This window comes from Excalfactoria chinensis, chromosome 1 (assembly GCF_039878825.1).
Source record: "Excalfactoria chinensis isolate bCotChi1 chromosome 1, bCotChi1.hap2, whole genome shotgun sequence".
Lineage (NCBI taxonomy): Eukaryota > Metazoa > Chordata > Aves > Galliformes > Phasianidae > Excalfactoria > Excalfactoria chinensis.
The window spans coordinates 164,945,373-165,088,773 of NC_092825.1; the positions used below are offsets into that span (position 1 = coordinate 164,945,373).

Sequence of the window (143,401 nt, forward strand, 5' to 3'; positions counted from 1 at the left end):
GCTGAGGAACGCCATGACGAGTGCACCTCAAGAGATCTTCTGTGAAGATTCTATTTTTGCCTGTAAGTTTTGTACATCGTATATCTTAGGCTTTTATTGCACGTTCTTGGCTTTCGTGATTCATCACAAATAATTCAATCTGGATTTACAAAAGAGAAGAGGCTGCACAATGAGCATAGGAACTGCACATTATGCTGCCCATTTAGTCAAAACTAATTAAAAGTACTTTGTAAAATCCAACATAAGGTATTTTCTCCTCCTCTTTTACACTGCTTTGTGATTGATATTCAGTGTTGGCGTGGTGAAAACGTACAGTTTGGAAGATTTCTGCCCAAGATAATGAAGTCTGATTAAACAGTTCTTGTGACTACGGCAAGAGCAATACCCTCACCTGTATAAACTCTGTTATCTGTACAATTCGCACTGAAGCTAAACAAATACAACATTAAGAGCTTACAGATAAACAAGAAACTCCTTTGAAGTACTACTACAGCAACGTTAACTTAAGGCACTGGGCTGCAATGCACTACGATAGGGAGCTGACCGCAAGAGACAAAGAATAAACATCATTTTGCTAAGAACAAAACAGCTTTAGAAGAAACAAGCGTTCAGTTAGAGAAGTCTATAACAGCTTTTGAAAAGCCATGTTCAGCTTCAACCTTCAGCCTTTCAATCCTATCTTCAACATACTTCATAAAAGTGATAGTACTGTCACATATGATGAGCAGACATTTAATACAAACCTGGCTTCACGTGCCAATCTTGATTTTCAGAAAGCGATGAAAAGATGAAGGTTTTCCTTCAGAACCGTGAAGCAGCAGCACAGTTTTTGTTTTCACTATGTATTTGTGGAAAAGGAAGCACTGGAATATGGGGTTAAACCTATGAAAGATTAATGCTTCATAGACGTTCTCCAAGTGAAAAGAAAGTAGCATTGCATTAGAACCTACCTCCACAAATTCAGGCATTTTTCAGCTATCTGATTTGGGTCACGTCCCATGGAAGCACTGCCTATCAACAATCCAGGTTAATTTTGGATGCATAATTTCCCTATCTTGAAAGTCCACTTTACACTGATGCAGAATTAACAGCAGGGCCTACACTAGATGGGTATACAAAGGCTCACACATGGAAGGCTCTGAGGAAACCATGCTACTACCATAAGCCTGGCTTGCAAAAATTCATGGGAATTTGTCCTGCAGGACATCTTCAGACCTAATGCTGAGCAATGGGGAAAGGAACTCACTGCTGCAAAGCCAAGCATACCCAGCACTGGCACTGCAGCAAAGGCTGGTTGGAATTGGAGGTGCTGCCCTTTAGAAGAAATTGCTAAGGAGATGAAAAGCAATGTGCAGAAAATAAGGACTACAAACAACACCTGTTAATTTAAACCAAAGATAGTCCTTTATTCTTCAAAGACATTACTTTTTATTTAGTCCCACTTAAGTCATTAGAAATTTTCTGAGGTGGTGGGATTTCTACTGTAGTGCTACAGCTCCTGAAGGGAAATTCAGGAAAATAGCTGTTTTCTTCAATGGAAATTCAAGAGTACCCCACCTCCTTGGATGCATTGGCAGCAGCAGCAGGTGGCCTCAGAACCAGTTTAACTACCTTCCTATTACTCAGAAGAGTAATTCTCAGCTGGTACATCAGAATTCAGACACTGTACATCTCCACGCTGGTTTCCTCATTTCCTAATTAAACACAATTCTTCCAAGAGGGACAGGTATGCATAGCAAGACGAGGTATAGATGTGCCTATAGGTGGCACTCTTGCCCTGACACAACACTGAAGGACCACCAAGCATCAGCGCTCCTTTCTGTTAAACAACAGAAGCCCAATTCAGTTAAGAAACTTACTAAAACCATAAATACCACAAAGCACTTTTAATGAACAATTTAAGTTTTATTGTCAACACACTCGAAAACCAAAACCTATGTTCAAAACAAACACACTTCTGAGAACATCAAAATATAAAGTACTTCACACAGAAGTTTATTACTATAACATAAACAGAAACAAAAAGACATAGAATATGCTGATGTGTATTGTACGTGCTCAAAGTCACAAGATTAACAACTGTACTACCAAAAAATTGCCTCAGCGTTTTGGAAAGTGAGTATTTGATTGGTCTTCAATATCTCCTCTGCATTTCTAGTTTTACACATTTACTTGGGAACTTTATAGCGGTGGACAGAGACAAGATAATTTTGTCTTCAAGGTTTGTTTTGAAAGCACCATGACAACAGGCTGTTCAAACTACTTCCTTACACAGGGAAGTCTAAACAGAGACAATTATTGCAGTTATGGCTTTTTAGGGATAACATTTATTATTATTCATGATAGATTTGTGAATATACAACACACAAGATCAGTATTTCCTAGTAGTCCTTCCTAGAAAGCAGCGTTGCTCATTTAAAATCTGTTCTTTTTATACTGTCTAAAGAAACCAAACTCTTATATTCTATATAAAACGTACGTGCTTGGCCAGGCATTGGCCAATTTTCTTTTCTTCTAGATACTGTAAAACTAAATTAACCCAAACAAGCAAAACTTCTCAATTGGTTAAGCAGCAAAGAAGTTCTGCTAACTTCATACAATACAGACTTATGCCTCATTTAATATTTTTTTTCCAAAAGGGTAACAGGATTAAACAAATTGTATCAGACAGTGACACACACATTCCTCTCCATTACCAAGACCCTAAGCTTAGTCAGAAACAAGGAAAGGAGTAGAGGGAAGGGAATGTCTGTTCTCAGAGAACTGAAAGATTTATGCTGCACTTCACTTTTCTCTTAAAGGTCCCGAACAAAAGTTATATAAAGCTACCTCTAGCTACTTCTCACACAAGTAACCTGTTCAAAAATCAATCCTGAACAGCATCTCCTTCTGAAAAAGACCAAAACATCCCTGCAGTCTGATGTCTAATGACTTTCTTGGCTTGTAACAACACATATTCACTTCTCCTCATCGTTTGCTAGATCGCTTTTCATACTTATCCTTTGTGTGCTGGCTCCTGCTTCGGTGCCTAGGAGGAGAGTAGCTGACTCTCCTTCTGGACTGAAAGCTGGGTGTGTATGGGTGAATTCTGTGTTTCTTTGGTTTTTCTTCTTTTCTGCTTTTGTTCGGCTCTGGCTCCTTGCTGACTTCCTTTTGCTCACGTTCTTGGTCTTGTTCTTTCTGAGACGGTAATGTGTTTTTGATGGTATTAATAAGAAATCTTTTGTTTGTACCAGCAAGAGGACATTTCAACCTGTAAAGAAATAATAGAAGCAATCAAAAGACAAGATAAAAGCATCCTGAGACAAAACTGAGAGTTTAACTTCAATAATTTTAAGACACGTTCACATTTTGGCTTTCCTTGCATGCCACCTAGTGTAAGCTCTCAGTACAGAAAGATACGCTCAAGGTTGTCTCCATTCTTCCTTTACCTTATTTCGTAGAATAAAGGTTATTTTACTTCAGTGCAATGAAAATCCACATGATTTTCACAAGGCAGCAGGAAGCAGATGGGGCAATGCTCATGTTTACCACGCTCTTTGTAAGGCGACAATATATTTGTTTGTCAGTGCTTAACTAAACTATTCAGGAAACAAATATTTAAGAACATTCTGAGTCAAATGAGAATGTTTTACAACATTACAATCATTACAATCATTACAACATAATGCTGTCTGTAGTAGATTAAATAAACTGGAATACTTAGAAAGTAAAAAAGAAACAGTTGCATGATTCTTGCACGTAATTTATGAGCTTGTTTTAGTAAACACATACTCTATGCTGCATTTATCCTCTTGGTATCAGTTCTACACTTATTCCCAATTTTTCCTCTCTTAAGAGAATGGAATGAAAACAATACAGCTTTGAATATATGCCTTTGAACGGGGCATTGTATGTACTTCAGATCTGCCTATTAAGCACTACTTGTTCTTGTCCTCAAAGAACTTAGAGCCATTCTAGAAGTATGTATTAAACAACCACATTGTTTAATTTCTGCTATATGTTTCTTGACATTTTGACATCATAGTTTAGAGCCTTGTAGATTTCATCCATATAAATCTACATTATTTTCATAGAGTAAAAAAATGCCTTGGCTTGGAAGGGACCTGAAAGATCAAACACCAAATATGCAAACACCAGCCAACATTCAAGTCCTCTACATGTCTTATGCCAGCATTGAACTGTTGTATCTCAATGCTTCTTACCAGGAAGCTTTCTCTAGGATGCATTCAGGTACAAGCTATTTTACGTTTGCCTCTTTCCTCTTCCTTTTCTTAAAAGCTAATGTATTGATTAAGCACTAACATATATAGCACCAGAATGAGATAGTCTACCCTAAATAAATCCATTTTGCTGAAGTATTTATTTCTTTCTGGCACCAGGAGTGCTGCCTGAGCTATACTAAGAATGAAAACTGATGAGGAACGCAGGAATTCAGGGTCGGTTAAGAGATTCCATTAATTCACTATCACAGTGATAAAAAACAAGCCCCTGGGGTTTCATGGAACAGCAGTAAGTCACGGCACTGAAGAGAAACATCAGTTTCACTGGCCTCAGACTTGAACAAAGCACATTCTGCCATTAAGTCTTGAAAATAAATGAGGTTATGGCACATGAGAAACACTGCACACTCACACTCATAAGTCCAAAACATTTACATATATACATGGCACGCATGTAATGGTGAAAATTCAAAAAGAACTGCATTATTAACTCATTGATGTCCATCACAGCATTTCCAATGGTAAGAAAATTGTAGAGTACTTCTCTAGCACACTCCTGAAAACAAGCCTTTGGCTTGCTGTAGCACTGATCCTGCAGTGCTCAATGTGACAGCTTTGCCCTCTATGTAAATTCTGAAGTACCGGGAAGAAAGCTCAGCCCATGCAAGGTGGATCACAACCTCCTGGCTATGCAACTGTCCCACAGAACAAACTGCAAAAAGCTTCAAATAAGTAAATAAAGACGTTAAAAGAGCATTAAGGTATAAACTCAAACTTGCCTGAAGCAGAACTGTAGGCATGACCATGAATGCACACTACAATCCTAAAGCAATCAAGTTACGCAGACTCAGTTTTGCAGCAAAGCATTCACTCAGTGTTAACAGTTTACTTGCTATATTTACACAAAGAATTCCATCTCCCTCCAAAGACAAGTCTTACATCCCCCTGCATTTCTCTGATATGCAATGATGAAATGGCAACTTCACAGTTTAAGCAAGACAAAGAGACACAAACCATCCTTGCACACATACATCAAGCCTTACTCTCCCTTATGTCTTCAGTCAACTTCTATGCAATAACCATCTTACTTTTCAGCCAATCTATCAAGTTACAGAAAGGGTGGTTAGGTACTGGAATGGGCTCCCCAAGGAGGTGCTTGAATCGCCATCCCTGGATGTGTTTAAGAGCCGTTTGGATGTGGTACTCAGGGATATGATTTAGCAGAGGTTTGTTGTTGTAGTATTGTTTTGTGGTTGTTGTTTAAGAGATAGGCTACTGGTTAGGCTGCGGTTGGACTTGATGATCTTCAAGGTCTTTTCCAACCTGAGTAATTCTATGATTCTATGAAGTTTAGCACAGTAGTTCAGTGCACAAGTGTACATTATGGCTTCTACTCAGTAAAACTCACTAACACTGCTTAAGATGCTGAAGTACACTGCCTGCCTCTCCTCTGCTGTGTAACTGAACATGTCAAACAGGCTTGGCACAGTCAGCCTCGGTATACAGAGTACATCAGATCTTTCAAGGAAACAGACTTTTTAAATGCATAAACTTAGAAAAACATTTTTGCCACTTCCAAAATTGCCACGGAAAATACAGTATTTAACAGAATAATGACTGAAGGCACAAGAAACAGCTAGAGGTTGTTTTACTAGAGGAGTCTGCTAAAGCAAGTAATCTAGACTGCTGTCCTTTCACAGGGGATCTCACAAAAGAGGCTGCCTGGAAGCACACTGCAAACTCTTATATATGGTCTTGGCAGCCAGATGCAGCTGGCAGGACTTTGCATGGGAACCTGTGCTCTGACCATTAATACTTTAACACACGCCCATCTGTACCTCATTTCTCCACCTCCTTATAGCCACATGAAAAAGATGCTGTAGAATCACATTGCAGTGTTTCTGTATAATGACCCAACACCCATTCAAAGACCAGATGCAACACCGTGTATCTCTGTTCCTATGCCCTCAAATCTTTCTTATCCTTATTATTTCACATTCTGCAATGTTTCTGGCCAACTGATTTGGTATTGGCCACAAAGCTATATATAGGTATGAAACTAATCTCTTTGCAAGAAAGAGGGCTAAAGATAATTTAATGCTTCCAACATTTATCTATTTCTTACAATTTCATCCGCTCTGACAATGCAGAGCTGAATAAGTCATCCCAAAATATCCTGTTTTCCATATCTTATTTTAGGAAGCCAGTTCAGCCTTAGTTCACTTGGTACCAGGCTCCTTCAAGAACAGACCCATACACCAGAAGACAATAAAAAATAATTAGAGTCTCTAGAATGTGTCCCCACAGTCACTTTTGCAGCATTTTAACTGACATTCTCAAAGCAGAAAAAGCCCTTAAAGTGAAACCTAACTCCACTGCTATAAGGAAGCTTATGAATTACATACATAGGATTGACAGAATCTTTAAGGAAAGCTGAGCTTCTTGCTTGATTCTACCCAAAAACACATGATGCAAATCCCCAAATATAGCTTTACTCCATCTGTGTCAATCACCCTCTGATGAATCAAGAATACCAGTGTGCATTAGCACAGGCTGGGAGCTGACCTGCTGGAGTGGAGCTCTATAGAGAAGTACATTGGTGTTCTGCTGGGGAGCAGGATGGCCATGAGCCAGCAGTTTGCTGTGTGGCCAAGGCCAATAGGATCTTGCAGTGCCTTACAAAGAGCATGGCAAGCAGATGCAGGGAGGCTATTCTCCTCCTCTACAATGCCCTGATAAGGCCACATCTGGAGTGCTGTGTCCAGATCTGGACTCCCCAGTTCAAAACAGAAAACTTCTAGAGAGACACCAGTGGACTGCCACAAAGAAGATTTGAGCCTGGAGCATCTCCCATATGAGGAAAGGCTGAGATACCTGGGGCAGTTCAGCATGGAGAAGATAAGGCTGAAAAAGTATCTCATCAGTGCTTATCAATATTAAAGGACTGGAGTTAAATGGATGGGGCCAGGCTCTTTTCAGTGGTGTGCAGTGACATAAGAGGAAATGGGCAGAGACTGGAACACAAGAAACTCCATATGAACAAGAGAAATAACTTCTTTACTTTGACGGCAACAGAGCAGAGGAATAAGCTGCAGAGAGCCTGTGGAGTCTCCTACCTTGGAAATACTCAAAATCCACCTGGAAGCTTTCCTGTGCAATCCACTCTTGGGAACCTGCTTTAGCAGAGGGTTGGACTAGTGGATCTCCAAAGGTCCCTTCCAACCTCTACGACTCTGTGATACATTTATGTGTTTCCAGTGTTCCAACTCTATTTGTCCCTAACTTCCCATTTTGGATCCAGTTGGTCCTTCAAGTGTTAACTTCCAGACAGTAGTTCTAATGTCTTTTCTCATCTCAGAAATCACATAATCCTAGTAGTGTCACAGAAAGTTAAGTTACCTACTCTTCTTTTTCCTCAATTTTTCCATGATGAAGACATCTTCAGAAGATGATCCTCCCTTCCCCTACACATTTTATCTCCTGTAATTAGGTCCACTTATGTTTGAATCAGACACATCAGCAGCAGGTTCTACAACATAGAACCACCGCTTGCAACACCGGAGGCCCGGGTTCGAATCCCCACTGTGGCGCAAGTGGTAGAACTGCCGCTCTGCTACACTAGAGGGCTCGAATCCCGGGGGTTGGACTCGATGATCTCTAAGGTCCCTTCCAACTCGCACGATACTATGATACTATGATACTATGAACATCACAAGAATCAAAAAGAATCAGTGGCCAGAAAGCACATACGAATGAATGACTGGATGAACCAGAAATACCGTAGTGCTAGGAGAAAGAATCTTCAGAACATCCAAGGAACAAGTCAGTGCTCAAGAGTCAGTAATGCAAAAAACTACAAACTATGTTTAATATTTCTTGAACAAATCTGTCATGGACCTACACAATCTTAAATAAAGTGTGGAGGTCAATCAGCTAGATCTCTTAACCAAGAGCTCATGCAGCCCATGCTAACAGCTGCTCCATGTTGCAGTGGTTTAAGGCCAGCAGATACCCTAGCATCAGCACACTGCCCTCTCACCTCCTCTCCTCAACAGGACAGCAGGAGTAAACATGACAAAAAAAGCTCACAGGTTCAGATAAGGACACTCAGCAATTACAGTCATGGGTAAAATAGACTCTGCAAAGGAAATTAATTTATTGGCAATCAATAACGAACAAGAGCAGTGAGAACTAAAAGGAAACTACAAACACCTTCCTCCCATCCATCCACCTTCCTACATCCTCCCACCAAAAAGCATGGGGGAATGGGGTAGCAGTCAGTCCCCAATGCTCGCCTCTGCTGCTCCTTCATAGTCACTTTGCCTCCACTCCAAGTAGGGTCCCTTCTGCAGGATGCCATCCTTCTGATCTTGCATAGGCTTCCCATAGGTTGCAGCTCTTCCAACGCAGCTCCAACATGGCTCTATACCACAGGGCCTATCATTTCAGGCACATACTACTTCAGCACAGCAGATTCCTTGGAACTTCTCCACTGACACCGGGCAGCTGCTGAGCTCTGCTCTCAGAGGCCACTCTCAGAGTCCTCTCACCTCACTCCAGCAAAATCTTGCCATGCAAACCCAATATACACATCCACAAGTCTCATATAACTCTTATTCATAAAGCTTTTGCTTGGTGTGTCTGTCTCCTTGTTGGGACAAGCCTTCCCTCTAACAGCACCTGAATCATATAGGTTGCAGCATCTGCCCACACTATCCACAGAAAACTTGTGAGCAATCTCTGTGAATTACTGTGACCAGTAATGGAGCAGTTGCATAGACCTGAAAGCAGTCCCAAAGCAGTGTTCAGAGCCTTGCTGGCTAAGGTTTTCCTGCCAGCAACACCCACCAGGAGACTCATCTCCTTTGTAATGGTACGTACAACAGAGTTTTCTGTGAACAGCACCTTGACACACCTCTTTAATAACTAATTCCTGTCAAATACCACTGACATATTTCCTCGTATCCAAGAACTGCTGGTGAGCAACGTAAACTGGAATCTGTGAAGTATGAGCAGTAGCTGCATCTCCTCATCCAAAGAAAGATGGCAAAACCAATCTTCTTTTCATAGGTCCAGTTACTTGATGGTGTTATGGCAGATCTTCCCAGGGGTTCTACATTGCTCCTCCAAGACTCCCGTGACAAAACGCTGAGGTAATCCCACAGCTCTTTGTGTGTGCACCACACCTGTAAGCATTTTGAGTTTGGCAAGGAAGGGAGGATTCGTGTTCGACCCATGAGTACTGTGCTTTAAGGAAGTTGGTGATGACCTCATCTGTTTGCTTCTACCAGTTTATGCTTTCCTAGATTCAGTCTTTTAACATTTCTTTTCATGAACTAAATTTTTTGTTCACTTCATTCAGCATCCACAAAACTCAAAACAGCAGCTATATTCTTTTCAGTAATTTACAGTTGCAAGAGTATACATCAGCACTGGATGTAATCTCTGAAGCCCTATGGGATTTACTGTTTAATGTTGTTTACATCTAATAGCATTTTGCTGCATTAAAACACTCAGCTTTGTACAGTCTCCAGGGATATTTCTCTCTTTGAGAGAACTGTCATATACAAAAATATCACCTGTCAGTGCAGAATATCCTGAGCTGCAGGCTGTTAGAAGCTGGGACTGTAAACTGAGGATGTACTGCTATTTTCACATACCATTCTTACCCCATTTCCTAGACCCTAACTATTGGTCACTGATGGAGACAGGGCACTGCAGAGATGGATCCCTTGTTTGAGTCAGTATAGTACAGCTATTATGTTTCTCCACAGTTAAAACGATCCTTACTTCAACGATCTCAGTTCAGCTTATCACTGTGCCAAACCTCATGTCAATAGCTCTTCTCTTCCTTAACCATTCTTGGCAATCCTCTTCTCCTACATTTTGAGCACAACTCTGGCCCAACCAGCTGCTATTCCAAAGAATGGGTCACCCTCTGCTATGCCTCTGGGCATCAGCTGTTTGTAAACCACATGTTAACCCCCTTTGCCAGTAACCATAGACAGCTGAGTGGGACCTTTGCTCTCACACAGACAAGGAATAAGAAATGGCCAGGAGTAGAGGCCCATGCACACTCCTGGAAGATATTCCAGTCTGCACAAATGGTACCAAAGTCAGAGAGGGAAGCCAGAGTATCTTTCAGAAGCCTTCCACACTTGGAATTAGCTTGCAAATGTTTGGTTGCATACAACACTTCACAGGGCTAATTATCTGCACAGGTTTACCTGGTGAATTGGCAAGGCTCACAGAGGACAAGCAGGCTGCATTAGTAAAACTGTAACCACTCTGGAGGATTAAATCATTTTAATTATTCTCATATAAAGGGTATAAATTGCATCCCTAGCAGAAATATTGGGTAAAAATTACACACATGCACAAAACATTTGTCTAGAGAACATAAAGGGTTGTCTTTTTTTGAGCAAGACAACTTTCATCTCTTCAGAGCCGCTAAAACAAACATAGCTAAGAAATCAGCTGAGAACTTCATAAACAGCACAGGCTTATCTTGTAGAGGAAGCCAGACCTTATCTACAAATGAGTTTACCACCATCAATTGGTGTACTGCTTGTGTGAACATCCCTAGATCCAATAGCCTTTTATCGAAGTTATATATGTTACTTTAAGATAAATTACTCTTTTCACCATGTTATTTTTTCTTTAACTGCAATTATATTCATTAGATTCCATTATAATCTACCTGTAAAACCTGAAATATTGCGCTGAAGATCTACCATCGTATTTCACATCAGATTTAAATACTGATACCTTCTTCCTCACTTGCTAGACAATTTAGCCTCTGCATTATAGAGCTTTTTCAGTATAAAAAGTCTCCTTCCAAAAGACAGGTTATAGATTTTGTTTAGCTGAAATTGATACGTGGATTCTCTACTAGAGGATAATTTATTATTTTTTATTGTTTTGTTGGCTAAGGTTTCTTTCCTGTGCTATCATTTTTTTTAATTTAAGCAGGATCCAACCAAGTAACATATGGCCAGTATGAGAGTACATATATATTGATATATTTATAAAGACTCAGAGTTCTGACCTAAACTTCACAACGTAATTCAATCTACAGTAGTAAGGAAATACCACTCAGGATGCAACATCCAGCTTTCCAATTACTTTGCCTTCAACACATTCAGCTAAGCAATTTTATGCTGGCAGAATTTTCCTCTGCTTCTTTATTATCTGAGCTCTAATTTTGCCCAGACAAATTAATACCTGGGTGAAGAAAAGAAAATATTTAAACATGATGCAAATTAAAACATAAAGACTTCTGTCACCCATTAAATACAACATTTATTTTGGCATCAGTCATTCACTTCCTTTTGGCACAACTTACCAGCCCATTGCTCCCATTGTTTCAGCCCTGGTTCTCCCACGTTTTGCCTCCTTCAGTAACTCTTCCACAGCCTTCCTAAACATGAGGAGAGGAAAAGTGTTACAACTTGAGGAAAATAAGAACTTATTACTTCGTGTGCTTATGTGAATAAAGGGGGAAAGCTTTTTGTTTGATTTGTTACAGGGAAGAAAGAGGAACCGTTGCAAACACAACAACTGCAATACTGATTTCCAACAGAAGAGTAGAAATAAAGTGCATGGAACTGGTACACTACTCTAAAAAGCACAGCCCACAAAGGTTTTTGGGAACACTCTCTCCTGCTGTCACTTTGGCCCTTCCTCAAGTCCTTCAACCATAGCAGATCTATTTTGAACACAATTAGACAATACCAGCAAAATACCAAGCAGCCAGCTGACTATTTCTATCACTATATCCACAAGTTGTTAAAGTCTACCAGTTCTGATTCAACGGTAAAAGAAAGGAGCTCATCTCTGTTCTTATGAACAGCTTCCATTCAAAAAGGACTTCACATTACCAGGATCTTCAGGAACAAACCAACCAGATGAACACAAAAGCAATTAAATAACCATGCTTACTTAAAAACTCACTGGAGAATGCAGCTTATGCAAATTGTAGTTAATTCCTACAGTGTCAATCTTTTCAGTTCTCTTTTCACATTAATTTCACTTTCAAATAAAACTTTAATAACTGCTCAACAGTACGTGGTTGAAGTTAATGGGAAAGCCAATTAGGAAATAAAGTGAGTCATTTATTTCATAAATTGGATGCATAAGCTAACAATTAGGTTAGTTAACTGCAAGCAACTATAGATGTCACCCAGTAAGAATACTGTGAGAGACCGTGTCAAAGGCTTTGCTGAAGTCTAGGTAGACTACGTCAACTGTCTTTCCCTTGTCCACCAGTCTGGTAACCCAGTCGTAGAAGGAGATGAAGTTGGTCAAGCATGACCTGCCCTTCATGCTGGCTGGGCCTGATCTCCTGGATGCCACATACCTGCCATGTGATCTCACCCAAGATGATCTGTTCCATGACTTTCCCTGGTACCGAGGTCAGGCTGACAGACTGAACCCTGGATCCTCCTTACGGCCCTCCTTGTAGATGAGAGTCCCATGGGCAAGCCTCCAATCCTCTGGGACCTCTCCAGATAGCCAGTAACGCTGACAGGTGGCAGGCAATGCTTGGCAATCACCCCCACTAACTTCCTCAGCACCCTAGGATGGAGCTCATCAAGTCCCATGGACTTGTGACAGTCCAGATGAAGGAGGAGCTCTTTAACTGTCTCCACCTGAATCACCAGGGGTTTATTCTGCATAGGATCCCAGACTTCCAGATCAGGGAGTTAAGTGCCCTGAGGATAACTGATCTGCCTATTAAAGGCAGATGTAAAGAAGATGTTGTGGAGCCCAGCCCTCTCCTTATCCTCAGTGATCACCTTACCTGATGCATCAAGCGTCCTTATCAGGTCAAAGTCGGCCCTCTGGAAGTTCAAAGAGAGCAGTTTTGGTAGTCACCCTTCTGACATCTCCAAGAACAGAGAATTCCACATTTTAGTGGTTGCTCTGCCCAAGACATTCCCCAACCTTCACATCACTCACCAGTCCTTCACTGTTAGTGAAGAACAGGTCTAGCAGGGCACCACCCCGGTAGGCTCTCGTACCAGCTGCATAAGGAAGCTATCTTCAGCACACTCTAGGGATTGCTTTCTATGCACTGTATTATATTGCCAACAGACATCAGGGAAGTTGAAATCTCCAAAGAGAATAAGTGGTGGCGATGGCATGACTTTGGAAAGCTGCCCACAGAATGCCTCAACCATCTCTTCATCCTGATTAGGTGGTCTATAACAGAGCCCCACCAGGATGCTGCCCCTGCAGGCCTTCCCCTTGATCCTTACCCACAGACACTCGACTTTATCATTCCCAACCCCAAGCTCTTCATGAGGACTGGCTGCTGACATTTTATATGCACACATATGTTTTCTTCTGTATTGCTTTTGGGCATGTTTTGCTTTTTCCTGGTAAGAGGAAACAAACTGGTGCTAAACGGGTACAGTATAACATGCACCAAAGTACAGCCACTCTTTGTATAGCTGCCTGCAGTTCTGCATGGGCAAATTTTATACTTACAGTAATCAGTCACTGAGGTACTTCCTGACTTCAGAGCAATTTACAGCAAGTACCGTTTTAACTGAAGACTTCTAAACGAACTTCTGGAATCAGCCATTGATCCTCAAAGAGCAAGGGAATAATCCTTGGTCAACCTATCTGTCTGAATAGAGTCCTTCATTTCAAGGAGAAGCAATTCCATCCAGAAAAAGAGACCTATGCCAGGCAGATACTCACAGACTACAAGTTGCATTTGAAATGTTTGCAGAATAAAGAGCCCATGGGAACAACAGCAGGGAAACGCACCAAAAACTGCTGCGTTATTTGTCCATTCACTCATCTATTAACGGCACATTGGCTTAAGGTCTCTCATAGAAGTGCCTCCAAGGTTATCAGTATGATCTGAGCAGCAGCTGTGCTTGGGGTACTTCAAGTCCCTTTTTAAGCACATATTTCCCTGCAATGACATTCAGCACATCTGCTCATTCACAGAAATGGAGTATCAGCACAGTAAGCTGTTGTGTCAGAGTCATGCATACCTAGATGCAGCAGTGCCCTCTCAACCCAGCCAGGTGCAGCTGCATTCCCAGGTGAGAGCAGAGGGATGTGTGGCACGGCAATGCCCCAGTACTGCAAGGAGTGTAAGAAACGTGGGCTCAGCCACCAAAACGTAGCAGATGTCACACACTTTGTGAAGTCGAGGCAAGAGGTATTTTTCCTCTCCAGACTTAGAAGTTACTACCTGGGCAGCATGAACTAGTTCAGACAGAGCACAGCAGGAGCATGCAGCCTCCACAAACCTGTCCTGAGCCTTCAAACAGAAGCACCAGACAAAGGGAAGGAAAGAGGGGAAAAAAAGTCCTCCCCACCGTTACTGCTGTGGCTGCCAGATTTTGTGACTGTAAGAAATCCATATAACAGTCAGATTAAAAGCCGCTATATCTGCCACTGTTTTATTTAAAAAATCATAAACCAAAGCATTTCGGCCATGAAACACTAATAAAACACACATCAATATTGTAAACAGCTTCAGTTCAGCTTCAGTGCAAACATCAGGATAAATTAATACGGTGATATCAATTCTATTAACTTGGGTAGGAATTACAAGCCATAAACGATGAGATATTATTTTGCAATGTTTATATCACTGATCAGACTGACTTGGCATCTGCCTTAGCAGCCTTGAGTCAACATCTTCAGCTCCAAACTGAATTTATGCCATAATACTGTCTTTTACTATTATTGTTATGCTTAATCACTGCATCTTCACAAAGACCTTCTGACGTGCACAGACCAAGGGAAAAAAACACTCAGATCATCTTTGAAATGATGTGTTTCCACTCACTGGACCCACATTCTCCACATAAGTAAGTTAAAAGCTATGCAAACAGGGATTTTACTTTGCTTTTAAAGGCCTCTTGGGACTCAGCATTCCTCCCTGTCTTCATTTTTACAGTTTGGTTACAACTCAAGTATTCCTGTAGCCAGCAGATTCAGTTCCAAGAAGAGCAACATAAACAAAGGGAAAACAGCACACAGCTTTCACATGAGAAGAACCCAAAGAGATGGAAATCATGAGTGGAAAATGAAGAGCAGGGGCATATTTAAGAGCACAGTAATCACTCTGGCACCTTTCATAGCAAGGATAGCAAGCACTACTTTGAACTCATGGCAGCTCTTCTTGAGCAATCACGTTTTGCTAAACAATACAGTAACATGAGAGTGTAGGTGTACAGATGCTTTCTATCTTCATGAGTATTGTCCAAGACCTATTTACATTTCTGAAGGATGAGATTTTGTCATCTATATTCCAAGGCCACAGGCAAAACTTCTACCTTATAAACTCTATCAACTTGCATTATAAAACGCACATGTCCTAAGAATGGGAGAATGTTAAGCTCCAAAGTCAGGCAAAATCACATCTGCTCTCTATTTCATAAACTGAAATATGGATAGCAAACAAGTACATGAGATACAGCTACAGGCAATGAAAACACCACGTAACTAGAGACCATCAAATGCTTTTAATTATAGACAAAACTGTTAGGGGAAAATAAATCATGCTGGGTCCGGCAGCCTGGGAGAGCCTTACAGCTCTGTGCCCCAAGTCCAACTTTCAGCAAAGCTGAAAATCCATAGCCAGCAGGCACACACATACACAACAGGCATGTGGGACCCCCTCTCACTGCACTAGTTGCCACCCAATGGCATAGTGTCACCCATTCCAGCCTCCCCAGGTGCTAGAGCAACCTGACAGCTCTTGGTCCCAGCCCAGCTGCAGGGACCACAGACACAAGGTCCCTCTGACACCCAGGTACTGCACTCACAGGCCCACAGAACAGAGCCCTCACCCAGGAAAGAGCTGGAAAGGAATTTCAGGCAGGACAGTCCATGCTGGTCAGGCATGGGGCATGGCCAGACACATGTAACTACCAGCAGCCTGCTCGCAGGTGACCACTCCTTTTTATTCCCTTACTCATTTATTTTTCCACTCCTGCCCTCCCTGAATCACCTACATCAACCCCTTTCCCCACCTTTGCTTTCCCCCTAAACATCCCATAATAAGCCTTGAGCAACCTTGAAATGCTCCTCCTCAACATCTCACATGTCCCATATTTCAGGCAGCAACATCTTTCAGTCCCAAAGGTGCTGCAGCACTGAGTCACTGCAATAGGACACAAGGATGGAGGTGCTCATCCCTCCAGTCCTGGCCTTGGGCTGCCCTAGGCCTCAGTGGGTTGGTGGCACCACGGATGGGGGAGCTGGAGTAAGGTGGTGTGTAGGGCCTCCTGCTGCCCTTATACCTCCGCAAGCACAAAAGTTCACTAGTCCTGCCATTGCCATTCATGTAATCATCTTATTATTCAAGATCTCAAAGAACTGCAATGGTAAAGCATTTATTGGAATTGGGATGCCAGAAAAGAAACCTAAGCCAGAACACTCAGAGCAAGGATAAATTAAGGCACAAATACACCCCAAAATTCTCAATGTGGAGCATCTTTGCCTTTGAACATACATGGGGCATGCTGACATACTCATCCTTCGTAGATCAAGATTGTAGCTTATTTAAATATTCTATTTGTCAGTCTCATAAGTGCTATTTTCAGGACATTTCCATGCTGATATTCTCAGCAGCTCAAGTAGTGAAGATACCACTCAATCTGAAATGATATCAGCTTGCAGACCAATTTTTGCCACGGGAGATAGGGCAAAAATGGGAAATAATGACCTAATTACGACATTTCTATTTTTACTGTTAAAAACAATAGCAAGAAATGTCAATTAATTTTACCAAGGTGCAAAGGTTACTTGTTAAGGGGTGCAAATGGGACATCTGTGCAGCAAAATAGTAGGCTATGAATTCTCAACTCAACAAGAGGCTTCTTGTTACTAAACTCAGTAATGGTCTTGGAATTTAGAACAGTATCCCCTTTAGGAAACACTTACTTCTGAGATGATGCTCCAAGAAGGCTTGGTAGGCAATTCTAATAAGATTCTGAAATATTTATAGCTAATGAGAGATAGACATGACTATAAAACAATTTGGATCCATGGTAATATAAAATCTCTTCCTTTACACTGTCAGAGAAGCCTCATTTTCTTTCCTGTGCTTCCAACAAAGACACAAAGCACAAAGACCATTTAGAAAGGTATGTGGGGGGGAAGAGGTGGGGATATTTAGTAGAAATTAAGTAGCAAAAGCAAGTACACATGCTTATAGCAGAAACAAACAGCTCCTGGTAGCTGATCCATAAGGGCTTTCTTTACAGTACTGTCTATTGGGTTGTATACCTTAACATCATCATTACACACCAACAGGATTTATCCCACAATTTCCTTAGGATCACAAGATATCTCTGGCTTACAGTCTGGATCTGCACTGACATACCAGAGGAAAAAACACCAGCTTATGCTTCCAAAACACCAGCTTATGCTTATGCTTATTGGGTGAAATGGGAAATAACTCAGTAAAATGCAGTGAACAGTAATATTTTACTGCTTTTAAGACTATTACTTCTTTTTTAGATCCATTCTATGCAACAGTTGCACAGTAACCTGCAGGTCAGCATTCCCCTTCCACAGAGACTCCCACAGAGACTCCCACTTCTACTGACGTGAAGAAAGCATCAGACGCAAGATGGAGCATGAGTTAGACATGGAAAAACAGGGCAGTAGGGACAGAACAGGGCAAGTTGGATGAAGACTCTTCCTAAACAACTACAGATAAGTAGCACAGTCTGCTTCTCTTTGCAGATCCCAGTCTGGAATGCTAAGAAACAAAAGTTACTTCAGACCTGAAAAAACACACACAAATAGTTACAGTTACCCCACCATTCTGTCCTCATTTTCTACCACGGTACCTTGGAATGAACAGTGGGCCCCAGAGCAGTCTGAAGCAGGATGGAATTCCAAAAGGGGCTCTTAGAATAGAGGGCAGCATATTTTAAACACTGTGTGGAGACACAAGTTCCTGCCACAGTGGTACCAGAAGACAGGCAGAACAGAGGGAGTCAAAGAATCACGGAATGGTTTGGGTTAAAAGAGACCTCTAACCCCATGCAGTTCAACCTACCTACCAAGGGCTCGCTGCCACCCATCAGCTCAGGGCACCCAGCGGGCATCCAGCCTGGCCTCCAGCACCTCCAGGGATGGGGGACCCACAGTTCCTCTGGACAGCCTGTGCCAGTGACGCACCACCCCCTGAGTAAAGAATTTCCTCCTAATATCTGACCTAAGACTTCTCTCTTCTAGTTTAAAACTGCTCCCCGTTTTCCTACCACTACCTGTGTAAAAAGTTTAGTCTCCCTCCTGCTTATAAGCTCCCTTTAAGAACTGGAAGCACATGGAGTGGCACTAACAAAAACAGCATTCATGTCTATATAGAAAGAAGCTTTAATAATTAAACTGATGATCTGAATGAGGAAGTGCCCTACCAAGAATTAAAAGCTTCTTGGAAAGCATTACGTTCTCTAACCCCCCCACCATCCCAGCGACATCACATGTATCTCATTTCAAAGACATGTTAGATCTAAGCTGAAAGAAGTGACTTAACAGAGAATCACTTCCATTGGAAGGGATCCCTTAAGGTCACCTGCCCCAACCCCCCTGAAATAAACAGGGACATCCAGAGCTAGATCAGGTTGCACAGGGCCCTGTCAAGCCTGGCCTTGAGAGCTTTCAGGGACAGAGCATCCACCACCTCCCAGGGCAACCTGTGCCAGTGCCTCACCACACTGATTGTAGACTGGATATAAGGAAGAAGTTCTATGTCTCTACTCTTTTGCTTTGAAACCATATCCCCCTGTCCTATACTCTGTTAAAGCATCTGTCCCCTTCTTTCTTATTGACCCCCTTCATATACTGAAAGGCCATTCTCAGGTCTTCCTGGAGCCTTCTCTTCTCCAGGCTGAACAGCCCCAGCTCTCTCAGCCTGCCCTTGTAGGGAGGCATTCCATCCCCTGGGTCATCCTGTGGCCCTCCTCTGAATGTGCTCCAACAGCTCCATGTCTCTCCAGTACTTCAGGTGAGGCCTCACCAGCACAGAGCAAAGGGGCAGGATCACTCACACACACACAGCTGGCCATGCTGCTTTGGAGGCAGCACAGGTTGGCCTTCTAGATCACCAAGGCACATTGCTACTCACGTCCAGCTTGTGATCCAGCAGTACCCCCAAGTGCTTTTTAGCAGGCCTTCCCATCAGCACGCTCAAATACATTTCTTAAAGGTTATGAGACAGAACCACGGGATTCCCAGCCATCACTTGGCTGTAACAGTTCCATGCAGCTGCTTGCAAAAAGTTCAACCTCTATGCGTTAACCAAATAACTTTAACCACCCATTTATAAGACTTTTTACTCCCACCAATAAATATCATTGCAAGAACGCTAACTGTAACACCGCACGGTCCGCATTACGCAGAGATGTACGCTATCGCCTAGCGAGAGGCTGAGGGCTCCGAGCCGAGCGCAGGCCGCACCCACCAGGCCCTGCAGGCCAGGAGCCGACACAGGGCCGGACCCAAGGCCCCACTGGGCCCAGAGGCGCAGCCCAGAGCGAAGGAGAAACCGCAGCACAGTACGGCCGCCGCTCACCTCTCCAGCTCCAGATCTTCCTCCATGGCAGACTACAAGCCGGCTCGTCACGCTGATACCGACGCCATAGCCGCTCTCAACCCAGCTCCTCAAGGCGGAGCGAGCAGGCGCAGACAGCAGTTGGGATCCGGCGGGGAGGGGGCGGGGCCGGGCGGGGCGGGGAGAGACCCCTGGCGGCAGCGCTCCCCGCCCCGCCCCGCCCGGCCCGCCCCGCCGCGGGTTGCGCTCGGGTGGGCGGAGGGGCGCTCCCGGCCCGGGGCTGCGGTGCGTCCCGCCTCGGCCGCGCTGCCATAGGCTGAGCTGTCCCCGCGCCCGGCCCCGCGCCCCGGGGCTGCCGCCGGAGTGGCGGAGCGCGGCGTCACTTACGCTGCCCCGGGGGAGGCGGGGAGCGGGGCCGGGCGGTGGGGAGGCGCCGCGCCGAGTGCCGCCCGGAGTTCGGCTGCCGCCGGGAGGAGCCGGGTGCCGCCGCGGTAAGTCCGTGCCCCGCGCCGCGCTCGGTCCCCTCGGGGCGGCCCGGCCCCGCGTTGCCCTCCGCCGGGGCCGCTCCGCGGGGCGGGGGCCTCCCCCGGGGTAGGGCCTGCGGCGGGGCCTGCGGGGCCGCAACAAGTGCGGGAGCGGGAGAGCAGCGCTGGGCCGCTTCGGGGGGAGTTGTGCTGAAGCGGTGCCTCCGGAGTCGCGTTACCGCTGCGTGGGGAGGGCGGAGGGGAGGGATAGTTGTGGGCAGCGCCGGAGCGCACACCGCGATGTGAGGCTGCTCTTTTTTCCCCCCGCTCGTTAACGCTGAAGGTGCGGTTGGAAAACTTGCAATGCAGCGCCGTCTGAACTTTCCCGAGGCGTGCCGAGTTGCTGCTGCTGCTCCTCGCTGTGTGTTCGTGCTCAGCCGAGCGGGGAGAGAGTATTGTGGCGCTGACAGGCAGTTCGGCCCCCTGGGGCTCCTGTGACCACGCTCCCGGTGCGGGGCGTTGGTTGTTTCCTGCTGTAGGAATCCATCGTTAAGTAAGCCCTAGCTTCGTTTAATTCCTGTTTTAATTACGTGATCTCGTGGGCTTGCGTTGCTCTCTGTGTGCGACGGGAAAATGTCATGGATCAGTTTTGGGTCGTGTTTGATGGTCTCTGGAAATGCACTCCTGCTCGTAAACGCATCAGAGCTTTTGCTCAGCAGAGACCCAGTTCCGAGCTGGGCCCCCGTTAAACAAACTGTGTAAGTGAGTGATTTTTTGCTTTGCTCTAAGCTTCAATCCCACCGCAGATCAGGGAGCTTAGGGGGGGAACATCAGATGGCTCCTGTTAGTGGCCGTGCACTTGGGAGCAAACACGGTGGTGCCATATGCTGCCGTGACTTCATTATGATCCCTCCAAACGGAAACTCCTTTGGGAACAACAAAACTGACTGGGACCTTCTTGCATTGACTTCTAGAGTGAGGAAGGGCTCCTCTTTCCTGAAGACAGTTCTATATCGTTGACTCCAAATGCAGGAAATTGTAAGGATTGCAGTTGTGCTCATCTAAGGTTTTGTTGACTTTTAAAGTTCTATATATTAAAGAAAAATGTCATGCTTTTAAGTGCTTGTATTATTGAAATTCTTAAATCTTGGAATAAGTGCCAAGAAAATGCACAGGTTTTTTTTAACAAGAGCTTTCTATAATGAACTTCTAACTGTCCTGGCTTCTAGCTCTGGTCTGTGACTTCAGCAAGAGATAGTCCAGGGCCTTGGACTCGGGTCTACAATGGGCAAATCAACATTGTTGCCTAAGGTAGGCTTACATCTTTTATTAACCGAAGAGTCATTTAGTATTAAGCTGTATCTTAAGGGTGGACTTTGCAAGAGAAATACCCACAGCTTCCTGGGTGAAAAGTTCTGCTCTTGAGACAGTGAGGTTCGTTTACAAATGAAGCCTATGAAAACCTATCACGCACAATTGCATAAATGCTGGCTTTGATACTGCAGGCTTTTGTGTATGTTGGGCATCTGCTCTCATGGGAGCCTTGGTGACCTCAGTGAAACCTGGCATTGTCATGAGCCTTTACCTGCAGTGCACGGCCTCTGAGCCTCAAACTGGGTGTCTGTTTGTGCTCTTGTCTCACTGAAAGCAGTAGAGGTTTGTTGGCCACCAGCTACAGCTGTCTACTGTAAAACACTGGAAAATATTCCCCCCCCCCCCCCCCCCCCTTTTAAAAATCTCACTTCTTCCTGTGCTCTTAAAAGAAATGGCTTGATGTAGCTGAAAGCTACTGTTAAGGAGATGTGGTAACCAATGATATCACTTTAAAAGTGAAGTGTTTCAAGCATATGATATGTATTAGATATTGGATTAATATAAATTGGTGTCATAAATCAGCCCGATGCTGCTTGCTTAAGAAGCCGTGAGATATTATGGTCTGCAATGGGTAAGAAAGCAGCACTCGTAGTGTGCTAAGATGCTCCCTGGTGTAAGAGGCGCCTGGTGACTGATCAGATGCAGCTGTGGCCTGTCTCCGGGATTGGAAAATTCTCAGTTGGTTTGGTCTGCAGAAACAACTTAACATGGCACCGTCAAGTCTTGTGGTTCTTAATTGTTTTATTAGGTCAGTGGTGTTTGCTGAGGAACTGCAGGGCATGTTGCAGATGAAAATTCTATTAAATATCATGAATGATGTACTTGCTACGCTGTGGTATCCACAGAGCAATAAAAACCCATACAATTGTGGTGTGTGCTTTTTCTGTCCCCAATTCTGCGGATCTGTGTACTTACATATGTTTAATTCTAAACATCCAAGTATTTCTTTTGGAATTAGTGGGCCTGTTCTTAGGCTTAGCGCTAAGCCTGCATGTAAACGTTTTCAGGGTCAGGATTTATATTCACAAAGTTCATAGGCTAAACCTGTCATGCGTTTTCATACTGACCGTGCTCTCTTTTGCATGAAACAGTACAAGTGGCTGGTGGCTTCTGACTTGGCAATGAGAGATGCTGCCTGCTCTTTGGGTGCAAGTGGGGCTGGACCAAGATGCTCTGAAGTGATGCTGGCAGCTGCTGCGTCCATCAGGTTGTTGTGGTGGCACAGGCTTGCCTGGATGTCTGCCCCTTTTGATCTCTAAGCTCTAAGTTTTAATCTGCCCATCCCTTGGTGGTGGTCAAGGGTAGGTTGGATGAGGCCCTGGGAATGAGAAGTAAGCTATTCCTTTCTTATTGCTGTCTTGTAGGTAGAATCTTTCTTGGGTTATCCTAAAACTAGTCAGAGGTGGCTATGTACCTCTATTTCAGTGCAACTCTAAAATCAAATAATCTGTGAAAAGACAAGGTTCTAAGTTATATTTTCCTATTCTGTGAATTCCCTACCCAATTCACAGTGTTGTGGTGCTTTTTGTTGTTTTTAATGGTTTCTTGTGGTAACTCAGCTCAGTATTTGCCTTTTCCTGACCAAATCAGTCAATGAAGCAATTGAGAGGTTATAAATGTGTTGGATATTTTTTATAGGGCAGTGAGGTTCTGGCACAGGTTGCCCAAAGACTTGGTGGGTGCCTCGTCCCTAGAGGCATTCAAGGTCAGGCTGGATTGGGACTCTGAGCATCTGATTGAGCTGCAGGTTTCCCTGCTTTGTTGCAGAGGGGTTGGACTAGATGATCTTTAGAGATCCCTTCCAACTCAAATAATTCTGTGATCCTTTGAATATTATGTTTTAAGCTAATGTTTGCCTGCTAGTCTGTGGAAAGGTGGAGTTGCTTTGCTTTGGGTTGGGTGGTGGGTGTTGCATTTGCCTGGCAGTTTTCCCTTCATTCCACAGTAAAGAGTGTCCTCGTATTTCCTTGCAGGTTCTCTAATGCTTAACTACTTTTCAATGGAGTGCACAGAATGGTTAGGAAGAACTGTTGATTTTAGAGTCTGAGTGAGAAATATATCCAGTGCATGTACAGATGCTGTTTTTAAATGTTGCAAATAACTTGCTCTAAATCATGAAGAATATGGAAGTAACCTCATTTGTCCTTGCTGCAGTGTTGCTTGGAACAGAGTACAGTTGGAGGTGATGTGCATTACAGGAGCATGCGGCTGCACCTGAGCGGAGTGCAGGGAACTGTGGCTGAAGAATAGTTTTTCTGGATGGCATTGACTGGACTAGTGTAGTGCTGTCACATTGCTCGGTACGCTGGGGTAAATGGGTGGTCAGCTTCTGCACTGGGATGCTGTATAAAGGGGAATGATTTTGCAGTGTTCTCCCCTCGTTGCAGCCCCTGGGGATAGCGTTACAGTCTTATGTTTTCATGACCATCTCCCAAGAGCTTGCACAAGCCAGTAGAGCTCACTGGGATGCAATTGTCAGTCACCTATGGGCTGGTGCTGTGGGGTGAGCACAGGGACCTACAGTAGTTGTATGGTATCTGGATAAGCCAGCTTGTTTTGCCACAACACTTCAAAACCCAAATGTGCCATGAGTTTTCTGGTAGGCATTTTGGGGGGAGGCGTGGGGAGATTGGCAGGCTGCTATCAGTGAGCCTTCTTAGTCAATGCATTTAGTTTGTCACAGTGTGAGTGCGCTTCTGTCTGGGTACCTTGTTTTACTGCCACAGGAAATGAGCTGCATCAGCAGATGTTCTCTGTGTCTGTCTAATAGACCTATACTGAGTTTTCCGCTGGCATAGCGATGTCATCAGGATCATTCCCCTGACATTGCCACCTGCTACACATGCAAAACCAAAGCCAAACTAAGAATACCCCCCACACTCTTATGCTCACCACGTCTCAATTCCAGTACAGGTAGTTCCTCATATCATAGAACTCATAACATAGAATCATAGAATTACCCAGGTTGGGAAAGACCTTGAAGATCATCAAGTCCAACTGCAGCCTAACCAGTAGCCTAACTCGAAAAAGATGGTCCATGTTTATGGATTTGATTTAAGATGCCTCTACACATTTGGAGGCTCCAAGTTATAGGGAAAAAGGGGAAAAAAACAACTGTCATCTATGCTACCTCATTCAGGGGATGCCATGTTGCTGTTTCACTTATCAATGGTCCATCCACTAATGTGTTTTTGTTCTTACTCCCCTGCTCCACATTATCATTTCTCCCACTGTAGTTCTTTTATTGGGTTTAAAACTTGTTTGTAACCAGATTGAAGTAACTGTAAGTGAAAGCTGATACGTCGCCAGGCCACGTAGATCCTAATTTCTTCCAGAGGCTTGCTGGTCTTTTTAAGAGTTTGCTGTGATCTTCCTTATGTTCATATAACTTTAATCGCACCCTTCATCCAGCACGAAGCTGTCCATATTTTTAATTAAAAGAAGGTTTTTATTTTTCTTTTTTAAAGCTTTTAAACACTTTTAAAGTCAGCTATCTATTGAGAGCAGGTTGACTGGGACTGCCTGCTGTGCAGCCTCTTTCTTGTCTTTATTACTTGTCTGTTCCGGAGGAGATCTCTCAGCCCTTTGTGTGAATAAATGAAGCTTACCTAACATGCAGATCCTAATGAATCAATAAAATAGTTCTGCTTCCATGCTAGATCCTGCTTTTATGCTAACTAAAAATTAGGGTAAGTCCATTGCAGGGTTATTTTACAAGTAGTCCATTACCAAGCTGTCATTGCTTCTTCTAATTAAGATTGAAGCCTTAAAAATCACAAGGTGTCCTGCCTTATAGCAAAGGAGAATGAAATGCTCTTTTTTCAGCACTGCCTTCAGAATTGCCTTTTGCTTCTTTACTGTTCTAATGCCTTTAAAATGCTAAAAGTGAAGCTATTCTCATCAACATTACTGGGGGCATATATGCAGATACGTTTGTGTGCTTATGGATCTGTTGTGCACTGTATCTGAATGCCTTACAAAAACGTTTATGTTGGATCTTCACATGGACATAATAAAGCTTTGTAGGAATTCAGAGACTACCAAGCAAATGTTTCCTTTCCAAATCACCTATTAAAATTGCACTTAGTGTGGCAAATAACTGCTGTGCAGTACCTGTTTACCTGCTGGATGGCTCAGCATGTCTGCTTAGTGCTGATACATCATATCCTGCAGCTTGTGCTATGTGTCTGTCCAGTTGGAAGTGAGAGGAGCTGAATTAGGCATCACTGTCTGTAGAGCAGTAAGCTCTCATGGTATATTCTAACAGTGTGGGCATGGTTCAGTATAAATAATACTTGCATTTGTAGCTGTGGGGAGTTTTCTCCCTCTGAAATCCATTTTGACAGACAGCTGCTGACTTACCTATTGACTGTGGTTCTTTCGCCTTCTGCAGGGAAAATTAACTTTCCAGTTGTGGTTTAACACAGCAGGTGGCTCAGCACCTCACAGTCATTCACTTACTCCCCCCACTTCCCAATGGGGATGAGGGAGAGAATTTGAAAGAACAAAGTAGAACTTGTGGGTTGAGATAAAACTCTTTACTAAGATAGCTACAACTGTTAGCCTTTTTTCTCTCTCTGTGAGAGATATAGAACAAGTGACATTCAAGCTATTGTTCACCATCCCCTGACCAATGCCCAGTTCCTCCTGCCCTGAGCAGCACAAAAGGTCCAGATGAACTGCTACCCCCCTTCAGAACTCCTTGCACGTGATATGGACTGTCCCATTGGCCAGCATAAGTCAACTTTCCTCATTCTGTTCCCTTCCAGCTCTGTGGACCTTTTGCTGTGAATGGCCTTGATTTTGTCCAACACTGTTTAGCAGCAACTATAAGCATTGCTGTGTTATCAACATTGGTTTTCTCCTAGAACCAGAACATGGCATCGCAGCAGACTCTCTGAAGAAGATAATTCTGTCCCAGCTGAAACTAAAACACCAGTAAACCAAAAGTGAAGATAAATGAGTATCAGTAAAAAGGAAAATCAGCAGCCCTGAGTGTCTCTGCTCTTGACCCGAGCTGTCTTGCCATGGAAGCAGAAAAAGAGAATCTATGGGAAAATAAACATGAAAGTGAGTGGTAATGCAGAATTCCCGATTACTGGAGTGTGAAATGAAACTGTTACAGTTCTTTCTTCAACAGTAAGAGATGCTTGCCATGCTAGTATAGAAAGCCACAGAAGTGAAATACTTTCCTAAATAATATTTTGAGAAGTTTGGGAAGCTGTGAAGCCAGGAAATGTTCATCTCTTGGTGTCATGACATTATGAAGTGGAGGATGTTTGATGAAGAGCTTTTGGATACAGTTTGACATGTTATTTCCTATAAATTATTACAACAATACAGATCTCACAACAGCTCCCATTTGTCTTTAAAGAACAATCTCAAGTTTAGTGAAGGCAACTTGCTTTGCAGAGGTGCAGTGCAGTCAGGGTGCAGTAATGACGAGATGTTGTCATTTCAAAGAGGGCAGCTCTGTCTGAGCTGCGATATTGACTCTGAGTAGAAGAGGCGTTGTGCTCAAGCAGGTGATGTAGCACGTACCATAAAACCTGCTACATTATAAGCCTAAATGAGATGGAAAGAGGGAGAGGCTTCCCTGCGAAGCACTAATAGGAATAGCTGATATCCCGTATCATATATGCAGGTTTTTAGATGATGATACATCACATGCTGAATAATACTCAGTTATCCCTAGAATTTGATTGTACAATTTAATTCATGTGTGGGACTTCATGAGATCCTTTGTAGGCACACGCATCCTTCTGTCCAGTTCTGCTTGCAGGAAAGTCACTGAATTCAGCCTCGTTATGTGATTATAGCAATGCACCCATTATAGGATCGCTTTGCTAGGGCTGAATTGCTGCTGGTACAAATCTCATTAGCATTCTATTTTTATTAGAACTTCATATATAGTAAGTTGCTACATAGTAACGACCTTCTCTATGTGAATAAAATGAAGCTAGTGAATGAAGCTGAAATATAGTAGGTAAAGGGACTCCACAGAAATCTGATCCAGACTATTTTTTACCAACCTAACTGCTGTTCCCTCTGTAGCTTTACTTTTACTTCTAGTTGTGGAGTAACTTTATTACTCTGGTGCTGTCAGCAGTTACAGCGGTGAGGAGCTTCAATGCTGCGTTCTTTAAATAGATTATCTGTATAAATATGAACAACATTGCTTGTAGAAAATGTCATGAACAGGTTTTATTGGGGGAGGGGGTTCACATAAATCTCCACAACAAAATTACAGTAAATTAGTGATGGGAGAAGTAATAAACTTTTTTACGAGGTAACATAGGAATTATTCTCTTCATTTTCCATCTGATGCGTAGGTGCATATAAAAAGACACTGGGTTGCTTTGTTTAGGAAAACTTATTACACGATGCTGTAGTCCAGAAATTAAGTTCTGTCTTTAAAAAAAAACAGATAAGCTTTGTGTTCTGACTTAAAATAAACCTGCTTTTCAAATCTGAAATGAAATTGAAGCAACAACAACAATGAAAATGGTGACTAACAAATTGTTTCATAAGGAGCAGTGGGTATTGGTCACCATGGCTCAGTGACCAGACAGACACCAGGGACAAATGGTGTCCCTCAGGGCTCAGTACTGGGACAGGTGCTCTCCAACATCTTCATCAGTGACACCGACGGGGGCTGTAAGAAAGGACAGACTCTGCTAAACAGTCTGTTGTGGTAGACAAGGGGTATGGTTTCAAAGTAAAAGATGGGAGATATGGATTAGGTATAAGGAAGAAGTTCTTTTACAGCCAGTGTGGTGAGGTGCTGGTGCAGGCTGCCCTGAGGAATGGTGGATGTCCCATCCCTGGAAGCACTCAAGGCCAGGCTGCACAGGGATCTAAGCACCTTATCTAGATGTAGAGTGTCCCTGTTCATTGCAGGGGTTGTACTAGGTGACATTTAAAGATCCCTTCCAATTCAGGATGGTTCTGTGATTCTATGACAATGAAGTATTAAAACTTAAATGTATTTCAGTATTTACTTATGAAATTGTATTTAAGTACATTGATAAAACTCTTCAGTGGAAGTGTTCCGCTTTAACGTGAATTGGAGAGGATTAGGATTTAATAAAGTGAAATGCTGTTTGTATTTGAGGGGAAAACTATTTTCCCCCAAGGTTTTGATTTTTAAAACTACCATCTTTCTTCCCAGATGTTCTAGAATACATTATTCATTGTTTTAAAACAACTCTAATCGTATTAAAGATTATCTGTGAACTTCCTTTGTTTACTGAGGGATTTTTTCAGATTATCAAATCATGCTGTATACAAATCCTGCTCTTCTTGGTGTGTACTTTTAAGTCTCCGTTACATTCACTAGGCAGCGCCCCAAATAAGTTTATGTAAATTATTGATGATTATTGTAGTCACACTGGGAAGTGAAATCGAGTCTCCTGTCTTGATTCACAGTTCACTTGCAATGCAGAGTAATGAGAGCAGGTACACTAGGGCACCAGAGCATCCGAATTGATTTGCAGTGCAAATATAGACAAGTCATTTATGAGTGTAAGGAATTCTGGAGAAAAAACAGTTGGAGCTGAAGTTGTCATTTGCTTTTGAAGAATATGCTCAGTATGTTCTTCATAGTAACCATGCACTAAAATGATAGAAACTATTGTGGCGCTTGTGCAGTGTGGTGCTTCATTACTCTGGGTCTTGTGCTTTAATAAGTGAGGGGAGTCTCTTGCATCCCAGTCTTTCACATAATTTTTTTCAGATCCCTGTGTGGCATTTCTTGGGAGGGTGCAAGCTATGCAGGCATGAGGGATTTCTCTTGCTTGAAAACATCAGAATCTGCTGTGGGGGAAAACGTCAGCCATTCAGACGGCCTCTTCTCCAGCAACATCTGCCCTCCACATCCTTCCTCTTTATGTGCGGGAGTTTGCATGCAAGGCATAGCAGCAGAAGCAAGCACAATAGGATGCACCTTCGAAGGACAAATCAGGATGGTGATAGCTGCCTTTGCTGGCAAAACCCTGAGTAAGCAGGTGGGCTTGGCGCTGTGCCCATAGGTGAATGTGTTCCAAGCCCTTGGTTCTGCCCGCAGTCTTGCAAAACATCCCTGTGAGGGCTTTAGCTGCCCTCTGTTGCTTTACCTTGGATGCTGAGAGAGAGAAATGCCCTTTGGTAGCTAGGACCAAGGGTATGCAGGGCTTTAAAAAACAATAAATCGATTTAGGTAGTATCGGTTGCATTTAGAAATGTCTCAGTTTCTTCTGTGTGTGCTGAGTGGCAGGAGAAACGGCATTTTGTGTCTGTGTTTGGCACTCAGGGCAGTGGAAAAGCTGGGGCAGGAGATGTCGCCTGTCCTCTGTGCAGCTTCATGCTTGTTTCTTGGCCTCCCTCCACACTAATTCCCTGGCTCTTCTTTGTGGCAACCTCTTTTGGTCCCCTCCAGGCACCGAAGCCAGAGCAAGTGATAAAAAGCAGTTGGACACCCAGCTGTTGCTGGAGAGGAGAGCAAAGAAGTAGCAGATGGAAGGACAAGCTGCCCTCCCCAATGCCCGCAGCTGTTCCCTCTGTCTTCCAATGTAGTGGCTGGCTCCAGAAGGGCTTCATGAAATAACTGAGGTGGAAGGGACCTCTAGAGGCCACTTGGCCCAACCCTGCTTGAGCAGGGACACCCAGAGGAGGGTATCCAGGCAGCTTTGGAAGATCTCCAAGGAGATTTCACAGCCTCTGGGCACCCAGTGCCAGTGCTCCATCACCTCCATGACTGAGAAGTGCTTTCTGATGCTTACAAGGAAATTCCTGTGTGTTCCTTGCCAACAGTAATGGCAGCACTGAGCAGAGCCTGGCTCCTGCCTCTTGGCACCCTCCCTTCAGGTATTTAGACACTGATGAGATCTCTCTGAGCCATCTCTTCTCCATTCTGAACTGTCTCAACTGATGTGGTTGCTAAGCCACTTTACATTGTGTTCAAAAAGTTATGGCTTGAAAGTCCCTGGTGTCTGGGAGAAGAGAAATATCACTCGGGGTTTTTTTTAGGAAAAAGAGAGAGGAAGAACTGGAAGTCTACAGGATGTTGAGCTTCATTTCTGTGCTTGGGAAGTCATGGAATAGATCCTCCTGAAAACTATGTTATGAAGGTGCATGCAAGACAAGGATGTGATCTGAGACAGCTAGCAGACAGAAAGGGTGGAAAGACACATGAGAGCAGTTCTTGCTTGCTGAGGTGAGTTGCCTGATGACAGAACTCACCACTTCTGGCTTTCATTACCACTACAAATCTGCCGTGCGTACCCAGTGAGCTCACCCTGTACCTGAGCTGCTGTTCTGTGCTGCTGAGGTTTATGGTGCCCCTGAGGCTACTCCTGGATGTCAGGAAGAAAATCAGAGAAATACTGCCAACGTATTTTTTATTGCTAACGCAGGAGAAGTTTAGCTGAGTACAGACAGTGATATTCTTAATTTTCCAGGCTGTTGCTATCTTATTCTCTAGCTGTCTCTAGACATCCTCACCATTTTATGTTTCCCCTCTAATGGCATGAGCCAGGATGTCATAATATCTAAAATCAAATGTACCAGAAAACATAATAAATTAGAGTTGAGCTAGCAGAGTAATTGGAGAATAAACTGAATTTTAAACAACACAAGATTGCGTTATGAACTGATTGCTATGCACAAAATGCACTGGAGGAGTGTGACTTCATGTAGATTTACTATTGATGGCAGCATTTCCTAGATTGCTACTGGTAATAAAGAAATGAAAATGGTTTGAACTTTTGAGTTAGTAGCACAAAGTACCGTTGCAGTAATGGAGGGGTACCATTCTAGTTATGCTGCAAAGTAATTCTGGAATAAAAATTTTCTTGGTGTTTTATTTAAGGGGTTTCTGTGAGTTTGACAGCCCTGATGCTTATAAGTCTACACAGTGAAGGTTGGCTTTGTGTGGAAAGAACTAAATTTGTTCTCAACTTCTAATATACTTCTTCCTTTTTAGTAAGAAATTGCATATAAAATGTACCAGGGCACCTTCCTCTTGATTGAGAAAACTGAGTTTAGAGCCATAGAATCACTGAAGTTGAAAGACTTCCAAGATCATCCAGTCCAACCATCCACCACCAGTATTTCCCCACTAGCCCATGTCCCTTAGTATCGCATCTAAATGCTTCTCAGACACCTCCAGTGATGGTGACTCCAGCACCTCCCTGGGCAGCCCATTCCAGTGCTTCATCAGTCTTTCAGAGAAGAAATTTTTCCTAATGTCCAGCCTCCCCTGGCACAACTAGAGGTGGTTGCCTCTCATCCTATCACTAGTTACATGGGTGAAGAGACTGACCCCCCACCTCACTGCAACCTCATTTCAGGTAGTTGTAGGGAGCTATAAGGCCTGCCCTGAGCCTCCTCTTCTCATGTGGTGTTCTTAAGGGATTCTGAATTTGCGTGCCGTGTCAGTTTTATGGCAGGTAATCTGCATCTTGTTTCAATGATTTCCTTCTAAGTTTTGTTTCATTAAACTACGCACTAAAACACCCCAGAAACAAACAAACAGCAACAATAAAAAATCAGCAGATAACACATACATAGAGCTTGTTAAAAATACTCCCCTTGCTATGGTGCGCATAGAGATATTGGGAGACTGTCACGTTTGTCACAGAGATGGCATGAGAAGTTCTGGTTTTACAAGCTAGCAGGCGCCTCAGCTGAGATATCATGGCTGAGCATGTGTGCTTCTGCTTGCCTCTTGACATCTGAAATGAGATAATACTAGTGAAAGCCACCCTGAGGCTGTTCCTGCAGCTCCAAGTTACAGAAAAGCCTGGGAAATGCAAATAGCTGCTACCATCTATTTGCTAAAAGATAACAAGTGATTCAGTTGAAGAACCTCAGTGGGCTGTCCAGTACTCAGTTCTATGCAGAAGAATTGGTGTCACATTATAGGTTGCTTATGTGCAGAGAAAACCTGAAAAACATTTTGGACCGTGCTTTATTTCCTATTCATCCTTGTTTTGAGAATATAAAAGAAACTTTGTAGAGATGAGATTTTTGGCAGCAGTAGTTCTGCCCTCAAGTCAAGACTCTGTCACTTAGTAAATTAGGTTCTGCAGCAAAACACCAGCTATTGTGGCATTTCAGCAGTAAAAATCAAATGTAAGCCTTCTTTGGTGGCAGAGAGAACAAGAAATGAGTGCTGTGATTTGTGTTTAAGTCAGAAGTTTAAAGGTTAAAGCTGTATTTAAGCATGGAATTCTTAGAATTGTAGAATGGTTTGGGTTGGAAGGAACCTCAAGGATCATCAGGTTCCAGCCCTCCTTATACAGGCATGGTTGCCAGCTGCTGGATCAAGTACTGAAACAAGTTGCCCGGGGCCCCATCTAGCCTTGCCTTAAATGCCTCTAGGCATGGGGCACCCACAGCCTCTTTGTGCAGCCTGTTTCAGCACCTCATCACTCAGTAAGAAACTTCCCCCGACATCCATCTAAATCTCCCTTCCTTTAGTTTAAAACCATTCCCCCTTGTCCTGTAGCTATTTACCCATGTAAAAATGTTAATTTCCCTCAAGTTTAGAAACTACCTTTAGATATTGGAAAGCCTCAGTGAGGTCTCCCCGCAGCCTTTTCTTTTCTGAGCCCAGTTCCTTCAGGAAATTGTATCACTTACGCTCCTTATTCTTTTAAAATTTAAATAAGGTTGACTACCAGCAATGATAATGAAATACATTTTACTTGTAAGCTATTTTTTTTTAAATAGCAAAAAAAGAATAGCTCTTTTGAGTTAAATAGGTGAATATATATGGTGCGCTTTATTGTTGTGACACTTATCTAAAGAGTCATAAATCCCTTGATTTAAGTTGTTTCTCCGCGCCACAACCTAATGGAAGCAGAAACGAATCTAGGAGAAACAGTTATTTCCACTGTGTAAGATGTATTTTGCCTGTGTGAGATGTAAAATGAACTTCTTTATGTATTTTGATAACTTAAAAACTTACCTTCTTGCATCCACCCTTCATTTCCATAGAAATGTGTTCAGAGATCACCAGGAGGCAAGAGCGAGGACTTGAGTGGTTGACTTCCCCTCGGTGCTGCCTGTTGAGATAGTAAGTGGAAGTTCCACAAATGAGCCTCCAAACACCACAGCTCCAGCACTTAAAATCTGTGTGGCAGAAAGCTTGGGGGAAATAGGTATCCTTTAATTAAAACAAAACAACACCTTGATCAGTACAGGAATTTCTGTAGGTGGGTTTTGAGGATGCTCAGGATCTGGAGTTACATTTCTACTTTTTTTCAGCTGTAAGTTTTGATGATCTGTTAGAATCAGAGCTCTCCTGTGCTGTTAAGGACTACCTTTTCCTCTGTCCCACAGCCCAGTTGACTTTTGATGGCTTACACTAACCACATGGCTCTTGGAGACTCTTTTCCAGTGGAATATGACACTTAGAACTGATATTTTATGGTTAAGCCTTCCACTAGCTCTGTTCTAATATTACCTAGTTTACTTGGCATGGTGAAATCTGTGTGCCGTGGCAGCTTACTCCAGGTTAGACCACGTAAGAAACTTTGAGTGCCGTTGTGTTGGTGAGGAATGTAATCAATATAGAACAGCTAAGGTTGGAAAAGGTCATGTAGTCTGATCACTGACCCACTACCACCATGCCCACCAAACAAAGTTCTTTTAAGGAGCTTTGAAGCATCATTTTCTTCCAAGATTTCTTAGCAGCATGGAAGAAAGCAGGCAATTCTGATAAAGTTTATTGCAGTAGTAAATGGTGGGAACGAGTCAGCAATATTGTGCAGCCCAGATCATTTTGGAAGCTGCAGGCTGTTGAATCATGTATTACAATTTAAGCAATATATTCTCTCCAGCATTTAGAAGCAGAAAATCTAAACCATTTTTACAGGCTGAATAAATACATCCTGAAAACATGCAGGAGTCATCAGAATTAACCACTGGAAAACAGCTCCATGTTCAGTTCTGTGGTAAGGTGCTTAACAGTCCTCAGAGGAAGGAGGAAAGAGTGAGGGAGCACTGAAGGTGAGCATGGATGGACTGGGGCACAGGCAGCCCCTGTGACCTGCAGGTTTGGTCAGAGCACTTTTTGAGTTAATACATGAAAACTGGGAAGACTTAGAAAAGAGTCAGAAAAATGAATACACGTCTTACTTACAGTGTTTAAGAATCCTCCTTTTTTCCTCTAATTAGTAGATAAACCATGGTGTGTAGTAGTAATGGAAGGTTTCACACTTCAGAGGGCTGTTAAGGGTCACTTGGGATAGGCAGCAAATGTGGCTGGGTAGGCCTGACCATGGGTTGCTGCAGCTTGAGCAAATATACCTCTGAAGAATGAGAAACTCTCAGGAACAATTAACACAAATAGCTAATAACAAACAGTAAAGATCTCTGTTAGATGAAGAATTGTAGAAATGTATATTGAATGTGTGCAAGCCAACTCATTGCTTCAGTTTGATACATCCCACAAACATACTGTTGGGATCAGCACTTAATGGTATAATTTGTATTATGAGACACTCTTCCTCTGGCAGATGGACAGAGAGCCAGTGCCATGTGTATGTCATCCCAGGGACAGGTGGGACTGGCAATTTCGGGCTGCTTTACAAGGCAGCTGCTTTCATATATCCTTGCATACCAGGGCTGATGAGGGGTCAGGCCCCTGCAGCTTGTTCTGTGGTGTGCTTCAAGTGAAGGCTTTTACTCTGTGGATCCACTGAATTTCTACAGTCTGTTTTTCTTGTTAAAATTATATATGCTGCAAAACAGGTATGAATGTCTGCTTTCCCTGCATCCATCGGATAGGGAGACGGACAGCTTATAAATTCAGTTGTTACTATTTCGTATTCAGTCAGGTAGACTTTGATGGTTGTAAAGAAACAGCACAAAGTCATCTTGAGTTTTGTGAGTGCTAGCAGGAATACAAATTCAGTTTATCCCTAAAAAAATTAAAAATAAAAGAAAGAGAGAGAAAGAAAAGAGAAAGGCTTTCATGTATTTTGTTACATTATTTTCCTAGCTCAATAAAAGCTGCTCCTCTTCACCTTTAATAAAGGATGTAGCAGCCAAAGGGAAGCTTTCCCACGTGAAGAAGATTGAGGATTGCAAAACGAGTTTACAAGATCTTCAACAGAAATACTTCTTGGGGCTTATAGAGGATCCCATTGTATGAAAGCAGGAGAACCACAGGTATAAACTAAGTCCCCTCATTAGGCAATATTTTGTTTGCAGTGGCATGCCTGTATTTTTTTTTTCCTCTCTTCTGTGCTCTTGAAGAGAACTAGTGCTATTGGGTTCAGACAAGGAACAACTCTGTTTTGGCATTTCCTACTCATTCAGGGTGAGACGTGCCACAAACAAATATCTTTGGATGAGCTCACTATTTCCGTACATAAACTGAGGAAAAACAGCCCATCAGAAGAGTTCATAAAGGTTAAGACCTTCATAGTTGCTAGTGACTTTGGGCTTCTTAGGTAAGGGCGTTAAAGGAGTAGAATATGTTGAAGATCTGTCTTGCGTGTCGTGTTGTTCCCTCACACTTACAAAGTTAGAATGCAGTGAGTTCAAAACATTTTTCCTCATAATTATGCACAATGTAGAGCGGCACAATCGCTCAGCTAAATAAACAGGAACTTTTTCAATTATAAGGTGCCATTACCTTTGTGTGTTCTTGTCATTTATGAAATCAGCGGGTGGTTAATTAAATTGCTCCTTTGGACTCTTCTAAAGGCTGTGCGTTAATTACGTTTTGGTGATGGTGTGCACATTTCTCAACTTTTTAATGAGGGTAAAAGTTGTTTACCTCTTTGTAAGGAAATAAGGTTGAGATTAGTACAGGATTTTATTTTTTAATAAAATATTGGTAGATATTCTTTGGGATGTTATATGCTGTGATCCTGTGATGTGCTTGCTTGAAATCAAATCTGAATTTCCCTGATTGCAACACACTGCAAAATGTACAGAATCTGTGTGATGAGCCCCATGTTGATGCAGGAAATAAGTTCATGCTCAGAGAAAAAACGTGCTGCCCCAACAGCACCACCCCAAATCCAACCCCAATGTCTGAGAGCACTGTCCAAATGCTCCCTGAGCCCGTGCCCACAGCCCTGTGCAGGCCGTTCCGTGCCCACCGCCCTCTGGTGCAGGGCCTTTCCCTCACCCCCAGCTGCCCTCCCCTGACAGCTCCATGCCGTTCCCTCGGGCCCTGTCGCTGTCACACAGAGCAGAGCTCAGCGCTGCCCCTCCGCTCCCTGTCAGGAGCTGCAGCCGCCATCAGGCGTCCCCTCAGCCTGCCCTGCTCTGGGCTGAGCACAACAGGGGCTTCGGCTGCTCCTCATGTCTTTTCCCCATTTCTTCATCCTGCAATCTTTTTGTCAGAGTTTCTTTTGTCTTTTGGGTATTTTCCTTCACCTAGTGACACTTGGCATGCTAAAGAAAGCCCCATGTCGATTCAGTGTAGGTGTGCTAACAAATGTTGTTCCCAGATTAGTTTATATTGATGAATTGCTGTCAAATGCTTAAAACCAGACAAAACCCCCTTAGCCCAGTGTAAGTACCAGTCAGACCATCATTTAGGTGCCTTTGTCATTCCTCAAACAGAGGAAGGCGTGAAGACCACCCTGAATCCACCCAAAGCATCCACTGAGATATAAACTGGACCCTTCTCACTTGGAGCACACTTTTCTGCTGTGTATTTTTATCTTGTGCGTAGATCCAGAGCGAGGAGAGGATAGTTTCTCAAGGGATGTGACACCTCTTGGTGGCAGCTGACTGCTGCATGGCATTTGCATTATGTCCAGCAAAAGGGGGTAGTAACGCTTAGGTTTTCAGTTTGGAAATGGGAATACTGAAGCCCAGTATAATGGGCCTTATAATAGCAGTGGAACACAGTAGCCTGTGTGAGCCTGCAAACCTCGTGTTTGGAAAGGTTACAAGTGAATGGCTTGGAAAGAGAAACAGATTTCTTTCAGAAAGAATGATTTCAAGATGTGCACCTTGTGTGCTGTGTATCCCTCTAGTATTGAGGTACAGCATTTTAAGGCTGCACTAACTTGAGAATTTTGCAGAAATTACGCACAGCTTTGGCAACAGTTTCGATTGTTCATCTTTTGTTCTTAATATAATTTCCTTGAGGAGGAGGAGATAGGAAAATAATGTTGTATAATCCGATCTGTTGGCTTTTTTGTTTTTGGAAAGGCTGTGACTGGAGTAGGATCTGCGTGAGGTTTGCAGCACGTGGCAGCATGACGGAGAGCAGAGATGTCCTGCGTGTGCAGTAAAGCTGCTCTGCTGTATGCACGGAGTTACTGTAACTATTTCTGTGTGCCGCCCGCTCGTGTTCCCCAGGCGTGCTTAAAAAATGAAAGCGCCAGATCTGGTAGCCCTGCTTCGTTATGCATTCAGGAGAAATTGCTGACGACATTTTAGCCCGCAGTTAATGTTAATGTTAGGTTTTGTGTTTGAAAAGGACGGGGCGTAAGAGATGCAGTGGATCCTTGGCTGCTGTCGGTGTTCCCCGAGCCCCAGCTACCGACGTGAGATTGGGAACCAGATGAATTTATTGCTGTAAGTAAAGCAAACCCTGTGGGATGCTGCAGCAGCTACAGGAGGGGCTGGCCCTGTTTTAATTGCCTGCTGGTGAATCAGTTCAGTTGTGTACGGCAGCACGCCGACAACCTTTTTCCTTGAAGTTCTCTGCTGTCATGTGATAGACACCTCCTCCTCCATGAGAACAGCAGCGTGTTCTCCCTGCCCTGCGTGCTGGGCTGCCTCCTTTCCTGCTCTCAATCTGGAAATGAAAGGGTAAGAAGCAGTGAGGAGGCAAGGGGCTGCCGCGGGCTTTGGGATGGGTGTTTGGTGCCAGCTGCCTGGGGGCTCACAGGGAACTGGAGCTGTGTGATGAAGGCTCTGCCTCAGAGAGATGCTCTTCTCCAGAGCTGCAGGCTGGACCCTCTGGCAGAGCTGCAGACACGAAATGCAGGAAATCCCTTAATTCAGCCTGTTTTGAGTGAGTAGGTGATTCTAACCTGAAGTGTGAAGAGCTTAAATTAGATGCGTTGTGCTTTATGTTTCTTTCTTTCTTTCTTTATTGTTTCTCTTTCTGAGGGTATTTCCTAAATTATGTGGTTCTCTGTTACATTGAATTTAACAGGTTGATGTTTTGTAAAACGATTTGCAAGCGTGTGTATGAATCATTTGCTGGAAATATTTGAGAATTCAGGCTCTGTTCAGTTGTCAATTCCAAGTTTAAAAGCGTGCTTCACTAATTACAAGAGATTTCTGACATCTTTTTAGTGAGAAAGACATAGAAGTGAAATAAAATGAAATGTTTGTGCAGAGGTTAGCAGAGGTCACTGTACATTCTGGCTGAAATTAAAACAAGTTCCTCCTCTCACAGCTGTTTGTGTTGTTTGTAAATGCATTGGATGGATACTGAGAGCGTGGCTGGGAAATAAGCTTTTAAATGTGAAAGCTCTTTGGTCTCCTAGGATACGTATGTAGTAAGAGTTGTACTGTTATCCATAAGGTTTTCCCATAGACGCAATAGAGACCACGTTAAACTTGTATCTGGCCCTTATGGCCACCTTGCAAAGAAGGTTCCTGATTTCATCGTGCTCTGTGTAGTGCACGCGTGCTCTGAGAAATGGGTCCTCAGGTAAAGATTTTTTTCAAAGCGAAAGGAGCAAGATGCTTTTAAAAACAAAATAAGAAATGAAAGATCACTCGTGCTTCTGTTTTCTTTTTGTTAATCCTGTTTGCTTTTCAGAATGCTTTGATAGGAAAAGCAAAAGTTAAGAGCTATCGCGTGTGTGGGGATTTTGAAGTAACTGTATGTAATGCTTGCTAATGGAACTGCTCGTCTCAGGCAAATAATTCCTGTTTCATTGTTTTTCTGGGAGCTGGGGAGGGTAAGGAGAGAGAAACTGGAGAGCAAGTGAGGTGCCAGCTCGGGCTGTTGGAAGGTTTTCTGGTTTAAGATTTGAAACTATTGAAGATGTCCAGCAGTTTTGTCAAGGTCTTATATTTTTGTTGCATGCTTTGACCCTGCTGGCATCCCAGCAGGCGTGCCCTTCTCCAAATCCAGTATTAAAAAGAAATAAACCCATCTTCTAGAGCCTATGGGAAAGTTGCAGTGTTTTATATTCATTTAAGTGGTGAAAAATGTAAGACTCCCTCTGAACCCTTTTAGGTTCAGATTTACATCCACTTATTTCTAATAGTAAGCGTTGGCTGAAGCCAAAGCAGCAGAATGTGATCCGAAAACAAAATAAGTATCAATTCAGATTTTAAACTTAGTGAAAATCTCATGTTCAGTTAAACTGGTTTGTGAGGACAAATTGTGGACCTCAGTTCACGTATTTCTGGTTCCAGAGTTCATGAAGGGAAATATATGCAAATTATTTCCCTTAGCCAAAGTATGCTCTGTCATTGCATTAAGTTTCTAGGGTAACTTCTAGGTTCTGTGAAGGATTTTGCCATTTCTGTCTTAAAATTGTTCAGCTGGGATGGCCTCTTTAGTGCTCTTTCCCTCAGATGTTTTCTTTACAGCAGCCTCCATTCAATACATGAAGGCAGACTAGTTGCCTGGGAACTTGTTTCTCCTTATTCCATATGATTAATAAGAGGCAGTGTTGTTTGTAGCAGTTAACTGCTTTTACATTAAGATGTCTCCTTTGAATGAAAATCTCACTGTGTTCTTGACTGTATTTCTGGTTTTCAGGTTGTACACGGAATGAAGGCTTCTAATGATGCTGTAGCCCTCCTTCTGATTCTTTAGATTTCAATTTGAATGATTAACTTTTTAACTCTTAAAGCTGGTGAAAATGAAGGCTGTTTTTAATTGTAATATTAAACAGCTGTTTACAGAAATATAAACCTTTTTTTTCCCTGATCCATCTGTGTGTCTATATGGAAGCTATTAACTGTAGAGCAGACTGGTAAGGTATTTGTTCTATGGGAGATTTTTGTTTGTTTTGATGGTTTTCTTGCAGAAATTCCCTTGCACTTCTCCTATTACAAGAATAATGCAGAAGGGACCTGTCTTAGGATAGGTTGCTAACTGACACTCTAGTTATTCTCTTTGGTGATTGCAAGGTGAAGGTGACATGGGGTGTAGTCTTTCTGACCTACTGGACTGTTCCTGTAGGACCATAGGCTATCCTGAATCTGGTACCAGGTTTCTGACAAGATCTGGAGTCTGAACTGCAGTTTTGAGGATCAGCTTGTTAGTAATGCCCTGCTTTGTATGTTATTCTGCTCATAGGAACACAGAAACTTGGAAGTTTGCTATTTCCCAGAGTCATGGAATCTCATAGGTTGGAAAAGACCTTCAAGATCACCAAGTCCAACCATCAGCCTTACCTACTGAGTCCCATTGCTACACCAGATCCCTTAGTACCACAACTATACCTTTCATAAATACATCCAGGGATGGTGATTTCTCGCATGTGATATTGGTCTTTATCTCACACAGACATAGTTCTCATTTGGGTTTGTACGATTCATAGTATAAAATGAGCTTTGTTATGGCTTCCTGGATGGTGCAGCAATTAAAAAGGATCTGTGAATTTTATAAAACATTTTGTTTAAGCGTCTGGCATAAAACATGTGAAAACATTTAGCATGAGTTGGGAGTGACAAAGAAATATGGAAATACACCAGAGTTTGAATTTTTATTTCCTTGAATCTCACCTAACTTGTTGAGAAGTGCTTGGCTTGAAAAATGAGCGCTGTGGTTACGGAATGCAAAGTGAGCAGGTACTCCTGAGGCTGGATCGCTCTGCTCTTAAAGACCTTTTTCCAAAAGCAATGGTAATGAAGTAATATCCCTCAAAGTAAGACTGGTATGTTAAGAGCTGGTTCTTAAGGCTTGAATACATAGAATAAATGAGGAAGTGAAAACTGTATCAACCTCCACAGAATCTCGAATGCAAGGTGTCAGCATGCTGAGATTGGGCAGCGGCAGGAAGAGGAGGCTGGTTGGCAGCCTCTTGCTGGAACCATTTTGACCACGGTCAGAAAACCAGTGCCTGAAGTTAGGCTTTGGAGTGCCTTCCTTTCCCACTGTCTTCCCAAAGTGTGGTGAACCAGAATTTTCTATGGAAGTAAGTGCCTTCTGTATGTTCTGCAAGTTAATGATTAAGTATCTGAGAACTTAGGTGTATTTTTCTGTCGCAATACCAGGACTTCTTCTTTTTTCATGACTTAGCCATTGTTTGGCAGGCAAGCAACTGGAAACCTTTCTTGCTGGGTAGCCTTCCCCTCATTGCTTTTAGGATGGGTGCCATGGTCTGAGCACTTCATACACCGGGTGATTTTCTTCTAGTTTAATTCTTTGTGTATCTAAATACCTAATTTCTATAAATGCCTTCCAGTTTGCATAGGTGCCACCTATTGTTTGTCACTAGTCTCACTTTTTCCTTCAATTTTATTGTAGTTTGCCCTATTCAGAAGGCAGTGATTTTGATTTGTCTGCCTTTGTTTAAGAATCTTATTTTTTGTCTGGTTTAATGAGCCTAGAAAGAAAGCGAGCAGTTCAGCACAAGCTCCTCCATGTCATTCTTTTTAGTAAGGGGGGAAGTAGAAGATGGTTGTCAAATATTTAGCCCATCACTCATAGCTGAACTGCTGGGTTGCTGTAGGATGCTAATACTGTAGCATCTTTGCTAACGCATTCCATTGACTCTTGAAGGACTGTTTTCCAACAGTTTTCCTGCTGAAGCAGTTTCTTTCCAAGAACGCTGTAACAGAGAAGGTGCTGCAGCAGCCAAACTGTACCTCAGGCACATGCATGAAAGCACTGTTACAAAAGCCTCTCTATCTGATCAGTGCTGAAATCTGGTGTGTACACATATATGTGTGTAATATACATGTGCGTGCATTTGTGTGGAGTCAGCCAGGCTAACAGGGAAAGGGACTGAAATAAACAGCTTACAAACATAGTTAAGAAACAGAGGAATGCCATAGGAAAAATGTGCATTTCTGGTTTGGGGTTGTTTGGTGTTTTTTTGTTTGGGTTTTTTTTTTTTTGGTTATTTGTTTTCTCATTGTGTAAATGCTATCCCTGTTTATCTTTGTGGCTGTGGAATTACAGGGACTGAAGCAGAGATGCTTGCTTTTAGTTTGACTGAAAAACAAGCACAGTGTTGTCTTTGCTTGCCTGTTCTTTGTCACGTTTATTTGTATAACCAGACTTGCCTTCGCAGGGTCAGCTCAGCATCCAGTCCCCTCTGGAACCTGTCTGAAGGCCTCAAATCAAGTTCTAGCCTAACAAGAGCTGTTTAAATACAAAATATTTACATGTTGTTGTTGTTGAAGATCATAATTGAGTCTACAAGTTCTATATCTAAACATGCTGTTGTTATGTAAATTCTGATTATGCACAGAGCCAGTTACTTGCAGCGTCTGGGTGCAGAGTGCATGTATCTGAGGTATGATACACGCATGTCTAGGGAGCTGAAGCAGAAGGTCCCAGTTGGAGGCTTTTAATTTCTGACAGATGTCCTGTAAAACATTATGGGAATGTTTTGAGTAAATATTGGAGGGCATGAGAGCTAGTCCTGCAGCAAAGCTGGATCAGACAACTGGGACTGAAGAAAGAAAAGGGATTGCTCAGATCCATAGATGCAGATATCCTCAGCAGAGCTAAACCCACAGGCAGTCATTGCCTTAAGGATCTGAGAGTCCAACAACCAACCTTATTGTTGGACTTATTCAAGTGATATTTGGTCCACAGCATCCTCAGCTTCACCACAGCATACCAAAGCACAGCACTGTTCTTGGGGGTAGGTGGTGGCTCTCAGGGGCAAGTGGGGATGGTTTTTAGTTGAAGCAGGCTTTCTTTTGGCAGTACCCATGCCAACAAGCGGCAGTGTCTCCTGGCTAATTGCGCCTGTCTGGGAAGCTTGAGTTGAATGCTGCTTTGAATATTTTGACTGTGACTTCAGAAGGTTGTTTTTTTCTTTCTATCTTGAAGAGCTACCCCATGCTTATGCAGTGATGTTTTGTTATAAGGGAGCACGCATGGAGGCTGGAGGCCAGGCAGACCGGTCTGGGTGATGCTGCGGCTCAGACAGTTACGGTGGATGAGCCTTTCTATCCAGACTGCCCTCTGTACTTTCTCATGGACCTGCTGTGGGACCACCCCACCCCACCGTGCTCTTTTCACCTTTCCCCCTCTTTGCTTGTATGATGACTGCTGTGCTCTGAGCACTTGTACTCCTACTGGACAGCTTTCTTCTGGTTTATTTTTATGTGTATATAAATACATAATACCTTTTCAGTAGGGAGGACATTCATTTTTTTTAACTATTTGGCTGAGGTGAAGATTGATGTGGTAGCAGCGTAGTTTAATTTGCTGAATAAATCTCCATTTGTCACAGGTGCCATGGCTGGCAAGGGGCACCCAATGTGGCATGTTACACATGATGAAGGACGGAAGAGATGGGGCTGGTGCCTCTCTGAAAATAGTTCATCTAGCAGCGTAATCACCCCAACAGCTTTTATCCGCCTGTCCTGCCATGAACCCTTGGCTTGTCTTTGCCATCAAAGCCGTTCTGAGAGCAATTGAAGAATGTTGCTGTCTCCTTGATTTCTTCCCCATTCACAACCATAGTGATTAGGGTTTATTATATAGATAATCAGCAGGAAAGCAGGGAATGGGAATATGGCTCACCTCTTCCTTCTTTATTTTCTTTGAATTGCATCAGCTCCTTAAAATTCCTGTTAATCAAATCAAATTGTATCTGTGCAAAGCCAGGAACCAGCTATGTTTAATCTAGTTAAGTGTTTTCTGTTCATCCGTGGAAGTCCTCGTTTCAGGGCAAAGAGCACAGGGGAGGGCTCTGCGGAAGGTTTAACATCTTGATCGACAGCTTTCTGCTGCTTTCATCTCTCCAGCAGAAAGGGTAGCACATATGTCAGGGGCTGTAGGACAGATTGCACTGAAGAAAAGAACCATTCTGGTGGAGCAAATGCTTTACTCTTTCTTGCCTTTCTCCTCTGTCCCATAAGCAAGAAGAAAGCCTTCTGATTGACTACTTGCAGTTAACTGTTGACTGTTGGGCTACTACTAGCACTCCCACTGGATGTAAGAACCCACCTGTTACAGCAGTGGTAACCAAACCCTGCTCTTGCTATGTTCTTTGCTTGGAAGGGAAATTTATCTTGAGCTCTACTGCCAGGTAAGCGTGTGTCATTTCCACTTTCATTTCACTTTGCTGCTTCTCATTTATTTTTCACCAGATCCTAAAAAAGATGCGGGGCCTTGGGGAGATCTGGTGCAGAGTCAGGCCTGCAGGTTGTAAACTTGTCATGCCCGTGGCTGGTGCAAGACCTAGGAGCTGAGAACGGTGAAATCCAGTGCCATGGGAAGCAATGGCCAGCCCTGCCTATGGAGACAGGAATAAACTTGATACCTTTCTCTTTCCAAGGGCTTTCAGAGCCCTGTTTTCTGACTGTCAGACAGCACAGGGCTTTCTCTCCTGTAGCCTGGTTTATGCCTTTCACTTCCTTCTTTTTCCAGTGCTCCTCTTGTTGGATATGAATATTCAAAGTTTAATCTGTGTTTTTTTGTTTGTTTGTTTTAATGCACATCTTCATTAAAGATTCATGTTCTTGTCTCTTTTTCATCTATTCTGAGGTGATTTATCTGATGTAGCCCTGTATTTGCTATAAAGAATAGATTTTTCATATGGTTACAATCCTCATCCTCCCTGTCTCGTTTGAGACTGATTTGACTAAACTGAAGCTATTTTAATCTCCCTGTCCCAAAATAGAAGCCATTCCATTTGTGCTGTAGAAAATGGTTGTGTGATGTTCTTCGCCTGCTTTGAGCAAAACCTTCTGGCTCCTTCTTTAATCTCTCCAAGCCACTTCCTCCCATTTTGTCCAGTAATCAGGGATCTCCACTTTTTGGAGCAGTGATTCTGGGAGATGGGCATCACCAATGCACTGTCCAATGGAGAGATGGCCCCGCACTTCCCAGAGTGTGTGGTTTCACCTCTCTTTACATCTTTATGTTCATTGCTGGGATTGATGCTTGGACCCCCAAAATCTCCTCAGTCAGATGATGTGGCACAGGTGTCCCCATGCTGGATACCCTGCCTTGGCCCAAGCATCACAACCCCATGCAGCAGGTGCCCTGCCAAGAGCCACCCCTACCGAAAGGAGCTGCCGTAATTAAAGCCCATCATTCCTGTTGCTGTGGAAACGCAGCACTCCACAAACACAGGTTCATTTTCCCAAATGCTCCTTTTTTCGCCAGCTTTAAGCAGGGCTCTGTTGGTGGGGATGCCGTGCCAGCACCTGGTGTGGTGCAGGCGCTTGGACTGTGCAGGCATTGCTTCAGTTGAACAGAAAGACATACAATGGGTTGACAAATCTGCCAGCAGACGATTGTACTGTGAGCCCAGCACTGCCTGATGGTGGTTCAGTTTTCTTCAGCCGCAACTGGATTTAGTTTTGTTTATAAAAAATGCTGGTCATTCTGCGGAATGACTTCAGAAATGTAGAAAACATAATCAGGATTCAGTGAAAGTGTTTCTGGTGCATTAAGAGAAATCCGTTCAAGTCTAATTCCTGTACTCATCCCATCTCCCTCTGTTTTCCTGACTTTGAGCTACCAGATGTCATCTTTTGACATTACAGCATTCGGTTTTGTTTATGTGTTCAAAAGAGTAGGAGTCAGGCGGGATTACTTTCTCACAGTCTTGCGCTGGAGTCGAGTTGGCTTTTTGTATTGGACAGCAGCAGAGCCCTTCGACATCTGGATAATTAACATGGATGTTATGCAGTTGACACAAGTTGCTGGTTCTGCTCCGCTTGTTTGCTGTATGGCTTTAATCTTAAAACACAGATTGTATCTAACGAGCTAGGTCACGCTTTTTGGAAGATGTGGCATGACACTTTTTCCCTCTAAGACTGCTTGCCAGCTATTTATTCTCACCATGTATTTTATTGCCGAGTTTCTGCTATCTTATGTTAGTCCACGCAAACTGTGGTCTGCTTTGAAAACAGTTCTGAATCATCAGTATGATGCTGTAATTCCCATGAAGGATACTGGACTGGGAACAAAGGACTGATTTTTTGTGTTATGATGTGGTTTAAAGCCATGAATGTGACCACTGTCTAGTTTCCCTCTCCCGTGGCTTGTGTTTATCTACTCCTGGCTGCTAAGGGATGCTCTTTACAGCTATAGCATTTGAGCAAGGGGAATTTAGAAAACATGAGATCTATTCCAGCTGGGGTGCCTTAGGAGAGGGGATGTAGTGCAAGACCAAGAACAGGCTTCAGAAATCCTGCAAATTTGTAAATCAAGAAAATTCTCCTAAAACCCAGGATGCTGACCGTGCTACCATCCAGATTTATTAATAGGGATATTGGAACAATTATGTGGCAAGTACAAATCTGTCTGACCAGAAAAGGATGAGTTCTGGGTTGTGGGAAGCCTTTCCAGTAGTGATAATATTTTTTCCATCCTGTTCGTTTGTTTGGTTGGTTGTTTGTCATGCCCATCCAAATGGAAGGAATAAACATCATAAAATGCAATGTAGCTATAAAGCCTGTCCTTTAATGCTTTTGGGAAAATGTGCCATACTTCTCCAAAGAATGTTGGGTGAGCCAATATATCAGACCTACGGGAGGCCCATGAATAAGGCTGCCTCTTTCAATCTCCAATTGCTGTCATGCATGTTTTGCATAAAAAATACATTAAAAATGCACAGTTGGATGTCCAGTCTTGCTCAGTTCCCAAATGAACTGTGATTTAAAACTGAAAGCAGGGCACTACCTACACTGTTATTCTATAGTAATGAAGTCCCAGGTGAATTATATTCTAGGGAATTGCTTGACTTGAAAACCAGTCCTGGCTGGTTCTTTTACCCTCTTATTCCATTTTTTTTTTCCCTTAAAATTCAGACTATTTGCTCCTGTTTGCAGCTCTCTTGAGCTGAAACCATCCTGTGGAGCTGGGGATCTGCAGTAATATGAGAGACAGCAAACAATATAAGGAATACATAAAGAGGAATGAAGTGCTGTAATATAAATGGCAGGGCCCTGGTGCTGCGTATTTCAGGAATATAGTACTTCTGTGTCAGGGAAATTTAGACCCTGCCTGCTATCCTGATTGTTGTTTGGACTATGAATGCTGTGCTTGTGGGCTTGGTAAATCAGCTGTGAGATTTTGCACTGGGAACAGCCTGTGGAAAGCTTTGGCAGCTGTGGTATATAATCAATACAAATCCAGTGAATAATTCCTGTTATTGAATATGCTTGCCCTAAATGCAGAGGCAGCAGACAGCATTGCTGGAGTGATGAAGTCTCTGTGTTTTCTTTTGTTTGGGGTGGCATGTGTGTTTGGTTTTGAGGTTTGGGGTTTCTTTTGACACTCTGTATTGTAATAGACCATCTGTTTCTTGCAGTGAGCCCTGCTGCAACACTTGTGCTGTTCAGGAGAAGAGAAATCAAGGCACAAGCAAAAGCTTACAGGGGAGGATCAGAAGGGCAGGTCTTTCCCTTCAGAAAGGTTCTGCCAGCAGAATGGAAACAGTACTACACAATCAGGATATCTTTGAGCCACAGTCAAACGTGGCTGTGGGTCTGTTTGTCAGTCCCTCCTTGCTGCAGCCTGCTCCACCACAGAAGGGCTGGCAAATCAGCTGAAGAAGTGCTCAGGTTAGCTCATATGATCTCTATTGATCCCTGGCAGCAGCAGCACTGGGAAGCAGCTAGAAGTCACGTCAGCAGCCAGCAGAAATAGATCTGGTTCAGCATGTCTGCCTCTGGCCCTGGCTGCCATTGGCCCCGTGATCCAAACCTGACCAGCACTCTGCTGTCCCACTCCAACTCGTCCTGATGATGTAAAAAATCGCGGTGAATGCTGCTTCTCTCAGAAACGTCCCTTCCTTTAATTTTCATTCAAAATCTTCAGTAAACTGATCAAAAAGGATTTAATTACAACCTTCCAGGAGCCTGGTGCTGGAATCTTTGATTGTAGCTAGTACACCACGGGTATATTTGCTGTTTGGCACTGCATGGTGCTCTGTAGAAGGTTGTGATGTGAGTAAACCACTTCACGGGGCAGAGGTGCTACAAGCCTGTTCCTTTTAAAAGAGGATCTACCCCAAAAGAGGGTAGATTTCAATTAGGTACAAGGACAGAAGTTATTTACTGTGAGGGCAGTGAACCCTTGACACGGGTTGCACAGAGAAGCTGTGTATGTCCCATCCATGAGGGTGTTCAAGGCCTTTCATTTCCTGCCTACAGCAGGAGTTAGGAACTAGATGAAGTTTATAGTCCCCTCCAACCCAAAGTGTTTTGTAGTTCTATGAAATTGAGGCACTCACTGTTAGGAATCTGTAACTGGAGAGCACCTTGCTGGTGTAGAACTCTCCTTTCTTGGCATCTTGGTTACGTGGAGAAGAAAGAGGAGTCCTAATTTTCATTATGAGTTGGAGCAGCTTGAACAGGAGGCTTTGAGTCCTGCATGCCCAGTCCCTCCATACTGGTCATGCTGTGTGGCACCTATGTGGCAAAACAATTTGGTAAAGTCCTGAATCAATGCAGTGTTTGAATCTCCTAAGGAAGAGCCATTAGGTGGGTCTCATTCCTTTTGTGTTTATCTTGGAGGAGGAGTGTGTGGTTAGAGAGCTGTGGTTTGTTCATGAAGGCCCTATGTGCTGGGCTCCTTATCTGCTTACCCGTCTGCATTTTTACATAATGCATTTAAGGCTGGTTTTGAGTAATCTCTTTTGGGGTCTCATTTTGCATTTGTATTCTCCAGTAACTAAGAACTGCTGTGCTATTCCCTCCTGAAATCCTTTCCAGAAGGTGCACATTATCTGCTACAAGGCAGGGCAATGAAGAGCATCAATTTCCACAGCAGAATAGAATCCTGGATTACAAATTACTATTTAATCCTTTTTGCGTCAAAGGATATAATAATCCTTGCAAAATGTGCTCTAAGTCTTATGCTTGGCTGTGTGTGAGGTTAAGAGGCAAAAACTGAAGCAGAAACTCTGTTAAAATGTAAGACGTAGTGAAATGCATTTGTTCCATGTAAATTTTGGAATGCATTTATGACTACGTTTCAACAGCTAAAAATAAAGCTTATGGGACAGTGCCTAAGCTAGTGGTTTTCGTTTCACTGCTTGCTTGCTACTTGTCTGTTAGGATACAGTCAGTCTCACTCATGAGCGTTGTGAGTTTGTGATAAAGAATTCAGGCACAAAACAAGCATCATTCTAATTCCATTTTTCTTTTTGAATGAGATTATTTACCAAAACTAACTAATTAACGGGGTTGTTAAGAATGGGAGAAAGTTTATTTTGTTTCCTAAATCATGCTGTTATAAAATACAAAGAGTGTTATTTCATATGGGAGAGAAAGATAAATAATGTTGGGTGGGTTAAGGATTTAGTCTTTAAAACTGTAGGCTGATGGCTGCAGTTTCCTGACCACGAAGCTATTTTAAGATGGGTAAATTCTAATAACTTATAAAGTTTAGGAAATAAATCCCATAGTGACAGACATAGAATCCTTTGACTGACATGAGTTTTGTCACACTGAGTATGCAGAGCAGGTTAGTTGTTTGGAACCAGTGGCTCCACATGATTATTCTATTGTCTGTTTTTATTTCTGCCCTTATATTAAATCCAATGTGTCACATTGGTTAGAATCGGCCCCCCTTACTGTGTAGGAATTCAGAGGCAGAACATGAAGGTAAAGGGTGGCATACACTCTATTACTGATGGGAATAACAGGGAAAGCAATCATTTCTGTTATTTTTAATATGAGGTATTTAGACCTTTAATGTGGAATATTCCACATTAATACACAAAAAAAAAAAAACCACAAAAAACAAAAAACCAAACAAAAAAACCCAACAACAACAAAAGAAAGTGGGGCCAGATTGCTGAATAAAATCCTAATTGCATATTGAAGACCACATTTAATTACATGGGCATATAACCAGCGTTCCACTATGGAGTGTCTTTGTTCTTGACGCTGACTGTGTGCATCTGGTGTGACACTGCATAATGTGATGTCCTTGCTCTCAGCAAACTGCTTCTCTTGCAGGTGAAAACTGTGCTCCGGAGCAGCTGTTACAAAGCCATGAAATGTTTCTCTCACAAAACGAATTGTGCTCGGTGTATTTTTCATTGCTCTCTTCCATGACAAATTTACAGAAAACAAAAATGTTCTCTTAATGGAACTGTTGCTCCTTAGTGGATTTTGGTAAACACGGAACAAGTCAATAGCTCCGACAAGAGCCGCCATACTTTGTCATGTCATTAATTCTTACTTACTTATCTGTTGCAGAAAGTGACACTCGAGTGAAGAACAGAAGCCAACTTTTCAGAGGCTGCTTCCCTCTGGGATTTGCAGGAGCAGAGCATCCTATGAGGAGGAGGAGGACGCCTCAGCGTTCCTAGCTGCACGATGGGGACGACAGGTGATGACATGGCTTTGGCAGAGCAGAACGCCTCCTTGAACCCCTTGTGCTTCGAGTGTGGCCAGCAGCACTGGACAAGAGAGAACCACCTGTACAACTACCAGAACGAAGTGGACGACGATCTGGTCTGCCACATTTGCCTTCAGCCCTTGTTGCAGCCATTGGATACTCCCTGCGGACACACTTTCTGCTACAAGTGCCTAAGGAACTTTCTGCAGGAGAAAGATTTCTGCCCGCTGGATCGAAAAAGACTCCATTTTAAACTCTGCAAAAAATCCAGCATTCTCGTTCATAAACTGCTAGACAAGTTACTTGTTTTGTGCCCCTTCTCATCGGTGTGTCAGGAAGTCATGCAGCGATGTGACCTGGCAGCACATCTCAAAAACAGGTGAGCTGTTTAGATGATGGAATTGGTAGGCTAATACTTACACAGTGATTCATAGCTCAGGATAAAGTGTGAGGCAGAGGGAGGCGAGGGTTGGTGATGGCTATGAAATCCACAGTACAGCACTGTAGGAAATGATACTGAGCCCAGCCAGAGTGCTGAGTCCAGTCTTGGATGCTGCACAGCGAGAGTCATGGGAAGAACAAGGTGAGTCAGCAGGAGTCTTGGAAAGGTGAAAGGAAACGGGGTTATTTAAGGTAGAGGAAAATAAAGACTGAGTGGTGAGGAGCGAGGCAAATGCAGACCATGTCTGCAAAGGGGGAGGGAAGCAGGGCAGGAGGAACAAAGGAAATTGAGTTCAGATTTTAGGAAAAATACTTTCTAATGATCCAGCGCTGGCATAGATTTCTGGGTAGGATGGTTGTGTATTCTCCATTTTCAGAAGTCTGTACAAATATGTTAAACCAACTTTTGTCAGGAACAGTTAGAGCAGCACAGTTCTTCCTTGAGATAGGCAAATGGACAAGGTGCCTCTTGAGACCCCTGCAAGACCTATTTTTCTGTTGCTTTTTGTTGTTCTGTTCTAAACTCATTCACAGGTTTAGGAGCTTATTCTGAACTGTTAATCATTTTATTGTTCTTTTATTTTATGCTTTCCTACCCTAATCATTTAAATAGTGTCAGGCGGGCATGACAGAAAAAGAGGAAATAAGATTATCAAGTTCAGGTTAGAGTAATATTTAATATTATGTAGACTAGTGCACGTCATTCTTCTGACAAAGAAAAGCATCCTTACTGTTTGAGGTACTTGCTGTATGGACATATTCATTCTTCTGTGTAAAGTATGTCACTTATCTTAATTGACTGATATTGGACTTGATCTGAGGGGTCCATTTAACTGCTTTGGTTTTCTCTGTAGTTTCAGAGGATACTTTCAGTAAGCAAATGTTTATTATTTTATTACATGAGCCATTAACAAAAGCTTGAACATAACACTCATGTTAAAAGCTAAAACAAGATGGAATTTGTGAGTGAGTTAAAAGGTTTTATGCACGTCTAGACAAAGCAACACATTTTTAAACTGATTGGAGATCTAAGAAATTACAAGATGAGTATAGTGGGGAATTACACTGAGAAGGAAATAATGCATTCAAAGGAAATGCCTCTGCTTTCAAAGGATTCTGTTCACTTGAATTCTGCTTCTGATAGCAGAAAATATTTCCTGTGTACAACTCGGTGTGATTGGTGCATTTTCGCCTTCAGTTCAGCTCACAATACTGTGTTTAACTTGGAAAAGCTATGTTCATATTGCAGAGAGGGGTTTCAGAAAAGCAAATACCTGTCTCTACAAAAAGCATCAAAACCAGAGGAGTAAGCATTGTGCATCTCATTGCATGTAGACAGAATGTCAAAGAAACAAAACTCAGTGTGTGAGCATTTAACAGCAGTGTCTGTAAAAACAAGCACATTGCCTGGTGACCGATAGCAAAAGTGGATGTTACGTGGCCGAACTCTTTTCCTCTCATCCATCACTGCATTGAGACAAGAACGAACTTTTTCCACCCCGCGTTAATTTAATCACAGGTTTTGCTCTTACATGCTTTATTTTATTTCAGTGTGACACTCTGGGTTTTTTAAATCAGCCTGTGCCTCAGAAGTTGCCTGTTTTATGTAGGGTGTTTCCTTGCTTGGTGGGTCTCTGTGTTTGTCCTTGGACACCAAGCCACCTGAATAGGCTTCAGACCAGAGGAAAGCAGTGACTGCAAGGAGAGGTTCCCCCCCTCCTGTTGCTCTCCAAAGTGCAGGTGGTGTTAGCCGTGGGCCTCCTTCTGCCCTCCGTCCTGTCTAGCTTGTCCTACCTTCCTGGCTTTGGGTGAACAGCGATAACAGCTGCAACATGCCCCAGCCCCTGTCACAGGCTGGAACTGCATCTCAGGCCTTGGTGCTAAGGAAGCTCCAGAGAGGTATGCTTTGGTCAAGTGCTGTTTCAGCATAGCTCCTTCCATCTTGCTCTAAGCCCAAAGACTTACTGAAGCTGGGAGGCCGAGAGGACTGTGAACATGTAGCATCGCTGGAGTCTGGTGTGCGTGTGGAGTTGTCTGAGTTTTGCTGGTGTTTGTACCCACTGCATGGACATGCACACATGCAGCATCCTTTTCAGGGAAGTTCAGGTAATAACGATTAGCCTTTCTTGTTCTTTGTTGGTTTTTTTTCTTCTCTAAGTCTCCACATTTCCATGTTGTCGTAGGCATGTTCATTTCTTTCAGGCAGATGACTTCTGATCTATATGATGACTTAAAGGGAGCTGGAGAAACAACATGACTGTTAGGTTTATAATCCTAATATTAAACCGATTTGGTTTTGATAAGAGCCAAAATGCTAGTAAGACTCTTGCTGCATATTCATTTTATCTTCTGGTTTCTCACTGACATTTCTCTCAGTTTTTCAGTTCATTTTCCTTGACTGGGATCTTTTTGAGTGACATTAGGTCAGTTTACAGCTTATTTGTATTTGGAACACCATGTATATTCCCTTCAGATATATATATATGAAATACTCATTTTCCTAATGCATACAATTATTATGAAATCTGCATGAGCTGAGTCACTGGCTTTTCCTGTTTGTCAGCTCAAAAAAAAAAGCTTTCAGTTCAGAAAGCTGCTCATCTTGAATTCCTTCTGTTGTCTCAGGATGCCGATGTGCATTTTGAGTACATGGTGGTTTTTGGTTTTCAATTAAGTTTATTTGCAAACATCTGAACACCTGTAAATTATCATCGCTAACATTAAAGATGTGTCATTTGAATTTGATTTGGTATGGATTAGTGATTCCAGTAAAATGCTATTACTGATGATTAAATGTAGGAAAGAAATACATAATTTAGTATTATTACAGTTTTCAATATAGATTAATATCTATAAAGTCTCAGTAAGCATTTAAGTAACTAGCTTATATTTTTAAGAAATTAAATCTGGTTGGTTGGTTTTGGAGGTTAAAAAACATTCTCACTCCAGTTTTCAGGGCTACTACAGTCTACTCTCTTTGAGCATAAAAGCTTGAGGATGTGTCATAGTATCTACCAGGCAACTTGGAATGCAAGGTCACTGCAAGCCGCTCTGGAAATAAGAGGCGTGAGACAATAATTTGAGTGCTTCGTGATCACTAATTGCCCTCCATGGTACCTCGATGCTTAAAGAAAATATTCGTGATTTATTAATCTTTCAGTTTTTATCAGGTTCATTTGGGAAATGTGACTTTTGAAGCTGAACACGGCATAATTTGCCTTAAAGGAAACAATGCATGAATAATGTCGGGCTGTACTGTTATGCCCTGTCACTTGATTGATAAGTGGCAGGTAAGAAAAATCGGTTATGTTTAGCAAAGTAGGTGCCAATTCCACTTCTAAATATCACAGGCAATTTATCAGAACAAAATCTAAGGACATTCATAGAGTTTTTACTGTTTGTGGTTTTGATTCAGTTAATTCTTACAGATGAATCAGTCCTGGACAAAATCCATTCCACCATACAAAACAATATTCCTAAATGTGTACAGCTTTTTAACAGGAGGGTTAAGTGTCCCATTTATGCATTCGTTTTGAGACAGGCTTCAGTCTTCTTCTCCTGCATTCTGCTGCAGTGGTTTGAGTTATCATTTTGGATGGAGGCATTTTACCAACTGTTTTCATGTTGAGGCCAACATCCAGGCCAGTTTTATGGAAGGCTTCACTTGAACTTTCAAAAAGGATTGTGTTTTCTGAAAATGATGAAGTTTATGAAATGATGAAACTGTTCACTGTGTCCTGATCATCACACTTCATATACAGATTTAGAGTAAGGAGATCACATGAAAATCATTTGTATAAATAGAAAACCTTATCATTCAGAAGTTTGGAAATATCAGTTATTTTAGTGTTTATTATAGTGCTTCTGAGCTATTTTTTCTCATGCGAGCTGGCAGCACTGTCCCTACATTTCTGTTTTTAACACCAAGCAGATTGAAGAGCATATGTAATATTTAGCCTTCTTCTGGGCTGTCTTTCCTTACACTTAAGTAGTAGATAAGAGATGTAGTCAGAGCTTCTCCATACAAACCCCATGGATTCTCTCCATTGCTTGAAAAGAGAAGGTTCTGTCTGTGGTTGGTTTCTGCTGTGAAGCCACCTGGTTCCTTGTGGGCTCCTCAAGTCATTAGATGTGAGAGACAAATACGCAACAAAAGCCCTCTTCTCTGTGTGTTTCCCTAGATCTTAGGTTTTTTTTGGTTCACAAGTCTAGTGCCTCCTTTTCTTTTTTCTTTTTTTTTGTTCTTCTCCCCTGGCAAAAGAAAAACAAAACCCAAACATTTAGCTTTCCAAAGAGGCAACATGCTTTACTTTGAATTGCAGCTGTAAATCCTGCCAAAATCACTGTTTAAGGTCATTTTGTTGGCAAAGTTTTATGAGCAATACCACAGGCATTTCAGCTGCTTCTTTGGAGTCTTTGGAGAGCGATTCAGTGCAACTGTTTTTGAGGCCATTTGGTGTGTTTGCTTTTATGGAACCTCAATACTGGGCAGAAACTGATGGCCTAAGTTACAACGAAATCTTTTCAGTAGTCAGCGAGTAAATGTGTTTTTCAAGCCCCTACTGTTATTCCATGGAATACATTGTAAACTACATCTTAATTTTGTGTGAAAGGTCTTTTCTTTGCAGAGAGAGATTGCTGCTAGCGTTCCAAGAAGTCAGCTTGTAAATGAGACACAAGCAAACTTGGCTATTTAAACAAAAATAAACTTCTTTTTTTTTTTTTTTTTTTCCCACTGTCTGATATTGATTAAAAGAGGTTCAAGGTAAAATTTACACTTTGTCAACATCCAGAACTGAGCTAATTCCTGCTGCTGAGTGGAGGAGAGGAGGGAGTCAACAAGAAGCTCATTTTACATCCCAAGAACAACTGCCCTTCAGGTTTCCTGATAAATAGCATCACTGAGGTGCTTTAGCTGGTTGCTCCAGCATTTCTACTCTTAGGCATCTAAAGTCATAAAGTAATCACTCACAAGTGTAAAAAAAACAAGCATTGCTTTCTTCCCACTCTTAGTGAAATTGTTTTGACTTTGTAGGTAGATATGAAATGCCATTCCTGGAAGAGATATTTCAGTTTCAGGCTCTTATTTATGCAGTTTCTTGTAGGAGAATGAGTTCCTGTATCCATAAAAAGAATCTTTGATGCTAGCTTTGATCCCGAGTCATCCATCTGTGTTCACAAAGTTGCTACAGGATTTTGTCCTAACTGCACTTTCTCTGAAACATTTGGCAAAAGTAGCGTTAGTAAGGGTGTGCGCCTTTAGAGATTGATTGGCACTTGTTAACTGTTAACAGCTGCTATATGGTCTCACTGTTTGTGAAGAATTCATTCCTACTGCTAATAAATATATTTTTGCATTGCAAGTGAAATGAAAAAGCATCAACTTATGTGCTTGAATACCAACACTTGTTTTTGTTGCATGGTGTGGATGGCATGTCACGTTTAAAGACCCAGCAATTGGCATGGTGTGACTTGATGTGTCTGCTGGACAGCTGCTTTTAAGGCCATCCAGTTCCACAGTACCAGCTGAAAGTCTTAGTCCTCCAAAATCACCAACTCATTTGGGGAAGAAGGGGAGGAATCTTAACAGAGTTAATTCTGTATTGTTTTCTTTTTGTGTCTGGTTGCATGAAAGGGATTCTGTTGAGCTAAGTAGGTGTGCTCAGAATGTTCTCTACATTTCTTGCTGTTAGCCTTTGAAATGATAATGAAAAATCATCGGCAAAAATAAACCTCAAATCTATTTATATTTCATATGACAGCTTTAATCAGCTGCTCTTCAGTGATGGGGGAATGTGCTATGTGAACGAGGGTGGGGAGAACCTGTCTATGGTTTGGAAAGCTTTGACAGAAACAGGACACTTCCAAGGATGGGTTTGGTCTGTCCTGTCCTATATATTTATTTATACTTATTTTTCAGCAACCCCCAAAAGAACCCATGGATTTCCAAGGTGAGTTTTGCCATCTACACCAACTCCTCCATGATCCATAGGCCTTGCAAACAGGCTGCGTTAGGTCTGGCACACTACAATTTTGGTAGAAGATATGGTAGAAGGCAGTATGTTCACAGAAGTGGCCCGGTTAACTGGGCTCTGATCTTCTGTAGAACTGAAGCATCACAGTATGACAATGTCAGTTTTGGGCAATTCACATCATTTCCTAAAATTAGCCCTCTTGTAGGATTGCTGTTCAGGAGCAGTACAGACATGCACCATAGGATGGCTTTGTCCTGAACTTGTCAGAGCTTGCAGTGAACAAGGTGTTTCTGTAGGAGCCTTACTTCTTCACACATTGCTCAAGAGGTGACTGATGTTGGAGTTAGTGCTTTTTTCACTTGAGTAATTTTCAGCTCTTGTGCTTGCACTTTGTGGAATTTAAAGAGCAAGATGTCCAGGTGTGAAACTCACTGTCTTGAGGAAAACCCCAAGAAATGATTTCTTAAAAGCGTAATTTCATGATGTTACCTTTTAGGCTCTGTATTTATGCACATTTCACATTTTGGTTATTTCATTCTTCTAAACATGTATCACAATATATGTACACACATATTCACCTGTAAATACCTGTCTCGGTTTATGTATGTATAACTGCTGGAGCGGGGTGTCACAAAATCTATACAAGTGTTTATCAAAATTCCTCAGAGCTGAGTAGCTTTGTTAGTATTTCTTCAGAATCCCTCATGTCAAAACAGTCTAACCCTACAATTATTACATCCTTTTCACAGAATATCAGCACATTTTGATTCTCAGACCACCCCAGTTTAACAGGTTAGAACATCTTGACTTCTGATGTCTTCTACCCTGTAAATACATTCCTTATCCTTTAGCAGACGTGAATAATTTCTCCTTCTATCACAACAATCAGTCGAATTCCCAAACAAGGAGTCCTTCCAAGAGCACAGTTCCTTTTCTTTTTCTGGCAGTGCTACAGTAAAAACATCTTTTTGTGGTCAGCAGCTCCCAAAGCAGAAGCTTTAGAAGGACATCAAATACTTTACGACGTGAAATATCAGGAGCTGGCAAAACTGTGTAACACAGCAAAAGTAAGCTTGATGTCCACATTAGTCATTTACAAATAGATATGACTGTTCAATAAATGAAGGCTTTCCATCAATTTGCAACACTGCAGCCCTTCTTTACAATAAACTATTGTAGGGTTTTAAGCACAAGTGAAGAATCATTGCCTTAAAATAATGGGAACTTCTGAAAATGGGAAGAACAGAATGCTGATGGGACATTGCTGCTTGGGGGAAAGGAAAAAAATGTTGATCCTCCTTTGTGAAGTCAGGAAGAAAAAAAAAGGATGAGGAGAATGAAACTCTACTGACTCAAGAGGTCATGAACTATTTATGTTAAACTTTTCATGGAAACTCGTGGACAAGTGTAATGTATTTCAGTATTCTAATACTTAGATGACAGTCTAGGTTAACTTTTCATCTCTGTCTTTCCTTCTCAAGGCGGCCCCAGGAAAATGTAATGCTTCTTTCTTGGCTAATTGGGGCCAAGCTTGATAGCTCCTGTGGGTGCTCACATGTGCCCTGAAACAGGGCTTCTACTCTCTGGGGTTTTGTACTGAGCCTGTGCAATATTTCCAGAAAGGTTTATCTTCCAGAAACTGAAATACACATAACAAAAAAAAGTCCTCATTCAGAGTGAATCACAGCACCTTTAGTTCAGGGCCAGGAAGCTACACAGGGGAGATTCTGTGAAGAATCTCATCTTGGTCTCTGTCCGCTGACATGAGTTTTGGCCTTTAAATCATAGAATCGTAGGTTGAAAGGGACCTTAAAGATCATGGAGCTCTGACTCCCTGCCATGGGCAGGGTTGCCAGCCACTAGATCAATTCAGGTTAACATTTATGACTCGTTTAAAGCCATGGCTTTGAAGAAGACTGATGTTGCTTGATGGAGAACTGGCACTGTGGTTCTTGCTGCAGATCTGATGTCCGTGTTTTCTCTGCAGGTGCCCTGGGGCCTCTCACCGAAGGGTTGCCCTGGAGAGGCGGAAAGCGAGCAAGCTGCAGGCCGAGGCTGAGGGTGAGGCTGGGCCTGGTGGGCCAGAGCATCCCAACAGCGTGTCCCTGGATGCAGAGCAGAGCATCGTGCCCGCCGAGCAGAGCTTTACTCCCACACTGACTGCTTGGGCAGATGAGCCTGGCATCGACAATCCTCCTTTCGAAGAGAACACAGGAGCAGACAGTATGTCCTCAGTTATCTTTTCAGATTGCTTATCAAGTGTAGGAGCTGTTATGGTGTCAGAGCTTGTCTCTTTGGAAGACTGGATGCACGTTTGTTGTTTTTTTCTTTTTCTTTGCTATCTTGCAAATGAATGCTGGTAGGTTTTGGTTATGGGCAAGTGTGCAGCTGAGCTAGAATAACATTTAGGAAGGAAAGAAATATGTATGTGTGTATGTGCTGGATATCACAGTGTTATATGCTACACCGACACACATACATTAGAATCATGGAATCTTTAAGGGCGGAAAGGACCTCTCAGGTCATCGAGTCCAACCCCACCATTCCCATTAACCACATTCCTAAGTACCACATCTACACAGTTCTTAACACTTCTTGGTACAGTGACTCCACCACCTCCCTGGGCAGCCTGTTCCAATGCTTGACCACTCTTTCAGACAAAAAATTATTCATAATATGCAAACTGAACCCCCCCCCGGCAAGTGAAGCTTCGTTCCAGCACTCTGGAGAGTTCTCCCCATTCTGGATGTTGAAAACAGGAATAACATGTAAGAAACAGGTCTAGTCCAATCCAGGAGCAACACTTATCACAGCATATAGAGATGCGGCAGCTTTGCTATGTGGTCAGCCACTAATGGAGGTTTGTTATGTCCTGTGAGCAGACAAGAGTAGAAATCTGGTTGTAATGAAACTCTCTCACTCAGATAGTTCATGTCAACCTCGTGGCAGTGAGGCTGAGGTCATGTGTTTCCTGTAAAATTGCATCAATTGTTATCTAAAATGAGATTTCTTCTCCCTTGGGTCCCTTCTGCATTGGCAGGCTTCCTGCACACTGAGTGCTGCCCTGCTCGGCCCAGAAGGTAGCTGAGTAACTTCTGCATCCACTCGCTCTGAGCTAGCAGTAACGCCTGTAGTGTCTGTGATTTTAGAGAGGAAGCACTCAACCTTACCACCACTTACAGAGGAAGGTGGTCGTTTCCCCTTCTTTCCTCTGTGTATCCAACATCCCTTGGCATCCTCCTTTGTTGTCGCCACGCTTGCTTCAGAAATTGGCTGTTTCTTGGCACCTGCTAGCTCAGTGGAAGCACATAATTTATATAATAGCAGCTAATGAAGAAATGTAGTGAAGATGTGCTGCGGGCTGCAAACCCAAATGAATTTTTGCTGTCAATATCATCAAATGTGAATACACGTGATCAAATTGGAAATGTTTATTATAATAAAGGCCAGGAGCCAAAAGGTTCCGAATATCATCTTCAAAAACACAGTTAACCTCAGTTTCATGAAGCATGGATGCTGCTAAATTACCACTGATTATTTCTAATGATCAAGGTGTCCCAATAAATAACAAAACTAATACTATCACAGTTGTTTAGTTCATGAAACCATTGTGTGCCGTGCTCTATACAGTCCTCTGCTAATTTGCTTTATTGAAAGTGGATGAGATATAAAGGATATTAATCTTTTTTCTTTCTTTCTTTTTTTAAATAATTGGCAGCAAATCAACAGCCACCTACCTTGCCTGAGGGAGAGATCACTACTATTGAAATCCATCGGTCCAATCCTTATATTGAATTAGGAATTAGCATAGTGGGTGGCAATGAAACGCCTTTGATCAACATTGTTATTCAGGAGGTTTATCGAGATGGGATCATTGCCAGAGATGGAAGACTTCTTGCTGGAGACCAAATACTTCAAGTACGGAATCTAATTACATATTCTGTTTGCTTACTTACCATTCAGTCATTGCAGAACTGCCTGCTAAATGAGATGGGATATTTTCCTTGTCTGACTGTGTTGTGTAAATGTTAGCTTTGCAATTATCAGTTAGAAAGCCAATTAACATTCAAAGCAGAGCCTGTTGTTCTAGCACTTTTGGCTGTGATGCTTTGTGTGGTTCAGAGGATCAGCCCCATAGAATTTGTTTTTCTCCTCGTATCAATTTTTAAAGCATGAGCTTCGTTTTCTGATTTTAAGTGTCGTAGGGCTTGTTCTTTATCTCTAAACTAAAGGATGCTTCTGGCTAACAAGTTGGCAAAGTTTGTTCCGTGTAAAAAGCAATTTGTATTTCCTTAGACCGACTTTGTCTAAGTCATTATTTTAGTCTGATTTCAGCGCTATCTTTGAGCAGCCCCAGCAGCTGATCTGCATCTTTCAGTAGTTGTAAAAAGATCAAATCAATATTATTCTTCACTGGCATGATTTGAAGCAAAGTGTTCTGAGTATTTCTTTTTTAAACATTTTCACAACTGGTTAAAATTTAGGTTGTTTGTGATAGAATGTTTATTTTTGTTGCAGTTTCAAGTAAGTAGCCAAAGATGGTGTAAAAGGATCTAAGTCTATTGATTTTATCATAGGGGTAGGAGCTAAATACAGTAATCTGTAGTTGGAGTAATCTTTAGAAGGATGACAGTAATTGAATTCTACATAAACAACACAATCCTCCGCCTTTTTTCTATTTTTGAATCCTTCCACCTGAAACAAATACGTTTCCATCATTGCAAACTGACTTCACTAAAAATGCTTCCTTTTGATGTGATAGCCCAAGATCAGTCCAAAAATAGCATCAGCCCTATTTTGTTCCCGTTGGTTTTTTTTTTTTACATCTGGGAGAGAAAAGTAGCTTAAGCAGTGCGGTTATACTTGGAATGAAATTAGTTTGCACTTCAGAAAATAGAAGTCCCTTTTGAAAAACGTGTCTTTTTCCTCTTGTTGAGTATTAGGAGAGTAGCTGGCAAAGAATAATGCGAGGGTCTTCCAAAATGTTGCCTTTTTAGCAAGCAGTTGCGGGCACTGATTGAACACTCCCCAATTTATTCCCATACTCAAGAGCTCTCATAGGTTGTAGAATAAGGACCTTACCGCCGAAGCTTTGGAAATTCTTGCCATTTGGGCAGATGTCAATTATAGTTTCCAAAGCCGTAAGTGGCAATAAGTTGACTATAAATAGGATTTATAAGCAGCAGTGTGTTCTCCCTATCAGTGTGCTGACACTGAGGCTGTCAGATGCTAGGAAGGCGTTCATCAGAGTCCTTTTGTCACGATGAGGACAAAGTGTGGGAGGTAAAAGCCGAAGTTTTTTGGAAGATACAGTGTCTTTATAGCTGCACAGTTGCCTGGGCTGGTGCTGAGTTGTATTAAAATTACCAGGCTTGGTCCGTGCAGACTGTAATTAAGTACAGAGTTAGATGCAGTTCAGTACATGCTTCAGCCAGTCCTTTCTGAAAATGTCTTCAAAGACTTTCATGAGAGGTAAAGTGCTGAAATACAGCCAGGGCAGACTGCAAAGTGAAGCTTAGCATTTTACTTGACCGGTCAAACAAGAAGTATTACCCTTTTAAGATCTGAGAGAGCACTATTTAGTAACTGCTTCATAAAAGTGCATGTTGTGTACAATGTACAGGCAGGTGCCTAAAAGTGCTTGACACTTTTGGTCTCTTTTTGTGCAGGACTGTGACAGTAATTCACCTAAAATACGTTCTAATGAGAATTTGTTTCTACAAGGAAAACTTAGTCTGTTTTATTCTGAAATTGTGGACTGCTTTGTCGAAAGAAGAATTAAATTGTGTTGCATACATTCTTCTGTGCCCTTTGAGTGCTTCCATATTTTATACGTCTGCTTTAGCTGCTACGACAGCTAAAAATAAAACTAAATTTAATTTGAGGTCTCTGACAGATGAGCCCTGGTGGATTTTGCTGGTGGCAGTTTTAACTGTTCTTTCTTCAAGCTGTGCCTCCTCTCCCCTCTGCTCAAGGTGACAACCTGTTTGAGGTTGGCCTGTTGACACCCCCCTCCTTGGCGCAGATATGTGGTGGAAATGTGATGGGTGCTGTACAGAAATGTCTGAGGCCTTTCTCTGCCTTGCTTTTGGTTGGTGGCTTTTATTTGGTTTCTTATTGATTGGGTTGGATTTTGGGCAGGGCTTGGGGGTGTATTATACATATTAACGTATATTTACGTCTCCTGAAATCATGAGGACAGGGGCTCTTCCATCAGGGCACAACAGCATGTGCCAAGGATGACATTTCAGTGTTAACTTTCAGCCGCTTCTTACAGAATGATGCACATACTGCTTTTGTGCTTGTCTTCGTGGTGGTCCTATTTTCAGTTAAATCTTACTGCACTATAAATTTTTATCTTGGCTGTAGTAGAAGAAATGACTGAATATAACTGATCTTTGTGTCAGTGGGCCACATAACAAGCAATTATTGTGTGTAGGGAGGGCGGTCTTAGTCTTTTCATTTACAACTGACTTTAAACAACATAGGCTGCAAATATGAAGCCACACTGAAGTCAGTGGAAAAACTCTTAAGTTCACACTAAGGCTTTGCTAAAGCCACCTTTTCTTTTGTCTCAGTGAACAAATTTAAGTTTTCTGAATTTCAATACTTTTTTTTAACTTTTCACATTGTGGAAGTGCTGCATATTGTTAGATGTTAGCTTTCCTCAAGACTTTTGCAAGTTGTTTTTAGAACTGTTGTTTCATAGATTGAAGTAATATTAGGCTTGCTGGTAAGCATTTGTGAAGTTCTTCTTCTGGAGAATAAAACAGGGAAAGATCTGAGAAGTACAGGAGACCAGGAGAGTGAAAATCCTGTAGCACAAGGATGGAGGGTGTTCACCTTTAGAGAGATGTCACCTTCGTGGGAAATAGGTTTCTAGACTGGGCAGACAAAGTGGGATGCAGAAAAGGTTGGAAGGAAGAGAAAGAAATCTCAATACAGGCAGATAACTAGATGGGCTTTCTTGAGCTTTACAGCAAATGTAGTTCGGAATGGACTTTGTGTTCATAATTTCATTATGTTCGTAATGCATAGTAATTACAGCCATGAGACCACTATTCTGATCATTGTTACTTATTTTTTGGCAGGTGAATAGCTTTGACATCAGCAACGTGTCCCATAACCATGCACGAGCAGTGCTGTCACAGCCCTGCACAGTGCTGCACCTCACCGTGCTGCGGGAGCGGCGGTTTGGGAGCCGTACCCATGGCCACACTGACACCACCACCACCTCCTCACGGGACGACAGCTTCCAAGTCACGCTGCACAAACGTGACTCCAGTGAGCAGCTTGGCATCAAGCTGGTCCGCAGGACAGATGAGCCGGGAGTCTTCATTCTTGACCTCTTAGAAGGAGGGTTGGCTGCCCAGGATGGTCGGCTCTGCAGCAATGACCGAGTGCTTGCCATCAATGGGCACGACTTGAAGCATGGGACACCCGAGCTTGCTGCTCAGGTTATACAGGTAATTTGCATTCCTTAAGTCTTAGCTTGGCTCTGAGTGATGAATGGGGTAGAGTCTATACCAAACTGAACAGCTTGTGAGCAATACCTTAAGTTTGCCTCAAGTTGCACCAGAGTAAGTTTAGGTTGGGTATCAGGAAAAACTTCTTTACAGAAAGGGCAGTTAAGCACTGGAATAGGCTGCCAAGGAAGGTGATTGAGTCACCATCCCTGGATGTGTTTAAAAACCGTTTGGATGTGGTGCTCAGGGACATGATTTAGCAGAGGGTTGTTAGTTAGGGTACTGTGGTTGGGTTGTGGTTGGACTTTATCTTGAAGGTCTTTTCCAACCTGAGCAATTCTATGATTCTAGAAGCTTGTGGCTGTGCAATTCACTGCGATTCATGTTCTGGAAATAATACAGCAAACCAGGGTCTGCTTTGGCATCCTGCAGACAAAGTTTGTCTTGGTAGAAGTGAAAAGTGACTTAGTCTTCCCTAGCATGCAGTCTGAACATTAGATGGCTGCTTATATGGCCCATTGCATAACAGGAAAATAAATAAATATGTTACTATATTTCTGCATGTACTGTATATTTAATTTCTTGTCTGAGTGAGCTCTATATGAGTGGACATTGATTTACCTGCACATGGCGTTGGTGGGCCAGAATGGGACAGCAAATTGCCAGACTTCATAGAAGCAACAGAGAGCAGCTAGGAACAAAAAGTCTTTCATTAACCTAGTGCAGTAAAACTCATTTCCTGAGCATTAAGGAACTGCTATTCCAAATGACTGCTCTAGACACAGAGATTGACTGCATCATGCTTTGGGTAGACACATGACCCCTACCTATTCCTGCAGGAAGAAACTTCACTGCACACCTTCCTCCAAATCTGTAAGGAAACAGCTGCAGCATGTGCTGATTCCTTCTAATGGGATGTTGGCAAAAACACTCCACTTTTGATGAAGTTGAGATAGACCAGTAGCAGGTTCTTGCAGTCTAGCACAGTTAATTTCCTTTGCTTAACCTCAAGTTCCAACACCAAATGAGAACCACGGTTCAAATGAACAGAAAATATACGTTTCGGGTATAATTTTAAGAGCTTCCGTTGTAGTTAAAGTAAAATAACAATGATTTGGGGGGTTTAATGCTGATTTCTCAGTTTCTGGATATGGTGAAATGGTCAGAACAGGTAACTTGTATCTCTTGAGGTGTGCTTTTGCAGTAATGGAAAGAGCTGATATTTCACTTAATATCTCATATCTGAGTCTCCTGATATTACCAGATTTAATGATCTGCTCATATATAACGACTTTTTCTGAAGTCTTTGAGAAACAGAATGTTCAGAACTTCTGACAAAAATCTGCAGATCCCAGATTGTGTGCACATTTCTTCTTTTATCGATAGAGGTTGCACAAATTCATAGAGGCTGCAAATGGAATTAGTTTGTTTATGTTTGAAGCTTCATAACTGTTACAATCAGAAAGATTAACAAGCTGGAAGGGTAATACACGAATGTAACAGCAAAGGGACCAGCACAGATAGAATTCTATTTCACAGGAAAAGTGAAGGTGCTCACCCATCTCTGAAGAGCTGGGCTTGCAGGAGGAACTCCACAAGGGAGGGATGTCCAACCAGAGATCCTTTCCCAATCTCAGTCAGCCCTTAAATGGGGTCTAAGAGAGCTGCAACCAGGCTCCACCCATTTCCTGTTGCACAGCTGAATTGTCATCACCTGTGCTCCCAGGGCTGATGGTCCTTTCCCAGGTGATTAATCAGTGGTTCAGGCTGTGACTCAACAGTTCCCATCCAATAACGCTGAATCAGTCCTTTTTGCAAAGGATGTCCAAGCAGAGCAGATGTAACATCAGAAGTAAAGGAATTCTAGTATCCCCTCTATTCTAGGGGGAATTGCAGCAAGAATCAGTAAGGGACTGAGAAGTTTGTGGCACCTCTGGGAGCTGGAAAAACAGGTTCTGCTGACTTCTTATTTCATTATGTCTATCCTACAAACTTCTTTATTTTGTTTTATATATTTGACAGGCTAGTGGAGAGAGAGTGAATTTGATCATCTCTAGACCCATGAAGTCACAGACGGTCAGTATTATCCGAGACACGGGGACTCACAACAGCAACCCACACCAACACCAGTCCCAGCAACTGTTTCACTGCAGACCCAATTCACATAAGGTTGGTGTCATTCAAGAGTGTTTGCGTTTCTACCGCTGTGCTGACTGCAACCAGCAAGGACAGGACATGCAGTGTTTAGTATACAGCATATAAAGATCTTGTTGAAGGATGTGTCCTCTCCACGAGCCAGCAGTGCTGACTGCCAGACTACAGAATGGGAGAGAAAGACAGAATGGAGAGATTTTCATGAAGCTAGTATCAGATTATCTGTAAGACTGCGGAAATAAAACCTGTGCTTGTAGTTCTAACTACTTCCTCTTGTTAAAACAATATGACATCTTACTATTTAGATTTTGTGAAGTAATTGTCCTGTTGAGCATGCCAATCAAGCCACCTTTCCTCCTATCCAGTCTTTTAGCATCGGTGTCTAATGTCACCCTTCTACTGGGAGGATTTACATGTGTTGGTATTATATTTTCTTTTAATGGTTGAGTTACTATCTTCTCTCTCATTAATCTATAGTTGCTGTAGAAGTCTTTTGTCTTAATACAAGGTTTATGTAATTGTGTGGCACCTGCCAGTTAGTCCTGAAGCCAGAAGACTTAAGGAGGAGCTGTCTTCAGAAGCTATGAGTTGTATATTATGTGATTAACATGAATGTGCAAGGAACAGAATCAGAAGAGGTGTGTGGCCTTGATAGTAAAGGAAAGCAGTGCTTCCTTTTTCTAAGAGAAAGCAGGGGAATAAAGAAGTGTTTGTACTTGGAAGAATCTTCCAGGTTATTCCTTCCATTATTTTGGATTCTTTCTGAGCATTTTGTTGATTTAAGATGTTATTGCAGGTGTGTGTGCAGTGATTTCAGTGTATCGCTAAATAAACTGAAGAGGAGAGTTCTGAGCAAGTGAAATAAACTTTGATTCGTGTCTAAATCCTTAGACAGGGAAAACTAAATATACGCTAAACTTTAGAATTCATGTGTTAGGAAATGAAATATTCTCGTTTTGCTTCAGGTTTTGGTTATCGTTATGGTTATTAGGGAGCCCGCACAAAGCTCCTATTAGCAGCCATATATAGCATTTATTGACTTTAGTTACTCTGTGCTCTGAGAGAGGCTGCATACCAGATGTAAAAGCAAACATGACATAGGAGGTTTTAAATGGCCTCTCTGTGTGATTGTGAAAACACGTGTTTTCATTTCTTATAGAGCTTCTTTATAGTTGTGGGCCATGCTCTTACTTACAAGTGAGGTAATGCTGATGTTCACCAAGACATCAAAAGATTTGCTTCTGTTTGGTTTCTTGACTTTTGGCCCTATGATTTCATAGCACGGTCTTAAAATCTAGCCTATACCAGTGTAAGAGCTGAAAGAAACTTGAGTGAGATTTTCAAGGTTGACCTTTGTCAACTTTCTGTCTACACTTAAGCATCTACAGCAGTAGCTTTTTTATTTATTTATTTTTTTCTGACCTGGAGGAAATCCAACTAAAGCCAATTTGCAGTACAGACTTTGTCCTTTAAACCATTCTGTTAAAGCACCAGAGTACAGCTTCGAGGTGTACTTAGTTGCGTTCTGTTCTGTTTGGTTTTTTTGGTGTGTGTTGGGTTTTGTTTTTCAGAGCTTTAACTACATTGTTTATTCTTGTCAAACAGGACCTCTCCCAGTGTGTTACATGCCAAGAAAAGCACATTACTGTGAAAAAAGAGCCACATGAATCTCTTGGAATGACAGTGGCAGGAGGCAGAGGCAGCAAAAGTGGCGAGTTGCCCATTTTCGTGACAAGCGTACAGCCCCATGGGTGTTTGGCAAGAGATGGCAGGATTAAACGAGGTAGGGCTTGGCTTTCCTGGTGGCATGGATGACCTCCAATTGTTTTTTGATGAGTACATTCACTGAAATCACGGGGTATCATAAAGCCTTTTAACGAATGTAACAAAGCAATGATGGATGTTTGTGTTTCAGTAGTGGAAATACAGTATTTAGTATCACACTTCCACCTTTTCTAGGAAAGGGATGTTTAGAGAATGATAGCGGGGAAGCGGATGAGATCAGGAAATGTCTGGTTGCATTCTTTACAGCTGACTGTAATCCCCTGAGCTGAGGGTCTCATGTGACGGTTTGTACTGTACTGCCCGCGTCCTGTTTTTCTGTTTCATTTGGTGTGATGGGCTCCTTTTCTGCTGGAGGAATCCTCACTGTAATATCTGAACAGCTCACATGTTCCTGATGACAGGTAACCTACGTGGAGATTACCCTCACTGCTTCATCGGTACTGACCATAGAACCTTGTATGGGAGATTGGTAATCACAGCCTGAACCTCTGATTAATCAGCTGAGGCAAGTATGGGGTCAGCTGTGGGAGCACAGGTGAGAGTGATGTAGCTGTGCTCCCGGAAGGGGTGGAGCTTGACTCCATCCCCTCTGAGACCTCATTTAAGGGCTGACTCCCACTGGAGCAGTATCTCTTGGAGATCGCTCACCAGGGAGGACTGCCTCAGCTGCTTCAGTCAAGGCACCACCGTTGGTGAGTTTTCCCTTTACTCATTCACTTATATACCTTCTGTACATTTTGTTTCCATCTGTACATTTAAAACCAATACATTTGGCGAGCCAGGCAGGAGCCTGCAAATATCGGAAAAAAAAAAATGTCTTTCCTGTGGAATGTGTTTAGCTGGTTCAAGGGGGAGAAGATCACCCCCTTAGGGAAAATCCTCCCTGGACAAATACCAGGGTTTGAGGCGTCCCCATATTTTCAATTAGCGACGATTATCGAACAATGGGGGCCCTTACGGGTAACGGGCAATATGTCCCCTTACCATCTAACTGAATACTTTCAGGGGTTGCAAAAAGATATTTTGACAACCAAAGAAAGGCAAATGGCTGCATCCATGGCTGCTTGGCCTTTATTGAATGCTTTAAATCAGGCAGAGGTTAAATCAGATAAGATTGAACATGAAAATCAATTATTAAAAGCCCGCATTGAAAAATTGGAGGGCGAAATTAATCTATTAACGGGGAAAAATTCATCATTTTTTTCAAACACCCCCCAAATTAGATATATTACAATGGATGATAGTAAGGATCCTGAAACATCGGCTCAAACTAAGGTCACTAAATCTGACCTAGAAGAGCCACTTAAGACGGACTTATTAGAAGTCCGTCCTATGGTAACCCAAAAAACAAAAAAAGTCCAGGAGCGACCAGCAGGGGTGCCTCCTGATCAATGGACCCCTGCTGACTCCTATTTACACGTAACAGCACGTCCATACACACCCACCGAACTTATGGATCTAGTACAGCGCTTCAGGCAAAGACCGAGGGAAAGTGTCCCAGCCTGGCTGTTACGATTATGGGACTCGGGAGCAGAAAGTGTAATAGTTAGCGGCTCCGAGGTATCTAAACTAGCAACTATAACAGTCCATCCTGCCCTGAGGCAGAGATTGTACTCAGGGTCCCAGTTCCCTGAAGAGAATCATTCGATCGTAGATTGGATAATGGCTGCCTGCCGTATGGTATGGTCAAATAAAACAGACATGCCAATACATACAGGAATGTGGTCTTCTATGGAAGACCTACAAAATTATATCCGGGAACTAGGCATGCGAGAGGCTGTCTATGAAGATGTATCTGTTAGTCCGGACATGGTGAAGTTTTCCGCGGGAATGAGGGACCTAATCTTACAACAGGCTCCCTCACATATGTATGGAACATTGGTTTCTATATTGAATCCTCTAGTGGCCGCAGAGGCAGCAGTCCAGCATGCTGCCCAATTGGTAGCGGACCTGGGGGAAACGGAGCGCCTAAGAACCAAGCGCAATATTAGAGTAATTGAAGATCCTGAAGTTTTTCCAATAGCCCGAGCCAGGAGATCGGCTCCACGAACCCCTCGGGCGGGACCCATTAGGGTGTCCCGAAAACAAATGTTTAATGATCTACTCCGAGCAGGTGTTCAATTTGCTAAAATTGATGGGCAGCCCAATCACGTTCTGCTTCAGTTGTGGAAACAGCTGAAGGATGAACAAAAATTTCAAAACCGCCCCAAAAGACCGGGGATAAGGCTTATAGAACGACGACCAACAACAGTTTGGAATCTAGAAGACTTTATCGTGCCAAATAGGAAAAAGAGGCCACCTCAGGTGCCTCGGGTCACAGTACCAGAGGCATCAGAGGTAAAAGACCTGAATCTGGCCCAGTTTATGGCGTGATGAGGGACGTCAGTCACCCTAGGGCCTCTAGACGGGACCGGAGGCCCTATGTGGAATTGACAATATATTGGTCCCGAGAAAATGTGCAGAAGGTTATGGCCCTCGTTGATACTGGGGCGGAAACATCTATAATATATGGAGACCCAACAAAATTCAGAGGGAACAAAGTAATGATTGGAGGCTTTGGGGGACAGACCGTTCCAGTCACCCAAACTTGGGTAAAATTGGGGGTCGGGCGCCTCCCACCACGGGAGTACAAGGTATCTATTGCTCCAATTCCGGAGTACATATTGGGAATTGATATCTTGTGGGGTCTGGCTCTCCACACAACAGTGGGAGAGTTCCGGTTGCGGCAGAGATGCATTAGTATCCGGGCAATTCAGACAATATTGAGAGGCCATGCAAAACATGAGCCTATTTGTCTGCCCAAGCCACGTCGGATTACTAATGTAAAACAGTACAGACTCCCAGGTGGGCAGGATGAAATAACAAAAACAGTACAGGAATTAGAAAGAGTGGGTATTATAAGGCCTGCACATAGCCCGTACAACTCCCCAATATGGCCAGTGCGAAAATCGGATGGAACATGGAGGATGACAGTAGATTACAGGGAATTAAACAAGGTCACGCCGCCCGTTCATGCAGCCGTACCCAATATTGCCTCCCTAATGGACACACTAAGTAGAGAAATTAAAACGTATCACTGTGTCCTAGACTTAGCGAATGCATTCTTCAGTATTCCAATTAGTGAAGAATCACAAGACCAGTTTGCATTCACATGGGAAGGCAGGCAGTGGACTTTTCAGGTTCTGCCGCAAGGGTACGTGCATTCACCTACTTTTTGTCATAATTTGGTGGCGCGTGATCTGGCTAAGTGGCAGAAGCCACATAATGTAAATTTATATCATTATATTGATGACCTCCTGTTAACATCCGATTCATTAGAGGCGGTGAGACAAGCAGCAGATTTATTGATAGCTTATCTGCAGAAGAGAGGGTGGGCTATAAACCCACAGAAGGTGCAAGGTCCGGGGCTATCTGTAAAATTCCTGGGAGTAATTTGGTCCGGAAAAACCAAAGTACTACCCAGTGCAGTAGTGGATAAAGTCCAAGCGTTCCCAGTCCCTACAACATCGAAACAGCTACAAGAGTTCTTAGGTATATTGGGGTATTGGCGCTCCTTTATACCTCACTTAGCTCAGTTGTTGAGGCCATTGTATAAGCTTACCAAGAAGGGTCAATCGTGGAACTGGGGGAAGGTAGAACAAGATGCTTTCCAACAGGCAAAGCTGGCAGTTAAACAAGCCCAGGCATTGGGTATATTTGATCCGACCCTCCCAGCTGAACTAGACGTTCATGTTACCCAGGATGGTTTTGGCTGGGGCCTGTGGCAACGCCAGAGTTCTGTTCGAACCCCCATTGGATTCTGGTCTCAGGTTTGGCACGGAGCAGAAGAAAGATACAGCATGATTGAAAAACAGTTATTGGCTGCCTATTCAGCGTTACAAGCGGTAGAGCCAATAACGCAAACAGCAGAGGTTATGGTTAAAACTACATTACCGATCCAGGGGTGGGTAAGAGATCTAACTCACCTTCCTAAGACAGGGGTGGCCCAAGCACAGACGGTAGCACGATGGGTCGCCTATCTAAGTCAAAGAAGCAGCCTGTCTTCGTCTCCACTCAAGGAGGAATTACAGAAGATCCTAGGCCCAGTGACATATCGCAGTGATACGCCGAAAGAACCAATGGTCGCTCCACCAGAGAAGAGCCCTGTTCAGGAAGGAAGATATCCTATTCCTGAAGATGCCTGGTATACGGATGGGTCCAGCAGAGGCAACCCGAGCAAGTGGCGAGCTATAGCATACCATCCCTCTACTGAGACAATCTGGTTTGATGAGGGGGATGGTCAGAGCAGCCAATGGGCAGAATTACGAGCCGTGTGGATGGTTATAACTAAAGAACCTGGTGATGGCATCCTGAACATCTGTACGGATAGTTGGGCCGTGTACCGGGGGCTTACTCTGTGGATTACGCAGTGGGCTACCCAGGAATGGACTATCCACGCCCGACCGATCTGGGGGAAAGACATGTGGGTAGACATTTGGAATACAGTCAAACACAGGACGGTATGTGTCTACCATGTCTCTGGTCATCAACCCCTGCAGTCACCAGGAAACGATGAAGCGGACACACTGGCCCGAGTTCGATGGATTGGGAATTCACAATCCGAAAATATTGCCCGATGGTTACATCAGAAGCTACGGCATGCTGGACAAAAGATAATGTGGGCAGCTGCTAAAGCATGGGGGCTGCCTGTACAGCTATCTGATATCGTCCAAGCATGTCAGGACTGTGACGCTTGCTCGAAGATGAGACCAAGACCGTTGCCTGAAACAACATCCCACATTGCTAGAGGATATAGTCCTCTTCAGAGATGGCAGGTTGATTACATTGGGCCCCTCCCTCGGTCTGAGGGGGCGAGATATGCCCTGACCTGCGTTGATACTGTAAGTGGACTGCTGCAAGCCTATCCCGTACCAAAGGCAAATCAAGCATATACAATTAAGGCACTCACTAAACTGATGTCTGCATATGGGACACCTCAAGTCATCGAGAGCGACCAAGGGACTCACTTTACTGGAGCGATGATACAGCGCTGGGCAGAAGAGAACAACATTGAATGGCGATTCCATCTGCCATATAATCCAACAGGGGCAGGCCTTATTGAACGCTACAATGGTATTCTTAAGGCTGCCCTGAAGACAGACTCCCAGTCCCTGCAGGGGTGGACAAAAAGATTATACGAAACCCTGCGGGACTTGAACGAAAGACCTCAGGATGGCAGACCCAGTGCTCTGAAAATGTTACACACTATATGGGCCTCCCCTCTTAGGATTCAAATTACAGGTGCTGATAATGAGGTAAAACCGCAGGTTGGTAATGACAATAATCTTCTGCTCCCTGCCCCTGAGAATCTAAAACCAGGAATCCATAAGATAAATTGGCCCTGGAAGGTGCAAGTAGGACCCAAGTGGTGTGGCCTACTTGCACCTTGGGGGAGACTATTGGAGATGGGAGGTTCAGTTACCCCCTCGGTGATAGGTACATGGCCTACTGACATCGTGGTCAATACTCCGGTCTTTATTGCTAAAGGGACACCCATCATGTCCCTATGGCAGATCAGGACTCCTCCTCTGGTGCCAGATATAGTTATACAGCCACAGATATCTGGCCAGAGGGTATGGTATCGGAGGCCGGGACATAATCCGGTGCGAGCAGAAGTATTGACCCAAGACAAGAATACGGCCTGTATCTTGCCCTGGAGGGCAGACCTTCCTCTCCTGGTACCCTTGAAACATCTGTATTACTCTCCCTAAGATTCTAAGCCTCTAGGACCATCAGAGAACAATTTGTGTGGACTGATGAAACGCAAATGGACCTGCACCTCGAGATGGCTTGTCTCCAGTAACATCTATCAAGCACTGGCTCACGGAAGATCGTGAATACCCATCCAATCATCATTTGAATAACATCAGCATTCGGTGCGACGGGAAATTGTATCAGCGTCGCGTTGGGTCTCTGTGATAAGGGAAAACTCACCTAATCATTGGTTCACGCTGTGAAGGGGTGGAGTGTATGGGAGATTGGTAATCACAGCCTGAACCTCTGATTAATCAGCTGAGGCAAGTATGGGGTCAGCTGTGGGAGCACAGGTGAGAGTGATGTAGCTGTGCTCCCGGAAGGGGTGGAGCTTGACTCCATCCCCTCTGAGACCTCATTTAAGGGCTGACTCCCACTGGAGCAGTATCTCTTGGAGATCGCTCACCAGGGAGGACTGCCTCAGCTGCTTCAGTCAAGGCACCACCGTTGGTGAGTTTTCCCTTTACTCATTCACTTATATACCTTCTGTACATTTTGTTTCCATCTGTACATTTAAAACCAATACAAACCTAAATGTTATCTTGTCCTTTGTCCAGCACAGCCTGGTTTTGCTGTTTTTCAGGTGTGCTGCAGCAACCACCCCTGTTCCTCAGCTTTGCATAAGGATACAGGGAATGTAGATACAAAGGTTAGACACAGCATAGGAGAGCACAGTCCTTACTGATTAGCAGCTAAGCATTGGTGATTAGAATGTATTGTGCCATGTGTGAAACAAAGACCGTGAATAGGACCTTGCCGATTCAGAATTCACAGAATTTCAAATTGTTTTAGGAACTAAATTTAGAAGGAGGGGGGCAGAACTTCAGAAATTGAAACTGAAAAATAACTGCATGGGAACCTCCTTCTGTGCTTCTGAGATGGGGAGATTTACACCCACGTACCACGGTATGCTCATGTGAAAAATACAGCTGGTGGAAGAATCACAATGATGGTTTTGTCACGTAATAATAAAGGAGCCACAAAAATGGTTTTGAGTTGTGCTGCACCTCAACTTTAGCTTTCCTTGGGAGGCAAAAGCTTTTAAGAAATGAGTCTCATTCCAAATGTGGCTCAGGTGTTCACATGTTTGCTTTGGTTTTCCTGGCTTTCATCAAAAAGTGAGACACTGTGTGGAGGAGGAGGCTCTTACAGCTTGAACAGTAAATTACATTTTTGTTTTCACCCTGAGGCATTTTGATATTACTCTGAAATAAAATAAAAACTGTGGCTATTTTTTTTACTGTCTTGGACTCTTTCCAGATTATTACCTTTGCACAGATGCTCATTTTTTTCTTCTGATGGATTGGAGTTTGCACCTGCCTTTCCAGTTGTTTTTGTATTCATTTTTTGTTCTCCTAAACTGCAAACTCAGAAAAGCCAAAACCTAAAATGCACTGTGGAGCTTCACTTGTCTATAAGATATAGTTGTGGTGCCCGAATCGTAGCTAATTGAGCTAATGTTGCTATTCCAATTCCCAAGTTGTTTGTTCAGATTGTCTTGGCTCCAGAAGATTACAGTATGAGGTGAAATCCTGATCAGAGAGGTACCGTAGATCATGACAGGCTGTTGTGTTCTTACTTTTGCCTCTAAACAGGTGATGTGTTGCTGAACATCAATGGCATCGATCTGACTAACCTCAGTCACAGTGAGGCGGTGGCCATGCTGAAAGCCAGTGCTGCCTCCTCGGTAGTTGCCCTGAAAGCACTGGAAGTCCAGATTGTAGAAGAACAACCCCAGGCCAATGAAGAACAGTTGAGTACCATCAGTGAAAATGAATACGATGCCAGTTGGTCACCATCATGGGTCATGTGGCTGGGACTCCCAAGGTACTGAATTAATTAATACAGTAATTAGTTGTCTGTTTTAAACTTAAGTTGGAGAGAAATACAAAAGCAGAGACATTACAAGCTGCAACACATCTGCCTTTATTTCTGCCTGCCTAACCAGTTCAATTATACTCTGTTTGCGTTGTGCTCATGATGAGGACCATGAACAGGAGCAGTGTTCTCTTAGGAAACTGGAAGGTGAAGAGATTCGGTTTATCCCTTCAAAAACAATAGTAGCTACTCACATGAATTCTTCTCATTTAATAAAACTCATCTTTTCCGTTGCTTAACTGTATCATAGTTTCCAGTAGAGTATTTAAAATCAGAGAGATAATTAATAACAACACAAAGTATTTATCCATATGTCTTTGTGCTGGTTTACTACATAAATTTACAAGGCCAAACATACAACTTTGGAATACTAGATCAGACTTTCCATTCTCATACTTTTAACATAAATCTCTTCCTCACAAGCCTGGAATTACAAATCCTCATTTATTTCTTTTCAAAAACCCACCTACCATCTCTGCCAAACATGAAATCTCTTCCAGGTTTGCAGCTCCCTCCCCATTCCTAATCTGCAGTCTGCTTGACATCATCATGCTTCATTTTTACTGTTCTGTTTTTCAGTTTCTTGTGGCTTCATTCTGGCATTGCTCACAAGAAGAGCTCCCACTACAGTGACTAGCGTGGGTAACTTCAGGCAGTGTGCAGGCTAATTCCTCTCCCACTGATGGACTTAACCAAGCTCAGGCCTGTAGTTGAAGTATAAAACAACAAAAATAAACAAGCATACTGGTGGCAAAATATGTCTGCAGATAACAAATATGTCTGAATATAACAGAACTATGAGTTATGCAGTATCAATAAACTGCTTTTGGCTTTGGAAAATGTACTTACTTTCCGTGCCCTGGTAGTGATTTACTCCTTATATGCTATGGAAGATGATGTGTTGCTCCCATGTTACTCATTGTGCTGCTGCTCTTCTAAGAGCATTGTATATCAGTAAAGAACTTTGCATCATTATTGCCTGGAAGTTAATTTCTAGGGCTTTTTGTTTGTTTCTTTGCTTGTTTTAATTACAGTCACTATTTCACTGGCAAGAATTAATTTTCATGAAGGAAGTTATTCCATATACCAGTACACTTAGTGGAGCATGATCTGGATTGTTCACCTGCTGCATATCAAAATGGTTAATCATTTATATTTTCATTACCGATGGTGAATCAGTTCAGAGGTAGTAGAGAAGGTCACACATGAACTTCCAGATCTGTACTTATAGTGGGAAAATGTCTAAACTGACTAGAGGTGGAAGAAACATGCACTGCATTTTTGACTTGCAAAGTAAATAGGTTGGATATACATTTTCCACCCACATTCTTGCCACCTGTGAAATCCCTATGATGCCATTTTCTTACTGTCAGTTTACAGAGTTAAGTAATCATTCTAGCTTCGCATTATTTCTTTTTAAATATATTTATGTCTGAAGAATATGGAGGTTTTATTGTAATCAGTTTGAATATTGCAAAATTACTCTGTCCGTGGGCAGCATACTAATCACCAGCCTTCCCCTTCTCCCTGCTTATTGCAGCACTGATGTGAGAGAGCAGGTGTTGTGCCTGGTATAGAAACACCTACGTGTGGTACACACGGCTTTTCTCTTGCTGTCCTGTGCTTCCATTCCACAGCTGCCTGCATAGCTGTCACGATGTAGTGCTGCGACGGAGCAATTTGGGAAGCTGGGGTTTCAGCATTGTCGGTGGCTATGAGGAGAACCACACCAACCAGCCTTTCTTCATTAAAACCATTGTCCTTGGAACTCCTGCATACTTTGATGGAAGATTAAAGTAAGTTAAAACAGCAGTAATAGTAATCATCAACAGTTGAAAATAAGCACATGCTAATGCAACTAAAAGCTTCATGAACGGTAGGGTAGCACCTGGTGCAGCCCATTGGCTTTATCCTTTCATAAAGCTTTCTGAAACCACTGCTGAAAGCCCTGGTACTAAAGAGAGATGTTGCTGCTTTAATAGAAAGGTGTGAAAGTAGATTAAAAAGTCATCTCTGAAGAGATCATTAAGGAACAGTGCCCTGAGTTTTTGGCTGGCAGGAAAGGCATGGATAAATGAGTGAGTTCAGCAGAGGCCATTAAAGTGGTGGACCCTTCTGGGGCCTTAAAGATTAAATGATTCTACTTACATTCTACACTTGGATGTAATTTCCAGATCTACTTTTCATACTATGCATTTGCTTTATGTAGGATTATTTCAGAATTAGGATTTAAAATTCCTACTAAAGAGTCTCTTGTTCATAAACTGATATGATCTTTTGTAAAGGTGAAGTGAAAAATACGCCCGGGATTTGTGAACAGTAGGTGGCTTGAAGTTTAATGACATGATTTTTACATGTAGATTTACTTACATGGTAACTTAAGAAAAACGTGTGCTTATGTGTAGAGCCTTGCCAGTAATTGATTTTTTGGCTCAAAGACTAAATAAATAAATGAAAAAAATAGTTTGGCTTAACACAAAATTACATTTTGTTTTTGGCCAACTATGAAACCAGTTTGGATTAAATGAAAGATTTCAGTTCAATCTAAAGTAAATAATTTCAGATTGGGAAATGAATGACTATAAGTCCTAACACAGATGGAAATGTAAGCATCATTCTTAAGAAGGGAAGAATGCTTGTGGTTGTGCTTACTTCTTGTAAGGAATAGAAAAGGTTCTTTTCTGTGATACTGTGATGCAGTAAATACCCTGGGCTCACATCCATTCTCTTACTGAGACTATGGACTTAAAAATGGTTCTCTCTACCATCAACAAACGAGAGCTCCTTAGAACATGCATAATGTATTATCATGGGACCACTCTTTTTAAGCTGTTCCATTTGGTTTAAATTACTCTGAATGTTTTGTTAGGCTAGAGAGGAAGCTGGAAAGGAAAACAACACAGTCCGGTAGTTAAGACTGTTTTCTGCCTACAGTATCTGGCTGGTATGACTTTATAGAAGATAAAATGGCTTCAGCTGTTGGGTCAGTGAGACCCAACTCAGTCAATGGCAGCATTGTGGCTTGGATGCTTTCTTGGGATATGGGATACCTGGTTCAGGCAGAGGAGGACTTCTGAATGCACATTTGACCAGTGCTGGCCACACCACCTCCTCTTCCTTCATTCTGCCCTAGTGGAGGGTGCTGGGAAAGCCCTTTTTGCCATCCACCGTGGTGCACCCAATAGCTGGAGGGATTAGTTACATGGAAAGTCCTGTTCGATCTCCAGCATCACATTCCAGCACTCTGAGGAATCCCAAATAGACTCAAGTTGTAGAGAGGAGATATCAGCAAGGTGGAACATAGCCAGTGTAAGAAGAACATTGGTGCTTTTTTGAAATTTTACTTGAACTTGTACAAACTGAATCAAAACCTTCAAGGACATTTTTATCCAAGGCCAGCAAACGGCACCCTCACAGATTTCTGCTCCCTGTTTCAAAGCACAGAACTGCTACAGCTTCTCAGCTGAACTAATATAGGACATCTTAAGTCACATGGCTATATTTGACAAAATCGTAAGCCATTGAAAACAAGGTTCTTGGTTGGAATGTGGTTGGTATCTTTATTTACACTTTGTACAGTAAAGACATGGTAGGTAAAACGTGTTACAATTCACACAAACAAAAATGCTGTGACACATACATGTTATCTTGTTGTCTTGTCTTGAATCAAGTAGATCTTTCCAGCTGTCCCTTCTCACATTTCCATTTAGGTCAGCTCTTAATGCAGAACCATTTTGGCATTAGGGTTGAGATCCCGTGATCTGAAAATTTCCCAGATTAATGTCATTATTTAAACAGACTGAAAATTGAACCCTTATTTTGTTTGATGCTTTATTTTTTTAGCTACAGTTCAAACCTGGTGGAAACGCCTCTCCAAAGATAAAGTGCTGTTTGCTGGCGTGCGACAGTTACAGCAGAGCAGCACTCATCACTGGGTTTTCTTCTTGTGTTTTTTAGGTGTGGTGATATGATTGTTGCTGTAAATGGACTGTCAACGGTTGGAATGAGCCATTCTGCACTTGTTCCCATGCTGAAGGAGCAGAGGAACAAAGTAACTTTAACCGTGATTTGCTGGCCTGGAAGCCTCATCTAGATTGATGAAATCATTTTGGTTCAAGCAGCTTCATTTTCTGGATAGTTGGCACAAAAAATCTCCTTTATCTCCTTTTTTTTCCCCCCTATTGATACAGCTGGTTATAAGCAGGGCCAAAACTGCTGTATTCACTTTCTTCTTGGCTCCTTTTTCATGGGCTTTTCAGATTCACTGTATGTATCTTTCCATCCCGAACTGTCCGTTTTTGTTTGCTACATCCATTGCTGATGCAAATGCAAATACACACATGCTCACACAGAAACTCCTACTGCGATACGGCTCTCGCTGAGCCTTCCCAGTCAAGCAATAGTCTTAGAGTCAGCAGAAGAACCCAGCTGTTGGTTGGGTTTCTCTGAACAGCCCTACGTTCCTATGTATTATAAAAATGTAACAGCCACGTACCCGTTCTTTGAGAAGAGAGTGTGTGTCAGTATCGCAGTGATGCACCTACCTGCTGCTGTGAATCAGAACCCGTTTCCAAAGGTACGCCCTTCCACTTTGTAAAGCCTTTCCATGTTTGAGTCAGTATTTCAGACTCCCTCAAGGAATCCATCTTACTCCTAAGAAATGGTTGGGTCCCCATACTTTTCCTTTCAGGGCATCAGTGTTCACAGAAAAGTAGGACGAAAGCCTGATATTACTGGAATTTTTATAAAGTGCAATAATTGGACTCTTTGTTAGGAAACTTTAATATATTACAGAGTTTGTATCCTCTAACGAACAGAAATATGGAAGCAATTACTGTTGCAGTGCTGGCAAGAAGACACGTGCCCAAGGTCGCCTTTGAGTGAATGGCCTGCAGTGTTAGACTTTCCTTTACAAATGAATGTTTTGCTATGTCAGGGAATTTTGATGAACATTTTTACTAAGGTCATTTTTACCATTTATATTGTAGTTGTCGGCTCTCTTGCTCCACGTGTGGAAGCAGTGCTTTGACTTACACCTTGTAGATGAGAGAATCACTTACAGAGAAAAGCCCGCTGTTAAGGAAACACACACCAGGTTTGCAGGCGGGCAGGCGGGAAGGACGCCTCTTTTCACTCAACTCCAACTGGAGAGTAAGCTGCAAAGTTCACTCTTCCTCTGTCACCTCCTGACAAATGTGCAATGCCTTGATATGAATGCTGAAACAATTTGTCTTGCACTGCAGGATTTTTCTTTCCTTTAGAGAGCACCTGCTATTAAGCTGTCAGTAAGATAAATGCTATTTATCTTGGATCGTATTTAGTATTTTTAAAAACAAACCTGTAACTTCCAGACTTTGCCTTTCCGTGATATTTGCAGGCTAAGCACCGCCCATCTATTTAAAACAAAGAGGTGTGGGGCACATAAAGCAATGTGCTGACTTGGAGCAAAACCCTGCTGGTTGGCGGAGTTCTGCATAGTTAAGAAACGGCTTCGTTTATAAACCACGTTCACACCTGAATGACCTCTGTATTGTATTATTCATTGCCAGAGAATGTATTGGGGAATCGCAGCGTATCTCAGTTGTGAAGCATGAGCTTTACTTTCACACTTAGCCATTGTAATGTTGGGGCATATTATCGCATGTCATTAATCCCAGTAGCTTTGTTTTAAAAAGAAATGACAGTTCCTCTTTTGCAAAGGAAAAAATAAGGAAGAAATCTCGTATGAATGAAATGGTTTTATTCCTCTCTAGGATGTATGATAACGGTTGAATTTCATAATACTCAAAGAATGTCCTGTACAGTATATTACTGTATTGAGAACTTTCTGATGCAAGCGCCAAACTTCTTTGATACGTTGGCTGATCTGAGCAGGAGTTTCCTCCCATTCTAAAGTGGCGTTGAATTGTATACCTTGCTCCTCACGCAGATTTTTGAGGGTAAACTATGTCTTAGTGTAGACTTTAGGGAAGACTTTGACATATGTACTAGGTTTAACTTTTTTATTCACTTTTCAGTCAAAACCCTCCAAAAAAAAAACAAAACAGTTTTTTAGCATTTCTTTTTTCTTTTCTCTATACGTATGTACCAAAAGCATGGGTTAGCCTAAGCGGTGCGGTTCTGTTTGTGTGCCGTAGCTTTTGATCAGAATGTTTAGCATTAAAAACTTGGACTGAATTCCTTTCCTGGATCTATTTTCCCCTTTCTCTCATAGCAGCATAGTTGGGTTTGTTTCTCCGTGCCTTCTGTTTTAAATTATTTCAAGGTTTGTTTTTTTTTTTTTTTTTTTCTTCAGATATTGCTATCTAATTGTATGGTATTAATGAAGGGTGAATGGAAATAAAGTTCATTCTACTTATTGTGATAACTCCAAGTATCGTCTCACTCTTTGCAGAAGAAACGGGTGTCTAAATGCAGATTGAGCTGGAGGATTTTTGATGTGACTTACTACAAACCACATGCTCTGCCAGCCTGGGCTACCTGTCAGCTGTTTAAGTAGCGATTCCAGCTTGGAGAAGCGTTCTGAAGGGAAGGTAATCTCCCTGCCCTGTGGTTCTTAGACCACAAACAGCGTTCCCTCAGTCCCCTTCCTGCCAGCTGGTGCTGATCAGCCCGAGGATGTTCCACAGCACAGATCTGATGCAAGGAGACAGTCTTGCTGGAAACGTCGCATTTTTAGGAACCTGGGGCTGTAATTTGAGCCTCCTGGTAATCAGTTCCCATCTCCATCTCCTGCAGGGAACTGTGCTCTATCTTTAGATGTCTGCTAAGCCAGAATGAGTCTTAAATCAATTTCTGGATGATTTGCCATAAAGTTTTTACTATTCGTATTGCCCAGAGCCTCGATTCCTGTCCTCTGCACTAGTTAGGGCTAAGAATAAATTAATCCCCTTAAAACAAGGAAAATGTTGATGTGCAAAAGCGCACAATGCTGCAGTGTTTGCCAGTGGCTTCCTGGCTCTTGTGCTTCTGTAGTGGAAGGGTCGCACTACAAGGGCTCTGGTTTACAGGCAGATTAATGGTTTTGTTGTTGCAGCTGAACGTGCACAGAGCTGTTCTGTGGGGAGCTGGACTGAAGCATCTGTGTGCTACATCTTCATGGGAGGAACGCCTTCCCCAAACAACCATATGAATCTTCAGAATACAGAGCAGTTCATTCTACTTCACTGCATGCCAATGAAGCAGTGAAAACACAGTAGTTTATTTGCTGCTCTAAGCTTTCTTTTTAGACTCAGGAACAACTGAGAGGAAAATTCAGTATTAGAATGTAGAGTCCTTTCATTTGCAGATTCTCTAGTGTATTTGGGCTGGGTATCATGAAAATGTAAGCCTGTCTCTCGGATATGTTGCGCCAGGTGATAATGGGAGCAAGGCAAGTTCCATTCAGTCAAGAAACTTAACCATTTACTTCTGAGGCAATTTGAATAGATAGTGGAAATTTATTAGGGATGTGAAGTACAATATCCTGATGAGGATATTGTTGGTTCTCAGTTCACATACATGGATCACCTGAATATTAGCGCTGCGGGGTGGATACAGTACCCATCTTAATGATGCACTGCAATTGATACAGCTGTGATTAACTCCCTTTGATAGAGCAATGCAGGAAAATTCTGCCATTCAGAAATGGAAGAGGTCTGAGAGCCTGGCCAAAGGGACACAGCCTGCTCAGCATCAACCCTGAAATGTGCTGTGCACGGTGTAGAAAGAATGTATTTGGGTTTCGGGGCTCTTTTTCTCGTTAAGCTCTGCATGTAAAGGCTGGCTGTAAGAATCTGGGGGCTGCGAGCATGGCCCAGCAGAAGCAGCACACTTCTCAGAGGGGAAAGTACATCTGGTTTTGCCAAAGGAGGAATGAGAGGCAACTGCTCCTGTCATGTGAGGGAGGACGAATCGAGCATGGGATGGGATCACCAATAACAGGGGCAAGCACTGCATCCCCAGGCTGCACTGAGCTGCTGCTCTCCACTTGTCCTCCTGACCCTACCGTGCTGCTGCAGCCCTGGCTCCCCATGGGCTGAGAGCAGAGGTGCTGGAGGGTTGGCCACATTGCACCCCCAGCAGCCAGCTGCTTTCTGCTCCATTGAATTTACACACACACACACATATATATATAATGTGTGTGTATATATTTATATATATTTTTTTTTCTTCAAAGCTTTCATCTTCCTGACAGCCAGCAGTCGTGGTCTGGTTGGTAACTGAGCACTGTGTGTCCTGCAGAGAGGCAGCCTGCAGAGCTGCCACCTCCTGGGCCGCAGCTGTGGGTCTTCATGCAAGCAGACCAGCAGAACAAGTGTGTGCTCACACTCTGTAGCCCCAGCCTGAGAGGTGCCTGTTGCTACAGATCTGCAGCATGCAGCACACAGAGATAGTTCTGCTGTGTCTGTGCTGTGTGGTTCTGCTTTGCCCCAGAGCACAATTTGGTCTCACAGAGCCTTTCAGCCATATGAGTGCTGGAGGTCTTTGGAGGAAGAGTGGAGGTGGGTCCAGTAAAACCAGGGTCTCTCCTCGTGCTTTTGCCTCTACGTGCAATAATCACATTCTCTAAAGCACATTTTCTGTCCTGTACCTTCACATTTATAACACGCTGTGGCACATGAGCACTAAATGGCCATAGAAATTAGAGCTGGATATGTGCACCCGCATTAACTGGTGTTCCACTGGGCTGGACAGGTACTTCATATCCAGGAGATGGTATCATAAGCAAAGAGAGAATTTAATTACGATGATGAATTTAATGCTGTGATGGGTTTTAGATGCAGCGGTGACATTTGCTGCTGCCAGTTACTCCATTGCTTAGCAACGTTGATGCAAAGCAGCAGCCCCAGAGTGCCTCTCCCCTTATAGCACCAAAAAGTGTCCAACCCTTTGGCTTGCCTGAGCCACACTGAGTGAAAAGGAATTGCCCTGGGCTGTAGATATGTAGGTTGAACCAAAACTAATGCCTCCTTTTTATTTCCATGGAAACTGCAACGGATGCAAAGAGCACAACACTACCTGATAGAGCAAGTTCTCAGCCACACAACACTGACTTTCAACATAGTCACCACCATTAGCTGTACATTTTTGTCAGAGATGAACAAAAGCCTGCACGCTGTGCTGCCAGAATGCACCAACCACTGCTCACCATCCTCACATCCACTGTTTGGTGTCCATCAACGCTCAGTAAGCATCGATGAATATCAGTGGGTGCTGTTTTTTCCACATAGAAGAATTCAGCGGCACATCTTTGCTTCATCCACTCTTCCATGTCAGACTCCACTCTATCAGACTGCCCGTGTCACACCACAGCAACATATAACAGAATATTGGTGGGAATGTTCAGCCTCTCCTGCCATACCACCAACGTCCGCCTCTGACATCATGGGCCAACGTCATAAAACGGGAGGCATTACTTTTGGAGTAGCCCTCATATATAGTATAATTCATATATATTAGTAGTGAAACCTTATTTTGTAATCTGTTTTATTGAAAAGGTTAAGAAAGAGCAACAAAACCATAAAACTAGTGGGATATGTGACCTGGTTTTTGTGAGACTATCGCATCAGTTGGGCTCAATGGCGGTATCTGCAGTTCTGACTGAGTTCTCCAGGTGTCCATCAGAGATTTTTGATATGATTTTACTCTCCCCGTGCTTCATCCTGGACAATAATCACTCCCAAGTGTATGTGCCATGAATAAGGCATGTCTGTAAAGCGAGGGGTATTTGCCTCTGGTAAGACAGGGCCTGTGGAAGTCTGGTGAAGAGACACAGCCTGATTCTTGAGTTGATATCTGGTTGCAGACCTACTCATTCTGTTTGTAAATAGCTAGGTAATGTATTTTCATTACTTGGAAATGCAGTCACAAATATACCAAAAAAGCAATCTTGCATTGCTGTGTTATCAATGATGGTTATCTCCTAGAACCAGAACATGGCATCACAGCAGACTCTCTGAAGAAAACAATTCAGTTCGAGCCGAAATGAAGGCAGGAGCACGCACAGCCTGGCTGCCAGGGTTTGCTGTAAAGCGATTGCAGCAAGCCACTGAAGAGAAGCATTTTAATCAGATTAGAATAGATAAAGAGTGTAACCCCTCGGTTATACAATTGAGCTTTATAATCATATTAAACTTTAATACCGGCATCAGTGCCATATTGGAACAACAATCACAAAGAGCTACAAGCATAAAATATTACAGATCCTTAAACATATTACAAAATGTCATCCACTAATGTTGAAAATGTTATCGTGGATGGGGAGATGTGCCAGCTCAGAAAGAGCCCCGGAGCCCAAAGCCCTCTACAGACTCAGATTCAAGGCGACACAGCAAAGGCACGGCCTGGCCTTTTCCTTTCTTACTTTCTTTCAACTAAATCACTTCCGAAGCACTACTACCCACCATGGTGTTGTATACACTTGGCTCTTTGTGAGCTCAATTAAAGGCTCCCAACTAAAAGGCACTGGGACTGTGCCCTTGTTTGGGGACATGGCCACAGGGTCTCCTGCAGGCAGGCAGAGCAGCCCCAAGGGCAACGGCCAAAGCACCATTGCACCTGGGCCCATGCATTGTCCCCCGTGATGCCTGGTCAGTGGGGGAGATGAGCACAGCCAAGGGAAGAGGATGCTGGATGGGTCAAACGCTCATATTAACTGGGTTGGTCTTCTGCCATCCATGCTTTTTCACTGGTCGGAATGCCCTCTATAGCTGTGACTCGGCTTTACTGGTTCACTGCGAAGGACCCCACTTGGCAGCTGTGTCTCTGATCCAACCCGATCCTACTCTTCTTGAGCTGAGCAGCCCCAGCTCTCAGCCTCTCCACAGCAGAAGTGCTCCAGGTCTTTCAGCATATTGTTGGTCTCCCTTGGGCTCTCTCCTGTATGCCCATATCTCTCTGGTACTGGGAGGCCCAGTACTGGACCCAGCACTCCAGCTGCAACCTCACCAACACTGGGTAGAGGGGAAGAATCACCTCTTGACCTGCTACTCTTTGACTAATGTAGCCAAGAACACCACCAGCCAGGGCTCACTGTGTGGCTCATATTCAACTCCTTGTCCACCAGAACATCCAGGCCCTGTCCTGGAGGGCCACTTTCCAGCTGGGTGCCCTCATGTGCACTGTGGCTGTTCCTCCTCAAGGAAACACTCCGCTCTTATCTTTCGCCATGAGGTTCCCATCAGGCCCTATTGAGGTTCCTCTGGATGGCTGCATGACCCTCAGTTATGTCAGCATTTCCCTCAGTTTCAAGTTATCCATGACAGAGGGTGCACTCCGTCCCGTTCCCCAGATAATTTGCAGGTTCCTCCTCCTTTTCCAGTAGAAAATGAAACGCTGCACGTTTTCCAGTTTTGCCCACTCAAACAAACACAAAACAGACCAAACCAACATGGCAAAGGCAGCCACCAAGCCACGGCAATGGACTGGGGGCTGGATGCAGATGGGTGGGATGAGAAGGGAGTGGTGCCCCTTGCATGAACATGCCAGTGCCCACTGCGCCCTACCCCACTGGGGCTGGGTGGGGACTGTCTGCTGGCAGCCCCAAAGTTCTGCTCTTTGTGTTTCTTTTTGGTTGACGCCACACTAATTAGGCACCTTGTGAAGACATGTGGTGTAATCATACCCTTCTAAAAACACCTCGGATTAAAAGCTTTTCCCAGGTCTTTAGGTGACGGGCCCGCAATTACAGCAAATGAACTGCATTTTAGCTTTCCATTGAAATTAATAACAGTGTTTCTCCAGTTGACTCTCTGAGTAGCTAATGGAACAAACTGGATGCCTCACTGTGAGATGGGTTTTCAAGCTATTTGAGAGAGATTCTGTGTTTCAAATAGGAAAATAATTCACACGATGCAAAACCATTTTGCTGGCGTTGTGGTGGTGTGATGGCTGTGTGCTGCCCTGAGATGTGACCACTCATTGGGGTGATTTCAGGCCCTGGCTGTGTTGGGGAATAGCCTGCCTGTACTGCCCTGAGGGAGCCTTGGAGAAAGGAAAATAAGTCAGAGAATTCATGTTGCAGAAAAAAATGCACGGCCTATCCCAAGCTGCCCCAATGACTTCCACCGTAAAGCCTGAAAAATGTATTATTTGTGCAAGTTCACACAGGGGCTCATTAGCAAATATACCCAGATCACCAGCAAACTTTGGGTGCTGCTGGAGGGCTACACCCATCTCAGAGATGCACGGTGCCAAGGAGGGAGCTGCCATCAGCTCAGACAAAATTATTCTCAGTGTGCGTATCTCAGCTCAAGCAACTTGAGCTGCAACCTAAAGAAACAGTTTTACAAAGAGCCTCTTAAAGAAATAAACTTGCTTGTTTTTGTGTGTGTCTAAAGACACAAAAGAAATGCAGTGATGCATTATGCATGGACAATTGTTTTTCATCTCCCGATCCCGTGTGCTCAAAACATGGTGGTGATGGGCTGACTGGAGGATCTTAGTGGTCTTCTCCAGCCTTAATGATTCTATAAAAGGAGAGCCCTCCCCAACCAATGACCGTGCATATGATGCTGCACATCAGCAACCTTCCTGGTGCTGCTTGGCCAGCATTTCCAATGGTGTGCTCCAAAGCCCCATCCCAGCACCAAGGGTCCTTGCAGCACTGAGACAGGCTGGGAGCATCCTGGTTGGAAGGAAGGTGCATGATCAAACAAAACCATGAGACAGGGAGTTGGGAGGTGGTTTTCTGGTATATTGTATAGTGATGCACACGCTTTTATGATCTATATACTACATATTACTCAGATGTTAAAATCAACCGTAGTATTAATCATAATTATCTCATTATTATAGGTAACAAATTATAGAAAATCACCTGAAAGGTTGCAGCCTGTTGGGTGACCCAGCATGGGCAAGACTGAATTTGATATACTGGCTCTTCCATTGGACAGGAGCTCCTCACGGCACATCTCTGCCTCCTCAGAGCTGTGGATTGCTCAGTGGGCAGGAAAACACACACACATTTTGTTGTGCTTCCTTCTCTCCCAGCGCTCCTTCCCCTCACTTGTTACCTGGTCTAAGAGGAAACCCTCTCAGTTAAATCTGTTAGTTGGGTAATTCAAGCAGTCTGTTGGGTCAGTGGGGTCATTGCATGTGTTCAGCCACTGCCTTCACACTCTATGTCACTGCCCATGGTCTCCCATTAACAGTGAGGAATAGGAGTGCACACCCTGGCTTGCAGAGGGGCTCACTCTTTGCCTCCAGTGTGTCACTGCCAGCAGAGCTGTTGGCTTTATCACAAGGAAGGTAGGCTGAGCACAAGCACCCATCTTTCAGTGCAGATGTTCCCCTTATTTGGTAGGATCTTTCCATGTCACACAGAGAAAAAATAACCAGGAGTTTCAGATTTAGGATGAGAACAATATTGATAACATCAGTGTGTTCATTGTTGCTGAGCATTGCCTCACAGAGCCAAGGACATTTCACTCCTCACTCACACTGCCTGGCCAGTGAGGGGTTGGGGTGCACGGGGAGTGAGGAAGGGACAGAACCAGAACTGGTTATAAAGGACATAAAGAAGAAGAAAATACAAGATTTTATATTAATGGGGGCAGCCTCATCTGGTGGGTGGCAACCCCATCCATAGCAGGGGGTTGGGGCTGTAAGGTCCCTTGCAACCCAAACCATTCTGTGGTTCTATGATCCTATGATTCTGTGTCAACAGGAACAGCAAAGTAGATCTTTGGGGAAATCACAGCTAACATTCAGCACGAATTTTGAGAGAAACACAAGCTTTGGACATCAGGAAAGGCTTTGAATACGTCACTACGCTGAGCCTTCATAACCTGAGGCACAATCCCAGCTGTAACTCTGCAAACTTGAGCTGCCCAGGATCTCCAGAACAAAGGAGAATTTCCCCTCAACCTACACAAGTTGAGTGTGGGCATCCCTTCCATGGCAGCCCTGGTTCTGGCAATGATGCTTTGCCCAGGTGTGGCTGTTCATCACGTTGATGCCTCATGTTTATACCAGGGAGCTCAGGCTTTCTCTGGTTAACAGAGAGAAACTGGCTCTTATAGGTGCTGTTCATCTCCTCCTAATGCAGTTGTCAGGAATAAATCAGATGACTCGAGCTGCAGATGTACCTTTGTCTTTTGCTGTCTTGAGAAGGAGCAAGACGACAAGCTGAAGCAGGGCTTAGGCACTGTGCTCCTCTGACACATGTACCCATGAAGAGTTGCTCCTGTCCAGTGCCAACAGCCAGCAATCTATCCAGCACTTTGTATTCAATCTTCTGCATCTGGGGAAAAAATCTGGGGAAAAAAATAAAGGTCTGTTTATTATTTTTTTTCCAGAAGAGCTGATTTTTGACTTCTGAGCAGAAGGGAGCACTGGCAAATCTGCTTCCAAGAGTTAAAAGCAATCCACATCTCTTGAGGGCGGCTTGATGTTGCATGAATAATGGAATCATAGAACCATCTGAGTTGGAAGGGACCTTTGATGGCCATCTGCTCCAACACCCTGCAATGAACAGGGACACCTACATCTCCATCTGGTGCTCAGAGCTCTGTCTGACCTGCCCTTGAGTGTCTCCAGGGAAGGGGGATCCACCATCTCTCTGGGCAACCTGTGCCAGTACCTCAATATCCTTATTGTAAATAACTCTTTCCTTATATCCAATCTAAATCTCTCCACTTGTAGTCTGAAACCATTTTCCCTTGTCCTGTCACAAAGCATCCTGATAGAGAGTCTGCCCCCTTCTTACAGCCTCCCTTTAGACACCAACAGGCCACTCTCAGGTCTCCCCAGAGCCTTCTCTTCTCCAGGCTGAACAGCCCCAGATCTCTCAGCCTGTCTTCATAGGGAGCTGTTCCATCCCTCAGGTCATTTTTGCTGACCTCCTCTGAACTCACTCCAGCAGATCCACATCTCTCAAGAGCAGCATTAGTGCAGCGGCACAGTTCCAGACAGCACCAGCCAACACCAAGCAGAGGGGCTCCTGCAGCTCCTTGCCAAGGACCCATTGGTCCCATCACTGCCCCAGATGGTCCCTGCTGTTTAGGGGATAGAAGGAGATACCAAAGAGAGCCCCGAGTGGAGGAGGGATCCAAGCAGCTCCCACCAGGTGGCCCTGGGCTGGGAAGAAGAGGATGCAGATGTTGGTCAGATTCAAAAGTAAAGAAAAGGAGAAGAACCCAAAGTAATTTCCAACCAAGCTCCGTTTGCTCAGATCACTGCCGTATCAGCCAACCCACACCAAGGTAGCGTTAATGTTCATACTTTCCCAAGACTAATTAGGTTTAAATCGGGTAGAAAATATTGCGTGACTAAACAGCCCCGCATGCAACCCTATGTGAAGTTTAAGCAGAAGTGGCAGAAAAAGAGGAAAATAATTTTGATGAATGCATTTACACCTTCTTAGAATCTCCCTGAATTGTGTTTTACCTTCGCTATAAAAACGAAAACATTTAAATTTCTTTCAAATTACATTTTGACTTAATTACGGCCAATCCCTAATACCAGCAAACAAGCCATTTTGCCTGCTTTCCAGCACAAATAGCCACCAGCCTCATCATTTCATAAAGAGTTGTTTTTCTACATGATGTTCTCTATGTGCAGAATGTTAATAGCTACTATAGCTGAATATGAATAGGCTTTGTAGCTCCACTTGAGATATAGAAAAAATGGCCCAGACATTAAAAAAGATAAAAGGGAAAAGGGCAGTAATGAATTTAGAGGAAAATGAACATTAATGGTACTAGCATTACCTCATGTTCCACATAACAAATTATTGGAAATCTGTCAAGCACACCAAATTATCTACTCATCTGCTGTTGTGGGGCCCTTCGGAGCCATCCAAAACCAGCAAAAGCAAGACAATTTAAGCTAATTTTACTATTTATAACAATAGAACAGACCATTAAGATAAATTAATGTCATTATCAAGTTTCTATGAAAATGACAAATACCGCTATTTCAAGCAGCTTTAGAAGCTGTTGACTATAATGAAATCTGCTGTACAGGTACTAAAAAGAAACACTCCAAGTAATTATTTTCTAGTAGCTTGTTTGTTTCCTTCACATTCATTTACTTTCACCACAATTAGTTCTGTACACAATATATGGTAACTAAACAGTCAACACTACGCAGCATTAGGACTAATTGGGCAATTAGGATGCAGTTTTCAGCCTTTTAGGTCCTAAAGAGAGCCAGGAGTAAACATTTTAGAGGCAACAAGAGCGGCTCTGCCTCGAGTTTTGTTGTTGGAGTTTAAAGGAATACCATGCCAGGGATAAATAAAGGCAAGGAGAAGGCTCTACCTGCAGCCCAGGGAGGGCTCTGACAGAAGTAACAGAGCAGTAGAGGGATCCTGGGGACATCCTGAGGGATGTGGGGCTCTTGGAGATGGGTCCAGAGGAGGGCCACTAAGATGATCAGAGGGTTGGAGCACCTCTCCTGTGAGGAAAGGTTGAAAGAACTCGGCTTGTTTAGCTTAGAGAAGGCTCTGGGGAGACCTCATTGTGGCCTTCCAGCACTTGAGTGTGTGTAAACAGGAGAGGGAATGGCCCTTTACAAGGGTGGATAGTGATAGGACAAGGGGGAATGGTTTTAAACTGAGACAGGGGAGGTTTAGGTCAGATGTGAGGAGGAAGTTTTACACACAGAGGGTGGTGACGCACTGGAACAGGTTGCCCAAGGAGGCTGTGGATGCCCCATCCCTGGAGGCATTCAAGGCCAGGCTGGATGTGGCTCTGGGCAGCCTGGTCTGGTGGGTGGTGACCCTGCACATAGCAGGGCAGTTGAAACTGGATGATCTTTGAGATCCTTTTCAACCCAGGCCATTCTGTGATTCTGTGATACATCTTCCTCTTGGACAGTGGCATCCTGCCCAGCCCTCCTTCAAGCTGTGTGACTCAGTGCCAGCAAAGGCACACTGCAGTGCTGAGCAGACACCATGTCAGAAGCCATCCCTTGGCCATTTCCCAAGGAGGGCAGGAGGAGGATCGGGTGCTCACTGCCATCCCCAGGTTCCCATTGACGTTCCCCTGATGGCACTGAGCACATCCCCATCTGCCAAGCTTTCATCCACTGCCAGCCATATAATGGCATAATTTGCATGCTCATACATCATTTCCACACCACTTCGGAGCCCCACACTGGGGCATCAACTGGGAGAGGCTGTGCATGGGGGCCTGATGGGGATCAATGCTGGACCTGGGGACAGGGCAAGCCCCACCTGCCTACTCTGGTACAGGACACAGCACATCCCTTTGGGCTCTCTCCTCGCCGGGACAGGCAGTAACAAGCATCAAACATGAACATCCCACATCCTACATCCCACCTCCAGCCCTGACCAGCCCCATCCCAGCCACCACAGCATGGTGGTATCGCAGGTGGCTGCCAATCAGTTCTGCACTAATGATGATGGAAGGCAATTATTCTCCAAAAGCATTATCACAACATTCATTGCATTTATGCTGTTTTATTAGTACTATCAGCCAGAGATTTTATGAAGCGGAGGTTTGCTTTTTCCTTCATTAGACATTCATGACAGAATATCAAATCTGACAAATCCATTTAGTAATTTATTACAGAATAAAGGTGAAATCCAGCTTTTGCTTACACACCTACAGTTTGCACTGGATATAACAGGAGCTGCATCATGTTTCCAGCAGTGTCCTTGGCTCAAGGGCCTGAGCACATTCATCGGCCCAGGAAGACCAAAGGGACAAAGACCTCTAAGGTCATCCAGTCCAACTTGTCAGCCCATCCCCACCATGCCCGCTAATCACATCTCTCAGTGCCACATCTCCACGTTCTTTAAACACCTCCAGGGATGGTGACTTCACCTCCTCCCTGGGCAGCCTGTACCAAATGGATGGAAGGAGCTGGGCAGTCTGCCTAGAACACTGAAGGTTTGTGACAGGGATCTGCAGCTGTTTTCATTTCCTCCTGCTGTGGACTGTGTGGGCATCGCTCCTGTCTCCCCTTCCCACATGATCTATCTGTCCCCTCCACTCCCAAGCTGTGCCCAGTGAGCCGGGTCCCAACCCCCACACCAGTGGGGTGCTCCTGGCTTGAGGGTTATGGGCAGGATGCTTACAACCACTGTTATTTACAGCCTGCTCCCAACAAACCACATTAAAGTAGGCAATTATTTGATCCAGAAATCTCCGGGGCAAGATAATAGAGGACAGACACCTCACCAAGGCTCAGAGGCAGGCGTGGGGCACCAGCTTAGCACAGCGATGTGCCATCTGTGTGCCTTGGCTCACAGGGAGAGCAGAAGCATCGCCTTCATTTGGTCCAGAGTGAGGAGAGGAAAGGTACAAATGCACAGATACACACAAACAGCTGACACAGAGAGCTGCTAAGCAACGCTGGCTCTGTCCTGTGCATTAGCTGAAGAGCCAAGGGAAAGGTGTTAATGCAAACGCATTAGGATGCCTCTGTGATGTCTGAGCCTGAGCATTCACTGCTCATGGCTGCCCTCCTGCATGTGGGGCATTACCCAGTGAGTGCAGGGCAGGGTGTGCTCATTTACTTTTTTCTTTACAATAAGGGTGCCCCGGAGACACTCAAGGTCATGGACGGGGCTCTGAGCACCTCACAGAGCTGTAGGTGTCCCTGATCATTGCAGGGGATTGAACTAGGTAGCCTTGAAGTGCTCCTTCCAACTCAAATGCTTCTGTGGCTCCGCTGTTTGGAGGAGTCTGGTAGGGCACAGTGGACAGGGACAACACAGATCCTGGTTCTCACACTATCAACACTCCAGGTACATTTATATCGTGTGCATTTCTCCATTGCCAGTAATCAGACCGTCAATCTGCATTTCCTCCCAACCCCACCTCCAGAGCTTTTCTTCTGCTCCCTTCTGCCAGCTCTCATTTGTGCAACATATGGTGACCAGGACTGCTGTGCTCAGAGGAAAGATCGCCCACCTCTGTGCAAAGTCATTTTTCAGCTGTAGCAGCTCTCTGGCTCCTCGCAGCACAAAGCAGTGGTGCCAGCACAGCACAGGTGGCAGCATGGTGGGTGGGAAGGGAAGGGCAGGGCAAGGAGAGGGACGGTGACTGGTGGAGAGCTGCCTCCCAATGCGGCTGGGTGCGGAGCAGAATGCATCCCCTCACTCCTGCAGCAATGCTCCTTCACCTGCCCAGTGCTGCAACGTGTTTTGGCTCCACGCTACAATCGGGTCATGGCACTTGGTTTCACCTCTAAAGCACCTGCAAAGTATTTATTTTTAGAGCAGATCAGATTTTCAGTAGCGATTTGCAGCACAGATATGGTACCTGTGTATTTCAGTGAGCACCATGCACCAGCATGTGCTGGAAGAGGGGGAACACAGCTCCTGAGGCTGTGTGAGACGGGAACCCACTCATCCAGGTGTCTGTGTGAACCAGGGAGCAGCACAACAAAACCATAACACCGCCCTATTCCTACTTCTAAGCTTAATTAGTGCCACTCCTGTTGAGCTTCTAACGATGTAAGATGACTTCTTCGAGGATTTAGGTTACTTTTGGTACCAGTGAGCAGTGCACATGCATTGCTCTGCAATGAAGCCCAAGGAGATAACAATGGCATTCAAACACTTATGTGATGTGGCAAACCTTTGCGTTCAAGTAAATTAAGCTCTATAAATTATATATATATATATATATATATACATATACAAATAAGATTCTAAAAGAGATCTGGTTACCTGAGGAAGAACACAGCTCTGTTATTTCCATCTCCCAGCACCAGCCCTTGACCAGACAGCAGGATGGGCTGAGCACAGCCTGGCTCAGGGCTTTGCGCCAAGAGAGCACAGAGAGCCACATTGCTGTGCCCTGTCTGCTCACATTGCTGTGCCCTGTCTGCTCACATTGCTGTGCCCTTCTAGATAACACATTGATCACCTCCTGCCGCCCGGTGCACCAGGGTGATCAGTGCCCCCCCGAAACCTGCTCCTCCTGGGAGGATGCTGAGCTCTCCAGGCAGTGCAGCTCCAGGCTCACCTTTCCCGCTGGCCTGAAGGACACAGGCAGGTCATGACTAAATCATGAAATGGCAGCTAGAATTAAGCAGCGATTCACCTTTTTTTTTTTTACAGCCCATTAATAGTGAACCTTCTCTAATTGCAATAATTTGTGGTCATAAATGACTATTAATAATACTGGGCTTGTCTGGGACAGAGATAATTTGCTATCCCAAATGAGGGATGTGAAGTGATTTTGTACTCGGGTGCTGCTCAAAGTCACAGTTTTGGATTGCAGACAGGGGCCATCACAGAGGGTTACACCAACTGGGCTAGAGCTTGGCTGGGACATTTACAGCAGAACACAAGAAGTGGAGTATGTGAGGCTGCAGCAGCTGTGGGTGGAGGTCTGGAACTTCACATGATGCATGATTTACAACGTAAAAGATTTTACTGGGATGGGAACTGCCTGGGAGAGATATAAAAGCGGTACTATGAACAAACAGAGGCACTTGGGCTGTTTGCCACCCAGCCAATTGTTCTCACTGAACACAGGCACAACTTTCCCTTTTTGGTTTGCTGAAAACCAAAACCAGACCCCGTTTGTAAATCAAAAGTTATTTTCAGACTGGCAAGCCCTGTGCTAATACATACAGCCCTCCTACATGCTTACAAACATAGGACTGTAGAAAAAACGGGTATCATAAGGGACCTCTGAAGCACAAGTTCACCTAATCCAAAGCTCTACTTGAACCAGAAGCAATAGGATTGGGTTTCTCCAGCCAGGGGCTGAAGCACTTCAAGGACTGAGGTTCCCCAGCCCTTGGCTGCCTGGACAACACCCCTGCTCCGTCAGTGCTTTTCACCCAAGGGGTTGCCTCACGTTCTTCATCTCACCTTTGCTTGCATCTTATTTGCAGGTTTTGATATGTCTATGATGAGGTGAATAGGACCTCGAAAGCACTTTTCCTTCCATGGATAAGGAGCTTTGTGCCATCACTTCTTCAGGTTTCCAAAAATCCCTTGTTCTGGGCCCTCCAAATGGAAGAAATAAAGCAGTCATAAAAAATCCTCCTTTGAGGACTAATAACTAACCCAGAGTGGTTAAAAGACACGAAAGGAAGGACGGGAAAGATGAGGCATTTTTTCCCAGTGATGGAGATGACCACCGGGGTGCTGTGCTGGCTAACATTTTCATAAGTGATTTGGACAGGGGGTGAATGGTGAAGGGAAAAAAGTTTGCTGAAGTTGCAAAATTGTCAGGGAGTAACAACGACAACCGGCTCTGAAGGGCTACAGAAGGATTTCAGGCTGCAGAGTATCTTCGACAGTGAAATGGAAGCTGAAATTCAGCATTGGTAAATGCTAAGTAATGTGCATGGGGGAAGCAATCGTAACAGTGCATGCTCAGCAATGGGCTCTAAATTAGCTATTATCACTAGGGAAGAGATCTTTGAATAGCTCTCTGAAATACCAGCTCATTACTCCGTGGTGGTCAAGAAGGTAAATAGAATGTCAGGAGTTATTAGGAAAAAAACAGAGAGCGAAACAGAAAACATCATTATGCTGTAGTGGAGATGCACTCAAACCCTGAATCCTCTACACAGTTCTGGTCTCCGTTCTTAAAAGCATGGGCTAGAACTCACAAACAATGAGAGAAGGACAGAAATAACTGGGAAGGACATTAATGGAATGGCTTGTTGGGTGAAGTGACTGCCAAAATGAGGCCAATGAGGTTTGCAGAAAGAATGCCTGAGGGGGAACAAGACGGCGATCTGTTAAATTATGAATAGCGTTTAGCAAACAACAACAAAGAATGGTTATCTGCTGTTTCTCAAGGAAGCGGGCATAAGTTTTAAAAGAAACTAAAAGAGAGCTTGTTTACTTAAACCTTAGAGAACATTATTAGAAGGTGTGAGATGTAAAGGCACAGGTGAGTCGTAACAGGGATTAAATACCAATTGCATACAAAGTCAGGATGAAAATAAGAATGTCAACGCAACCTCCAGCTTCAGGTTGCACTGGAAATACAGAAATGTTTCTGATAGAAACAGTGGAAAATTGCGTTTAATCACGGCATACAAACAGGAATGGATGTATAAATACAAACATGCACGCAAACACAACAATTCCTACAGCACAAAGACCAACGAAGAGTGGCTGTACCTGCTCCATTCATAGCAGGTGCATCTCTAAGAACCCATCAGCAGTCAGTGCCAGGTGCCAGTGTCTCTCAGGGCTGTCCCAAGGCCCACACACACACCATTACTTGTCACAGCTGTCAAGTTTGTTCTCTGCCTTCAGGTCCTGGCTGGAGCTGATGGTTCCCACACAGTCAGTATCTGGTGGTGGCAGCTGGCTTGAGCTTTCGGGAAGTGCATGTGCACATCAACACCTCTGCTCAAAGAGCAGCACCTGTGTGTGAATGAGAACGGTGTGGTAAAAAAGCAATCTATGCTTCACATCACTGTCAGAAGGAAACTGAATTGCAAAATCCTCAAGTCTTTTGGGATCTCACGGGTAACAACACCTTTTTTCCCCATCCCAATCTATTAAGATTGGAAATCTAGCATGGGAAAAAAGGTTATTGATACCCTGTTTATGGAGGAGCCTGGGCCCTGCTGATGTTTTCTAGGTCTCTGCATCCTATATGAATGCTTTAAGTTTAACCATCATGTTATGATGTCTAACAACGAGAATAACGAACACTTCAGCTTTCTCCTTTCCAAGACTGCAAGACCCCAACAGTATCTGGAGCCAGTGGCACAGCATGGCACAGCACAGCCCTCCTCCAGCACAGCTGTGCTGCTCCAATCCTACATGCAAGGTAGGACTGGTACTTGCAACCCAGCGTTGTAATGTGCTGGAGAGGGTCAGGTGAGATATCATAGAAAAACAGAATGGCTTAGGTTGGAAGGGACATTACAGCCCTCCAAGTTCCAACCCCCTGCCATGGGCAGGGATATAAGCCACCAAATCAGGCTGCCCAGGGCCCCATCCAGCCTTGAGCATCTCCAGGGATGGGGCACCCACAACCTCTCTGGGCAGCCTGTGCCTATTTTTTCCCTTTTAGTTTAAAACCATTCTCCATTGTCCTACCACTATCAGTCTGTGTAAAATATTGGTATCCCTCCTGCTCATAAGCTCCCTGCAAGTACTGGAAGGCTTCTATCTGATCTCCCCAGAGCCTTCTCTTCTCCAAGCTAATTAAGTCCAGCTCCCTCAGCCTTTCTTCATAGGAGAAGTGCTCCACACCTCTGATCATCTTAGTGGCCCTCCTCTGGACCCCCAGGCTTGGACACTGTGCTCCAGATGGGGTCTCACAAGCACAGAATAGAGAGGGATAGTCCCCTCCCTCTCTCTGCAGACCACCCCTTTTTTGATGTAGCCCAGGATAAAGTTGGCCTTCTAAGCTGCAAGAGCACACTGCTGGTGCATATTCAACTTCTAATTCATGAGGAGCCCCAAGGCCTTCTTCACAGGGCTGCCCTCAATGAGTTCTTCTTCCAGACCATCTGGGATTGCCTTGACCCAAGTGGAACACCTTGCCCTTGGACTTGTTAAACCTCCTTAATGTGCTCACATGCCCACTTTTTGAGTGTGTTCAGGTACCGCTGCTTGGCATCCCTTCCTTCTACCATCTCAGCTGCACTACTCAGTGTAATTAGCAAGCTTGCTGAGGGTACACTCAATCACATTGTCTATGTCATTGATAAAGATGTTGAAAAGCACTAGTCTGGCTATGATCATCCAACCAATTCTTTATCCATCAAATAGTCCAGCCTTCAAATCCATATTCCTCCAATTTAGAGATAAAGATGTGGTGGGGGACCTTTCCAAAGGCCTTGCACAAGTCTAGGCAGATGACATCAGTTGTCCTTCCTTTGTCCACTAGAGCTGTCATTTCATCACAGAATGCCATCAGATTGGACAAGGACTATATTCCCTTGGTGGAACCATGATGGCTGTTAGATCCTCTCTTCATCCCTCATGTGTCTTAACATCTCTTCCAGGAGGATCTGTTCCATGATTTTCCCAGGCACAGACACGAGGCTCACTGCTTTGTAGTTCCTTTGCCTATCCTTTCTAAAAGGCTTATAGTCCTCAAACGGATATAAGGAAAAGGTTCTTCACCAGAGGGTGGTGGGCATGGAACAGGCTGCCCAGGGCGGTGGGCACAGCCCTGAGCTGCTGGAGTTTAGGGAGTGTTTGAACAATGCTAACAGACACAGGGTTTGATTTTTGGGTGATGCTGTGTGGAGCCAGGGTTGGACATGGTGAGCCTTGTGGGTCCCTTCCAACATGGGACATTCTGTGTTTCTATGCTCCTTAGCCTGAGTCACCAACAAAGTGAGGGTCCTATTGCTGTCATTCTCTGTTACAACACACAACAAACCTGTGTCCTGAAACACTTCACAGGACAAGAGTGGCTGAAGCTGCTCTAATGACACCACATGTTTGCTCCCGTCTCATGACTTTATGGACGGAACTGGGAGCAGCAAACAGAAGAGGACACCGCATTGTCAAGTTGTTGAGAAATGAATAATGCATCGGGAAGCAAACATAAGCATTATTCCTCTTCTAATCTGTATCATGAAGCATATTACAAATTAACCACTTTCCCCAGACACTTACTGTATTAAGTAGCTCTAGACTGAGCCCCTCTCAGGGTGGACCGTGCCATCTGCATTTAGAAAATTGCCTATACATTTATTAAAGTGAAATTCACCCATTAATTAATCCTGTCAGCATTTTCCCTGGAAACTCTCATTAGCACACTGAGCTAATTACTACAACGAGCGGCACTAACGGTGTGTGCATGTGTGGGCTAGGGAGGAAGGAAGGTTATTTTAGCATAATAAAAGATCTCCCATTCTTCCATTCAGACTGAAATCAAATTGAAACAGTCAGAATAACTTTGGACCAAGACAAACTTGTCATGTTATTTTCCTTCCGTATTGGATCCTTGATTTCCATACAAAAAACATATTCAAAAGAATCCTCAAGAGAATCAACTTCTGGTCATTCTACTCATGCACATGTTACATCAGTCTCACAACAGAGGGTCCTCTTTCTTCAGGTACTAAGCAGCACAGGGCATGTTTTATGAGAGAGAGTCCATGTTAGGTCATCGTGAATACCATCCCACCCCAATCAGACATGATTTTCTTTTACTAATTTTACCGTAGTACAAGCTTTGTAACCATAATTATCGAAAGCTCCAAGCAATACTACACACAGCTACTCAACAGTGAGCACATCTGCAGTCCCATTTCTTCAGCACTTTGCTGCATACATAACTTTTCTCTGGCCTTTTATCCCTTCAGACTGAGCAGGAGGATGGTCCCCATGCGGAGAGCAGCTCTACACACACGCCTCCAGAACCAGACCGTTAGTAATGCTGTGTAACCCCAAAGGCATTCTTTGTTTAATGAAGAACAGTAAAAATTGTTCCTTACTTAAAAGGACAAAAATACTTTTAATAAAATTAGGACCTGACCTCAAATAGAGAATGGGATTTTTTCAGCTTGCTAAGGTTTTTGCTCAGCTTTTTGATCATATCCTTCCTTGCCCTTTAATCCCAATAGAGTTCAGCTGTATTCCTCTAGTAACAAATGAATTCCGCTGTGGCTAAAATGATTGTATAAATAGGGATGCTAATGTACTCCCTTTAGCTGATTAGTCCCAACTATTAGAGACATTGAGTTCAGCTTGTATTTGTATTATAATTTCTATTAACTTCTGTCCCCAATCCCTATATGAAGGTTCTCCAGCACAGACATAACATGAAATAGTCTGAGGGTGTAAAGTAGTTCTGGTCTTAAGAAGGAAAGGAAGAAATGTTTAAAGAAAAGTTTCATTACTGCCATTCGCAGCAGATGGTTGCTTATTTAAATAATCAAGTTAAGTAAGATGCATTTAGGACTATCGTGTTTAATTTGGTTATTTAAATGAATAAACTGCCTGTAAGGCAGTGGTTTCTACAAATATAATCAGGTCACATTCAGCTCTGATTCATGTTTGCTGATTTTGATATGGTTAGATCCAGAATGAATTAGCTCATCATTTCTCTATATGGCTAAACTGTTTTGCTTACACGAGGGATGCCTTAGATCAGATGAGAATTAGCCTGATGCATCGATTGATATTATGTTAATGTGTAGCAGATTAACGTTCCTGCAAATTTGCATATAATGAACATGGCCCATAACCGTTTGTCCGAGTACACATCCCTACGTGCCTACCCCAGATAACAGGACCTTTCCGTATCAACAGGAGCCAAGAGGGGAGGAAAAGCAGCTCCTGTAATTCCTCCTTTATGCATTCAACAGAACTACCTCTGCCCGCGGAGTTATCAAGTAGTTATTGGGATGGCAGTGATTATGCAAATGACATGCAATTTTAGCGACTGAACTAACACTACTGAGGACTTGCTCAGTGGAAAGGAGGCATCTCCAACCCACGTAAGATGCAAGAAAGGTAAGGGCTTATATGGTAAATAAATGGTGATGTTCTGCCCTTTCTCTTGGCAAACCTGGGGAGTGTTTATCACTTAGAGCTTGTCCATTTTTTTCCCCGCTTAAACAGCTCAATGGAAGAACTCCCATTTAAAACTGAACTGCTTTGCATTGTTGCTGAAAGGATGTCTTCTGTCTGCAGGATACTCTGCACATCTTGCCTCAGTGAGCTCTGCATACAAACAAAGCCTGTTTCAAGCAGGACGTGCCAGCCTGAACACTCATTGGGATCCTCTTCCGGGCTCAGCTCACCTGCTGATAAACACAGCTTATCAGAACCAGTCATTTGTGCACTTTGTGAAATGCATTGTGACCAGAAAACCCAGCCTGGAGAGGGTAATGAAGGTACAAAGCACGTTGGGGCACTTCCATGTAGACGTAAGTCTGTAATTTGACAAACTCATTTTAAAAAGCCAAGGAAAACATCAGTAGCTTTGCTCACTGTGCAAAAACTTCTCAACTGCCAATGAAAAGCTGGTAACTGAATTTCATTGAAAATATCCAGATTTGCAATATTTACATGTTTTTCCATCTGTCCTGTAGTAAGTTGATAAATAATGGGGGAAAACTGCATGGGAATGTGGAAAACCAAGTTCCAGAGTGATGTGAAGTGGATGCAGTGAAAACCTGGGCCTGCCACTCCATCCTCTTGAGCTTGGATCCCACCTCAAAGCCTTTGGCTTCAATGTTATGCAACAGTTTTCTGAAAACTCCATTTTCATAGAATCATAGAATGGGTTGGGTTGGAAGGAACCTTTAAGGTCACCTAATTCCAACCCCCTGCTATAGGCAGGGAGACCTCCCCTCTTGACCAGGTTGCTCACAGCCTCATCCAGCCTGGCCTTGAATGCTTCCAGGGAGGAAGCATCCACAACCTCTCTGGGCAACCAGAACTGGACACAGTACTCCAGGTGGGGTCTCACAAGAGCAGAACAGAGGGGCAGAATCTCCTCCCTTGACCTGCTGGTCATGTTTCTCTTGATGCATCCCAGGAAACAATTGGCCTTTTAGGTTGCGTGTACACACTGCTGGGTCATGCTGAGTCTTTCATCAACCAGCATCCCCAAATCCTTCTCCTCAGAGATGCTCTCAAGCCATTCTCCACTCAATCTGTATCTGTGCTTGGTACAGCCTCAGCCCAAGTGCAGGATTGTCATGGTTTTGCAATGTTGTAATTTTGCTATCAGTATTCCACATCATAACATCATGTTAAGCATAGATAATTTTGACGAATCTGCTGCTCACAGAAAGAAGACTACATGTCCCAGGGAGCACCACGGTCAGTCATATGACCAGGACTATATAATCTCACTTCAGTGCTGGACTCGCTCTCTTGGATCCTGCCAGCCAGGGGGAGAGCCGTGTGGGAGCGTTCCAGCCGTTTCGCCTAGAGTTACAGTAGGCCTCTCGGTTTCGGGACTCACTCTCTCTTATTTCACTTGATTCATTAGCCTTAATTCCAATTATATTGCATTATATTGTGTTATTCTGTATTCCAATATAGCATTTAGTAAAATAGTGTGCCTCCTTAGATCGCTGCCGCTGTATTTATTTTCTCTTTCCCTGTTTTCTTTTCCTTTTGGGATAGCGACCCTGCAGGCCGTCTATAGCCCTGTCATGGGTGCCGGTAGATTTTAGGGTAACCTATGACAAGGATCTTGAACTTGGCCTTGTTGAGTTTCATGAGGTTGGCATGGGCCTAACTCTCAGGCCTCTCTGGATGGCATCCCTTCCCTCCGGCATGTCAACTGCACCACTCGGCTTGGTGTCATCATTAAAATGAAAATGCTCCTAAGAGTCTATAGTTAATACATATAAAAATAATGGAAGGAAACATACATACTTATTAGACACTTGTTATATTTACTCCATAAAAATCACTTTGCTTGACTTCTGGCTGCTTTTAGACATAATTAGAAGAAGCTACTTACCTTTTAGAACGTCACTTAATTATACTGCACACTAACAAAGAATGGTTGTTTCTCGTTACCCACACAAGAAACTGTAGAAGTAAATGTTAATGTTATAACACAACATTCCTCTTCAAACCTTACAAAAGCAGGGTAAGCTAGTGGAAAAAATAACCACTAAATAAAGCATCAGCTGGACTAAGTTTGGGCCTACTTTTATTTTTATCCCCCTTTTTTGGCCTTTTAATAAAATATACAGTAATTTTTCCATTTTGTTTTCACACAGACACGAAACAGCTGGCAATAACTTATCCTTTTCAGTAGCATGCTGAAACATACTGCTTCAGATGAATGAGTATGAGATTGGGGTGTTACCAACAGTATTCCATCTCTGTTGCTCCATGTCCTTGACAAATGAGAAGCTTCAGCTCCTCTGGTCATGCACGCTCCCTACCTTGGTAGGATCAGGCTCAAAAGCAGCGGGTTAGTAAATCAGGATTTTTAAAGTTCATTTTCTCATTAGAGCATTTCGCAGAACTCTTTCTGTTTGACAGAATTACATAGAATTAATGCATCTCAGACTGTACAGTATGAATAAACTCTCTTTGATCTCTTCAATACTATATACGCCTGTGAGTTAACAGATCATAGTGGATATGGGAATAATTCAATTCATTTCTGAGTAGAATTCTATGTGTTCATGCAGATCTGGTTTCTGAATTTCCCATCCAAACCATTACCTCCTGCTCTCTTTATAGAAACAACTATGATTCATTTCTTCTAGCTCTAGCATCTGTGTTTAATTTATGTAAATAACCCGTGGTCTTGTGCTGTGTAAATACCACTGATATGAATCCAAATACATACAGAAACTACTGAGGATGTAAAGATGTCTCAACACAATTAAACTGTTTTAAAATCACTAACAAATAAATTCTCAGACTGCCACTCAAATATAGAATAGTTCTTTGAATTTCAAATGCACTGAGCTTGTAGAATTGCAATTGATTCTAAGAAAAGGTATACACAAAGGTCCCATCTCAGCCCTGCTTTGGCAGGGATTTGGAACTTGGTGATCCTTGAGATCCCTTCCAACCCAAGCAATTCTATGACTGTATAATTCAGTGATTCTTTGTCCTGGTAGAGGAGCATCTACACTTGTGGCTGGCCTTAGAGCACATACACAGTTTTGCAGAGACAATGGACAGAGCTAGTAATCCTCAATGTTATGGATATATGATGGAGTAGATTTCATGGGTATCGAATAATTATTTCAGGAGGATAATAATTCAAAAAAGCATAAAATACTATAAATAATAATTTCCTAACAATCTAGGTATCACAACTGGTACTTTCCCACGTTAAAGACACTACACAAAAAGCAAGCAATAGATCAGTAGGCAACAGCTCTCAATCTTTTCAAGTATTTTACTTTATTAAGACTGCCAGCTCTGAGATAACAGGAGGGCCCTGGCTAAGTATTTCTTTCCTGTTCATTAAGACTATAGCAGCATGTGAGAGCACAGCTCCCTGGCAGTAGGCATGGCCCAAACGTAGAATTAGGGATGCTGCAACAAAGAGGTTCTGTCTAAGTGGGTAAAAAGAAGAGAGCAGCATGGAGATGAAATGATTTATCTGAATTCACAGGGTACAGCAGCAGAACTGCAACCATAATTCACATCTCCTCCCTCCCAAGCCAAGAATCACCCAGCCTACTTAAATACGAGGTGAAGGATGTCAGTGAAAATGAGGCCGTATGGATCAGGGCTCTTTGGGTCATGCTAACTCTTCTTCCACACTCAGTGAATTGTAATGAACAAATAACCTTGCTCTGGAGGGTCTGCAGTTTCCATCCATGTATCTTACTCTGTGGCTCTTCTCCCCGGGTTCCCCCTCAGACCATGCTGTTTGATGCCTGCCGCCTTTGTGCAACTTTGGAATTATAGCTTTACAGCCCATAAGAGCAGCCCAGAAGGAAACAAATGGCAATTTTACATTTTTTAGAAAGATGTTCTTACTCTACTCACAGCTGAGTTTTGGATGCAGCTTGTGAGCAGAACAGTAAGTGAGAGTTCCAGTCATGTATTGCCAGGATAGTTTGTCTGGGTTGCTGAGAGCCATAACTTCTCTTCTTTGGTTGCTTGGTTTTTCCCTATTCCTTTTCTGGTCAAGTATCTATTCATAGGTCTGTACCACGTGCCTCTGAACTCCTGCTTTGGGACCAGAAGCCACCAAGAGGTGTCATGCCAGGGCGAATAGACTGACAACCATTCGATGACTCTGGGAAGTTGTGTGGGATAACAGGGCAACCCATACACATATCGCCTGGTCAACTGGATGAAATCTCCTGCCAGATCAAGACGTTAATTTGAGTGTCTTCCCTTTGTTTAATTACCAATTATTGCAATTTCTTTTTTTAGAGATGTGTATTGACAACTATTATAAACATACTGAAGCTTTGGGCGGGCTGCCATCTCTTCACCGAACTGGGCAGAAGCATCCAAGAGATGAAAGCTCTACTAAGCAAACCTGTAGTAAGACAGATCGATAGGCAGGCACAATGATCCCATAAGCTTTTTAATGTGTTTGTCTAAAGGGGGGAAAAAAAAGATATATAAGACAAGCGCACAGTTTGCAACTACGAATTCTCCTTAGAGTTAATTAAATGGTTTTCAAGTCTCACTTCTTTACTTTGTACCAGGATAAAACAATAGTAAAACACAGTTATCTTCCAAGTTCATTTTAAAGACCAATGGGCAGAAGAGAAGCTGTTGGGCAGAAACATGAAGAAAACCTTCCTGAATGTATTCTTTGTTTTTATTTTTCTTGAGTGGTTTTCGGAGAGATTCAAACTTTCCTCCCCTTTGCATCCCAAGAAGCTGAATGAAGGCCTTCCAGCAGAGCCACCTACCAAGTGCATTTCGTAGCTTACGCTCGTTTACTAAACCAGGAGGAAAGAAACAACCAACCAAAGAACAAGCACGATGTGCTCCACTCTAACAAATCCTGATTATCAAGGCTGTTGTAAGGCGCGTTTCACTTTGATCATCTTTAGATTTCTTATTAAAGAGATAAATAAATTACCTTGGGAAAAAAAAAACAAACATACGTACAAAATCAGTCCGATTGTAATGCGTTCCATAAAGCACTGCTATTGGCAACAAACGCTGAAGGTAAAAAGCGAGCCAACAAAACAGCTCCTCTGTCCATAACATGCCTTTTTTTTAACATTTACAAATTATTTTTGACTTAGCCATGCGGGAAGCCTACTTTCAACCCTCAATTTGAAAATCATGGAGGCTTTATAAAGTCTTCCACCTGCATCTCTTTTTTGCATCACAGTTCTTTATCCTCTAAAGGATGAAAACCCCGGCGTATAAAAACTTTGTTAAGCTGTCACTATCAATAGAGTAAAAAAAATATAATGGTTGACAAAGAAGAAACAAATTGCATCTTCGAATAAGTTTCCTTCATGCTCTTGTTAAAAGCTATAACCTCTGATGTTAACTAAATTTAACCCATTCTGACCCTGGTGCTGGCCCTTAACCTCTTCTTTATTCTGCTTCCTGTGGTTGCTGAAGAAAACTGGCCCAGCGCTTGGAAAAGCACTCTCTGTTGCACACAAAGAGGCAGCCTCGCTGCTAGGCTGTCAGGAGGGATAGAATAGACGGGGAGGTCAGCACCTGTGCTGAGAAGCAGGTGACAGGGAACTGCTTGGACCATTCTAGGGCAAGTTGTAATAGTTTCTACCCTTTAAATATCGCACTGTAGTTTCGGGTATTCAAGGCAGCGAAGTTCACGTTTTCTTTGTGAATGCAGACTTTAAACAAATTAATCTATTGCTGTTCAACTGACTGTAAAATTAGTAGATTTACTGTTGCAAAAAAAAAAAAAAAAAAAAAAAAAAAAAAAAAAGGAAAAAAAAGAAAAGAGAAAAAAAAAAGGGGGGGGGGAGAGCTTTCACTTCCACTTTAATAAGGTCACGGATGTGTCCTAGGCTGCCAACAAAAGCAGCTTTTAAAATCTTCGCAGCTGAACCCAGCAACTTGCAAAGGCTGCTGAACAATGTCTTAGATGTACAGTGGAAACTCCTCTCCCTACAGTCAAGACGTAAAACCGGGCATTTAAAAAACTTACCGCACTGGGAAGTTTTAACTTTAATTGTGCCTCGCCACGGGGACCTACGGGCTGGCTTTATGATTACCATTTTAATAAATACAGCCAGCCTCGCCTTTCAGGGAGCAAAATCAGTTCCTTGCCTGGATTCTTTAAATCAGGCCAAGCAATTAAAGGACAGCATGCATCTTCAAAAGAGTTGTTTTAATTCACAGAACAGAGGCACACTCTTGGAACCAAACAAAACTGTGGCTCTTTGGCTATTACATTCTGTGCAGGGCTCTGCTAGCAGTATCTGTTCTTACCAGCCAACAGAATTTCTGGGTTTGCTTTTATTTTTTTGCTGCCTTGTTAGAATAAAAATAGAGGAGTGTGTGTATTAAGCAGCTTTCAAAAGCTGGGGATGTAAAGAGAGTAAGTAAGCCACTGCAGAACCAGGAACATGGACCTGCAGCTCACCCAGAATATCTGTGTCCTTTAAGTATGCATTAACTCCAGTGTGTTTTGCAGCATGTGGCAATGCTCAGCTCAACACAAGGGAGTTTTTATCTGAGTTATGTGATAAAGTCTTCACAGAATCATAGAATGGCCTGAGTTGAAAAGGACCACAAAGATCATCCAGTTTCACATCTCCTGCTATGTGCAGGGTCACCACCCACCAGACCAGGCAGCCCAGAGCCACATCCAGCCTGGCCTTGAATGCCTCCAGGGATGGGGCATCCACAGCCTCCTTGGGCAACCTGTTCCAGTGCGTCACCACCCTCTGTGTGAAAAACTTCCTCCTAATATCTAACCTAAACCTCCCCTGTCTCAGTTTAAAACCATTCCCCCATTGTAAACAGCCATTCTCCCTCCTGTTTATACACTCCCTTCAAGTACTGAAAGGCCACAATGAGGTCTCCCTGCAGCCTTCTCTTCCCCAAGCTAAACAAGCCCAGTTCCTTCAACCTTTCCTCATAGGAGAGGTGCTCCAGCCCTCTGATCATCTTAGTGGCCCTCCTCTGCACCCAGTCCAACTGCTCTGCGTCTTTCTTCTACCAGGACCCCAGCACTGGATGCAGCACTGCAGATGAGGCCTCACAAGAGCTGAGTAGAGGAGACAATCACCTCCCTCTCCCTGCTTGCCACCCCCTTTTTAATGCAGCCCAGGACATAGTTGGCCTTCCAGGCTGCAAGGCTCATGTCCAGCTTCTCGTCAACCAGTAAAGGCCTTTGGCCAAGGTCTTAGGTCTTTGGCCAAGAGCTCCAGGCATTGCATTAGCCCACCAGTATCAATAACAAATCCCTGAGGATCTTGTTTGGCACTTGAAACATTTTTCACTGCTTGTTGGGAATCAGAGCCCCAGTCCAGGAGTAAAGCTTTCCTATGCAACAAACAGCAGGGAACCTGCTTTAGCAGGGGGTCACACTAGGTGTTCTCCCGAGCTCCCATCCAACCCCTACGGCTCTGTGACTCGGAGGACAAGCAACACCCTGCTGCCACCCCTGCTCCTTTTAAATGCTCTGGATTATCTACGCGTTGTTGCACGGACTGGCAGAACAGGCCTTGATTTGGCACGAAAGAAAACACATTGATTTGCTAAACCAGCTTGCGAAACTAAACGCCCTCTGCGTTGGAACAGCCCAGAGCACAGCGCGGGCACCGCCGATACCAACACGACCGGCTGCGTGCGCAGCCCTCACAGCGCAGGGAGGGGGAGAAGGAGGAAGAGGAAGGGGAGGGGGAGGAAGAGGAAGGGAGGCCGAGCCCCACCTTCCCGGCGGGCCGGGGCAGGTAAGGGCGGCCCGCGGGGCGCTGCGGGAAGCTGGAGGTTGTGTTCCCCTGGAGCCGGGTTCCGCTGAAATAAATGCAACTTTGGTGCTTTGTGAGGAACCGCCGCGACACCGGAGCGCGGCCTGCCGGCCCGCACAGCCGTGTTTGCGGCGGGGGTGGCAGCGGCCTAACAGTGCCTGAAGGGGCTTGAGGTGACAGCACAGGAGGGAACGGCTTTAGGCTGAAGGAAGGGAGGTTTAGGTCAGGTTTCGGGGGAAATCTTTTCGCTCTGAGCGCGGTGAGGCTGTGGGTGCCCCATCCCTGGTGTGCTCAAGGCCCTGGGCAGCCTGAGCTGCTGTGGGGCAGCCCTGCCATGGCAGGGACTGGGTGGGCTGTACGGTCACACAGCATCAGCTGAGTTGGAAGAGTCTTTTAGAAGTCATTTGCTCCAGCCCCCTGCCGTGAACAGGGACACTGCATCTAGATCAGGTTGCCCACAGCCTCATCCAACATGACCTTGAGTGTCTCCAGGGATGGGGCATCCATCCCCTCTCTGGGCAACCTGTGCAAGTGCCTCACTACCCTTATGGTAAATAACTTTATATCCAATCTAGATCTCTCTTTTTTTCATTTGAAACCATTCCCCCTTGTCCTATCACAACACACCCTGCTAAAGAGTCTGTCCCCTTATTTCTTACAGCCCCTCTTAGATACTGAAAGGCTGCTCTCAGGTCTCCCCAGAGCCTTCTCCAGGTTGAACAGCCTCAACTCTCTCAGCCTGTCCTCATAGGGAGCTGTTCCATCCTTTGGATCATTTTTGTGGCCCTCCTCTGGATGCACTCACAACAGCTCCATGTCTCTCCTGCACTGAGGACTCCACATCTGGATGCAGTACTCAAGGTGAGGCCTCACCAGCACAGTGTAGATGGTCAGGATCACTTCCTCACCTTGCTGGCCACGCTGTTTTGGATGCAGCACAGGATACAGTTGGCTTTCTGGGCTACAAGGGCACATTGCTGCTAGTGTCCAGCTTCCCATCCACCAGTACCCTCAAACCCTTTTTGTCACGGTTGTGCTCCATTCTTACATCCCCCAACTTGTACTGATAGGAATTGCCACCGTCCAGGTACAAAACATGTTGCACTTGGATTTATTTGAACCTCGGGAGATTCTCCTGAGCCCAGTGCTTGAGGTGTCTCTGCATGACATCCCATCCCTCAATGTGTTGACCACACTGCACAGCTTGTTGTCATCTGCAAACTTAAACTGAGGGTGCACTCTGTATACTGATGTACCTGTATGCCTACCAGAAACTGCACTTCCCAAACAACTGTCCAGCTCCTGTTGGTTGCTCATTTTGTAGAGTAACGCTGCATCTTTTCCAAAGAGCGGTTTTAAGGACTGGGGTTTATTGAACCAGAATTGGGTCTTTCTGATGATGCCAACTAGGAGAATCTGACAGCTGGGGGTAACTTGTTTGTTTTTTATTCTTCCTGTTCCTCAGAATGACTTCCTTTTGTGGGCTGAAACTTTTATGTCGAACAACCAGGAATGAGGCTAGATATGCAAAAAGATTCTGTGGTACTCTCCTGTCATGGACAGCACAAAAGGGAGTTTTCCCTCCATTCTGGATGGCGTTACCCGATCCTACAAAGACAAACATGCTTGTATTTACTCAGCCATTTTGTACAGCTGAAAAATCTCACAAAGATCCAAAAAGGAAAGCAGCGTTTGGAAGCGTCGGGCGAAGAATTCCCTATCGGATTTTGCACGTAATCAACCAGGATGGAGAGAGCTTAGGAGAGATGCACAGAGCAGAGGCACTCAGACTGATGGACGAACATGACCTGAAACTGGTTCTGCTTCGAGAGAACGCAGAACCTCCTGTGTACAGACTGATGAGTGGGCAGCAGATTCATGAAGAGAAGCTGAAGCGCGCAGAGAAAGAAAAAGCAAGTTCGAAAACAGGTACGTGCATTGTTAACGTTACAACACCGAGCACTTTGAAAAATGCTGTATTAAAAGTGGTTTCAGCGGATTAAATCCTCTTACTCGCTTTTGTGTAAATCCTGCAACGTCACTGCAGTCCATGCTATTAGGGATTTGCACTGGTGAAAATAAAATGTTGGATTAGTTTAGTCTTCTCCAGGGAAGCCTACAGTTGCCTTCTCAGGATTTACTACTTCGGCATCTGCTGGCTTTTTTTTTCTAAAGCTATTTTTATTTAATACAGCTAGAGTCTGGTTCTGTAAGGCTCGATGAATTTCTCTTCTTCTACTAAGGCATAAATGATGGACACTTTACAGCTCTGTGTACCGTACACAAACTTGCCTCCAGTGAGTATGAACCATGGTTGTGAAACTTCCTAGCCTGCTGCTAGGAGGAAAAAGCCTGGAGCCCTTTCTTTTAGAGAGGAGGCAGGTTTTTCTTTTTTAAGCCAATCTGCCCCAGCAGTTTAACAAATTGAGTTTGGCGAGGGTATTTTAGAAGACAGCTGACCTTGTTCCTTGGCCTCAGGCTAAGGAAGGTATCTGCGCTTTGGGCAGAGTTCTCATTTTAAAGAGCACTACTGTGGTAGGGAGTTTTTCTGTTCCAGAGACTACAAAAAGATTATGCACGTGGTAACTAATGGAGAGAATCCTAATGGAGGAAGAGAGCATAACTGCACTGTAATCCCAGCTGGATATTTTACTTTACTGTGCAAGAAAACAGACTGGAGATGAATAGATTATTTTTAATTTATTTATTCAACTGCGTTATGTACAAAACGAAGGAGTTCCACACTAAGTCTCAAGTCCAGACCCAATGTTTGCCTGTTTATCTTTGTTAGACCTGTGTTGTAGGTGGTACGAACAGAACTGCAGTGAAAACAAAAAGACTTTAAGCACTCTGAACCTGAAGAGACTAACCCGCATGCTCTAAACATGCAGTCAGTCTCCCCTTTAGAACAGTGACAGATACCTGTTACCCCATCTAAGGTGAGAGTGGCAAGTGCTGACGCAGTGGGGCTGGGATATTCTGTGTATGAGAAAGCAGCATGGGGGAAAAGGAGTTAAGCAAAGCACTAGAGGCTGCTGAAACAGAGCAGATACTACAGGCTTCTCACATGCTTTGCTAACACTATCTTAGTTCTGTTTTAAACAGTGCTGGTTCAGAAGGAGTTATCCTTTTCTTCAGCTATTGCCAAGAATGACTTGGAGACCAAGACTAAACAGATAACACACTGGATTGAAAAGAAATACCACGTTAAATTGACTATCCGACAGGCAAAAGATAACAATACAGACATGGTAAGTGGGCAGTCCATTTCATGAAGTAGCTGTAGGTGTATTAACTTCTCCCATACCATTCTGTCTTCTGATTTTAATGCATCATTCGGTTTTGATGTGAATGTCTGTCCTGTGAAGTTAGCAGTCGCTTCATCTGTTCAAACACCACAGTCCCATAGAGGCAATTCAAGTACAAGGCTTTGTTAAGAACACAGGCAGAACAGGGGGACTTGACAGCAGAGTGCAGGCAGTTCCTGCTTCTTTGTAGCACCACCTTATTAAGGGGGCTGGTAAAACTGTCCCATCTGTACCTTAAGCCAGCTGAGATATTTTTGCAATAAGGCTTATTAATGAATGAATTAGTAATTTAGCCTAAATATTAGGAAATGGCTTAATCCTGATGACTTCCTAAACTTATTTAGCGAATAAAGAATAAATGGTTGGGGAAAGTCGAGCTGAAATGTTCAAACCAAAACTAGCAAAACAGCCTGAAATATTTTTCTAACCATTGTTGTGCATTTTATCCTGTCTTTTCCTCTTTTCAGTTCACGCTTTTTGATCAGATTTTGGAGACTGTGTCTGACAAAGCCACTTATCTTTCCAAGCCAAAAGCTATTAAGGAAGGAGTGAGTACCTGCATCCTGAGACGCATGTCTGACAAAGAGTTGAAAGCGTATCAGAAGATGGAAAAACAGAAAAACAGCACGGTAAAGAAAGATGAAAATGAAAAGCCAGAGTCAAGTGAGTTGCACTAATGACTTTATGAGGAGGTATAAACAATATTATTACAAAAAGGACTATAAAATAAAGGTTTCTTGCTGGGCTTTGCACTGGTCATTCCATGAAGAAAAGTTGCAGTTAACTTTTACTGCAGAGTCAGAATTTCAGCAGTTGGTGCTCCGTTTTCCACGGGCTGATCTGGTGTCTTGCATTCTGCCACAACTTCATCTTTTCCTGGCTGTGCTTTAGGGGGAATGTACCCACTCAGACGAGAGGCTAAGCTCCTCTTAGGACGAGAACGCTTTGCCTGGCGGAAATAAGATCAGCATTAGCAACTTCACGTGTGTACAGAATAACAACAGAGGTGGAGGCAAAAGATAGTGAAAAGGCCAGCATGTTATTTACAAGACCTTCAGATAACAAAAATCTCCCAAATTAAGTAGATAGCTGGCTTGCTTTTCTACTTCTCCACATTCTAAAACACTTAATGCTCAGCCTCTCAATTGTATTCGGTCACCTCACAGAGGAGGGCTTTAAGAGTCTGACTTACTTTTAGCTTTTTCTTTTCAGGATCATGGTGAACTGCATGCCTTGCTAGGCTCTGCTACAGTTACAAAGAAGAAAAAAACAACATGTTATTTCAGATTCTGCAGTTCAGGTTAGGACAGTGTGAAAATACATACCTTCATTGCAAATACTTTTCCACAGCCTGGATGGTCACAAGAGAATGGTTTCAGCTCCTCGTGAAAAGAGAGGATATGGCTTTGAAGGTTAAACAGAGTTGTGTAAGTTCTGTCACATCCTTCTCTTGGGCATCGGCAGACTTCCCTCTCCACAGCGTGTGTTTTTTTATGCTGCTTGAGGTAATCTTTGCGTTTAAAAGTTTTAGAACACTCTGTACAAACAATTGGCTCTGAGCCAGGGAAGGAAAGAGAGGCAGAGTATAAGTTAACAGCTTCTCGCAAGAGCTCAGAATTAAACCTTAGCAATGCTCTAGAAGACTGCACAAACTCACATGAAAGGTAGGGAACTCAGAGACTAGAAAAGAATGTGAATTATCCAGATTTAAAATCCTACATTATGCAATTATTCATTAACTGAATCACAAGTCAAAGTTAGTATACTAACATTTTCGTCAATCAAAGGTCTAGCCAGAGTGACAACTATTTTGCCATTAAGTGCTAGTAAACACTTGGTCTAGGCACAGTGACAAGAAAGTGAGTTCAGCAAGGCCTACCCTTCACATATGCATTTTGTTTCTTGTTGCTTGCTAATGCATATGAAGTTTACCTGTATGGCTTTCTTTATTATGTTTCAGAAGCTCAGTCCAAGTTTTTCCAATATATGAGCAGTTTTCTTTCTTGCATGCGTATCCTGTTAGAGACAACAGATGGTTACAGTCACAAACACTCTGGCAGACAGTCTAGTTTTACAAGGGTGAGCTCCATTTTCAGTGTTTGAAAATTAGAGGTAAGTATTCTTCATCTTCCTCCCCATACTACGTGGTAGGACACAAGGCAATGGATACAAGTTAGAAGATGAGAAACTCCTAATGGGTTTTATGAAGAAACCTTTTTATCACTGACACCGGTTGTCTTGAGAGGCTGGGAAATCCTTGCTCCTGGAGACATTCAGTACATGACTGCATGCAGCCCTGAATAACTTGGTCTCATGAAGCAGATTTGAACCAGATGACTTCCTTTCCAACCTAAATAACTTCCATAGAATCATAGAAAAGATTGGAAAAGGTTGGAAAAGACCTTGAAGATCAAGTCCAACTATAAGCAAGCCTTAAGAAAGGACCACAGTATGAGTCATAGCTTTTGGGATACTCTTCCTAGTTGCAGGTCTCCTTGCTTTCCATTGCTAGTTCAAAACAACAACAACTAAGTTAGCTGTCAAAGTACTAAAAGAATAGATAGCATTGTAGCAGAATAAGCTCAAACATCTACATGACCATCTCCTGACAATTCTACTTAAATACCTTTCATGTGAGAACATTAAAAATGTAAGCTTGTGTGTTTTTTGCCAATGTTACATAAGAAATATGCAGCAGAACTGGCAATTAATCTTAACTTGTGGACACCTAGTCTAGAGCCTTAACCATTAGTTGGTCTTATCTCCAGAAGATAGATTACTGTCAAGGAAGCACTTTAGAAGTCAAAAATGACTCAGGGAACTGAGCTGGGTTCAGCCCATTGAATGTTGAACGACACAGTGTCCTGATGCAGTGTCCTGATCCTGTAACCCAAATAGCAACTCAGAATGGCATTCTGCTTTGTCTGAATCAGGCACAGAGCACTTCCATGTCTGCACCAGGATGTACCACCCACATTGGAAAGAGTCCTTTTTCCTTTGCTAGAACACAAGTGAAGCAAACAAAAAGTGTATTACCTTCATGTACCTTCTTGTGCCGCTTTAGGCTATTTGGAGTAGAAAAATTCTTCCCACATCCCTCGTGATCGCACCTAGGTAAAAACAGACTGGTTTAATTCCTCTTGTTACACCTATGTAGCTTTTCTTCAACTCACACACAATGAAAGAGGGAAAAATAACCCAGACTTCACCTTGCCCAGAGATTTGTTCCGCTTCATCCCTTGTAAAACTCAATTCCACAACGCTTCCCATTACAGCCGGTTAAATTTCAGCTGTAGAACCAAACTTCATATCCCTCCCTACAAAGGGAGCTGTCCAAACTGTGGAAGCTTGAAATGACTTGTACTACAATAGTAGTTAGGGCAGCCATGCAAGCATTTATGCTCGTGTTTCAGACTGTGTAAATTCAAAACTGGTTTGTTTGATTTTTCCCATTAACCTGTACTGAAGTGTACTGGCAACCATGGCAATATTCCTGCGAGTTTATTTACAGCTTTGAAATGCCCTGTCCATGAAAAGGTTGTGAGAAGGCGCATGTTTTTCACCAGCAAAATGATCTACCTACTTGAAGGGCGGTTCGTTGGTGTGCTGACACAGGTGAACTTTCAGCTGCTGATGTTTCCTAAAGGACTTGCCACAGCCTTCAAAGTTGCACTGTTTAGGAAATCAAGCAGTCATCAGAGGCCAAACAACAGCAGCCCAGTCCACACGTGCTGGCTGATATCACACGAACTCATGCAAATGATACATAACAAGCCCAGGTATCTCCTTAGGTACCACAAGAGGAGCTCGTTTAGCCTCGTTCCATAGACTCACCAAATAGAGTTTCTGCTGGTTTTCGTGCTTGCGTTGAACGTGTTTCTTTAAGTTTGATTTGGTACCAAACTTCAGATTGCATCCCTCAGCTGTGCACCTGCAAACAAAGCAAGTTCTCTTACTGCACACTAAGCACGTACCCCCACCCCGGGCATGAGGATGCCTTAGACAGCCACACTCATCACCCAAATGCAAAAAGGCTTTTTAAAGCCCAGTAAGGGCGGAGCTGCGGCACAGCACACGGTTTCTCGCTGCTGCCCCACAGCAGCCGACCGGCCCCCGTTACTGACCGCACACCGCAGGGGCGGCCCTGCCCGCTCCCACCGGGGCAGCGCCACAGCCGGCCGGTGCCGAGCCTTACTGGAAGGGCCTTTCCCCGGAGTGCGTGAGGTAGTGCCGGGTGCGGTGGAAGTCCCTGGTGAAGCTCTTGCCGCAGCCCTCGTACCGGCAGACGTACGGCCTCTGAAACAGACAGCCCGGCTCAGAGGCGGCGGCGGCCGCAACCCCCGGGCCTTCCCCAGCCGGCACGCAGCTGCTCACCGCTCCCGTGTGGCGGCAGAGGTGCGCGTCCAGCCGCCAGCCCTTGTTGAAAGTGGCATCGCAGCCGGGGAACGAGCAGATGAAAGAGCGGGCGGCCGGCGCGCTCCCGACTCTGCTGCCGGCAGCCGCGGGAACAGGGGCGCTCCCGACGCAGCTGCCGCCGGCCACGGGCGCGCTCCCGACGCTGCCGCCGCCGGCGGGCGCGGACTCGCTCCCCGCCGCGCCCTCCACGGCCATGCGGGAGGTCACGTGGCCGCGATCCCAACCCCGGGCACCGCAATGGCGGCGGCGGCGTTGCGCATGCGGGGTGCGTGGAGGGCTGGGCCTCGGGGACGAGAGGGCGGTACGGCGCCCTTCCCTATGTGTGCGCGGCCGAGAGGGCGGGGATCTATCGGTCCGTGATTAAAACTGTTCCTTTCAGCCGTCAGAATGGAGGCAGAATGGAGCAGCAGCTTCCGGCTGGCTGCACGCGGTGCTGGGGAGACTCATTTTCCTCTGTAGAACGTCCATGATTGGGCTGTGCGTCTCTACCTGGAGCTGAAAGGGCGGGTAGATGTCACCTACCAGGGCTTGTGCAAAGCCTTTGGCACGGTCCCACTGCACGTCCTGCTAGAACCTCTCATAGAATCACAGGATGGCCTGGGTTGAAAAGGACCACAAAGATCATTTAGTTTCACACCCCCTGCTACATGCAGGGTCACCAACCACCAGACCAGGCTGCCCAGAGCCACATCCAGCCTGGCCTTGAATGCCTCCAGGGATGGGGCATCCACAACCTCCTTGGGCAACCTGTTCAGTGCAAGGAGGTGTTGCAGATAATTCACTGCTGGGCTATAAAAGCTGTGATCAGCATCAGGGTTTCAGGAGCATTTTGGTGTTGTGTGAACACATAGGAATATCGAGGCTTACCCACACAGGATGGATATTGTCGAAGTTTTCAGCTGAGCGGATGTCAAGCCATTATCCAGATGTTGAATGTGAACGCCCTGTTGGAACCACTGCATCCTTCAAAGGGAGGGTCGATGAAGAGACACTTGCAGTGAAGCAGTTCTCATTACATCTTCCTCTTGGGGCACTGACAAAGGCTGAAAAGCAGAACAATCTGATGTCTCATCTCCTCAATATTACAGCCGTGCATCAGTTGGAAGGCAGCTTATGTTGGAAGGGAGCGATGAAGTAGGTGTGAATTACGCAAACTGGATGCCAGAGGTAAACTGCAGTTAGGATAATGCATCCTTGATCTCTCTGTTTACAGAATTATGGCTGGCTCCTAATGATGTCCGTGTCCTCAGGAGCCCTTTCTGGGGATTTCTGATCAGCACAAAAACATGCCGGGGGGAGGATGGAGTTAATCAGTTGGGCTTTCCTGCTGCTATTTATTCAGCCTAGTAAACTGACTCCAACAGATGTTTCTGCTTTTAGGCCGTGAGGAACCTTATTGACTGGCTTTCCCTGTGCTCAATGAGCATGTCAAGCTATCAGAGACTTGGTTTCTGTAAGAGCGTTGTCCCTTCAGGTGATGTTTTTTCTCTCTCTGGCCTAGCAGTTTTTAATGCATTTCTCAAGAGACCGATTCCCCTGACAGAAGAAATAGAGGAAATCCTCATTACCCAATTTGCTCTCCTGTCTGCAGGAGCCACGGGCTGCAGGTGACCGAAGCTGCAGAGCAGAGCTGTGCAGAGCAGAGCTCAGAGCCCCCTGCCAGAGTTTGCAGCCAGCCTGCCATCAGTTGTCCCAACCTTGTGGGATAAGGAGCCAGACCTTGAACAAAATGTCTTGTGCAGCAATTAGACAGGATCAGACAAGACCAGATTAAAGCAAAATGGAGCAGATTTTCTTCTCAGTTGCACCGTTGTACTTGAAATTGTGCCAGGACAACTCCAGGAAGCAGATCCGTGCCCAAAGGAAGGACGTCTCAGGGGGTATCACATCTTCCTGCCTCGTGGCATTGCTGATTTTCAAAGGGGCACAATGTCCACAATTGTGTCAGCCCTGCAAACGGCGCTTTTTAAAATCAGACGCAGTTATTTGTGCTCACAACACAGGCCTCTGAAGGCACTGAGCTCCGTGGGTCAGTGAGGAAGGCAGTTATCTGTCCAACCAAAATTGCAGGTGCAAAATGATGCCTGCAGCTACCCGCGGCCATAAAAAACAGGCATTCTCCAAAGGCCAGTGGTAACAGAAGTGTTGCCACACAGCAGATGTGGGTGTCCTTCCTGCTCCAGTTGAGCCCTCGGGGCATTTCTCCAGCACGTAGTCTGTTTGCTTGGAGAAATAAATACAGTTTTGCCCATCCTCTTTGGGACAACCGTCTTTGTGCACTGTGATGTTAGTCTGCCAGTGACGCATTATGCAACTGTGCTTGAATCAAATCCTTATTATCTACATATGCAAGTTTGCTTCCTTTCCCACTATGGTTGCCAGTCTTGTGTCTTGTTGGAGGTTGCTGTCCTGCAGACAGCCCTGCCAGCAGTTGTCCTTGCACGGGTTGTCTCCTTGAAGCTGATGTGAGGAAAGACTCGTTCCCCAGGGCCTGATCCAAATCCTTTTGAAATCAGGAGAGAGGTGCTCACAGTCTTCAATGGGTTTGTATTGCATCCTCAGATAATAACTTTTTCCTGGCAGGAATTTTGCTTCAAATACTTCTTGAAGACATTTGAGAGATCTGTCAACTGATAAAATATCCAGCCTTAAACCAACACAGACAGTGGATCCCCTGAATATGCTGTCTTATATTGTCGAATATGGTTGGTTTATGATACAAGCCCAATTTTCCACCCACCAGAGATTTGCCTTCACCTTGTGTGGCTGCTGACCCTACAAGCATGCAGCTTCTGATTTAGGAATGTGAAAAAGAAAACCGTGTGACTTTAGTGAAAGCAGATAGAGCCATCTAGTGACATGAGAAATGCATTCTTCATTTCACAGTGAAACACCTACGGAGGCCCCCAAAGGTCAACATTCACCACCAGCAGGCAGGAGAGCCCCTCAGCCCCTCTACCACTGGTGTATCTCATGGTGTTCACTCAGCTGGAGCTTTGCTTGATTCCCAGCAGCCCAAAGCCAGAGGAGGTTTGGAGAGCTGGGTGCAGGGAGGGCAGTGCCATGCAATAAGGGTGTGTTGGGTCATCTGCAAGGTTTGGCTTCAGGCCCCAGAAAAGTGGGAAGAGAGTGGGGTGCCAGGCTTGGGCAAGGCTTGGCTTCAGCTACAGAGCATCCTGATGGGAGGGACTGAGCTCCCTGTTCTTTTCAAAACAAGGAAATGTTTGAGTTTGGACTGAAACATTTCCTGTGATCGGAATGAAGCTCTAATAATTCCCTATCACTAACATCTTGAAAGATCTAAGTTTCTTGGCAGGGGAATCTTTGCCTTTTTCCTCTTTCCTTTTCCTTCTACCTTTGTCCAGCGTAGCCCCCCTCTCCTCTGGAGGATTCACACCCATCAGTTCGTTATCAGTCTAGCTAATTGCATTACTGCACTTCCCAGCAAATTAAGACCCGGAGCCTTCTGTTTTACAGTAAACTCCTCAGATGAAGAGATAATGAGGTAGGTTTTTCTTGGCAGCAGCACACACTTTTGGTTTATACAGGGAAGATAAGGCAGCCAGGATAGCTTTTGTGTGAGCCTTCCCAAGCACAGTCTGGGTCTTATAGAGCTTCTGTGAAGGAAAGCATTCTCCTGGTGGAGACGCAGAGGTGACACCATTTGCTCCATGGCAGAGAGAGACCAAAGGCGGATCTGTGCTGCCAATAAAGCTGAGACAAAGGCTGTTTGGGGGCCTGAATCAACACTGCTTGTCAAACTGCATGTGTCAAACTGCATGTTTGGCTACGCCATTCTGGGATTCTGGGATTCTACAAATGGATCCCTGGTTCTCTTACCATCCCACAGGGCCAAGTCCTACCAAGACCAGCTACTTGCAGCACCTCCAGGCTGTAACAACCACCTCCCCACATGCTCCCTTCCCCCATGCAACTTCTGAAGCTTGTAGGTGGTTTCCCTGAAATTTTATGACAACAATCAGGGAAAAACAACTTTGGGAACTAAAACTGCCCAGCAAGACTCAGCCTGCAGAGTGCTTTTTATGGCCCAGGACTCACAGCGTTCCTGTCTTCATTTCCTAAATGCCCGTAGCACTCCCCCTTTATTATAGGGCTGCCCCTTCCTCTCCCCAGCGTGTATGGCAGTGGGATCTGGTTCAGGTGTGATGAAGTAAATGGCTGGGGAAATGAAGAACTTGAAGAGGTCTTTTTGAAAAATGACATGGATTATTGCAGATGGGTCAGGCAGCAGCTGAGATCTTCCACTTAAGAGTCACTGGGGTTATTCCCTATGTCAGGGCACCAGTAGCTTTGTGATGCTCCTTCCCCATGTACAAGGTGAGAGCAGCATCTAGCTTAGTTATGCCTCAAATGGGTGGTGTTGTACAGGCTCTACTAGACCCTAAAAGATAAAGCATGGTACCAGACTGGCCCTTATTGAAGTGTCCATCGATACAAAGTCACTAAAAATCACTTTATTTATCCCTGGGAGGAACCCTTCTGTGTCCTTCCAGCACAGGACCGCACACTGCAGCCTGCAAGCGGTAGCCATCCCAATGGCACTGACTGAATCATAGCAGCTTGGCTCCCAGCTGAACAATCTTCTCCCAGTCTGGCTATTTGCAAATTACCCATCTGCTTCAGATGTGAGTCTGCCCTGCTTGAGTTCACAGACAACTTGGTAAGAGCATGCACCAGTCATGGAATCACAGCATCATCCAGACTGGAAAAGCCCTTCAAGGTCACCCATCAGCCTGACCTACTGAGTCCCAACTCCAGATCACGTCTCTTAATGCCACATCCATGTGTCTCTTCAATAGGGATGAGGACTCCACCACCACCCTGGGCAGTCTATTCCAATGCTTGACCACCCTCTCCATGAAGAAGTTCTTCCTTATGTCCAGTCTTAACCCTCTATGCCTTTTCCTTGCATCTTTTCGCCTTTCATATGAGAAAACAGACCCACACCCTTGATAAAGCCTTGATAAAGTTCGCTGGAGAAGAACCTTGCCAAGATATCCAACCTGCAACCATCTTTCCCTTCCTCTGTGTGTTAGCAACAGAAGTACTTTGTCATATCATCATATCATAGTATCATAGTATCGTGCGAGTTGGAAGGGACCTTAGAGATCATCGAGTCCAACTCCCGGGATTTGAGCCCTCTGTGTAGCAGAGCAGCAGTCAGTGGTGATCCCTCAGATCACAGAATCACAGAATGGCCTGGGTTGGAAGGGACCTCAAGGATCATGAATCTCCAATCATCCCTGCCAGGCAGGGCCACCAACCTTCCCATTTAATACTAGACCAGGCTGCCCCATCCAACCTGGCCTTGAACACCTCCAGGGATGGGGCATCCACAGTCCTTCTGGGCAGCCTGTGCCAGCACCTCACCACTCTCACAGTAAAGAACTTCCCCCTGACATCCAACCTAAATCTCCCCTCCTTCAACTTAAAGCCATTTCCCCTTGTCCTGCCATCACAGAGCTGTGTGCAGCTGAGATGAGCTGCAGGATGACAGCACTTCCCTTCAGGCATCCCATTAAATAACTGCATTTTCCTGAACATTTTTGGTGCAAGATCTCTGGGAAATCGTTTTCCTTCTGTTACAGGAGCACAGAGGGTCTGTTGTTGCTGGCTCTAAATAGCCCCAAGCCTGCTCACCAGCTGAGGTACACATTTCCTCCTGTTTCCCTTGTCACAGTAGGGGAACTAACAAGGGAGTGAAAACCGCCAGCCCTGGGCAGAGGCGTCAAGTAGCCGTGCCCCCTGGCCATGGGGGCACAACAAGAAAATTTGCCTTCTTCTTCCTCTCCCCTTACCTGTAATTATGTTGGCTTTGTTCACTGCTCATCTGCCCACCCCAGCCCTGTGATCCAGCAGCCATTCCGGCTCTGCCACCTACAAGCACTTATTTGTTTGCTCAGTTAGGAGCACTTTTTTTCCTGCTCTTTTGGAACAAGGTAAACTGCAGGCAATTGAGTTGGCGACTTGACACTGATGATGTGCTTGTTTAAGTGTTAAGCATTTGGGCATGACAGTACACATGCTCTGAAAGGCTCAGGGAACACTGAGGGACGCCAGAGCTGCATGTGGGGACAGAGGTGAGAGATTGCTATATCTGGGCTATACGCTGGGAGATGCTCATCTCCAACAGCTTTAACTAGATATGAAGTTGTAGGGTGTGATATGGTCACTAAATTGTCTTCGGTAGGTGACTGCGTATTTGACTTTGGCACCTTTCTTGCGGTGTAAAAAGCATTTGTAAGGAACCATAAAAAGTCATTACATATGCAGAACAATTGAACCTCCTCAGCATCTGTGGTAGGAAACACATCTGTCTTCTGTCCGCTCCTTTCCTCAATGTCTCCCTGAATCAACTTTTATAGGAGGGCCGTAAATATCCCTTTCTATTCGGATCCAGGAGTTAACAATACCCCCTGTGACCATAAACACAAGACGGTTCATTCAGGAAAGAGGTGCACTCAAGTAAGCAGAGATCTTTGTGACAGTTGCTGCCAGTATGGTCCACATGCACCGCTAATCACATTAGCGTGAGAGCACTGAGGTGGCCAGCAGACAGCGAAATAAAGAGGGAGAGAAAAGCAAGACTAATCTTGTTAAAAGGGAAGCAAAGATAGACGCTACTCTTACACAGAGGCTTATAACGTCCCCGCTTTCCCAGGGCTGGCATCACCTGGATGCTCTGGGCGCACGGAGGAAGGCCTCTTGTGCTGGTGGGGGGCTGCTTTGCCTACAGCTCTTGGCTCTTGGTTTCTGCGTAGGCAACCTCAAGTCCTACCTGGAGAGGAGTTTCCTTGGCTCCAGATGACCTTAAAAGCAGCGGGAATATTTTTAACCCTTGAACACAATGATTTCCCAAAAGGCAGGGACTCATAATTTTTAATAGATGAAAGAAACAGCTAAGGTAGCTGCCCCTGTGTGTTATCATTTCACACTAGAAAGGTGATGTTTGGAGTTGCTCTCTGCTTAAATTAAGTTTTTCACTCTGGCAGTGTGAGGAGGATGCTCAGATTCTGCTGTGGCGCATTTATTAACTGGGGGGTCCCAAAGCACCCACCAAGCCTGGAGCTGAGGATCAGCAGAGCAGCCACATTGTAGTCTCCAGCAATTCCCACAACAAGGTGGCAGTGCTTTGCATCCCCTAGCCAGCGTGCCCAAGAATCCTTCAAGAAGGATCCTTCAGGAAGGGGGGGGTTCAATTGGATATCAAGAAAAGGTTCTGCACCAGTGGGTGGTCGGTCATGGAACAGGATCCCCAGGGCAGTGATCACAGCACCGAGCTCATCAGAGTTGAAGGAGCATTTGGACAATGCACTCAATCATATGATCAGATTTTTGGGCTCAGCAGTTGGACTCAGTGATCCTTGTGAATCTGTTCCAACTCAGGATGTTCCATGATTGGGCAATGCCCAAACCTGTGAGCTTCTCATTCACTAGGCCAGATGCCATTTTGGGGGGAAAAACTACTGTTCCATTTCAAGAGAAACAGCTCAGGGCTGTTTGAGTGCCCCCCCCTTCCACAGAGTGTAATATTGAAGGGAAAACCGTGCCTTGTTATCAGAAGGGAGCCTCAGCTTGGCTTTATACCCATGGTTGTTTGATTAGTATCATCCATGGTGATGAGGGTGGAAAAACAAAGAGCTTTCGTCAGTGGACCAGATGTGTGCCGCTGTGTGTGCCCGTGGCTCAGCCATTAATCAAACAGGGCAGGGAGGGAGGATCCAATGGGCAGGAGAAATCCCAAATGGAACAGGTCCCTGAGGGTTGCATTAGGTAACAGGGAGAGATGAAGATGATTTTATTGTGTGTTTGTGTCTGGAAAGAGCCAGTAAGCGACTTGGACAGAACCAGTGTTTCTGAGCTGCTGAGAGCAACCTATGGGCAATGAACCGAAGCACAAGAAATGCAGCAAAAGGGATGGATATGGCTGCAGACACTGGGTAGAGGGGCAAAGGGAGAGAACACCATGTTTTTCCCTCTCACAGCTTTTCTCCAGCCCTAAGATGCAATTCGCTCATCTCCTTGGCAAAGCCAACATATTGATCTTTCTTTGGGGCTCTGACCCTTTCATGCCTTCTCTGTTTGCAGAGTTATCTGCAGCATTCCGGCCTTCCCACTGCTGCTTGAGGGCAGCAAACAGTTCAGATAAAATTGATCTGGCGGATACAAGGCAAGACATGATGGAGGAACCCGGGGCACGAGGCCATTCCCTGCCCTCACGTAAGCTGGCTCACGTGGAAGGCTTTCCCAACAGGTGACCCTGGATGGCTCCAGGCAACACTCACAAAATGCAAACCGGGTCATTATTATAAACATCTCTCCTCCTCATTCCCCAGGTCCAGCAGACCATGCTCAGAGGACTGCAGATCCTGTCCCCATGGTGTGTGGGAGCACAGCCCCAGCTGTGCTGTGCTCAGAGGAGGCAATGAGGACTGAGGGAGGGAAGAACCCCAGTGCATTAGATGGCTCACAGGCAATGAGCTTATCCATCTCTTCCCTCCATCTCTTTGCAAACAGCCAAACCAGCAAGAATAGGATAAATATGCAAACACAAAATACAAAATACAAAAACAATAGAGCACCAAACTTGTGTTTTGACCATTCTAGGTGACGGTAACTTCAAGCATCATTAAGGGAGAGCTACATTTGCAGCAGCTGTGGCCAGCTATTAACTCTCAGAGTCTGAATCAGCAAAGCCACTGGAGCAGCACAGCTGCTGGCAGTGCTGGTTGTGGAGCTGCTGACTGGGATGAGGCTGACTCTCCTTTCTGAAGGGAATAAAAGGCCTCTAAAGAAGTTGGTTATATAGGAGTCTTTCCTTCACAGTTGCTGGCCACGATTTAGATGTGTGGCTCTTCTTTAATGTATAATAATGACTGTATTTTCTATAGCAGCCTTCACCAGAGGAAATTTGTTTCTTTAGGTGTCAGCAAGCAGTGGTTTTGACCTTACCCAGAGGTCAAACTGGACTTTGCATATTTCGCAGCAACCTCCAGCTATCTTTGGAGCCTTGCTACTGGCAATACAGGAGCATCATTACTAGGGAAATGGGGAAAGGTAAGGACAATGCTTCCAGCTGGGGTGGGATGTGATCCAGATCATTGTGAATGGAGATACAAGTGACTTGAGTATCATTTAATTCACATACCAAATCAAAATGCAATTTATCACATCTTTAGGGGAGATGCAGATTGAATATAAGGAAAAAGCCTCTTATAATAAGAGTAGTGAGGTACTGGCACAGGTTGCTCATAGAGAGGTGGAGGATGCCCCATCCCTGGAGACACTGAAGATCAAGCTGGATGGGGCTCTGAGCAACCTGATGGTGCTGTAGGTATCCCTGTTCATTGCAGAGTTGGACCTGATGACCTTTAAAGGTTTTCCCAACTCAAATGGTTGTGTGATTCTAAAACAGCTCAAAAGATTCGTGTTCCTTCATAACACAATGCTCCTGAGTGTGCAGTTAAAGAATTTTGCTTGGCCATGACCTCTCAGATGAGCACATCAAATGCAGTCTGAAACAGGCTGCCACTCCTTTCCAGAGGAGCTGATGCTTGTGTGGTTTTGAGGACAGTGAAGGACAGTCAGGCAATTCTGCAAGGCAATTCTCTTGGCTGATTAAGAAGAGGAAGGGGAAGAAGAAAGAACAAGAGGAGGAGGAAAAAGAAATAAAGAGAAGAAAAGGAAGGAGAAGATGAAGACGATGAACAAAAACAATGGCCTGGAGGAACAAGGCCTGTGTTGGAGGTCTCCTTCCTTGAAGCAGGCACTTTCCCTAGCCAGAAATGCATGCTTTTCTCCCCAGTTCATGCTTTTCTAGTGCTTCATATAATTCTCTGCTTTTTCTGGTCTTTCTGGTTGTATATGTACACATACCTGCATCAAAATAACAATTTCTTTTTTGTGTTTGCAGTCAGAGCTAGTAAAAGCCCTCTGCTTACATAGCTTGGTCCCTGAGCAGCTTGTCAATATCTATCTGTGTTTTGAGGCAGCTCCCATAGTTTCAGCTATCTTACTCTTGAAGAGCAGCTTGATTACATCCACCATACATGGTGAGGAGGCAGCAACTGCATTGACTATCTTCAACAAGCCTCCATTTTATCCTGCCTTACTAGACTGCTCAGCCTACTGCAGGTGCCCCTCAATATACCCCAGGTGTCCCATTCCAGCACAGTTGAAGGCTTGATGCTTCAGTAAAAGCTTTTTGCTGCCTTGCTCTGCAGTGATGCCGATGTTACTCAGTGAGAGCGGTGCTGCTGTCAAATGGATCAGTGAATCAGAGCTGTGCTGATGTCCTTAAGGAGCACTTTTCATGATGGCCTGCTTTTGGAATTGCTACCAAAATACATTTGGGAAGAAGAAAATGAAGGATCAGTGCTGTTTCACACTGAATCATGTGGCATTTCCCTGACAGTCTGTGGCACATCAGCTGGTGAGTAATTGAGACTGTGATCTTCCTGCAGTCTTACTGAAGTTTAATTCACTACTCTTAGTTTACTGTTCTTTCTGAGTGTATGTTTACCAGTGTTTATGGTCTGAAAGCAAATTAATTGCATGGTAGACATGTTGCTTTTCAGATCCTAGTGTGCCTTGGGCAAGTGGCTTGTGTTTGTAATGGTCCCACAGAAGGACCATGCCTTTGACATAGCAAGCAAGGAACAAGGTCACCCCATTTCACCCTGGGTGTAGCTCCTGGGGCTGCCAAGTACCTTCACTCTCCACGTCCTTCACTTGGATGCTGTCAGAGCTGCTCTGACTATTTTCACTGCCCCTGCCATGTTTGAGAGCTCTCTTCCCCATGTTGGGGTTAGCTTCACACACTTTTACACAGTTTAACATGCATGCCAATGGCCAGGACCAGAGGATGGGCTCTGTGGTCTCCTCCAGAAGAAGATACAGGGCAGGAAGAGAGCCGAGCTACACCTCAACAAGGCTGCTCAAATGGGCACTGACCCCAAGCAGTACTGGTGCAGCTGAATACCCAGCACGCAATCTGAGCTGTGTTTTCACATGGTACAGAAAGGACTGTGTTTGATTCCCAAGCATGTGATGAATCTCCACGCAGAGAAATCAATACCATTAGTAGGGGAACACCGCTTGGTTCCCACTGCCTCCCAGCACCAATCAATGTCAGCACAAAGTGCCATCCCATCCACTGACCAGATGGCAACATTGAGTACCTACATTTCATAAGCTTTTGTATGGAAGAGAGGAAAGTGGGCTCTTAGATAACAGTCCTAAAAACTCAAATTCTTCAGGTGTGTCATCATCTCCTTTTGGTACCAGTCAACAGATTTCACTATGGAAGCTTGAAATCTCAGACAGAAGCACTGAGATTGGGCAGATCTGGGCATAGCAACTATGGTTTGTCACCTACTGAAAACTCAGGATTTTCCTCCCTTGTAGAAAGCTGCGAAATCCAAAGACAGCCACATTCTTTCACTGTCACAGGTTAATGGATGGCTTTACTTGCTGCCCTCGTGATGTATCTGAAACTTCCATTTGTAGCCAATGTCCTTGACATAGTTCATACCAATAAAGGAAAACTAGAAAAAAATAGTGATGTTTCTGATACTTTCTCTCTTTACTCTGATGTGATGAAAAGTAGCTGCCATTTCCATAGCCATCAAAGGGCTGTATAGAACTTAATCTCTGTTAACACTCAGAATCTGAACGTACCAAACTTCGTTTGTTACAAAAGAGGAAATCTAATCTTTCTTAAAAGATTTCTTTCCCGTATAGAAGTAGGTTCTGTTCTTTATAAACTGAAAGTCTGTAGTGCATTTTTTAAGCTTTTTGCATCCATGCTGTAAATTAACGACTGAGCTGTTGTAGATCACCTTCGTTCTTTTGAATGCTGTCTGCATCCTTCTGGCCTCCTAGCTGTAAACTTTGCCATCCACTCTTGTGAAGGGCTTCCTGCATGTAGACATTGCCTTTCATTGCTTTTGTGCTTGTAGTTGCTAACACAAAATTTTCATCAACAATATTTACGTGCCATTTTGCCAGGTGCTGTTTGGACAGATAATGAGAGCCATGCCCTGCCCATGTGCATAGATAACCAAGATTACTCAGTAAATATAACTCTCCTAAAGACTATGCAAACAGTTTATGTTCCATGTTGTACTTCCCTCATTCTTCATTCTCCTTTTCAGGATTCACTGGTTCGTTTTAAAGCCTTTCCATGCTGCTGTGACTGTCACCACGTTCCCCTCCTTTCTTCACCGCTGACTATCATGTTAAACTGAATTGTTGAGCACAAAGTAAATCCCAGCCTGATAAGAAGCGATAACACGGTAAGCAGGTTTTGTGCCTCTTTCGTACGTTTCTTGATGTAGCTGATACAGCCTTTAGTTAGGTTTGGCTGAGTTTCCCTTGATTGGTCACTTGGTTACAATGCATTTCCAGTGCTCTGTCAGCTTAACAGGCCTGAATAGTGAGAAGACTGTGGTAATAAAGCCAGACAGTTATCTCCCTTAATAGCAAACTCAATCTTCCTTGAAAAGAACCAACACATGATGAAAATAAGACAACATTCAGTAGAGTGTTTTATCAATAGCACGGGAATACATTCCTTGGAGAGGCACCAAGTCAGAGCTTTCCTGCTGTGATAACATTTTCAGTAGAGCAAGAAATGGCACATGACTTCTATGCAGTCTTACCACACTGCCCCTACAACATCCCTTGTTGACAGAGTCAGATATGTGAACCAGAATATGTGTGTCCTTGCTAACACACTCTTGGCCCAAAGGGTCTCATATAGGTTTGAGCTGCAGGCTGCAAGCCTCTACAGGCAATGGGCCCATGCTGAGAATTGGCTGCCAGTTCTGATGGCAGACATGTATCTTGGTGCAACTGGATTGTCTGCCTTCATCAGACAGCAAATATTACCCATCTCTGTTCACCCAAGTTTCTCCAAATTCTTAGTGAGAAGTTACTGTAGATTTCCAGCTCCATCTTCATTTGATCTATCGAGCTCATCCATATCATCTAATAGAAGATTTCTTCCTATCATTGAATGATCAGTGTGAAAACAAAAGCCTTTATCATTCTGCATAGCTCCACAGACCACAACTCTTACCTGAGAGCAGCCTGCAGCTATGGCTTCTTCTGTCTGTGGTCCATCTCTCAATGGATCATAGTCAGAGGAGCTTCCAGGATAACTTCATTTGAGAACAGTTAGAATTAGTACTGCTGAACCTGGAAATAACTGTGGAGTCAGTTGAGGGCATGAATCACTGTTGTAATAGCTTTGCACCTGACTGCTATCAAGACAGGGGGACGTGTCCCCAGCCCAAGATAGGCCAGATATAACAGCTAAGGCCATTGAAGATGAAGTCAAGGACCATTACTGTGCTGTCTTTTCATGTGTGGTTGATGTATAACATTCTTTACTCATGCAATGTCAGCTTGAATGACTTCAGATAGCATTGAGCCAAGTCACAGGGTGGGGTTGCCGCAGGCATTTTCCAGGAAGAGAGCCGTGTCTTGTCTTCATGTCCCTGAAGTCTAAAAGCACCCATGGCCAACTCTTTCTTGTTAAAGGGCAGTGGAGATCTCCAGTGGCAGGAATCTCAGAGTAAGGAAAAGAACATATTCTAAGAACACTGCCTATCTGAGCACTGCCTGTGTGAGATGATCATCTCCCACGTCTTCCTGAAAGCTGGACCTGACCGGAATGTTATCCTCAAGCACTTCTCTACCAGGAGATCAGCTTTTGTTCTGCAAGGAATCTGGGGGAAGATAAACCAGTGAAAACAGGCTTGAAACTGCTGTACCATGGACACAGAAATAACCTGCGTTCTTACTTTAGGCAACAACTTAACTTTGAGACTCTAGCTTTTTTATGCATTTATAAGAAACACTGTGAGCTGCCAACTGTGGTTTGGATCAGAAGATGCAGATTTGCAGGGATGCTGCATCTGAGAGCACAGAAGGACTAAATGTGGACTTCCTTAGGAGTAGAAAGGCAAGAACCAAAAGCCTGCTGAAGCCAGCTGGGGCAGGTTGGCCAAAGTCAGGAGCTTCCATTGGTGTAGGGACATAATGAAATGGTTTATTACAAGGGTGGTTGCGCAGAGAAATGATGGATGCCCCATCCCTGGAGGCACTCAAGGTCAGGCTGGACAGGGCTCTGAGCACCTGGTGGAGCTGTAGGTGTCCCTGCTTGTTGCAGGGAGTTGGACTAGACAACTTTCAAGGGTCCTTCCTACTCAAACGATTCTATGGTTCTGTGATTCTGTGTCACTCCACTCCTCAGCGTTGTCACACCGGCTCCCTCATGAGCAGCATGCTCTAACAGGGGCTTCATTTAAACAATTCTAAGGTCTCCTGTCACATAGCTGAGGCCATCTCTTCCAGAATACACAGACACCCAGATCTCTCAGTCCCAAGCTGTAGAGAAACTGTGGAAAGGGCTACATTAATCACATTTGCCAGCACCTCACCTCCTCTCTCACTGGGTTTCATTCGCACAGCCCAGCCACCAAACACAACTATTTGTGAGGAATGATGATCTTCAAGATAAGGCACGAAGTGGGGACTTAAGAGATGAAAGCACAGTCACTGGTTCTGCTACAGGTTCTCTCTAACATTCTGGGCAGGTCGTTTACATCTGCATTTATGACTTGCTCTCGTGTGTGATGCATGAGATTGGTGGTGAGCAGAGCACCTATTTGACGTAGCTGAAAGACTGCAATGCATGTAGGGAGAAAAGTGTAATGGCATCTTTAGTAAGCAGTCTGAAGAATCTAATGAGATTCTACATTAATGAGATGCATCTGCAGAAAGAAGCCCCCATTAGAGATACCTTCTCCCTAGGCTTTGTTGGAAGGAGGTTCCAAGAGATGTTCTGAACTTCAATTTAACATGGTTTCCACAGGTGATGGAGTGAAGCCTGATTGGTGTTCCACTCCAAAACCAAAGCATTCAGTGGGACATCCATTGGAAGGTGACATGGTGGGGCTATTTTCTGTTGGATACCAACTGGGAGCTAGTAACCTTCATGTCCGTGCTGGCGGGGATAGGTAGCAGGTGTCAGCAGGGTGTGATCGAAGAGCTTTCACCCAAGAAGGAATTAATAACATCTGCTGCTTTCTTTCACACTCCTGGAAGGCTCACAATTGAACACTGATTGATGGCCATGGCTGATGACATGAGCAAACCCTTGTTGGCGCCGTCTCGGAGGCAAGTTGCTATTAATGAAAGAAAAAGGCAAGGAGGAAGGTGTCTTGCAGGGCTCAAAACTCCCCTATCAGTGCTGGAAAGTCTAAGTGAGTGGCTTGTTTAGGGGGGTATATTTGCTGACAAAAGTCTGTGCAAACAAGGACCTTGGGAGAGCGTACAGAGAACAGCTGCTCTGTATCTGGGAAAGGTAAATGCAGTTTGCAGAACAAACTCGCTCTAATTCAGGCAAATAGGGTTACAAGCACTGTAGCTGAAAAGAAAACATGTTTACTGGGATGTTAACATGGCTCATATCAAGTGCAAGGAAACGGGGAAAATGCCTGTGTCTGTGAGACTGCTGCCTGAAGCAAATAATTCCTGCCAAGAACACGCTTCTGCATGAAGCTTCTTGCCTTGGCTGAACACCCTTCATACCTGGGGAGGGGGAAAGGCACTCAGCACCTCCCAGAATCTGACCCTGCAGACCCAGTCTGAGTGCCAGCTCAGGGCTAGAAGTACTTTTTGCTTTGGCCGCTCCTGGAAGCAGCCTCAGTCCATGCTTATCAGATGCGCACTCACCTGCTGCTCTCTGTCTCATCAGCCGTTCTAATTATGGGTTTTATTTCAAGGCTGGTGATTCTGAGACCCCCAAGGTGAGTATAAGTGTGGCAGCAGAAACAAAGCATCCAATCCCCTGGCAGCCTGTTGCAACGCATTACTACTCTTTTGAAGAAGAAATTTTTCCAATATCCAACCTGAACTTCCCTTGGCACAACTTGAGGCTGTTACCTCTCATCATGAGTGCCATCGTGTTGCTATTTAAAAGTAGTATTACTTTAAAAAAAACACCTTATTTTTTAAAGGTTTTATTCATTGCAGCACATGTACCCAGCTCACACATTTCCGCAGAGGCAGTGAAGCTCTCTTCTGCTCTCAGCACCATGTAGGGCAACCCAAGACTATGTGGTTCCCGTGTAGCAGCAGCTGCCATGCTCTGTTGGTTTTCCCAGAGCAGTCACCATGATGGGACGTGGCTGTGAAGCAGGTTGTTGGCTTCCTGACAGCTGTTTAAAGTCTAAGCCATGTGCCTCTTATTGAAGTGAAGAGTAGTTAAATGGCTATTTAGGTGATGGCTGGGCTGGGCAGCAGTAGGAAGGCATTGCCAGAGTAGATACCAACGCTGTGAACCAAGGGATTTCCCTGTGGCTGCTTCAGCTGTCACAGGAGCCAAACCTTGGGCTTCTTTCTATAAACAAACCTTTTCAGTAACTGCATCCGGCATGAGCTGAATTAGACAAATGTAACAGAGGCTGCGACTGAAGGGGGCTTTGGCTGCGTGGGTGACATCTGCTGTCCCCATGGAAGCCCTGCGCAGTGTCACAGCCCAGAAGGAGCTGGAAAACGGCCCGAAGTGCCACGTTCAAGGCTTTTCGTGGACAACATCACCCTCAACCGACGGCTTCACGACATAGCTCTCATTGCCGCCGCTCGGTCCGTCAGCAGCGATCTTCAGCCTCTCGGCGCTCTTTTATGGCTGTAGGTAGTGCCGTGCCCATAAAGCGATACTCGAGCTTGCACGCTGGTTTAACTGCTTGTTTACCCGTCCCAAGGTGAGAGCTGATAAATCCTTTTATAACTCTATGAACAATGTGCGTGCCGTGTCAGAAGCCCCTTCGTGTTTCTGACGGGAAGTCAAGAATGTCAGGAGCGGTGCAGGAAATCTTTAGTCATGGGCAGAGATTTATTCCTCCCTCGTTGTGATTAAATCTCGGAGCTGTTCCTTCCATTGAATATTAGTACCAGATTGGAGCAACTGAGCACGTGAAACAAACAGCGATGTTTTGTGCACAGGGGAAGTGCTGTTGGTCCCAAGGTTTGTTTCAAAATGAGAAAATAAAGGTCATTTCTCCAATGCTTTTTATCTTCTGAAGGGTAGAAAGTAATATTAACAGAAACACGTGCTTAACTTCTAAAACAAACAAACAACGAGAAATAAAAACACCTCAGCAACACATTAAGCGGAGCAGTGTTTGAACATCAAACAAAGAGCAAACGGCACTTGCTCTTTAAAATGCTGTGATTTTTAAGCCTGTTCTGATTCAGGCGCTTGGTATATCATGTGTGGATGTTTGGGCAAGGTGAGGCTGCTGCACGAGGAGTGTGTTGGCATTCACACAGAATAACACCACTCACAGCTGCTGCAATATTAGCGGTGTCATACGTGTAGATGGACTCTGTGCCACCATGTCTTTTTTAGTGTTGGCTGTTACCAAAGATGAGCACTCATGAGTTTCTCAGCCTCTCTTCCCAAGAGTGTGGCTCTCCACTCAATACAGCTGAGCACCACCTCACTACTGCTGTTCCTGTCCACAAACCATCAGTCCTTGCCTTGCAATACTCCGACCCTCCTGAGTACTGATGGAGCATCTGCAGGTAGCGTGCCCTGCGAATGGGACCTGTTATCTGCTTTGGGCACCAGGAGAAATTTGTCTAAATCCAGTCCTTAAAAATACTGCATTTTTCATCTCCACATTGTTTTTTTATTCCTGCTTCACACTCAATTCCCTGGCTGTTGAGTGTTAATCATGTTTCAGCCCTTCATAATTTCATCTGAGGTTTTGCATGCTGGCAGGTGCAACCTAATGGGCCCAAGGTTTCCCCAATCTCCTCAGCCCTTCTGAGCACCCTTGACTCAGCCTTCCTTCAATACACCTTCTGCAGATTTATCAGTCTTCATTGCTGCTGCTTATAACCCATTTGTTTTGCCTTTGCAAGCTCTGTTATATCTTCTCCTAACTTAAATATCTCCAGATTGCCTCTATCTGATCTCCAGGAAAGCTTCCCTGTGCTCCAAAGCAGGCTGTTGGTTGGTCTATTACTCACTACTCCCCTGTAGTTAGCAGCCAGCACTCTAAACTGGAACACCATAAGCCAGCATGATGTGTTTTACATGTGATACAAATGAGTAATGGGATGCCTCATCTTGTGAAATAGAAAACAAAAGTCCTTCAGGAGATATAAGAATGGCAATCATGCAGAAAATGAGTTTTTTACACTGTTGACTATGCGGAAGAAGGGTGTTTAATAGCTTTAATGTCTGATCTCTAATGCTAGACTTGCTGAACATTAACATAGATTATTTTGCAGTGCTCTTCTGTGTTATGTCCTACAAGGAAAGCTTGTGCATTTTAAGATCCTGTACTCATTTTTTTTACAGTAAAGTTTAGCTTATGTGTCCTCTGGCAACGCTCTCACTTCTATCAGATGTTCTGCTCACCTATCCCCAGTGACACCTCCTTGCCAATTTAGAGGTGCTATATAACTGTTGCTTTTCAAGTCCTTTGGAATTTAAAGCTGTACGAATGTCAGGGATATTCAGTATATGTGACATCTGCCTAGCCTTGATGTTAGTGGGAGTTTGGATAAAACTGCTGTGTAACTGGTTGGGATAGGAAATAGATTATCATAGAAACATAGAGTTATTTGAGCTGGAAGGGACCTGTAAAGGTCATCTTGTCCAACTCTACAGTTCAATCAAGTAGCTCAGCACTCCACCCAGCCTGCCTTTGAATGTCTTCAAGGACAAGGCATTCACCACCTCACTGGGCAACCTGTTCCTCACAGTAAAGAATTTCTTCCTAATACCTAGTCTAAATCCACCCTCTTCCAATTTAAAACCATTTTGGCGAGTCATTTTGACAGATAGTTCCTAATAACGGTGCTCTGAGTGACGGAATATTGTTTGCTCCGGTTTTGCTCTGTTCAGTCCTTTGAAGCATTTCCCATTCCAGAGGAAGAATTTCCCCGGACGTGGGAATAACTTGCAGCCTCATCTGCCTTCGGGTCGGCTCTGGTATGAGCGGTGGTCCGCATGCCACCAGATGGAGCCCGTGGTCAGGAGAACGAGGGAATGGCTCTGTTACCCGAGCCCCCAGCCGTGCGCACCCTGGGGGTTGCCTCAAGCCACGAGTGTCTCTGGTTGGCACCCCCGGGCCATCCTCCCGACAAGACCTCTTTGCTTATAGAAAGGGACTGTAATTACAGACTTTTTCAACTGTTTCTAAGATATTCCGCATGTTTTTGCACCGCTCTTCAATCGCTGCTGCCAGGATCCAGACCAAGATGCTGGAGGGCAGTTGGCATTCCCTCAAAAATTCTGTTTTTCTAAAAAGAAAAGCACTTCTGCTGTCTTATCTAATCCCGAACAACTGTTTAATATTAAGTGATGCGGAAAAAATGTAACGAGCTCTGTGTCTTCATTTTTCTTGCCTCGTTTCTTTTGGATTAACACTCGACCGTGACGGCTTTTGTTAGTCTTTGTAAAATCAAACAGAAATCCAATGTTTCTATCAAGAAACCAGTTGTTCTGAGTTCTGTATTTTCATCATGGGAATCTTGAGGGAAAAAAGGACAGGGCTCACCAGCTGTTGATCAGGCTTTGCTCCTACCAGCTGAAATAACACAAGCATTATGGTAGGTTGAGGGAAGAATTAGGCCACATCTAGATTTGGTGTCCAGGTTTGAGTTCTCCTGTACCAGAAGGATATCAACCCATGTATGACAGCACACCTTAATGTGGTCCACCACCGTGCCATTGGCTTTGCTGGCACACATTTATCAGCAGGGAAAACCTACTGAAGACCAGGAAGATGATTGAGTTCTGAAGTGCCCTTGTCTCTCCAGTGAAGACTAAATACCTGAAGTTAGGTGATACAATCTTAGTGTGAGGTCAGTTACTAAAGGTCTTGAAGACTTAAAGACCCAAGTTTCTTGAGTATTTACCAGCTATTTGAACAACCAACTTGTTGGCAACCAACTGGATTTCGATTTTAGGTTCATCCCAATAAATGACCAGTTTGCCAGGCCTTTGTCACTGGTTTCCTTTAAAGTTAATGTATAAAAATCTTTCATCATGGGTTACCCAATGCATACAACTCTATGTCTACACCACCTTCTTTCAGGTGATCCAATTATCATTTCAACAGTAATGTTTGTATTGACTTGAAGAAAATAATCAGAGAATCATAGAATTGCTCAGGTTGGAAAAGAAAGACCTTAAAGGTCATCAAGTCCAACCACAACCCAACCATAGTACCCTAACTAACAACAATCCACTAAATCAGGACCAGGATGACTTCCCTAGTCCTGCTCACCACACCCTTCATGATACAAGCCAGGATGCCATTGGCCTTCTTGGCCACTTGGCCACACTGCTGGCTCATATTCAGCCGACTGTCCATCAGCACACCAAGGTCCCATCAGCCAGCCACTCCTCCCAAGTCTGTTAATGTCTCAGTTGGGTCAGATGTTAATGCAAATAGACTCTGTAGACCAACAGCATCCTGTAAGGCTCATGCACAGTGCTGAAAAAGAAAAGAGCATATTCAGCATTTCCTGCCCTGTGGTTTGCATATGGGAGCCTCGCTGGCTGGTGCTGTGATGCTGAGGCAGCCATGGAACCTGATATTTCCTGCTCTGTGGGCTCAGCCCTGTTACTCAGCTAGGCAGTATACGTAATCACTTGTTTTCAAAGATGGAAGCTGAGGAGGCTTGACAATGCAGGAAATGTAAGCTTATAAATACAGGTATAGTTGTCAAGCTGAAGCAAAGAAAACATGTACAGCTGCCTCCTCTAACACAGCTGCTGTCTTATAGACTCATACAGCCCATAATGCAGCTTTTGTTGACCATAATAGTAACAACCATAGAAGAAAATAAGCACCCTAATATCTTCCCCACTATATCTGCAAACCACAGGAAGGGAGACTAATGATCATAGAGTCACAGAATCATAGAATCATAGGAAGGCTTAGATTGGAGGAGGTCTATTTAAGATCACCCTGCCCTCACCCCCTGCCATGAACAGGGATGCAACCCACCAGATCACGCTGTCCAGGGCCCCATTCAAGCTGGCCTGGAGTACTTCCAGGGTTGTAGCATCCACAGACTCTTTGGGCATCCTGTGCCAGTACCTCACTGCTCTCTGAGCACAAAATTTCCTCTTAACATCTGAACTAAATCTTCTCTCTTTTTGTTTAAAGCTATTCCTTGTCCCATCACTGTCAGACTGTGTAAAAAGCCAACCCCCTCCTGCTTGTAAGCTCACAAGGTTTTAAACACCAGTTTGATCTCAGAGACATAAAATACACAGAGACTTTTGTTAGTATCAAAGAACCCAGCATTCTCCGAAGTTCAAACAGCTCAAAAGCCGTTTGCATGATGTGATTACCTCAAGAAGATTTCAAAAAGTTTTAAATAATATAAAGAAAACATATATTTTCTTCTTTTATTCTGCTTAGTTTGCTCTCCTTGCAGTATCTCTGCCCCACCTGGGTGCAGAGAAAAGTGACATTTGGGCAGAGACATTTAAGAGGTCATTTTGTAAGAGTCTCTACCATGGGTTATATTTGATAAGAGAAGTGCCTGGAAGGCAGTGACCTTTAGTGGAATAAAAGAGCAGGATAATAAGGATCAGAATCTAAATCCTGAGAGCCCACAGGCAGCGTGGCTGGTGCTGAGCCTTGACAGAGGACCCCCCTGCAGCTGTGTGTTACTGCTGCATTTGCCACATGAGCATCTTTTCCGCGCTGCCTCTTTTCTTTCAGTCAAACCATCACCAATGTTGGTGGCACAGGGCTGCATTGGCTCTGTATGATGTCCCATAAAAATGATGGCCAAAAGACAGAAGCTAAATCTCTGCCTCCAGAGAGGCACCTGTGGCACACTTGCCTGTGTCAGCATTTATCTGAGAACTGGGTTTCCCAACATGCTTGCTTCAAGCCAGGATAAGAGAAGACATGCTCCAGTTGCATGACTGAGCACACTATGCACTGGGACTCAATGCAATGGCATGAGAATAGAATAAAACCCCACATAGAAAAGAGGAAAAGTTTCACAGTCATTATATTAACTACATTATCTAGATAGAAAGAGAGAGAAAGGGAGAGAAAGGGAGAGAAAGGGAGAGAAAGAGAGAGAAAGGGAGAGAAAGGGAGAGAAAGGGAGAGAAAGAGAGAGAAAGGGAGAGAAAGGGAGAGAAAGGGAGAGAAAGAGAGAGAAAGGGAGAGAAAGGGAGAGAAAGGGAGAGAAAGAGAGAGAAAGGGAGAGAAAGGGAGAGAAAGGGAGAGAAAGAGAGAGAAAGGGAGAGAAAGGGAGAGAAAGGGAGAGAAAGAGAGAGAAAGGGAGAGAAAGGGAGAGAAAGGGAGAGAAAGAGAGAGAAAGGGAGAGGAAGGAAGGAAGGAAGGAAGGAAGGAAGGAAGGAAGGAAGGAAGGAAGGAAGGAAGGAAGGAAGGAAGGAAGGAAGGAAGGAAGGAAGGAAGGAAGGAAGGAAGGAAGGAAGGAAGGAAGGAAGGAAGGAAGGAAGGAAGGAAGGAAGGAAGGAAGGAAGGAAGGAAGGAAGGAAGGAAGGAAGGAAGGAAGGAAGGAAGGAAGGAAGGAAGGAAGGAAGGAAGGAAGGAAGGAAGGAAGGAAGGAAGGAAGGAAGGAAGGAAGGAAGGAAGGAAGGAAGGATTCTTTAGAAGCAGTAAAGACATCCATAAGGCAGCAGGCACATTACCACTGTAACCCTTGGTCCACAGTTTTCAAGACGGGGCAATAAAACGTTCTGGGACACAGGAGCTCAGTGTCCTTTAGCAGAAACAATCTAAACCTCCCTGAGTTATTTTAGAAACCTGAATAGCACCACATAAATATATTTGCCTCCTCTCAAAGGCAGGTCACAGCAGCCTTCATTATCAAAGGCCAGAATGGAAACAACATGAAAATAAATCCTTTCAAAGTTTGCTCTCATTAGCACATTTGGCATATTTAAATACAAACACCATCTGTGTTTATCATGAAATGCAGCCATGCCGTCTGATCTTGTGGAGACATCAGTGTTTATGGAGAGTTGCAGTGAGGGGCACATGCAAGGCTTCCTCGGAAACTGAGCTTATTTTAAATTATTTGCTCAGCCAGCAAATGCTTGTGGAGACAGAAAGTGCTTTTGCCAAGGGAAGGATTCCCATGGAAGATAAACAAAGCCTCCAGCCTTGCTCTGATGGGGGCTCCTTCTAGTGACCACAAGGAGGAAAATAGTGGGGAAGAACTGCAGCAATGAATCAAGCTGTAAAGCACTGCTGCCACGATGGCCTTGTCACAATGCGCTATTATTTAGCTAAACATGGGCATTTGGAGTCCTCACATTGTCCCGTGGGTCTGGATTCAGGGTGTGAGCCATCAACGTGTCCTCTGTGGAAGCAAAGCCACCTGAAACTCAAACCCATAGGTAGCAAAGGGCCCATATTCACACTGTAGCATCAGGACCACAGTGCTTGGTTCTCCCTCAGTGACACACACAGTTTGGACAGGTTGAGTATATCAGTGTCTCAGGGTGTGGTTTCCTTCACCACGTGAACGAGCTGTTTGAATGATCTTGCAAAATGTCAAGTAGAAGATTAAAAAAAGAATTACGTAGGCATCCAAAATACGTTACATCACCTAAACCTGAACAACCTGGAACAGTATCTGATCAGGAGTTGGACTCAATGATCCTTGTGGGTCCCTTCCAGCTCAGGATATCCTACAACTCTATGATCTCCATTGCTCTAACAGCACTAGCCCAAAGCCAGCGAGGGTAATGAAGATGAGCAGAAATTGGCTCTGGTATTCAGAGCAGAATTTGGCTCATTATCTCTCTTCTTGCAGATGTGACACTGAGTGGTCTGATGTGTAACAGAAACACACTGAACCATGCAAGGACATTTCAATTAAAACTAAGATGAAAGCAAAAGCCCCAGATTAGTGTTAATTTGTTCGATTCCAGACTGAAGAGTCCATGAGAACTGGAAGCACAAAAGTTAGCAAATCTGCAGGCAGCGGTTTCACCATATCAACTCTCTCATCTATAATACATTTCCAGTATTTATTTTCAATTTTCCTTTTCTTAATTTCCTCCCATTTACCGTTATTATGCTGCCAGCGGGGTTGCCTAAGCAATTTTTCTTTATCAATGATGTTTACTCTCCCCAGATATTCACAGACTATTTTCACTTCTGCCCACGCAGTGCTGTATCTTTGACAAACTCTATTTGTGTTCAGGGTTTCCCCCTGAGACCAACAGCCAGTATCCCTGGTCTTCTCCCGTTGTTGTTGCTTTATCCTGGACTCTGTCTTGGTGGTGGTGGCAGACCCCAGAGCAGCAGAGCAGAGCTGCTAAGGCACCAAAGACAACCAGCAAGGTAAGCACTCTGGCCCAAAGCCAGAGAAGCAATTTTCAGCCTGTGCTTAACTTTAAGCATATGAGTAATCCTATTTGTTTTACAGAGATTACACATGCCCTTAAAATAAAGCCTTGCTCGGATGCTGCAGTACTGGAGTGGGACCAGAGTGCTCTGCCTGTTCTGCTTCAAGCCTATTAGAAAGGTAATTTTCACCTGTTCTTCTATAACACAATGCATGTGTGTGAATGGCATTCCAAGCGCGTTTTCTTGCAGGCATTTCTCTGATTCACTGCCCACCATCAATCTTGTATCTCCAGGTGCACTCTTGTACCTGTACTTCTCCCGACAGAAGTTTGGGGCCTACGTGTATCCCAAGCACTGGCTCACACTCTTCCAAGCCAAGCAACATGTTTTGTTATCTCCTTTCCATATTAAAAAGAGCAGTTGAAAAACTGATGGGGGGGTGAGGGGTGGGAAAGATACCTTTGGCAGTGGGGTTGCTCTGAGAAGTATGACTAGTGCTAGAAACATGGGTAAAGAGCTCCCAG

At 44.1% G+C, this 143,401-nt stretch overlaps 4 protein-coding genes across 9 annotated transcripts; 2 read left to right on the forward strand and 2 right to left on the reverse strand.

Annotated features, from left to right (window-relative positions):
• Positions 1 to 1,974: 1,974 nt before the first annotated feature.
• On the reverse strand, positions 1,975 to 19,948 carry POLR1D (RNA polymerase I and III subunit D). Its single transcript, XM_072343407.1, has 3 exons — positions 19,786 to 19,948; positions 11,569 to 11,643; positions 1,975 to 3,253 (listed from the first exon to the last, which is right to left on the reverse strand). Exons 1-3 carry the CDS (start codon positions 19,809 to 19,811, stop codon positions 2,968 to 2,970), a joined length of 387 nt encoding a protein of 128 aa, XP_072199508.1. The 5' UTR covers positions 19,812 to 19,948; the 3' UTR covers positions 1,975 to 2,967.
• A 215-nt stretch (positions 19,949 to 20,163) lies between these two features.
• LNX2 (ligand of numb-protein X 2) lies at positions 20,164 to 82,889 on the forward strand. Of its 5 annotated transcripts, XM_072326421.1 has the most exons (11): positions 20,192 to 20,255; positions 21,458 to 21,539; positions 50,889 to 51,409; positions 59,434 to 59,669; positions 61,165 to 61,364; positions 64,538 to 64,912; positions 66,935 to 67,081; positions 68,672 to 68,849; positions 76,240 to 76,471; positions 78,160 to 78,318; positions 80,480 to 82,889. In XM_072326421.1, the coding sequence occupies exons 3-11, from the start codon at positions 51,009 to 51,011 to the stop codon at positions 80,613 to 80,615; spliced, it is 2,064 nt and encodes a 687-aa protein (XP_072182522.1). In that variant the 5' UTR covers positions 20,192 to 20,255; positions 21,458 to 21,539; positions 50,889 to 51,008; the 3' UTR covers positions 80,616 to 82,889. The 5 variants fall into 5 exon arrangements, with proteins under 5 accessions (XP_072182519.1, XP_072182522.1, XP_072182521.1 ...); XM_072326418.1 differs by lacking the exon at positions 21,458 to 21,539 and having other exon boundaries at positions 20,164 to 20,255; XM_072326420.1 differs by lacking the exons at positions 20,192 to 20,255; positions 21,458 to 21,539 and adding an exon at positions 37,906 to 38,135.
• A 27,757-nt stretch (positions 82,890 to 110,646) lies between these two features.
• On the forward strand, positions 110,647 to 114,728 carry MTIF3 (mitochondrial translational initiation factor 3). Of its 2 annotated transcripts, XM_072326530.1 has the most exons (5): positions 110,647 to 110,725; positions 111,405 to 111,604; positions 112,209 to 112,672; positions 113,849 to 113,994; positions 114,519 to 114,728. In XM_072326530.1, exons 2-5 carry the CDS (start codon positions 111,591 to 111,593, stop codon positions 114,726 to 114,728), a joined length of 834 nt encoding a protein of 277 aa, XP_072182631.1. In that variant the 5' UTR covers positions 110,647 to 110,725; positions 111,405 to 111,590. The 2 variants fall into 2 exon arrangements, with proteins under 2 accessions (XP_072182631.1, XP_072182632.1); XM_072326531.1 differs by lacking the exon at positions 111,405 to 111,604 and having other exon boundaries at positions 110,680 to 110,725.
• GTF3A (general transcription factor IIIA) lies at positions 114,716 to 118,741 on the reverse strand. Its single transcript, XM_072326529.1, has 9 exons — positions 118,426 to 118,741; positions 118,247 to 118,347; positions 117,886 to 117,982; positions 117,635 to 117,723; positions 117,088 to 117,161; positions 115,984 to 116,067; positions 115,377 to 115,606; positions 115,244 to 115,297; positions 114,716 to 115,000 (listed from the first exon to the last, which is right to left on the reverse strand). The coding sequence occupies exons 1-9, from the start codon at positions 118,660 to 118,662 to the stop codon at positions 114,839 to 114,841; spliced, it is 1,128 nt and encodes a 375-aa protein (XP_072182630.1). The 5' UTR covers positions 118,663 to 118,741; the 3' UTR covers positions 114,716 to 114,838.
• Positions 118,742 to 143,401: the final 24,660 nt, after the last annotated feature.

Excerpts from the sequence above, each read along its gene's own strand:
- GTF3A (XM_072326529.1), bottom strand. The coding sequence starts at position 118,662 with ATGGCCGTGGAGGGCGCGGCGGGGAGCGAGTCCGCGCCCGCCGGCGGC. Across the intron at positions 116,068-117,087 it reads GCACAAGAAGGTACATGAAG|GATACGCATGCAAGAAAGAA; the intron begins GTAATACACTTT and ends TGTCTCTAACAG. Across the intron at positions 115,001-115,243 it reads CTGAAAAGAAAAAGCTAAAA|GCAAAGCGTTCTCGTCCTAA; the intron begins GTAAGTCAGACT and ends TATTTCCGCCAG.
- MTIF3 (XM_072326530.1), top strand. Across the intron at positions 112,673-113,848 it reads AAAAGCAAGTTCGAAAACAG|TGCTGGTTCAGAAGGAGTTA; the intron begins GTACGTGCATTG and ends TGTTTTAAACAG. Across the intron at positions 113,995-114,518 it reads AAGATAACAATACAGACATG|TTCACGCTTTTTGATCAGAT; the intron begins GTAAGTGGGCAG and ends TCCTCTTTTCAG.
- LNX2 (XM_072326418.1), top strand. The coding sequence starts at position 51,009 with ATGGGGACGACAGGTGATGACATGGCTTTGGCAGAGCAGAACGCCTCC. Across the intron at positions 59,670-61,164 it reads AGAGAACACAGGAGCAGACA|CAAATCAACAGCCACCTACC; the intron begins GTATGTCCTCAG and ends AATAATTGGCAG. Across the intron at positions 64,913-66,934 it reads TTGCTGCTCAGGTTATACAG|GCTAGTGGAGAGAGAGTGAA; the intron begins GTAATTTGCATT and ends TATATTTGACAG.
- POLR1D (XM_072343407.1), bottom strand. The coding sequence starts at position 19,811 with ATGGAGGAAGATCTGGAGCTGGAGAG. Across the intron at positions 11,644-19,785 it reads GAAGATCTGGAGCTGGAGAG|GAAGGCTGTGGAAGAGTTAC; the intron begins GTGAGCGGCGGC and ends CCTCATGTTTAG. Across the intron at positions 3,254-11,568 it reads ACAATGGGAGCAATGGGCTG|GTTGAAATGTCCTCTTGCTG; the intron begins GTAAGTTGTGCC and ends ATTTCTTTACAG.